General features: G+C 33.3%; 2 protein-coding genes across 2 annotated transcripts; one reads left to right on the top strand and one right to left on the bottom strand.

Annotated features, from left to right (window-relative positions):
• The first annotated feature begins 50,189 nt into the window (after nucleotides 1-50,189).
• On the top strand, nucleotides 50,190-57,631 carry Npc2b (Niemann-Pick type C-2b). The gene is made up of 3 exons (XM_075292512.1): nucleotides 50,190-50,416; nucleotides 54,998-55,114; nucleotides 55,185-57,631. Exons 2-3 carry the CDS (start codon nucleotides 55,033-55,035, stop codon nucleotides 55,577-55,579), a joined length of 477 nt encoding a protein of 158 aa, XP_075148627.1. The 5' UTR covers nucleotides 50,190-50,416; nucleotides 54,998-55,032; the 3' UTR covers nucleotides 55,580-57,631.
• On the bottom strand, nucleotides 57,486-99,888 carry CCHa1 (neuropeptide CCHamide 1). Its single transcript, XM_075292511.1, has 4 exons — nucleotides 99,602-99,888; nucleotides 64,588-64,623; nucleotides 64,399-64,493; nucleotides 57,486-58,406 (listed from the first exon to the last, which is right to left on the bottom strand). Exons 1-4 carry the CDS (start codon nucleotides 99,663-99,665, stop codon nucleotides 58,026-58,028), a joined length of 576 nt encoding a protein of 191 aa, XP_075148626.1. The 5' UTR covers nucleotides 99,666-99,888; the 3' UTR covers nucleotides 57,486-58,025.
• Between the last annotated feature and the right edge of the window lie 24,175 nt (nucleotides 99,889-124,063).

Genomic DNA, 124,063 nt, shown 5'->3' with positions numbered 1-124,063 from the left:
TTTTAGTATACCGATCGGCTTAGAATTAAATTCTGAGTCGATTTAGCGATGTCCGTCTGTCTGTCTGTCTGTCTGTCTGTCCGTCTGTCTGTATATGTAATTTTGTGTACAAAGTGCAGCTCGCAATTTAAGTCCGATCGTCCTCAAATTTGGCATAGGGCCGTTTCTTGGGACAGAGACAATCGCTATTGGTTTTGGAAAAAATCGGTTCAGATTTAGTTATAGCTGCCATATATATTTATCCCCGATTTGGTCATAGTTAGCGTGTTTATCAACCGATTTTCTTGAAATACCGCACATCCAAATATTTTATGAATCTCGAAAATCTTGCAAAATATCAGCCAAATCGGTTCAGATTTAGATATAGCTCCCATATATATCTTTCGTCCGATTTAGACTCATATGACCCCAGAGGCCAAAGTTTATTACCGATCTGCGTGAAATTTTGCACAGAGGGTAGAATTGACATTTTACTTGGTAAATTTGATAGAAATCGGTTCAAATTTAGATATAGCTCCCATATATATCTTTCGTCCGATTTGAACTTATATGGGCACAAAAGACAGAGTTTTGCCGTGATTTGCTTCAAATTTTGCACAAGGGGTACGTTTAATAGTATCGTTAAGTGTGTCAAATTTGGTTAAAATCGGTTCAGATTTAGATATAGCTCACATATATATCTTTCGCCCGATTTGGACTTATATGGTCTCAAAAGCCAGAGTTTTGCTCTGACTTACTTCAAATTTTGCATAAGCGGTACTTTTAACGATACTATTGTATGTGCCAAATATGGTCAAAATCGATTCAGATTTAGATATAGCTCCCATATATATCTTTCGTCCGATTTGAACTTATATGGCCTCAAAATCCAGGGTTGTGCCGTGATTTGCTTCAAATTTCGCACAAGGAGTACGTTTAGTTGTGTCGGTAATTGTGCCAAATTTGGTTGAAATCGGTTCATATTTAGATATGGCTCCCATATATATCTTCCGTCCGATTTGCTCTCATATGACCAGGGGGCCAAAGTTATACTCCTATTTAACATTTCGCATAGATAGCAGAATTATTATCCTAACTATACATGTCAAATTTAGTCAAAATCCGTTCAGATTATATATAGCTCCCATATATACGTACACCAGAGTTGGGGAAATATGGTAGACTGCTACACATTTTAGACCCATTTTCAATGGAAGTTTCCTCCAATTAACTGGATAGCGTTAGCCGATTTAAATTTTAATAATAGAGATTTTGTAGAAGTAAAAAAATTGTCTCCTTTATATAGCTTCCAGCAAATGTGAAGGAGTTGAGATGGTAACACAAATTTTGGCCTACATAGGAGTGAAGGGTATAATGTAGTCGGCCCCGCCCGACTTTAGACTTTACTTACTTGTTTTTTTACTAACATTGTGTTCCACCCTAGTGCATTAGTCGACTTAAATTTTGAGTCTATAGATTTTTTGGAAGTCTATCAAATTCTGTCCAGATCGAGTGATATTTAAATGTATGTATTTGGGACAAACCTTTATATATAGCCCCCAATACATTTGACGGATGTGATATGGTATCGAAAATTTAGATCTACAAAGTGGTGCAGGGTATAATATAGTCGGCCCCGCCCGACTTTAGACTTTCCTTACTTGTTTTTTAATTTCCTGTGTTTGAATATTTTGACTTACTCCTCGTACGTTCCGATTTCTTTTAACGAACCAAGAAAAAAATTGTGCCCATAACGCCAAAATGATAAACAAATCACATGTCCACACATAACATACATAAAATGCTGCTCTCAGGGCGAAAACACATGCTGTTGTTTTTTCAAATGTCTATTTTCTTTACTCCGAATACTCATTCTAATATTGTTGGCCTTATCATAAAATAGTTTTCGCAGAAATTGCTCTCTTTTCATTCTCTCGCTGTGTTATGTTGATATCTTTCGTCAATCCTCCCGGTTTCCATCTCTGTTTCTTTCTCTATACTCTCTCTCTCTGTGGCTCTCTGAATAAAATATCATAACATATATATGTTTACTCGAAATTTAAATATGTTTACATTCACACATATTATTTTTATGAAACATTCATGTCCCAAACATAATATATTATAATATATTAACATATGTGTCCCAAACATTTAGTGTTAGGTTAGGAACATTACATGTTTGCACTTAAATATATTGTGTTTAAAAATTGTGCCCGAAACACATTTTGTTTATATCGGAACATATGAAAAACATATTTTTCTAACAGGTTGCATTCATGTACTTTCTAGACTGGGGCAGTAATCCTTAGACCCATTTTGTTGGTCGATTTTCGAGCATTTCTAAGAAGAGTCCAAAAGGCAAAAGTAGCATATTAACCCCCGATGTTGCTAGCAGAATTCCTTTTCCGAAATTTTGGAGGTGTAGGTCATATAGTTAATGAGATAATGTTCTTTCTCACAGCAAAAAATTGATGTCCCCTGCATAATCATGTCATATACATAGAACAAATTAATTCACGAAAATAATTGACCCTATTAATGTTTTAATGGAAACTTCTTCAATCACGTAAATGATACTGTCAAGAATTAATTAGAAATATTCTTAATTAAAAATTGATTTATTCGGCACATTCAATTAATTTTTTAATTGGTACAATTAAGAATTCAATTGATTTTGGTAGAAAAGCTCAATTAATTTTTTAATTGAGTCTAGCAAATTATTTATTGCATTATTATTAATTTATTTATAATTTTAAGATATTTTTAGATCTGTTCTAAAATGGGCTATCAAGGTTTCTCAATAGGAAAATAAAAGAATTTATTTCATATTTACATCCGACGTTTCGTTGGTGATTTCCAATCTCTTCTGGGATGAATATTTATTGAAATATTTAGTCTTTTATCATATTTTTGATTATTTTTAAATTGTAAAAATCAACGGCACAGAAACACCAAAAATTCAAAAATAATTACAAAACTAAAATAAAATATCACAGATGTTTTTCGATCACAAAAGAAGGTCCAGTGAATAGTATGCAACTAATTATGTTTTATAATATATATTTTTAATTGGATATTTCTTTAGTTAAATATTTGTTAGGATAATTAATATTTAATTTAAATTTTCATTCAGTTTCTTAATTGATATAATTTTTTAATTTTATTAAAAAGTAATTAGTATCAATTATTTTTATACCCTTCACCACTACTGTGGTACAGGGTATAATAAGTTTGTGCATTTGTATGTAACGCCAAGAAGGAAAAGTCTGAGGCCCATCGTTTAGTTTACCGATCGACTTAGAATTAAATTCTGAGTCGATTTAGCGATGTCAGTTTGTCTGCCTGTTGATGTATTTTTGTGTGTGCAAAGTCCAGCACGCAGTTTAAGTCCGATCGTCCTCAAATTTGGCATAAGGTCCTTTTTCGGCTCAAAGACGATATAGCTGTCATATATATTTATAACCGATCTGGTCATAAATGACGTATTTTTGCAAAATATCAGTCAAATCGGTTAGGATTCAGATAGAGCTCCCATATATAGCTTTCGCCCGATGTACGATTTACGTGAAATTTTGCACAGGGAGTAGAATTAACATTCTAAATATGCGTTTCGAATTTGGTTGAAATCGGTTCAGACTTAGATATAGCTCCCATATAAAGCTTTCGCCCGATTTACACTCCTATGGTCCCAGAGGCCAATATTTTGTTCCGATTTACGTGAAATGTTGCACAGGGAGTAGAATTAACATTCTAAATATGCGTTCCGAATTTGGTTGAAATCGGTTCAGACTTAAATATAGCTCCCATATATAGCTTTAGCCCGATTTACACTCCTATGGCCCCAGAGGCCAAAGTTTTACCACTAGTTACTTAAAAATTTTTCATAAGGAGTAGAACTAACATTATAAATATGCCTACCGAATTTAGTTGAAATCGGTTGAGATTTAGATATAGCTCTCATGTATATCTGTCGTCCGATTTGTACAGTAAATCCTTCCGATTTACTTATAATTGTGCACAGGGAATTGAAATAACATTTTTACTATGCATGCCAAATTTAATTGAAATTGGTCCATATATATCTTTCGTCCGATACGCACTTATATGGCCCCAGAGGTCAAAATTTCACTCCGATTTACTTGAGGTTTTGCACACAGAGTAGGACAAACATTCTTGCTACACATGCCTAATTTGGTCAAAATCGGTTCATATTTAGATATAACTCTCATATATATTCACACGATTTAGATTCATATGACCACGGAGGCCAAAGTTTAATTTCGAACATTTTTAAGTTTTGCACTGAGATTTCAATTAAAATTTTAGCAAAGTGTGCCAAATTTTATCAAAATCGGCTCAGAATTAGATAAAGCCCTCATATATATGTTCTTCCAAAATACCCACATGTTCCTTGTAAAATCGTCACTCTTGAGTCGAAAACTCGCAAAAATGATTAAAATTTACCTATACTCTAATTCGTATATATTGACCTATAAATCATAAATGCACATTTGCGAAATTTTATGTAATTTAAATATTTCCAATATTTTTTTACTAACATTGTGGTCCGTCCCGGTTATTAACCAATTTATATTTTGAGTCTAGAACTTTTGTGAAAGTGTAAAAAATGTTGTCCAAATCGGGTCATAGTTAAATATTTGTATATGGGAATATAAAACTTTATATAGCTCCTAAAAAATTTGAAGGTGTTAAGATGATATCAAAAATGTTGGTATACATAGTGGTGAAGGGTATAATATAGTCGGCCCCGCCCGACTTTAGACTTTCCTTACTTGTTTTAAATTGATTACGTTTTGATTTTATTGAAAAATATTAGATTGCCTTGAATTGTAAAGAGTTTATTTGGCCATTCTTTTATTGAAAAAAAAAAAAACAGGTTTCATTTAATTTGAAGGATTTGGGAACTGTTTTTGTTTGGGTTGAAAAAGTTTCAGTGTGAGTCACATAAATTTCGTTCAAAAATTTAATTAGTTGAACCATTTTTTGAGATTTCCATAATGCGTTGTTAAAAAACGGCTATTCAATGACATTTTTGGATTTTTAACAACCATTTAGGAAATGCTTCACAGAAAAAAAATTCACGAACATTTTTCTAATTAATAACTTAATAGAGTTTTAGACAATCAATCACAAAAATTAATAGTATCAATTAATTTTTAAATTGGATCAATTAATTTTTATACCCTCCACCATAGGATGGGGGTATATTAACTTTGTCATTCCGTTTGTAACACATCGAAATATTGCTCTAAGACCCCATAAAGTATATATTCTGGGTCGTGGTGAAATTCTGAGTCCGTCCGTCTGTTGAAATCACGCTAACTTCCGAACGAAACTAGCTATTGACTTGAAACTTGGCACAAGTACTTGTTATTGATGTAGGTCGGATGGTATAACAAATGGGCCATATTGGTCCACTTGTACATATAGCCCCCATATAAACGGACCCCCAAATTTGGTTTGCGATTGCTCTAAGAGAAGCAAATTTCATCCGATCCGGCTGAAATTTGGTACATGGTGTTAGTATATGGTCCCTAACAACTATGCAAAAATTGACCACATCAGTCCATAATTATATATAGCCCCCATATAAACCGATCCCCCGATTTGGCTTGCGGAGTCTCTAAGAGAAACAAATTTCATCCGATCCTGCTGAAATTTGGTATATGGTGTTAGTATATGGTCTCTAATGACCATGCAAAAATTGGTCCACATCGGTCCATAATTATATATAGCCTCTTGGAAGACCAAAGTTCATCCGATTCAGTTGAAATTTGATACGTGGTGTTAATATATGGCCTCAAACAAAATTGGTCGAAATCGGTCATTAATTATATATAGGCCCCATATAAACCGATCCCCAGATTTGACTTCCGGAGCCCCTTGGAAGAGTAAAATTCATCCGATTTGGTTGAAATTTGGTACGTGGTGTTAGTATATGGTATCCACCAACCATGCGGGAATTGGTTCATATAAGTCCATAATTATATATAAACCGATCCCTAGATTTGATCTCAGGCGACTTTTGGAGAAGCAAAATTCATCCGATCTGTTTGGAAGTTGGTACGTGGTGGTAATATACGATATTTAACAACCATGCCAAAAGTGGTATATATAAACCGATCCCTAGATTTGATCTCAGGCGACTTTTGGAGAAGCAAAATTCATCCGATCTGTTTGGAAGTTGGTACGTGGTGGTAATATACGATATTTAACAACCATGCCAAAAGTGGTCCATATCAGTCCATAATCATATATAGCCCCCATATAAACCGATCCCGAGATTTGGTTTGGTATATATAGCCCTCAGATAATTCGATCCCCAATCACACCAAAAATTGGTCCATATAAGAGACCCCCATATTTCAATTCTGCCTCTCTATGTACCGTGCAAAAGTCCATGTCGATTCGTAATTATTTGTAGGCTTACCTACACATACCTTTTTTGTCTAATATATACCACGTATGGACTAACACACAATTTAGAAAACGATGTTAAGAAGTTTCAAGATACCACAACCCAAGTAATTCGATTGTGGATGACAGTCTTTCGTAGAAGTTTCTACGCAATCCATGGTGGAGGGTACATAAGATTAGGTCTGACCGAACTTACGGCCGTATATACATGTTTAATTTACTTTCAATCAATTAAAGTAAGGTAAAAATAATTGACGGCAACACAATCGCATTATCATATTAATCACATTATAGTACATTCTTACACCCTCAAAAAAAATCGCTTCTTTAACATATGTTCCAAACATATTTTGCAGGAAGCACATATATTATTGCATACTGCCGAAACATTAATATGTTTGTTTTATGTGAACATATTATATGTTTGGAAGCATTTTGAGCCAAAAATATTATATGCTTGGAAGAATTTTTCCCAAACACGATTGTGCTCATTCCCTAACATACTCGTAATTTTCACTTCCACGAAATTTTTTAGTTATTGGAACCTTTCTCTGTAATACAAATAATGTTGAAGAAATTATTCACTTTTATAAATTTTTTAAATTTTACCTTTCGCCTGCACGGAGAATCGAACCGAGGACCATACAGTTTGTAAGCCAACACACTATCCACTGGGCTACGTAGCTGTTATAGTCACCAGTAGATAATTATCGTTTTAAGTTACATTTATATAGCATAGTTTGCAGCGCCCACGAGCCCATGCAAACATAACATTATTTAACAGAAACATACATTTGTTTGCCACGTGGAGCAGTGGTTAGCATGTCTGCCTTGCATGCAAAGGGTCGTGGGTTCAATCCCTGCTCCGACCGAACATTTTTTTTTTGTTTTTTTTTTTTTTTTTTTTTTTTAATTTACACATTTATATTTATACTATATTAATTTTTTTTAAATGAAATTTCGAAATGTGTGTTATTAAAGATTTATAGTCAGTAACAGTGCTTGATATAAACGAAATTGACTGATTTTTGGATAAAATATTATTTTTTATTGCAAAAATAACAATCTTGTAATAAAAACTGTTTTTGTACAAAACTTTAAAATTTGGAAGGAATTCAAAAACTAACAAAAGAAGAACGTGGAGTCGAGTATAAACATACATACATAATTTTATAATATAAACATAAATTTATTTAGGAGTGAACAGTTTTTTACTAGCATTTATCACCATCGCTCTAAAATTCCTTTTATTTTTCTTTAATAATTCATTTTAAAGAAAATAAACTTTTTAAATTGTTTTAGCTGTAAAACTCGAACTTAATGCCCGCTTTTATATTTGATGCTGTCCGTCAACTCCTCGTGGACTACTTTTTAATAAAGAGGAACTAAAGTTTGTTTTTTTACATTTTACTGTGTAATTTTTCACTATTTCCTCCTTATTTCATTTTACTGTCCCAACTCTAAAAAGAGTATAGTGCCCTTTCCTTATTTTTATGAAGACCCCTGATTTCTTTTAACGAACCAAGAAAAAAATTGTGCCCATAATGCCAAAATGATAAACAAAACACATGTCCACACATACATAAAATGCTGCTCTCAAGGCGAAAACATAAGCTGTTTGTTTTTCAAATGTCTATTCTCTTGGTTCAGAATGTCCATTCTCTTTATTCAAATTAAATAATATTTAGACTTAAACATATCACATTTTTGGCCTTATCATAAAACAGTTTTCCGAAACAACATACAAGCGCTTTCACAGAAATTGTTCTCTTTTGACTCTTTTGCTGTGTTATATTGATATCTTTCGTCAACTCTCCCGGTTTCCATCTCTATTTCTCTCTATACTCTCTCTGTCGCTTTGAATAAAATATCACAACATATGTATGTTTAGTCGAAATTTGTAAATTTATATATGTTTGTATTCACACATATGATTTTTATGAAACATTGATGCCCCAAACATAATATATTCTAACATATTAACATAGATGTCCCAAACATTTAGTGTTAGTTTAGGAACATTACATGTTCGCACTTAAATATATTGTGGTTTAAAATCGTGCCCGAAACACACTTTGTTTATATCGGAACATATGAAAAACATATTTTTCTAACAGTGTACTATTTTGGAGAATTGCCCGAAAAATTCCTTCTGCTTTGGTGAACATGTAATTGTCGTTGAAATTTTAGACCCACGTATACTCGCAGTTCATCATATTTTTAAGACATACTGACAATAATTCGGTTGGGAAAATTCCTTAAAAAAAAATTGGAAACAAACTATAACCAATTAATATTTTTTAGTATCAATTTAACGGCGGACATTTTTCTCTGTGTATAGGGGTACCGGAATCGATCTTCAAATTCAATACAATTTGAACAATTTTAAAATTATTCTTGTAAACAATAGGTAACTGGACGGGCGAGTAGCCGGCGTTAATTGTGTCTTGACTAGTTCTTATAGGCTGTGTCAATGACCAATATTTCTAATGGGCTTATTTTCATACCAATCAAATTTATTTTACCCTGATCGGATAGGGTTGTAAGATATAATTACGATACATTATTAAGAATTGCTAATGAAACGATTATTGCTGTTGATACACGTAAAAAAATAATTCTTTCCTCCCAAACGAAATTTTAGACAAACAAAGTTCGTTTCTCATTTGCTTTTCGTTGAAAGGAAGTTTATTTGGAAGAAAAGTTTATACTTTTTGTGATAAACGTTTATTCTTTTCCAGGATGTAAAAACAATTTCATAAAGACTACCTCAAAAAAATTTTTTTTTTCTAGCTAATTGCATTTTCCCTCACATCATTCTCACTTCCACGAAGTTTTTTAGTTATTAGCACCTTTTTCTGTAATACAAACAATGTAGAAGAAATTATACGATTTTATAAGTTTAAAATTTTTTTTTTACCTTTCGCCTGAACGGAGAATCGAACAGCGGACCATGCAATTTGTAAGCCAACACACTATCCACTGAGCTATGTAGCCGTTATTGTCACCAATAGAAAATTACCCATATAAGTTATATTTATATAGCATGGCTTGCGGCGCCCACGAGCCGATTAAACAAAGTTTATTTAACAGAAAAGTACATTTAGTTGGCACCGTGGAGCAGTGGTTGCTACGTCCGACTTGCATGCCAAGGGTCGTGGGTTCGATCCCTGCTTCGACCACAGTTTTTTTTTTGTTTTTTTTTTTTTATTTACATATATTCCAGATATGGTCGGAAGATTCCGAAAAAATGTTCAACATTACATTCTACTATATTAAATTTTTACTATGAACTGTAAAATGTGTCTTATTAAAAACCTAAAGTCAGAAAAGAACAGTGTTTGATATAAACGAAATGGACTGTGTTGTTGGTTCAAAAATAACTTTTTTTATCGAAAAAATAAAAATTTTGTGACAAACGAAGTTTTTTGGTGATAAAAGTGTATACTTTTCGAAGCAATTCAAAAAACTCTAACAAAAGAAAAACGTTTTCGGTACACGTTTTCCAAACGTTTTTTTTTTTCTTTGCGTGTAGTAATGAATGTGCTTTATTAATAATTACCATTAAATATAATTCCTTTACTACAACAACAACCTCATTCTTTTACTACATCAAAAACAAAAAAAAAAAACAAAGTCGTGAAAGTTACCTGGAACTACTGGTTTCAAACTACTCAAAGGCAAGAATCAAAGTCCATTTGTAGTGTGATTCCCATTTCGCCACTGAAAAAAAAACAAATTGTATAATTTGTTCATAAATTTCCTTCAACTTTATGGTTCTTTATAAAAGATTGCCATTAAGTAAATGATACACACAGAAAAATTCTACACTAATAGAAAAAATTACGTTCCATAGTCATGAACGGACGGTGACAAAATGAAACGGAAACGTTCACAAAAAATCAAAACGGAATGTTCACAATTTCGTCCACGGGCGTTCACGATTTCATGAACGGCATTCGTTTTTCTTTGGCCATGAAAAGTCTTAAAATAATCGTTAGACTTTATTATGGCAACTCCTTCGGTGGTGCAATGTGCTAAGGCGACTGCTAACGCGTATGGTGCAGAAAACACAGGTTCGAGTCATGCTAGCGGAAATCTTTTTTTTTTTAATTTTGTTTATAAAGTCGTAAGCATAACGTTTTCAGATCATGAACATTGGTTGTTGTTTTGACAACACATGGTGTCATTTTATCGTTGTCAGATTGACACCGACTGTTCACAGTTTGACACCACATGTGTGTTGATTCACTTTCATGAACGAATCGTTTTGAAATGAGCACGCCGTGCATGATTTTTTCTATGAGTGTATCATTAAGGTGTTCTCTAACCAATTTTAGTTCAAAATAAATTGATTATTTTTAATTTAATTTTTATTATCTTTTACAGTTCAATGCAATTTTTCTTATCCCAAAAAATTCTCGAACATTTTATGAACTAAACCTAGGTATAAAATCCATTTTATATATTTTTCTTATTTTAATAACGTGAAAATCTTTAAAGGTGTAGTATAACTTAATTATTTTTTTGCTACAGCTAAATCATTTTTCCCATAAAACGTTTCGTTTACCTTTTCTCTGTGTATCGTTGGTCAAGACAAGAATAAACAGATGGCGTAACATCCAGACGATCTTAACAATGAGACAACCATTTAAATTAATAAATAATAATAACAATAAAGCATTATTACTAAAAATAATAATAATTTTTATACCGTAAACCACTATGTGGTCAGGGAATAAACTACACTACACTATATTACGAATTCATATATGGAATGATTATATTAAACTTTTTCCATTCATTTTACATATCTTACATATTTTTAGTAAACCTTTTACTTCAAAATTGGGGGAGCCACCGTGGTGCAATGGTTAGCATGCCCTCCTTGCATACACAAGGTCGTGGGTTCGATTCCTGCTTCGACCGAACACCAAAAAGTTTTTCAGCGGTGGATTATCCCACCTCAGTAATGCTGGTGACATTTCTGAGGGTTTCAAAGCTTCTTTAAGTGGTTTCACTGCAATGTGGAACGCCGTTCGGTCTCGGCTAAAAAAAGGAGGTCCCTTGTCATTGAGCTTAACATGGAATCGGGCAGCACTCAGTGATAAGAGAGAATTTCACCACTGTGGTATCACAATGGACTGAATAGTCTAAGTGAGCTTGATACATCGGGCTGCCACATAACCTAACCTAACCTACTTCAAAATTAGAACTACTTACCTACTTTTTAAATACAATTTTACTTATATTTTATATATATTAATTTATTTATTTATATATATATATATATATATATATATATATATATATATATATATATATATATATATATATATATATATATATATATATATATATATATATATATATATATATATATATATATATATATATATATATATATATATATATATTAATATATATTAATATATATAATATATTTATTAACTCTTATACTACGTTGGGTATTAGGTCATATTTTTCATCACCGAATTTCTTACTTTTGGATTATAATTAAAAGTTCTTACTACTCAGCATGAATTCAGCATATGTTACCAATTAATCCACTGAGTGATAGAAATTGTTAATTATATTCGAACAGTAAGATATGCGGTGTTGAAAAATACAATATGGGTCATCAAATGACCCCAACGTAGTATAAGGGTTAAGAATCAACAGCATCGACTGGCCTTGAAATATTAGTTTATTTTTCCACTATTTCCAATTTTCATGTATTGTTATCAATTGGAAAACGTAATTTTTTGCAAATTCTACATTGCAGTTTTAAGTTGCTTCAGTTGCTGCCTTACGATTTTGCCCTTCATTAACAATATCAATACCTACAAGTATAAACGAAAAAATCCTAAAATGAAAAATTTAAACCAGCGACGAAGTCTATTTCTGGCTTAAGGGTTACGTAAAGTAGCAGAATTTTCGATTTTGGAGTGAAAATCAGTCAGAAGCATTGCAAAAGATACCAATTCATTCAGGAAAGAGTCTGACTTGCATGGCATGTGGTTTCAACAAACCGGTGTTGTGAGCCACTGTGGTTCAATGGTTTCTGCTTCGACCGAACACCAAAAAGTTTTTCAGCGGTGGATTATCCCACCTCAGTAATGCTGGTGACATTTCTGAGGGTTTCAACGCTTCTCTAAGTGGTTTCACTGCAATGTGGAACGCCGTTCGGTCTCGGCTATAAAAAGGAGGTCCCTTGTCATTGAGCTTAACATGGAATCGGGCAGCACTCAGTGATAAGAGAGAAGTTCACCAATGTGGTATCACAATGGACTGAATAGTCTAAGTGAGCCTGATACATCCGGCTGCCTAACCTAACCTAACAAACCGGTGTGACATGCCAACCATAACGCGTAACAATGGAGTTATTGAGAGTTGAATTCGATGAACATTTTATTTCACTTTCGGGACCGATCAATATGCCGAATAGATCGTGCGATTTAACGCCTTTAGACTATCTTTTATGGGACTATGTTAAGGCCCATTTTGTTTAAATCAAGCACTGCTCTTTCTGTCTTCATATCTTACATAAGACACGTTTTGAGGTTTCGTAATAAGAATTTAATAAAGTACTATGCAATGCCTAATGTTCTTTCGAAATATTGCGAAATTTTTAGAATGGTTTTTAAGAAGTCGGTCCGACTGAAGCAGTTTGTTTTCTTTAAATAAAGTTTCTTTACCTCGGCTTGTGTGCGCCCAGCAATGTAATCTATAAATACAGCTTGACTGTGTGCGTGGCTTGTGCGTTTTTGGACATAGCGATAATTGTTTGTTAATCACTCAAGTTTGTGGCTAAATGGCCCAATTGATAGTGTATTTACTTACAAACTGTATGGTACGAAAAGTAAAATTTAAAAAATGTATCAAATCGTATAATTTTGCCTACATAGTTTGTATTACAGAAAAACGTTCTGAGAAGTAAGTAAATAAATATTTATTTTTTGAGTTAGTCCTTATTAAACGAATGTTTGCGTAATTTCAACAGATGGACGGATTTCCCTAGATAGATTTGGAGTCTCAAGTGGAGAAAATATATATTATTCCATATGAGGACGAATATTGCGAGTGCTCATAATTCTTGCGGTATTCGACTTTCATTCCATTGTGCGGCATTTAACCATTACAGGATGAGTAACTTTGGTCAAATCATATTCTTCCACCTACAATAACCCCATATTCAAAACAATTAACGTTAAATTTTAAATACAAAATTTCTTCGATTAATTGTCAGTAAATTGTTTTGAATATTGGAATAGTAATATTTCTGGAAATTTAAAATTTTACATAACATTGATAATTTATCACATATAAATGAATAATATTAATAATTTGAATAATAAAGTCAATTGCACGTTTTACATTTGTACCTATGTTAATTTGTTTATAAATCATCGGCTTAACATTTATTATTTGCAATCAGTCGATATAATTCTTAGTCATGGTGATTGAGAAAATCATAGCCTAGAGTTAATATCTTTGAAAACGTTTTTGGAATAAACTATCAATCATTGCAACAATTCCAATGAAACTGATTTATGCATGTAAACTGACAAAATTAATATCGAACTTGAAACTAGAAATTAACATGCAAATCACTTTCTTAATTTGTTTATCTGACAATTATATATATAGATATAGATTATGGATTATTACATAAATGTTAGATTATATGTGATTTATGAATAGGTTCATATTTAAATTATATATAACACAGAAAAAAAATTCACGAAATTTTTTGCCAATTAATTGTATTTAAAAAAATATTCAATTAAAAATTTAATTGATTCAACATATGTTATTTTTTAATGGAAACAAAAATCAATCACAAAAATTAATAGTATCAATTAATTTTTTAATTGGATCAATTAATTTTTTAATTGGTACTATCATTTCTGCAATTGAAGACATTTCAATTAAAAAATTAATTGGATCAATTAATTTCGCGATTTAATCAGAAAAAAATTTTGTATGAAGAATTAAATAAACGTTTTTATTTTCTGGTTAGTTGCATTTGAAATAATATCTCACTTCCAAGTGAATTTTTTTACCTTTCGTCCAAACGGAAAGAGAACCGCAGACCATACTACTTGTAACAAACACACTATCCACTGGGCCATGCAGCTCTTCTTTTCATCAATATACAACTCAGCAAAAAAAATGGAAGCTGTTTCACAAACATTTCTTTTAAAGTGCATCCCGGGATCTCCTATCGATTTTGTTTCACTTCCGAAGCAGTCCATTTGAACAAGTCTTAGAAAGTACGGAATTAGGCCGTTTTAAGTGAAAATTTTAGTTTTGGACAATTAAATTTCGCAGAAAAAAATAGAAAATCAATCAAAAAGTAAAAAAAATCATACCCGCTGGGACTTCAACCTGTGGCGTTTGACTTTTTCACTTCCATGGAACTTCTTTTGAGAAGGTTTTGTAACTTACGATAATTTTTTAATTTTTTATACCCTCCACCATAGGATGGGGGTATATTAACTTTGTCATTCCGTTTGTAACACATCGAAATATTGCTCCAAGACCCCATAAAGTATATATATTCTGGGTCGTGGTGAAATACTGAGTCGATCTGAGCATGTCCGTCCGTCCGTCCGTTCGTCCGTCTGTTGAAATCACGCAAACTTCGAATGAAACAAGCTATCGACTTGAAACTTGGCACAAGTAGTTGTTATTGATGTAGGTCGGATGGTATTGAAAATGGGCCATATCGGTCCACTTTTACGTATAGCCCCCATATAAACGGACCTCCAAATTTGGCTTGTGAGGCCTCTAAGAGAAACAAATTTCATCCGATCCGGCTGAAATTTGGTACATGGTGTTAGTATTTGGTCTCTAACAACCATGCAAAAATTGGTTCATATCGGTCCAGTTTTGCGTATAGACCCCATATAAACGGACCCCAAAATTTGGCTTGCGATTGCTCTAAGAGAAGCAAATTTCATCCGATCCGGCTGAAATTTAGTACATGGTGTTAGTATATGGTCTTTAACAACCATGCAAAAATTGGTCGATATCGGTCCATAATTACATATAGCCCCCATATAAACCGATCCCCCGATTTGGCTTGCGGAGCCTCTAAGAGAACCAAATTTTCTCCTATCCGGCTGAAATTTAGTACATGGTGTTAGTATAACCAAATTTTCTCCTATCCGGCTGAAATTTAGTACATGGTGTTAGTATATGGTATCTAACAACCATGCTAAAATTGGTCGACATCGGTCCATAATTATATATAGTCCCCATATAAACCGATCCCCCGATTTGGCTTGCGGATCTTCTAAGAGAAGCAAATTTCATCCGATCCGGCTGAAATTTGGTACATGGTGTTGGTATATGTTCTCTAATGACCATGCACAAATAGGTCGAAATCGGTCCATAATTATATATAGCCCCCATATAAGCCGATCCCCAGATTTGACCTCCGGAGCCTCTTAGAGGAGCAAATCCGATCCGATTGAAATTTAGTCCGTGGTGTTAGTATATTGTCTCTAACAACCATGCCAAAATTGGTCCATATCGGTGCATAATTATATATAGCCCCCATATAAGCCGATCCCCAGATTTGACCTCCGGAGCTTCTTAGAGGAGCAAAATTCATCCGATCCGGTTGAAATTGGGTACGTGGTGTTAGTATATTGTCTCTAACAACCATGCAAGAATTGGTCCATATCGGTTCATAATTATATATAGCCCCCATATAAATCGATCCCCAGAGGAGCATAATTCATCCGATCCGGTTGAAATTTGGAACGTGGTGTTAGAATGTGGTCTCCAACAAACACGCAAGAATTGGTCCATATCGGTCTATAATTATATATAGCCCCGATATAAACCGTTCCCCAGATTTGATCTCCGGAGCCTCTTAGAGGAGCAAAATTCATCCGATCCGGTTGAAATTTGCAACGTGGTGTTAGTAACCATGCCAAAATTGGTCCATATCGGTCTATAGTTATATATAGGCGATCCCCAATCACACAAAAATTGGTCCTTATCGGTTCATAATCATACTCGAGCCAAAAATCTACCAAAATTTTATTTTTATAGAAAACAAATCCAGAAAAAATGGACTCTAATGCCAATTGAACTTTATTTTAGTTCATGAAGATTAGTTGATTTTATTAATTTTTGCACAATATGAGTAAATGTTCCTTATTTGAATAATTTTTTGCTAACTTCAACGTGAACTAAAAATAAGAAAAAAAGTTGTATACAAATATAGTCCACAATTTTACTAAAAAATAAAATAGTTCATATTTTCCTAAAATGGCAGAAGTTTGCTTAAATTGAGTTCGAAAGTCTCTCAAATGAGTAAATTTTACTAAAATTGTACATTTCTCGAACTTCGTACAGCGCATTTACAAGACATTTTAACAATTTTTAAATCAAATTTTTTCTTCCAACATCTGAAATATTCTTAAACAACAAAAAATTAATTATTTTTAAAAAATTTTCTTCAATTTGACAAAAAGTATTAACTTATTTGTAACATGTTGCAATTAGAAAACTATTTTAGTTAAAATTTTCTAAAATAAACCTACATTTTCTACCACGGTGGGGTCACTTTTTTTAGGTGCATTGTCAAAATGTTATTTCTATAGAAAATTTTGTCAGAATTTTATTTCTATAGAAAATTTTATCCAAATTTTATTTATATAGAAAATTTTTCCAAATTTTACTTCTATAGAAAATGTTGTCAAAATTTTATTTTGTCAAAATTTTATTTCTATAGAAACTTTAAACTTAATTATATACGTATTTAATCGGTCAAAATTTTATTCTAAATAAAACCTACATTTTCTACCACGGTGGGGTCACTTTTTTTAGGTGCATTGTCAAAATGTTATTTCTATAGAAAATTTTGTCAAAATTTTATTTCTATAGAAAATTTTGTCAGAATTTTATTTCTATAGAAAATTTTATCCAAATTTTATTTATATAGAACATTTTTCCAAATTTTACTTCTATAGAAAATGTTGTCAAAATTTTATTTTGTCAAAATTTTATTTCTATAGAAACTTTAAACTTAATTATATACGTATTTAATCGGCCTGGTTTAGTTTAATATATACCACGTATGGACTATGTGGTATATATTACGGTGTTAGGAAGTTTTAAGATACCTTGCCATCGGTTTCATTGGTTCATATCGGTTTATAGTTATATGTAGCCCCCATATAAACCGATCCCCAGATTTGGCTTTCGGAGCCTCTTGGAGGAGAAAATTTCATCCGATTCAGTTGAAATTTGGTACGTTGTGTTAGTATATTGCTAACAACCATTCCAAACGTGGTCCACATAGGTCCTTAGTTATGTATAGCGCCCAGATAAACCGATCCCCATATTTTACTTCTTCCTGGATAATCAAATTTCATTTGATCTTGCTAAAATTTTGTACTAATCACATAAAAATTGGACCATATAGGTTCATAATTGTATATAGCCCCCATATGGACTGATATTTCACTTCTGCCCCTCTTTTACCGCACAAAAGTTCATACAGGTTAAGGACTGAATTATATAGGTTATATAGGTGTCTAATATATACCCCGTATGGACTAACTCCCAATTTAGAAGACGATGTTAAGGAGTTTTAAGATACCTTGTCAGCGGCAAATATTACTACAACCCAAGTAATTAAATCGTGGATGACAGTCTATAGCAGAAGTTTCTACGCAATCCCTGGTACATAAGATTCGGCCTCGCCGAACTTACGGCCGTATATACTTGTTTTGTTTTTTAGTTTTTATACCCACCACCATAGGATGGGGGGTATATTAACTTTGTCATTCCGTTTGTAACACATCGAAATATTGCACTAAGACCCCATAAAGTATATATATTCTGGGTCGTGGTGAAATTCTGAGTCGATCTGAGCATGTCCGTCCGTCCGTCCGTCTGTTGAAATCACGCTAACTTCCGAACGAAACAAGCTATCGACTTGAAACTTGGCACAAGTAGTTGTTATTGATGTAGGTCGGATGGTATTGCAAATGGGCCATATCGGTTCACTTTTACGTATAGCCCCCATATAAACGGACCCCAAAATTTGGCTTGCGAGGCCTCTAAGAGAAGCAAATTTCATCCGATCCGGCTGAAATTTGGTACATGGTGTTAGTATATGGTCTCTAACAACCATGCAAAAATTGGTCCACATCGGTCCATAATTATATATAGCCCCCATATAAACCGATCCCCCGATTTGGCTTGCGAGGCCCCTAAGAGAAGCAAATTTCATCCGATCCGGCTGAAATTTGGTACATGGTGTCAGTATATGGTCTCTAACAACCATGCAAAAATTGGTCCACATCGGTCCATAATTATATATAGCCCCCATATAAACCGATCCCCCGATTTGGCTTGCGAGACCTCTAAGAGAAGCAAATTTCATCCGATCCGGCTGAAATTTGGTACATGGTGTTAGTATATGGTCTCGAACAACCATGCAAAAATTGGTCCACATCGGTCCATAATTATATATAGCCCCCATATAAACCGATCCCCCGATTTGGCTTGCGAGGCCTCTAAGAGAAGCAAATTTCATCCGATATGGCTGAAATTTGGTACGTGATGTTAGTATATGGTCTCTAACAACCATGCAAAAATTGGTCCACATCGGCTCATAATTATATATAGCCCCCATATAAACCGATCACCAGATTTGACCTCCGGAACCTCTTGGAAGACCAAAATTCATCTGATTCAGTTGAAATTTGGTACGTGGTGTTAATATATGGCCTCAAACTCCCATGCAAAAATTGGTCGATATCGGTCCATAATTATACATAGGCCCCATATAAACCGATCCCCAGATTTGACCTCCAGAGCCCCTTGGAAGAGCAAAATACTTCCCATTCGGTTGAAATTTGGTACGTGATGTTAGTATATGGTATCCAACAACCATGCAGGAATAAGAAGTTTTAAGATACCACAACCCAAGTAATTCGATTGTGGATGACAGTCTTTCGTAGAAGTTTCTACGCAATCCATGGTGGTGGGTACATAAGATTCGGCCTGGCCGAACTTGCGGCCGTATATACTTGTTTTTTTTTAATTTCTTTATCTAAATTAACTTCCAAGGCACAACTTCTAAAGCAATGCAAAAGATCCAAAAATGGCGTACTTCCGTCCTATGACAAGCCCATGTAAAATTCCGGATCACAAATTGGGGATCCAAACTACTTTTTGGAAAGCTATTTTTTGCTGGGTAATTATCATATTGCCGTCAGCCGGCAACGCATAGACCACATTTTTGGACACACACAAGCCTAATAAAAGATATTAAAAAAAAAAAATAAAAACTAAACGATATACAAAATATAGCACTTGGAATCGAAAATAAAGTAATTATTCAACCCTTAAATGCAAAATGGTAAAAAAGGAAAATCTCCATGGCACATTGTTTTAAAAGATTTTTTTTGTGTGTCTGTGTGTTTTTTTATACCCTCCATCATAGGATGGGGGTATATTAACTTTGTCATTCCGTTTGTAACACATCGAAATATTGCTCTAAGACCCCATAAAGTATATATATTCTGGGTCGTGGTGAAATTCTGAGTCGATCTAAGCATGTCCGTCCGTTCGTCTGTTGAAATCACGCTAACTTCCGAACGAAACAAGCTATCGGCTTGAAACTTGGCACAAGTAGTTATTATCGATGTAGGTCGGATGGTATTGAAAATGGGCCATATCGGTCCACTTTTACGTATAGCCCCCATATAAAGGGACCCTCAGATTTGGCTTGTGGAGCCTCTAACAGAAGCATATTTCATCCGATCCGGCTGAAATTTGGTATATGGTCTCTAACAACCATGCAAAAATTGGTCCACATCGGTCCATAATTATATATAGCCCCCATATAAACCGATCCCCAGATTTGGCTTGCGGAGCCTAAAAGAGAAGCAAATTTCATCCGATCCGGCTGAAATTTGGTATATGGTGTTGGTATATGGTCTCTAACAACCATGCATAAATTGGTTCACATCGGTCCATAATTATATAAAGCCCCCATATAAACCGATCCCCAGATTTGGCTTGCGGAGCCTCAAAGAGAAGAAAATTTTATCCGATCCGGCTGAAATTTGGTACATGATGTTTTTATATGGTCTCTAACAACCATGCAAAAATTGGTCTATATCGGTCCTTAATTATATATAGCCCCCATATAAACCGATCCCCAGATTTGGCTTGTGGAGCCTCTAAGAGAAGCATATGTCATCCGATCCAGCTGAAATTTGGTACATGATGGTGGTATATGGTCTCTAACAACCATGCAAAAATTGGTCCATATCGGTCCTTAATTATATATAGCCCCCATATAAACCGATCCCCAGATTTGTCTTGTGGAGCCTCTAAGAGAAGCATATGTCATCCGATCCAGCTGAAATTTGGTACATGGTGTTGGTATATGGTCTCTAACAATCATGCAAAAATTGGTCCACATCGGTCCATAATTATATATAGCCCCCATATAAACCGATCCCCAGATTTGGGTTGCGAAGTCTCCAAGAGAAGGAAATTTCATCCAATCCGGTTGTAATTTGGAACATGGTGTTAGTATATGATCTTTAACAACCGTGGCAGAATTGGTCTATATCGGTCCATAATTATATATAGCCCCCATATAAAACATTCTCCAGATTTGACCTCCGGAGCCTCTTGGAGGAGCAAAATTCATCCGATCCGGTTCAAATTAGGCACGTGGTGTTAGTATATGGTCGCTAACAACCATACCAAAATTGGTCCAATCACACAAAAATTGGCCCATATCGGTTCATAATCATGGTTGCCACTAGAGCCAAAAATAATCTACCAAAATGTTATTTCTATAGAAAATTTTGTCAAAATTTTATTTCTATAGAGAATTTTGTCAAAATTTTATTTCTAGAGAAAATTTTGTTAAAATTTTATACGGTTCATGCTAAAATTTTCATCATTGTAAAAATTTTATTTCTATAGAAAATTTTGTCAAAATTTTATTCGGTTCATACTCATGGTTGCCACTCGAGCCAAAAATAATCTACCAAGATTTTATTTCTATAGAAAATTTTGTCAAAAGTTTATTTCTATAGAAAATGTTGTTAAAATTTTATTTCTGTAGAAATTTTTGTCAAAATTTTCTTTCTATAGAAAATTTTGTCAAAATTTTTATTTCTATAGAAAATTTTGTGAAAATTTTATTTATATAGAAAATTTTGTTAAAATTTTATTTCTGTCAAAATTTTATTTCTGTAGAAAATTTTGTCAAAATTTTATGTCTACTTTGTCAAACTGAATTATATACGTATTGGATCGATCTTTTTTGATTTAATATATACCACGTATGGACTTACATACAATTTAGAAGATGGTGTTAGGAGGTTTCAAGATACCTTGCCATCGGCAAGCGTTACCGCAACTTAAGTAATTCGATTGTGGATGGCAGTGTTTAGATGAAGTTTGTACGCAATCCATGATGGAGGGTACATAAGCTTCGGCCTGGCCGAACTTACGGCTGTATATACTTGTTTTTAAATAGTTTGTATCTTAAAAGATTTAGTGCGCATTGAACTAAATTTTACAAATAATCAATAAATATATATTTTTTTTGAACTGCGTTATGATGTTATAAATGAAACAAAATTAATTTTTAAGACGTAAGAATTTTTTTTTGGTTATATCTTAAAAGATCATTTATATCTTAAAAGAGCATTTAAGGGTTAATATGTAGGTATAGTTCAAACAAATTTCTCAAGATTTCAAAGGGATATTCGACATTTCATTGAATCAAATTTTTATCACGAAACCTCAAATTAGGTTTTAATTAAGACATAAAGCTACAAAAGAATAGTGATTATATAAACGGAAAAAAGTTTTTTTTTTACCAAAAATAAAAATTTTGTTAATGATAAAATTTTGATCTTTTCGAAGAAATAAAAAAAACAAGTACATACGGCCGCAAGTTCGGCCAGGCCGAATCTTATGTACCCACCACCATGGATTGCGTAGAAACTTCTACGAAAGACTGTGATTTAGTCCATACATGGTATATATTAGACAAAAAAGTTATGTATAGTTAAGTCTACAAATAATTACGAATCGATATGGACTTTTTGTACGTAGAGAGCCAGAATTGAAATATGGGGGTCGCTTATATGGGGGCTATATACAATTATGAACTTAATATGGACCAATCTTTGTGTGATTGGGGATCGATTTATCTGAGGGCCATATATAACTATAGACCGATATGGACCTAGTTAGGCATGGTTGTTAACGACCATATACTAGCACAATGTACCAAATTTCAACTCACTCGGATGAAATTTGCTCCTCCAAGAGGTTCCAAAACCAAATCTCGGGATCGGTTTATATGGTACGTGGTGGTATCATATACTACCACCACGTACCAAATTTCAAGCAGATCGGATGAATTTTGCTTCTCCAAAAGGCACCGGAGGTCAAATCTGGGGATTGGTTTATATGGGAGCTATATATAATTATGGACTGATAGGAACCAATTCCTGCATGGTTGTTGGATACCATATACTAACATCACGTACCAAATTTCAACCGAATGGCAAGAATTTTGCTCTTCCAAGGGGCTCTGGAGGTCAAATCTGGGGATCGGTTTATATGGGGCCTATATATAATTATGGACCGATATCGACCAATTTTTGCATCGGAGTTTGAGGCCATATATTAACACCACGTACCAAATTTCAACTGAATCAGATGAATTTTGGTCTTCCAAGAGGTTCCGGAGGTCAAATCTGGTGATCGGTTTATATGGGGGCTATATATAATTATAAACCGATGTGGACCAATTTTTGCATGGTTGTTATAGACCATATACTAACATCACGTACAAAATTTCAGCCGGATCGGATGAAATTTGCTTCTCTGAGCGGCCTCGCAAGTCAAATCGGGGAATCGGTTTATATGGGGGCTATATATAATTATGGACCGATGTGGACCAATTTTTGCATGGTTGTTAGAGATCATATACTAACACCATGTACCAAATTTCAGCCGGATCGGATGAAATTTGCTTCTCTTAGGGGCCTCGCAAGCCAAATCGGGGGATCTTTTTATATGGGGGCTATATATAATTATGCACCGATGTGGACCAATTTTTGCATGGTTGTTAGAGACCATATACCAACACCATGTACCAAATTTCAGCCGGATCGGATGAAAGTTGCTTCTCTTAGAGGCCTCGCAAGCCAAATTTTGGGGTCCGTTTATATGGGGGCTATACGTAAAAGTGGACCGATATGGCCCATTTGCAATACCATCCGACCTACATCAATAACAACTACTTGTGCCAAGTTTCAAGTCGATAGCTTGTTTCGTTCGGAAGTTAGCGTGATTTCAACAGACGGACGGACGGACGGACGGACGGACATGCTCAGAATTTCACCACGACCCAGAATATATATACTTTATGGGGTCTTAGAGCAATATTTCGATGTGTTACAAACGGAATGACAAAGTTAATATACCCCCCATCCTATGGTGGTGGGTATAAAAAAACTATTAATAAAGATAACGTTTCCTATATTTGTTTTTTTGTTTGTCCAGTGTAGATAGAAGAAACTATAGATTTTATATAATGTAAATATCCAAGTGTATAATTCCATCAGCAAATCAATGTAAATACTTTAAATCCATAAAAAAGTTAATAATTGAACCTATTTTCTCAATTTGAACTTTCTTTGTAATTTACTTTCCTTCTGAAGTTAGATCAGTTTATAAATTAAGTTTAAATACAACAAAATCACAAGACAGAAAAAATTATATTAATTAAAAATTCACTTTGAGTGCAAAGTGCGATAAATGGAATTCAAGTGTCTGAACGTACCGGCATGACAAAGCATGATATGCATATTTTATAAGTTTAAATTAAACACAAACAAAAAAAAATTGAGAATTATATGGAAAAAGTATGATTGTATGTAATCACAATTCAAATACATGCTGCACCATTTCAACTTTCAATGAATTACTAATTAAAGCATTACATTATATTTATTAGGAATTTTCAGAATCATCGAGTTTATAGAAAGGGCACCTTTCTAGTTCCATTAGAAAGTGAAGATTACATGCACTATTTTGAAAACGAGTTTTTCACATAAAAATGAAATGAAAAAAAGAAAACAACTTGGAATTTAATTACTCTCCATTTCGTTATATAATAATGAATTAAGATAAGTTGTGTTTATTCGGCTCAATAAGTTTTGTAAAATGCAATTATTACAATCTCGCTTACAAAATACTAGAATTTGAATAATAAACATGCAAAGAAATCCAACGTTTGGAAAATGGGTATCACATTGGGTTGGTTTTTTGAATGGTTTCGAAAAGTTCAAATTTTGATCACCAAATGTCTTTATTACAAAAATATTATTTTCTCCATAACAAAAATAATTTTTTATTCAAAAATCACAGTCCAAGCTCTTTCAAATGCTAACGAACATATAAAATGCAACATAATATGAGAGTTTGCTTTTATATGTCGGGATTGCAATCTGCACGCAGAGAAGGAATATGATCACCTCAAACATGTTTCAAGAGCAAAATGTTATTTTTGTATGGTGATCATGTAACATGTTTGTCACTAAAATTTTATTTTCTCGTCAAATATAACCTGCTTGCCGAAATCAGATACATGATTTCCGAGAAAATAACATGGATGCGAAAACCATGTTACATGGTCACCACACAAAAATAACATTTTGCTCTTAAAACATGTTTGAGGAGATCATATTCCTTCTCTGGGTGTGCCAACTGTCCGCTCCATCGCAAAACTTGACATTTTTTAGGTTATTTGTACCAGCACGTTTTGACATATATACGAGCGATATTTGTGTTGTTTACTGCAACTTAAACAGTTCATATTGCCTAAAAAATTCAATTAAATCGTGAAGATTATTCTTACAACTTTCGATGTGGATTAACTCAAAAACAGTGCATCGATGATCTTCATTGTTTATCGACGTTGTGATGAATTCAACCGAGGTCGTAATTCACTCCAAGACGAATTTAGTCACCGTCGTCCAAAATCAGTTGATGTTCCGGAAACCGTTGTCGTCATGTGACCTAACGTGTGATTGAGACAACCTTAGGTTTTAGTGGGAACAGCCAGTGTTGCCACTATTTTCCTGGTTTTTGTCCCCAAATTGGGACGGTTTCGTCCCCGAGGTCGCCCAATTTAAACGAAAAATCCCCAATAATTTTTTAACAGATATTAGTTAACAAATGAAGAAATAGCCTCTGCTGTATAAAAATGTTGTTAAATAGAAAATCCAGTTTGGCCCACAAATATGACTGTTGATGACTGCAAATTAGTTCTATGGTTAGATAAAACAAAAACAAGTATATACGGCCGTAAGTTCGGCCAGGCCGAAGCTTATGTACCCTACACCATGGATTGCGTAGAAACTTCTACTGAAGCCGATGGCAAGGTATCTTAAAACTTCCTAACACCGTAATATATACCACATAGTCCATACGTGGTATATATTAAACTCAAAAAGGCCAATTAAATACGTATATAATTAAGTTAAAAGTTTCTATAGAAATAAAATTTTGACAAAACAACATTTTGACAACATTTTCTATAGAAGTAAACTTTTGACAAAATTTTCTATAGAAATAAAATTTGGAAAAAAATTTCTATAGAAATAAAATTTTGATAAATTTTTCTATAGAAATAAAATTTTGTCAAAATTTTCTATAGAAATAAAATGTTGACAAAATTTTCTATAGACATAAAATTTTGACAAAATTTTCTATAGAAATAACATTTTGACAATGTTTTCTATAAAAATAAAATTTTGGTAGATTTTTTTGGCTCGAGTGGCAACCATGATTATGAACCGATATGGACCAATTTTTGTGTGATTGGGGATCGGCTATATATAACTATAGACCGATAAGGACCAATTTTGGCATGGTTATTAGCGGCCTTATACTAACACCACGTTGCAAATTTCAACCGGATCGGATGAATTTTGCTCCTCGAAGAGGCTCCGGAGATCAAATCTGGGGAACGGTTTATATGGGGGCTATATATAATTATGGACCGATATGGACCAATTCTTGCATGGTTGTTAGAGACCATATACTAACCCCACGTACCAAATTTCAACCGGATCGGATGAATTTTGCTCCTCTAAGAGTCTCCGGAGGTCAAATCTGGGGATCGGCTTATATGGGGGCTATATATAATTATGGGTCGATGTGGACCAATTTTTGCGTGGTCATTAGAGAACATATACCAGCACCATGTACCAAATTTCAGCCGGATCGGATGAAATTTGCTTCTCTTATAGCAATCGCAAGCCAAATTTGGGGGTCCGTTTATATGGAGGCTATACGTGAAAGTGGACCGATATGGACCAATTTTTGCATGGTTGGTTGATACCATATACTAACACCATGTACCAAATTTCAGCCTGAACGGATGAAATTTGCTTCTTTTAGAGCAATCGCAAGCCAAATTTGGGGGTCCGTTTATATGGGGGCTATACGTAAAAGTGGACCGATATGGCCCATTTGCAATACCATCCGACCTACATCAATAACAACTATTTGTGCCAAGTTTCAAGTCGATAGCTTGTTTCGTTCGGTGTTAGTTAGCGTGATTTCAACAGACGGACGGACGGACATGCTCAGATCGACTCAGAATTTCACCACGACCCAGAATATATATATACATTATGGGGTCTTAGAGCAATATTTCGATGTGTTACAAACGGATTGACAAAGTTAATATACCCCCCATCCTATGGTTGAGGGTATAAAAAACCTCTTTCCGTTCGAAAGTCCCCAAAAATACAACGTCATGCAAACGGTTAAACGAATAGGGCGAATCCTCATGGTATGAGGATGGGGGCAATTTTGCCGCAGGTTAAAATTGAAGGGATCATGCAAGAAGGAGGTTACCTTGATATTATTGTGAGACGGCGACCCAAAGCATAATTATAAAATAGTAAGGAAATGGTTGTCGGACCAATGTTTTCAAATGCTCGAAAGGCCACCATAAAGCCTCGATCTCAATCTCATTGAGAATTATTGGTGTCTGTTTAAAAGGCTTTTGGGATTACATCAATGAGCACAAAAAATATCGATGGGCTCTGGTTTATCGGATATTTCAAAAGAAATAAGTCAAATCCTTGGCTCTTTAAAGTCTTTTTGTTTGTGCATCGTTGAGCTCTTGCACTTTTTGGAACTTCAATGACTTCTGTCCAAGCTCATGGTTGAATTTGTATTGTATCCGTTCTCGCGTTATTTCCATTTTGGAATTTAAATGGCTTTAGTCGAAGCTCATTTTTCAATTTGGTTTGTTTCCGCTCTCGCGGTATGCTCATCTCAGGAAAGAGTATTCTACCTTCACTTTTCGGATTATTTCTGGTGTTGTTACCCCTTTTTTCGGCCATTTTTTGGACGCGATGCAACACAACCCGCATTAGGGTAACGAGCACTGGTTAGAGAAACAAACGATTTATTTACATTTAAATACTGAAGAGCTCTAACAATTGCCACTTGTGGTTTTCTTGCCTAATATAAATTAGAATTACATCGCGAATACTTTATCTCTGAATGCAATAGATCAAAATCGTTTTGTAAGCTTGTAATCAATAAAATGAAGACAACAATGGAATCGAATCATGAAAATCTACCCCCAAAGCAATTGCAAATTAGGGCTCATTTTCTTTTTTGTTTTAAACGAATGAACCCTAACTGATGGAAAATTAACACATGTTGCCGAGAAAGCATAAAACCACGGCCAAACAACAAAGTGGTGTAAAGTTGCCAACATTATCCCAGAAAGGGAAAATACGTCCCTCTTCAAAACGAATCGCAAACACAAAATATCACCAAAAATTTTCCAATTAAAATATTAATTGAATTCTAAAAAATTTTCAATTAAAAATTCAATTGGTTCAACAAACATTTTAATTGAAACAAAAATCAATCACAGAAATTAATAGTATCAATTAAATGTTTAATTGGATCAATTAATTTTTACATTGACGTTGGTATTTGATAATATCCTTTTTGTGATTGAGGAAATTTCAATTAAAAGTTAATTGAATAATTAATTTCTTGATTGAAGACAAAAAAAATATTTTTTCCAAAAAGGAAATTGGCGTTCATTTTCCATTTGAAACATTAGGGTTTATTTTCATACTGGGAATGGGTCCAAAAATAAAATAAAGTTACGCAAAAAAAAAACAAGTAAGGAAAGTCTAAAGTCGGGCGGGGCCGACTATATTATACCCTGTACCACTTTGTAGATCTAAATTTTCGATACCATATCACATCCGTCAAATGTGTTGGGGGCTATATATAAAGGTTTGTCCAAAATGCATACATTTAAATATCACTTGATCTGGACAGAATTTGATAGACTTCTACAAAATCTATAGACTCAAAATTTAAGTCGGCTAATGCACTAGGGTGGAACACAATGTTAGTAAAAAAAATATGGGAAACATTTAAATCTGAAGCAATTTTAAGAAAACTTAAAGTTTATTTATGATTTATCGCTCGATATATATGTATTAGAAGTTTAGAAAAATTAGAGTCATTTTTACATTTTTTTGATTAAGCAGTGGCGATTTTACAAGGAAAATGTTGGTATTTTGACCATTTTTGTCGAAATCAGAAAAACATATATATGACAGCTATATCTAAATCTGAACCTATTTCAACCAAATTTGGCACGTATAGCTACAATGCTAATTCTACACCCTGTGCAAAATTTCAACTAAATCGGAGTTAAAAATTGGCCTCTGTGGTCATATGAGTGTAAATCGGGCGAAAGCCTTATATGGGAGATATATCTAAATCTGAACCGATTTCAACCAAATTTGGCACGCATATCCACAATGCTAATTCTACTTCCTGTGCAAAATTTCAACTAAATCGGAGCAAAAAATTGGCCTCTGTGGTCATATGAGTGTAAATCGGGCGAAAGCTATATATGGGAGCTATATCTAAATCTGAACCTATTTCAACCAAATTTGGCACATATAGCTACAATGCTAATTCTACACCCTGTGCAAAATTTCAACTAAATCGGAGTTAAAAATTGGCCTCTGTGGTCATATGAGTGTAAATCGGGCGAACGATATATATGGGAGTTATATCTAAATCTGAACCGATTTCAATGAAATTTGGCACACTTGACTACACTACTAATTGTACTCCTAGTGCAAAATTTCAACCAAATTGGGGTAAAACGCTGGCTTCTCGGACCGTATTAGTCCATATCGGGCGAAAGATATATATGGGAGCTATATCTAAATCTGAACCGATTTCAGTAAAATTTGGCACACTTGACTATAATACTAATTGTTCTTCTTGTGCAAAATTTTAAGCAAATTAGGGTAAAACTCAGGCTTCTGGGGCCATATAAGTCCATATCGGGCGAAATATATATATGGGAGCTTTATCTAAATCTGAACCGATTTCTTCCAAATGCAATAGGGTTCTATTGTGAGCCAAAACTCATACGTGTGCCAAATTTGAAGTCGATTGGACTAAAACTGAGACCTTGACTTTGACTTTACAAAATGTGTTCACGGACAGACGGACATGGCTATATCGACTCAGGAGCCCACCCTGAGCATTTTTGCCAAAGACACCATGTGTCTATCTTGTCTCCTTCTGGGTGTTGCAAACATATGCACTAACTTACAATACCCTGTTCCACAGTGTGGCGCAGGGTATAAAAAATAAAAAAAAATGAAACTTTGGTGTTGTTGTTTTCTTTATTTTATATTTTGGGGTCTTCTTCAATTTAGATTTTGTGGCTCATTTTCTTGGTGCCCATATTCATAGCACCTGAAATTAACTCTCACTAGAATAGATCTTTCAGCTGTCATCAATTAAGTCTTTTATCGCATTAATTAATTTTTAAATTGACGTTGGTGATTGATTATATCTTTTTTGTGGTTGAAGAAATTTCACTTAAAAATTGCACCGATTAATTTCTTGATTGAAGACAAAAAATATTTTTTTCCGTGCAATAATTCCAAAAAGGAAATTGGAGTTAATTTTCCATATGAAACATTGGGATTTATTTTCATACTGTATAAAGTTACATAAAAAAATGAAACTGTGGTGTTGTTGTTGTTTTCCATATAATATTTTGGGGTGTTATTTCATTTAGGTTTTGTGGCTCATTTTCTTGGGGCCCATATTCATAGCATCTAAAATGAACAGTCACTGGAATAAATCTGTCAGCTGTCAGACGAACGGTTTTGAAATGATAGCAACCTGAAGATGGTTGCAATCCATATTAGTCACCCGGTTTGGCCAAGAATCTTCTCAAGTTATAGTCTATTTCCACAAAATCATGAACAATCTCCTTATATTTTTTTTTGGGTATGTATTCAATGGTATAACGATACGATCTTGTTTTACCCCATAAATATAACAAAGAATGAGGAACTCTTTAAAAATATACAGTACGGATATTTATGATCATTGTTGTTAATGGAAAGAAGTGTACGCATACGCAGTAGAAGCGACAAAAAAATCACAATAAGGCAGCTTGTTTTTTTTTTTTGAAAACCGCCTTAATGCGTCACAGAACAAACCCGTAAAAGCAAAACCAAGTAGTCGAAACGTCATCGTCATGTCCACTGAAATAATGAATAAAATGTTTTTGTCAATTCGCAGTGACACGCGTATATTAGCGTCCAATGAATTTAAAGTTTTTTTTTTATTTTATTTGTGAAAAGAATTTTAATACATATTATATTATTGGCATATCGTAAAATAATTGGAAGCGAATCATTTCGCTTCATAATCAATTCCTGATTTATATATTTGGTCATCCCCAAATGCAGGGTACGATATTTGTATTTAGCTCAATGATTTAATATATTTATATATATATATATATATATATATATATATATATATATATATATATATATATATATATATATATATATATATATATATATATATATATATATATATATATATATATATATATATATATATATATATATATATATATATATATATATATATATATATATATATATATATATATATATATATATTTATATTTATATTTAAAATATGTGAATTCGAAGATTTAATTTTTATTTGTTTGTTTTTAGTTTATAGCTTTTCTCTTGTTTTTTGTTTCTTAGCACAAAAATGTGTTAAATAATATAATCATCACTTATGCAAATATTTAAAATATATATAAACGATTTCTTGTATATTCACAGTTTACCCATCAACAGTTTTGCATTTAAATTTGTTTGAAGCAAACAAATCTAATTTGTTAACTAAATGCCATATATTTATCTAAATATTAGTGTACATACTTTGGACGTATCTTCCATGAATTTTTGGTTAGTTGACTATTCTTTGGCACAAAAATATTTCCAGCCAGGGACGTTTAGGTGAGAATAGAACAAAAAATAGGAGAGGAGTTAATATCAACAATACACATAACAATTCTTATGATTTACTGATATACTAACCTTGGCATTGATTCTTTATATTGGGTGTTTATTAGAAGAAGAATAATTCCATGTATGCTATGACATGAAATTAGAGTAAACTGTGAAATACTAGAGAAGGAAGTATTATTCAGTATATTTGTAAGTTATTTTAAAAGATTTCTTATGTAGTTATAGAAATTCAGTAACGCATAGAGTATACGCAAAAAAAATATTCTTTCCTTCCAAACGAAATTTTAGACAAACAAATATCATTTAGGTCCGTAAATAGGAGTAGCGAATATGGTGTAGAGAAAAATATATGTCTTAAGTCTTCTGATTTCCATGTCATCAAATCCACCTGATATTCTATACACACCCTCACAAAAAATCGCTTCTGTAACATATACTCCCAAACATATTTTGCTTCAAGCATACACATTTTTGGGTATTGCCCAAACATTTATATGTTTGATCTCTTCCAATATATAATATGTTTGAAAGCATATTGGTCTAAACACTCTAATATGTTTGGGTAGTCTAAGTTCCAAACATTTTGTATTTTTGCATCCAAATTCAATAATGTTGTCTTCCAAAAAACAATATGTTATTATGTGAACATATAATATGTTTGGAAGCATTTTGCACCCAAAAATATTATATGCTTAAAAAAAATTCTCCCAATCAATATTGTGCTCAAAATTTTATTTATTTATTTATATATTTACAATCATAATGAATTATGAAAATAAACAGGTAATATAGGTGCTAACAACATAGGTTTTCGACCTGAATGCTCAAAATTTTGTTTCTGCCTGATTGTATATTCCCTCACATCTTTCTCACTTCTACGAGATTTTTTAGTTCTTAGCACCTTTTCTGTAATACAAACATTGTAGAAGAAATTATTCAATTTTATGATTTTTTTTATTTTAATTTTACCTTTTGCCGGACGGGGATTCGAACAGCGGACCACACAGTTTGTAAGGATCAAAGAAGTAGCTGATCAATTGCCCAAGGGAAAATAAAATGTTAATTTTGTAATAACAAGCAACAACCACCATCGCTCCCTGTTAAATAGCGCTCCAAGCTACTAAACACATATATGTTTATAGGCTATTTCTAAATTAATATATGTTTGCATCCAAGCATATTATATTTACAAAAATTTTATGTCCCAAACATAATATGTTCTAACATATTAACATATATGTCCCAAACATGTTATGCTAGTTTATGAACATTATGTGCTTGCACTCAAAAATATTGTGTTTAAAAATTTGTGTTCCAAACATATAATGTTTATATCCGTGTATTTTTAAGTAACCCGACGAAGAGTTTTCCAAGGAAATTATTATATTATTTGATTCATGGTGGTGGGTATTGAAGATTCAATCCGGCCGAATTTAAGTCCGTATGTACTTGTTTTCATAAATACTTTTTAGTCAGTGAATAAACATTTCTGTATAGGGTATAATTTCAAACAGGGTATAATAAGCTTGTGCATTTGTTTGTAACGCCAAGAAGGAAAAGTCTGAGACCAATCGTTTAGTATACCGATCGTCTTAGAATATTTCCTACACGCAAAGAAAAAAAAAACGTTTGGAAAACGTGTACCGAAAACGTTTTTCTTTTGTTAGAGTTTTTTGAATTGTTTCGAAAATTTTAAACTTTTATCACCAAAAAAAATCGTTTGTTACAAAATTTTTATTTTTTCAATAAAAAAAGTTATTTTTGAAACAACAGCGCAGTCCATTTCGTTTATATCAAACACTGTTCTTTTCTGACTTTTAGTCTTTAATAAGACACATTTTACAGTTCAAAATTTAATATACTACAATGTAATAATGAACATTTTTTCGGAATCTTCCGAACATATGTAAATATATGTAAAAACAAAAAAAACTTTGGTCGAAGCAGGGATCGAACCCACGACCCTTGGCATGCAAGTCGGACGTAGCACCCACTGCTCCACGGTGCCAAACTAAATGTTTGTTTCTGTAAATATATGTAAAAAAAAACAAAAAAAACTTTGGTCGATGCAGGGATCGAACCCACGACCCTTGGCATGCAAGTCGGACGTAGCAACCACTGCTCCACGGTGCCAAACTAAATGTTTGTTTCTGTTAAATAAACTTTGTTTATTCGGTTCGTGGGCGCCGCAAGCTATGCTATATAAATATAACTTATAGGGATAATTATCTATTGATGACCATAACAGGTACATAGCTCAGTGGTTAGTGTGTTGGCTTACAAAGTGCATGGTCCGCGGTTCGATTCTCCGTCCAGGCAAAAGGTAAAAAAATTTTAAAAATTTCTAAAATCGTATAATATCTTCTACATTGTTGGTATTACAGGAAAAGGTGTTAAGAACTAAAAAACCTCGTGGATGTGAGAAAGATGTGAGGGAAAATGCAATTAGCAAGAAAACAATGTTTTTTTTTGAGTTTGTCTTTATGAAATCCTGGAAAAGAATAAACGTTTATCACAAAAAGTATATACTTTTCTTCCAAATACACTTCCTTACACTTCCTTACAGCAAATGAGAAACGAACTTTGTTTGTCTAAAATTTCGTTTGGGAGGAAAGAATTATTTTTTACCCCCGTCACCATAGAATGGTGACGGGGGTATAATAAGTTTGTCATTCCGTTTGTAACACATCGAAATATCGATTTCCGACTATATAAAGTATATATAAAGTATATATACATATCGGTCCAAGTTTTTATATAGTCCCCATATAAACCGACCTCCCGATTTGGGGTCTTGGGCTTATAAAAACTGTAGTTTTTATCCAATTTGCCTGAAATTGGATATCTAGAGGTATTGGTACCTATCGGTCCATGTTTTGGTATAGTCTCCATATAGACCGATTTTGCTTTATTGAGCGTCTAGAAAGTGTATTTTCTATACGATTTGCCTGAAATTGGAAAACTAGAGGTATTCTAGGATCATAACGAGTTGTGCCGAAAATGGGGTGTATCGGTCCATGTTTTGATATAGCCCCCATATAGACCGATCTCCCGATTTTACTTCTTAGGCTTCTAGAATCTGTAGTTTTTATCAAATTCGCCTGAAAGTTGAAATCTAGAGGTATTCTAGGACCATAAAGACGTGTGTCGAAAATGGTGAGTACTCACTTAGACTATTCAGTCCATTGTGATACCACATTGGCGAACTTCTCTCTTATCACTGAGAGCTGCCCTATTCCATGTTAAGCTCAATGACAAGGGACCTCCTTTTTACCTCTAGCCCATATAGACTGATCTCCCGATTTTACTTCTTGGGCTTCTAGAATCCGTAGTTTTTACCCAACTGGCCTGAAATTGAAAATCTATAGGTATTCCAAGAAAATAAAGAGATGTGCCGAAAATGGTGATTATCGGACCATGTTTTGATATAGCCCCCATATAGACCGATCTCCAGATTTATTTCATGGGGTTCTAGAATCCGTAGTTTTTATTCAATTTGCCTGAAATTGGAAATCTAAAGGTATTCTAGGATCATAAAGAGGTGTCCTCCCGGTCCTCCCATTTGGGGTCTAGATTCAAGAACTACAATTAGATGTGCTGAATACTGTGTGTATCCTTCCATGTTTTGGTATAGCCTCCATTACACCGAACTCCCGATTTAAATCCTAGATTTATATGATTTAGTTTTATCGGTCCATTTGGTAAGGCCTCCATATAGACCGATTTCACTTATTGAGGGTATAGAAGGCGCACTGATCATGAAAATTGCTTGAAACTGAATGCAAAAATTCCAGATTTTACTTCTCGTAGTCATTTAAATAGATCTCAAATCAAGACGTTATTTCATAATTTTCTTGCACTTACAAGAGATGTTTATGATTCCTCTAAAACTCAAACAAAAAATGGTTCTTATAAATTCAGAATCTGATCTAGTCTTCATAGGTAAAATCTTTACATTTATCTGTGGGAAGCGTACTGGTTAAACTGATCTGCTTGGGAAAATATCTGTCATCAAACTCCCCTGAAGATTCGGCCCGCCCGAAATTACTCCAGTATATACTTGTTTTACTTAATTGTGTTTCGTTTCAGGGCGTTAGCCGATTAAAATTTAAAGTCAAGAGATTTTGTAGAAATTTTCAAATGCTTCTTCCAATCGGTACTGATTTAAATATTTGTATATGGGAATTTAAACCTTTATAAAGGGTGATACGGTCAAAATTTGGTCAAGGGAAAACGCGTGTAAATCGGTGAAATCGTTTATTTAAAAAATCAAATTAAATTTCTTTTTCAAGTTCAATTAGTATAAAATTCAGTAAAAATATTCAGTTAGGCTTTCGCTTTTTAAAATCCGAATTGCCGGGCCTCACCTGCCATCAGATTTTGTACAACCACCTTGTCCACCTTTTTCGCCGCAGAAAGCCAGTTTGCCTTGAACTGCTGCTCGTCCTTAGCAATTTTTTTGGTCTTCTTTAGGTTCCGCTTGACAATAGACCAGTATTTCCCAATTGAGCGGAGCTCTGGCGTGTTGGGAGGGTTCTTGTCCTTGGGAACCACCTGCGCGTTGTTGGCGGCGTACCACTCCATGGCCTTTTTACCGTAATGGCAAGATGCCAAATCCGGCCAAAACAGTACGGAACAACCGTGTTTCTTCAGGAAAGGCAGCAGACGTTTATTCAAACACTCTTTCACGTAAATTTCTTGGTTGACAGTCCCGGAAGCTATGAAAATGCTGTTTTTCAAGCCACAGGTACAGATGGCTTGCCAAACCAGATATTTCTTTGCGAACTTTGACAGTTTTATGTGCTTGAAAATATCTGCTACCTTTCCCCTTCCTTTTGCCGTATAAAACTCCTGTCCCGGAAGCTGCTTGTAGTCGGCTTTGACGTAGGTTTCGTCGTTCATTACCACGCAGTGAAACTTCGTCAGCATCGTCGTGTACAGCCTCCGGGATCGCGCTTTGGCCGTCGTATTTTGTTTATCATTGCGATTTGGAGTCACTACCTTCTTGTAAGTCGATAGTCCGGCTCGATGCACGGTTGTAGACGATACACCCAGCTTATTTGCAGCATCTCGGAGAGAGAGGTTAGGGTTTCGCTTGAAACTACCGGCAACTCTCTTTGTCATCTCAACGACTTCCGGTTTTCGATTTCTCCCCGATCCAGACTTCCTGTCGACAAACGTTCCCCAAACACTTTAATTACATTTGTGACGGTTGATTTGGCCACTTTTAGCGATTTCGCCAGCTTTGCGTGCGAGTAGGTTAGGTTAGGTTAGGTTAGGTGGCAGCCCGATGTATCAGGCTCACTTAGACTATTCAGTCGATTGTGATACCACATTGGTGAACTTCTCTCTTATCACTGAGTGCTGCCCGATTCCATGTTAAGCTCAATGACAAGTGACCTCCTTTTTATAGCCGAGTCCGAACGGCGTTCCACATTGCAGTGAAACCGCTTAGAGAAGCTTTGAAACCCTCAGAAATGTCACCAGCATTACTGAGGTGGGATAATCCACAGCTGAAAAACTTTTTGGTGTTCGGTCGAAGCAGGTATCGAACCCACGACTTTGTGTATGCAAGGCGGGCATGCTAACCATTGCACCACGGTGGCTCCCTTGCGTGCGAGTAGCTCGGATTTTCGCGATGCGCGAGCAAAATTTTGATACGCTGCTTTTGCTTGGACGGCATTTTGACAACTGAAGAGTGAATTGCAAAATCAAAATAGGAGCAACATTCTACACACACACACCTTCAAAATGAGGGGTGTTCAAGTTTTTTAAATGCAAAATTGAAAGAAATACGTCAAGTTTATATTGACCAAATTGGTCCATATCAAGTTCATAATTGTATATAGCCCCCATATAAGCGACCCCCACATTTCAATTCTGGCTCTCTACGTACCGTGCAAAAGTCCATGTCGATTCGTAATTATTTGTAGACTTACTTTTTTGTCTAATATATACCAAGTATGGAATAACTCACAATTTAGAAAACGATGTTAAGAAGTTTTAAGATACCACAACCCAAATAATTCGATTGTGGATGACAGTCTTTCGTAGAAGTTTCAACGTAATCCATGGTGTAGGGCACATAAGATACGGCCTGGCCGAACTTATGGCCGTATATACTTGTTTTTATACCCACCACCATAGGATGGGGGGTATATTAACTTTGTCATTCCGTTTGTAACACATCGAAATATTGCTCTAAGACCCCATAAAGTATATATATTCTGGGTCGTGGTGAAATTCTGAGTCGATCTGAGCATGTCCGTCCGTCCGTCCGTCCGTCCGTCTGTTGAAATCACGCTAACTTCCGAACGAAACAAGCTATCGACTTGAAACTTGGCACAAGTAGTTGTTATTGATGTAGGTCGGATGGTATTGCAAATGGGCCATATCGGTCCACTTTTACGTATAGCCCCCATATAAACGGACCCCAAAATTTGGCTTGCGAGGCCTCTAAGAGAAGCAAATTTCATCCGATCCGGCTGAAATTTGGTACATGGTGTTGGTATATGGTCTCTGACAACCATGCAAAAATTGGTCCACATCGGTGCATAATTATATATAGCCCCCATATAAAACGATCCCCCGATTTGGCTTGCGAGGCCCCTAAGAGAAGCAAATTTCATCCGATCCGGCTGAAATTTGGTACATGGTGTCACTATATGGTCTCTAACAACCATGCAAAAATTGGTCCACATCGGTCCATAATTATATATAGCCCCCATATAAACCGATCCCCCGATTTGGCTTGCGAGGCCTCTAAGAGAAGCAAATTTCGTCCGATCCGGCTGAAATTTGGTACATGGTGTTAGTATATGATCTCTAACAACCGTGCAAAAATTGGTCGACATCGGTCCATAATTATATATAGCCCCCATATAAGCCGATCCCCCGATTTGACTTGCGAGGCCGCTAAGAGAAGCAAATTTCATCCGATCCGGCTGAAATTTTGTACGTGATGTTAGTATATGGTCTATAACAACCATGCAAAAATTGGTCCACATCGGTTTATAATTATATATAGCCCCCATATAAACCGATCACCAGATTTGACCTCCGGAACCTCTTGGAAGACCAAAATTCATCTGATTCAGTTGAAATTTGGTACGTGGTGTTAATATATGGCCTCAAACTCCGATGCAAAAATTGGTCGATATCGGTCCATAATTATATATAGGCCCCATATAAACCGATCCCCAGATTTGACCTCCAGAGCCCCTTGGAAGAGCAAAATTCTTGCCATTCGGTTGAAATTTGGTACGTGATGTTAGTATATGGTATCCAACAACCATGCAGGAATTGGTTCCTATCAGTCCATAATTATATATAGCTCCCATATAAACCGATCCCCAGATTTGACCTCCGGTGCCTTTTGGAGAAGCAAAATTCATCCGATCTGCTTGAAATTTGGTACGTGGTGGTAGTATATGATACCACCACGTACCATATAAACCGATCCCGAGATTTGGTTTTGGAACCTCTTGGAGGAGCAAATTTCATCCGAGTGAGTTGAAATTTGGTACATTGTGCTAGTATATGGTCGTTAACAATCATGCCTAACTAGGTCCATATCGGTCTATAGTTATATATGGCCCTCAGATAAATCGATCCCCAATCACACAAAGATTGGTCCATATTAAGTTCATAATTGTATATAGCCCCCATATAAGCGACCCCCATATTTCAATTCTGGCTCTCTACGTACAAAAAGTCCATATCGATTCGTAATTATTTGTAGACTTAACTATACATAACTTTTTTGTCTAATATATACCATGTATGGACTAAATCACAGTCTTTCGTAGAAGTTTCTACGCAATCCATGGTGGTGGGTACATAAGATTCGGCCTGGCCGAACTTGCGGCCGTATGTACTTGTTTTTTTTAGTTTGTTGACTTTCTGTATCTTCTCTACAAGGCACAAATGTATTCTAAAATTGGAGATGCACCCAGAGAAGGAATATGATCACCTCAAACATGTTTCAAGGGCACCATGTTGCTTTTTAACAGCGACCATGTAGCATGTTTGTCGCAAAAATATTATTTTCTCGTCAAACATAACATGCTTTCCGAAATCAGATATATAATTTCCGAGTAAAGAACCGGATTTCGACAAACATGCTATCATATTCCTTCTCTGCGTGTGCCTTTCAACACTTTATTTTAATGATATATTTTACTTGAAACAATGCATATTTACTTGGATCCAACAATTTTGACCTTCCTTTAAGGATTTTGATATTGATTCCGAGCCAAAAATGCGGGTTCTTTAAAATAAGGAAATTTTTGTGCGACATATCTGGCTTTAAATCTAGGATCTATAAAATTAAAATTAGCATACGGATCTCATTTATCGAATTTTCATTCTATTTTTCCGGCATATTAATAGAGCTATTCACGTACAAACAAATGCCTGTTTAAAAATCCAAATTATGAAGTAAAAAGTAGTAAAAATATTTTCTTAATTCCAAAAAAAAAAACTTTAAATCAGAAATGCTAAATCCTCAAAATAAGTCTTAGCCTATATTTGAAGCGTTTTTCTCTTAAATCTGAAGATTCAATATTTCAGTTAATTTAAGGACGATTTCTTTAAATCAAAAATGTGTTTCTTTACTATAAAGAAAATTTGCCTTAGTTTATGCAAATTTAGACATGCAAATTTAACTAAGGGACGCAAATCTTCAAAATGTGTGTCCTAAATTTAATGAAAAAAATTTTTGAAGCAAAGATTATAAACTTTCTTTTTATTAAAATTTCATTATTTTAAAGAAATTTGTCCTTAATAGTGTGTAAATTGCGCATCCTAAAATTGAGGTTGCGTAATCTTTAATATCACGTAAATAGCTTTTTCAGTGTACTTGAAGTCGTTTTGGAAAGACTTTGATAGCACATGATTAAAAATTTAGAAAAAAATAATAAATTCAAATGTCTTTTCTAGTATCAAGTACGCAAAACTCTAAATTTAAAAGAGATTTGTATACTAGAGGTATCTTTAATTAAATTCTTCGCTTCTTTCGCTCTGCATCAATACCAAAGTCATTAATGTAAAGAAAAAATCTTTGGAAACGGATAAACGTTTTTTTTTCAGTGTAGTCACTTAACGATTATCTTGGCGAAAATTGATTTTACGATCGAATATCCAAACTGATTTGTAAAACCTATACAATTATACTGTTTATTGATTTCTATTTGTTTTCAAACGTTTGGATATTTGGGATTTTCCTAATGATCTCTGTTGACAATTTTAGTCGCTGGAATATTTTGCCACAAGTGATCCATCCATCTTTCGCAAATACCAATGACACTTTTAACAAACCCATCAAATCCTAGTATGGTATAAATTTAACAAGATAAATGGGTATTAAATTCATTTTTATTTGACATGAGTGCAATTTCATGTTCAATTTCTAATTTACAACATCTAATGTTCTAAGTGATTATAATGATCTATTGTTTTATGCCAGACACACACACAAACACAAAACAAAATGTGAAATGGGAATGCAATTAGTGCGAGCAGTGAATCAGTTAATGTTCTTTTAGGAATTTCATAGGTGGCTAAGTCAACTAAAGAAAGCTAGTTGAAATTTAGAGAGGAAATAGAATAAATACAAAAAAAAAAATAATAATAATAATAGAAATTTACTTTATTTTACTTTTAACCTGGCTCACACGAGCAGACAACAAAATGAACAATTTTCTTTCACTCACGTTTAAAAGACATAAGCATCAATCACGTTGCTTCCATCTCAATTTAACCGACTGGGATCATTGGGTCCAATCTATCTATATGTCCGTCCATCGATGACGATGAATGGCTATAATGATGACGGCGCTAACAATGAATATTGCGGTTTTATCTGCCCGGTTGTTTGCTTGGTTAATGGTAGTTTACTTATGGGCTGTGTCCCACAGTGGTTTGATCACGATTTTAGAATTGATCAAGAGTTTCGAAATTGAGTATTGTATTGCACAGTGTTTCAAAATAACAATAATAATTATGTATATTTGATTATCAAGAATATTTATGGCTTTTTTTGTACCCCTTACAAAGGAGATAACACGATGTTGAACAAATTTTGTCCCCACTGAGAGAAGATTTTTCTAAGGAACCAAATTTTTCTTTTGACGCTAACATTTTTCTTTAACTGCATATAAAAATGATTAGAGAAAATATTGAAGATGTCCGTCCTCAATTTGGGTTTATATGCTCTTAAAGCAAATAAAGGAAAATTTCGTTTCGTTCCGAAAGAACTTACACTGAAAAAAACAGTGAACCCACTAGGAAAGAAAATTTTAGTTAATTTTAGAAAAATTTGATTAATGTTAGAAAATTTTAACTAAACTGTATTAGAAACGCAGACGTCACGCCTATTTCACAAAAATAAGTAAATAATTTTCGACAAGTTCAAGAAAATTTATTAGACAAAATTATTATTTTTCTCTTACACTGAAAAAAATATTTACGTGATATTAAAGATTACGCAACCTCAATTTTAGGATACGCAATTTACACACTATTAAGGAAAAATATCTTTAAAATAATAAAACTTTAATTAAAAGAAAGTTAATAATCTTAGCTTCAAAAATTTTTTTTCATTAAATTTAGGACACACATTTTGAAAATTTGCGTCCCTTCGTTAAAGTTGCATGACTTTAAGCTAAGGCAAATTTTCGTTAAAGTAAAGAAATACATTTTTGATTTAAAGAAATCGTCCTTAAATTATCCGAAATATTGAATCTTTAGATTTAAGATAAAAACGCTTCAAATATAGGCTAAGACTTATTTTGAGAATTTAGCATCTTTGGTTTAAAGTTATTTTGGAATTAAGACAATATTTTTTTACTTCGAAATATCAGTATTAATTTGGATTTTTAAACTGGCATTTGTTTGTACGTGAATAGCTTAATTAATATACCGAAAAAATAGAATGAAAATTCAATAAATGAGATCTGTATATTAATTTTAATTTTATAGATCCTAGATTTGAAGCCAGATAGGTCGCAAAAAAATTTCCTTATTTTAAAGAACCCGCATCTTTGGCTCGGAATCAACACCAAAATCCTTAAAGGAAGGTCAAAATCTTTGGATCCAAGTAAACTTTTTTTTTGAGTGTACAGTGGTTTACAAAATAAAATCTTTTTCATGTACATTTGATGAGATGTGACTTTTCTTATGTATTTTGATCTGCTGAATTCGTAAAAAAAATTTGAAAAATTTTTCATGGAACAGTTCTTGAGATAATCCTTCATTTTTAGTTTTTCGCTCTTTTTCCACTAAATAAATTATATCTCGAGTTAGAAATGTCCGATTATATCGTTGTTGGTACTGAAATGAAAGGTATTAAGATGACGAATAATGTGTTCTTTTCCGGCGGAAAAGGGAAAATTTGCCTTTTTGCAGCGATCGAACCACTTAACTTATCACAGATCCTATTATACACGATTATTCGTCATCTCAATACCTTTCATTTAAGTGCTAATATAATGGGACATTTATGACTCGAGATATAATTTATTTAGTGAAAAAAGAGCGAAAAACTAAAAATAAGAAGATATCTCAAAAACAGTTCCATTTTGTTTTTTAATTTTTTTTCTCGAATTCAGCAGATCAAAATACATACACCCAGAAAATAGGGGCTCTAATGCCAACTGAACTTTATTTTAGTTCACGAAGATTAGTTGATTTTAGTTAAATTTTACTGAATATGAGTAAATGTTCCTTATTTGAATAATTTTTTTGCTAACTTTAATGACGTGAACTAAAAATAAGAAAAAAAGTTGTATACAAATATAGTGCTCAATTTTACTAAAAAATAAATTAGTTCATATTTTCCTAAAATGGTAGAAGTTGGCTTAAATTGTGTTCGTAAATCTCTCAAATTATTAAATTTGACTAAAATTGTACCTGTCTTGAACTTCGTACAGCGCTAAAGACATTTTAACCATTTGTAAATCCAAATTTTTTCTTTCAACATATGAACAACAGAAAAAAATTAATTATTTTTAAAAAATTTTCTTCACTTCGACAAAAAGTATTAACTTATTTGTAACATGTTACAATTAGAAAACTATCATAGTTAAAATTTCCTAAAATATACCTACATTTTCTTTCACGGTGGGTTCACTTTTTTTTGGGTGTAGAAAAGTCACCTCTCATCAAAAAAATTCGTAGGTTTAAGGAAAAAAATTGGTGTTCAAAATTGCAAAAATGTCTTTAGTGTCATACGATGGGCGCATTATTGGCAGAATTTACAAATTTTAAGAAATTCTGAGCTACGAATTTAGTTAATCTTTATGCTTCATTTGTGTATAATTTTTTCCTCTGTTTCAGTTAATTTAACTAACGTACGCAAAAGAACTTTTAAAGTCATGAAAACTTTCTTAGAACGTAATAATTCGATGAACTAAAATTTAATTAAATCGACTTTAGTGAAAAATAGGGTTCACCTTTTTTCTTTTTTGAGTGTACAAACCTTAAAAATATTTTTATTTTATCTTAGAGGATAAAATGACGAATCGTTCACTGAAAAAAGCATGCCCGGTTTCAAAGATTTTGCCCTTACACTAACGATTGATTCCGAGTGGGGTTTTCTTTTTTCCGGACTTTTTCCATTCCCGGGAAAGCGGGAATTTTTTTTTTGAATTTCCCGAGATCCCGGTCAAAGGGAAACTAACTTTGATGTAGCATACATTCCAAAATCCACTTTAACTAGATTTCAACTGTCATCTAAAACATTGGTGAACTTCTCTCTTATCACTGAGTGCTGCCCGATTCCATGTTAAGCACAATGACAAGGGACCTCCTTTTTATAGCCCAGTCCGAACGGCGTTCCACATTGCAGTGAAACCACTTAGAGAAGGTTTGAAACCTCAGAAATGTCACCAGCATTACTGAGGTGGGATAATCCACCGCTGAAAAACTTTTTGGTGTTCGGTCGAAGCAGGAATCGAACCCACGACCTTGTGTATGCAAGGCGGGCATGCTAACCATTGCACCACGGTGGCTCAAATCGGATAAAAACTGTGATTTCTAGAATCCCAATTAGTTAAATCGGGAAAGCGATCTATATACACTGAAAAAATATAATATTGTCGTGAGGTCAAAGATTTCAAGTCTTTAAAATACGAATGCAAATTTTGCTTAGCATTGAAGACGCATTTCTCTAATATAACGTTTTTTTCCTTGTCCAAATGAAGTCGAATTGTATTTATAATTAAGTGATTTCACTTAAAAATGGGTATCATAATAACCCGAAAGAAAAAATGTTTGGGCTAAGGTCAATTAGACTTTAATAATCAGAAAACTTCTTTAAATTTAAGAAATTGTCTTTAAATTTGTTGTCTTTTTGCATCTTGACTACAAAGCAAAAAATCGTTCAAATATAGGACATGTTTTTCAAAACTTTATTTTAAAAAAGTTTTTTACTTGAAACATAGCATAATTTCTACTGGAAGTCGAGTCTTAATTTGGAAAATAAAGTCGTTAACTCGTTTTTAAAGGACTTTGATAGCATATGAAGAAAAAAAGCTGAAAAAGCGAAAAATTTAAATTTGCTTCCTAGAAGCAAGTACTAAAAACCCAAATTTAAAAGAGAATTGTGTCTTAAAAGTATCCTTATTTGTAGTCTCCGCTTTTTTGGCTCGGAATCAATACCAACTTTTTTAAAGTAAAGACAAAATCTTTGGAAACGTGTATGATTTTTTTCAGTGCAGGGGCTATACCGAATCTTGGACTGGCAATATTATTTACGGCTATTTATGAACATAAAATAGATTTTCAATGTCTTCAAAAAAATGAGATTTCTAGAAGCCCACACGGATGAAAAAGACTGTTTTTCATATGTTTGGCTATAAACATTATATGTTTGGAACACAAATTTTTAAACACAATATTTTTGAGTGCAAGCATATAATGTTCATAAACTAGCATAACATGTTTGGGACATATATGTTAATATGTTAGAACATATTATGTTTGGGACATAAAATGTTTGTAAATATAATATGCTTGGATGCAAACATATATTAATTTAGAAATAGCCTATAAACATATATGTGTTTAGTAGCTTGGAGCGCTATTTAACAGGGAGCGATTTAAATTAAATTGGTGGTTGTTGCTTGTTATTACAAAATTAACATTTTATTTTTCCTTGGGCAATTGATCAGCTACTTCTTTGATCCTTACAAACTGTGTGGTCCGCTGCTCGAATCCCCGTCCGGCAAAAGGTAAAATTAAAATAAAAAAAATCATACAATTGAATAATTTCTTCTACAATGTTTGTATTACAGAAAAAGGTGCTAAGAACTAAAAAATCTCGTGGAAGTGAGAAAGATGTGGGGGAATATACAATTGGGCAGAAACAAAATTTTGAGCATTCAGGTCGAAAACCTATGTTGTTAGCACCTATATTACCTGTTTATTTCCATAATTCATTATGATTGTAAATATATAAATAAATAAATAAAATTTTCAGCACAATATTGTTTGGGAGAATATTTTTTTAAGCATATAATATTTTTGGGTGCAAAATGCTTCCAAACATATTATATGTTCACATAATAACATATTGTTTTTTGAAAGACAACATTATTGAATTTGGATGCAAAAATACAAAATGTTTGGAACTTAGACTACCCAAACATATATTGTTTAGACCAATATGCTTTCAAACATATTATATATTGGAAGAGATCAAACATATAAATGTTTGGGCAATACCCAAAAATATATATGCTTGAAGCAAAATATGTTTGGGAGTATATGTTACAGAAGCGATTTTTTGTGAGCGTGCACGAAATAAAATCGGGAGATCGGTCTACACGGACGAAAAGGACTGTTTTTCATATGTTTGGGTGTAAAAATTATATGTTTGGATGTCAAATTTTGTAACACAATATTTGTAAGTGCAAGCATATAATGTTCATAAACTAGCTAACTAAATGTTTGGGACATATATGTTAATATGTTAGAACATATTATGTTTGGAGCATAAAATGTTTGTTAATAAAATATGCTTAGATGCAAACATATATAAATTTAGAAATAGCCTATAAACATATATGTGTTTAGGAAGAGAGACCTAGAAAGTATGCTGGAAGTAAAATAATGGAAGTAACCAATTGGCGCCTTAAAAATGTATTCACACAAAGAAAATTTCATTCCCATTTTTTTTACCAATGTATGCCCTAAGGTGAAACATAATATGTTTGAACAATACAAACAATATTTTGTTTGGACCAATCCTGAGAATATATATACTTGAAGCAAAATGTGTTTGGGGTATATGTTACAGAAACTATTTTTTAGGGTGTATATTTGGAGCCATCGTGGTGCAATGGGTAGCATGCCCGCCTTGCATACACAAGGTCGTGGGTTCGATTTCTGCTACGACCGAATACCAAAAAGTTTTTCAGCGGTGGATTATCCACCTCAGCAATGCTGGCGACATTTCTGAGGGTTTCAAAGCTTCTCTAAGTGGTTCCACTGGAATGTGGAACGCCGTTCGGACTCGGACATAAAAATGAGGTCCCTTGTAAGAGAGAAGTTCACCACTGTGGTATCACAATGGACTGAATAGTCTAAGTGAGCCTGATACATCGGGCTGCCACAGAACCTAACCTAACCTAGGGTGTATATGGATATTGTCATAAAGGGTGATACGGTCAAAATTTGGTCAATATAAACTTGACGTATTTCTTTCAATTTTGCATTTAAAAAACCTGAACACCACTCATTTTGAAGGTGTGTGTGTAGAATGTTGCTCCTATTTCGATTTTTGAATTCACTCTTCAGTTGTCAAAATGCCGTCCAAGCAAGAAGAGCAGCGTATCAAAATTTTGCTCGCGCATCGCGAAAATCCGAGCTATTCGCACGCAAAGCTGGCAAAATCGCTAAAAGTTGCCAAATCAACCGTTCCAAATGTAATTAAAGTGTTTGGGGAACGTTTGTCGACAGCCAGGAAGTCTGGATCGGGGGGAAATCGAAAACCGGAAGCCGCTGAGACGACAAAGAGAGTTGCCGGTAGTTTCAAGCGAAACTCTAACCTCTCTCTCCGAGATGCCGCAAATAAGCTGGGTGTATCGTCTACAACCGTGCATCGAGCCGGACTATCGACTTACAAGAAGGTAGTGACTCCAAATCGCAATGATAAACAAAATACGACGGCCAAAGCGCGATCCCGGAGGCTGTACACGACGATGCTGACGAAGTTTGACTGCGTGGTAATGGACGACGAAACCTACGTCAAAGCCGACTACAAGCAGCTTCCGAGACAGGAGTTTTATACGGCAAAAGGAAGGGGAAAGGTAGCAGATATTTTCAAGCACATAAAACTGTCAAAGTTCGCAAAGAAATAGCTGGTTTGGCAAGCCATCTGTACCTGTGGCTTGAAAAGCAGCATTTTCATAGCTTCCGGGACTGTCAACCAAGAAATTTACGTGAAAGAGTGTTTGAATAAACGTCTGCTGCCTTTCCTGAAGAAACACGGTTGTTCCGTACTGTTTTGGCCGGATTTGGTATCTTGCCATTATTTGGCATTTTGCACACTTAACTGCACTACTAATTGTACTCCTAGTGCAAAATTTCAAACAAATTGGGCCAAAACTCTGGCTTCTAGGACCATATTAGTCCATATCGGCGAAAGCTATATATGGGAGCTATATATAAATCTGAACCGATTGCAATCAAATTTTGAACACTTAACTGCACTACTAATTGTACTCCTAGTGCAAAATTTCAAACAAATTGGGCCAAAACTCTGGCTTCTAGGACCATATTAGTCCATATCGGCGAAAGCTATATATGGGAGCTATATATAAATCTGAACCGATTTTCCACACTTGACCAGACTGCTAATTGTACTCCTAGTGCAAAATAGCTACAATGCTAAATCTACTCCCTGTGCAAAATTTCAACCAAATTGGGCCAAAACTCTGGCTATTAGAACCATATTAGTCCATATCGGGCGAAAGATATATATGGGAGCTATATCTAAATCTGAACCGATTTCAATCAAATTATGCACACTTAACTGCCCTACTAAATCTACTACCTGTGCAAAATTTCAACCAAATTGGGCCAAAACTCTGTCTTTTAGGACCATATTAGTCCATATCGGGCGAAAGATATATATGGGAGCTATATCTAAATCTGAACCAATTTCAATCAACTTTTCCACACTTGACCAGACTGCTAATTGTACTCCTAGTGCAAAATTTTAACCAAATTCGGCCAAAAATCTGGCTTCTGGGGCCATATAAGTCTATATCGGGCGAAAGATATATATGGGAGCTATATCTAAATCTGAACCGATTTCAATCAAATTTTGCACACTTCACTATACGACTAAGTGTTATGTTTGCACAAAATTTCAAGCAAATCGGTATAAAACTCTGGCTGCTGGGTCCATATTTGTGCATATCGGGCGAAAGATATATATGGGAGCTATATCTAAATCTGAACCCATTTCTTCCAAAATCAATAGGATTCTATTCTGACCCAAATTAGGAACACATGCCAAATTAGAAGCCTATTGGACTTAAATTGCGACCTAGACTTTGATCACAAAAATGTGTTCACAGACAGACGGACGGACGGACAGACGTCCGTGCCAAAGACACCATGTGTCTATCTCGTCTCCTTGTGGGTGTTACAAACATATGCAATAACTTATAATTCCCTGTTTCACAGTGTTGCGCAGGGTATAAAAATCTATGGAGTGCAGTAGTTTATTGTTAGGTTAGGTATAGTGGGAGCCCAATATTTCAGGCTCACTTAGAATATTCAGTCAATTTTGATACCACAGTAGTTTACTTCTCTCTTATCACTGAGAGCTGCCCGATTCTATGTAAAGCTCACCACATTGCTGTGAAACCACTTAGAGAAGCTTTGAAACACTCAGTAATGTCACCATCATCACTGAGGTGGTATAATCCACCGCTTAAAAACTTTTTGGTGTTTGGTCAAACTGGATTTGAACCCACGACCCTGTGTATGCAAGGCAAGCATGCTAACCATTGCACCACGGTGGCTGCCATTGTTGGTATTAGGCCTGTTTTCTTTTAGTACTTGATTCAACATTGGCATGAACTATCCAAAACATTGTTGCACTGATGTTCTATCCAGTGCTAAAAGAAAACAGCCCTATAATTAGGAATCTTTCGGCCAACATCTTGTTTTATTTGCTTATTTGTTGTTTTATGTTCATCATCGTAACACTGTGCCGTTGCGACTACAGCTCGTTGTATTGTTTGATGGGTAGATATGCTTTGTAACTGACCATAGGAAAAGTCTATATAAATAAAGAAGCCAAAACTGTTTAAAGCTTTAGTTAACTTTGGGCTATCGTTGAGTTAATGCTATTATCGAATACGAAATAAAACGCGGCGGACGTGTGAATGCTTCAAGTGCGAATCTCTGAACTATAGAACGGAAAAAAATAAATATAAAAAATTAACCATTGTGTATGAGAAGCTTTTTTTAAGACTTGTGTGTCCAACTAGTTTTTCTTCATCTTGTGCACCACAATCATTTCTTCTTTGGTAAATGCAGTTTTGGTTTTTTTTTTTGTAAATGCTTAAGAAACTTGAAATAAGTTGGTATAATATTTGAAGTGATTTTAAAGTGAATTATGCAATGTTCGTGTATGTGGTTCAATGTTCGCTCTCTTTTGCTCAAGGAGGTCATGGGGTTTTTCACTTCCTGTGATTTTTTTTGTGCTACGCATGCGTGTTTTAACTATCCAATTGATAATTGGTCTTCAAATCAGGAACAAGGTCAATATGTATCCTATGAATAGGCATCTACATATAATCTGTTCAATGAAACATAAAAAAATAAACAAATTATACTCAGATCAAGTCAATTAGTGTGTTCATCTTCGGCCAATTAAGTAATTATTGCTAATTATTATCTCTCACGATACCTCGTTTGATGTAAAAAGAAGCGTGCAAGGGAATAACGACACTTAACCGATTTTACTCTAAAACATATAAGAAACGACTGAATACATAAAAATTGGAGTTTTAATCAGGGCTGTGGAGTCGAGTCAATTTTGCTCGACTCCGACTCCAGCATTTCTTATTAGCCTCGACTCCGACTCCAGGTGGTGTACCTAAATCTCATTTTAACAGTATTCAAATTGTAATTTTAAGGTGTAGTGTTCCAAAAGTAGACCGATATAAGTACTCTATTTTGCCATATGTGTTTATATGTCGAAAAGAACACTAATTTTAAATTTTGATACGACTCGACGACAAACCTCAGCATTTTAGGGATGTAACGAACTCTACATTTTAATTTCAGGTCAATAAATTAAAACACGACAGAAGACTATATAGAGACCACATAAAAATATGGCTAAATAACAACAATCTCCAGAATATGAATTTATAAAAACACAAAATTTAAACAATAATTAGGTTTCCAGAAGTTTAAGAAATAAAACCCTGGTATTGGTCTATATAGGCATTTTATAAAAAATAAATCTATATAAAATAGAAACACTAACAAAAAAATACCCAAAAATCAAAATGTCGGGCTAATCAGATAGAAAGTTTAGATGTTAAAAAAATCTAATATGTTGGATATATAAAACAGATTTAAACTGGCAAAAATTAGGACGGGCGGAATTTCAAATAACCACTACCATACAACAGATGACAAACTTTCTCCCAAAAGGCCGGCTCAGATGGCACGTTGGCAGAGATTTAGTTTGAAATTACAGCTTCCAGGGACATCGGGAGTATAAGGAGATTTCTCAAGTAATTATGTAGGGCCATGTTAAGCTCAATGACAAGGGACCTCCTTTTTATAGCCGAGTCCGAACGGCGTTCCACATTACAGTGAAACCACTTAGAGAAGCTTTGAAACCCTCAGAAATGTCACCAGCATTACTGAGGTGGGATAATCCAACGCTGAAAAACTTTTTGGTGTTCGGTCGAAGCAGGAATCGAACCCACGACCTTGTGTATGCAAGGCGGGCATGCTAACCATTGCACCACGGTGGCTCCCTCCACTGGGCTATGTAGCTGTTATTGTTATCAGTAGACAATTATCACAACTCACAACCAACGTAAAAAGTCAAACAGTTATATTTATATAGCATAGTTTTCGGCGCCCACGAGCCGGTTAAACAAATTTTATTTAATGGAAACATACATTTAGTTGAGCGCCGTGGAGCAATGGTTAGTACGCCCGCCTTGCATACCTGGGTTTGATCCCTGCTTCGACCGAACACCAAAAAGTATTTTTTTGTTTTACATATACGAGTATTCCAGATATGTTCGAAAGATTCCGAAAAGATGTTCAATATTACATACTACTATATTAAATGTTTACTATGAAAATGTAAAATATGTCTTATTAAAGATTTAAAGCAGGAAAAGAACAGTGCTTGATACAAATGAAATGGACTGTTTTGATGGTTGAAAAATATTTTTTTATTGAAAAAAAAAAATTTGTAACAAACTAATTTTTTTGGTGTTAAAAGTTTAAAATTTTCGAAGAAATTCAAAAGAAAAACGTTGTCGGTATACGTTTTCCAAAAAGTTTTTTCTTTGCGTGTACATTTAAGATGTAATTCTATTTTAAATTTATGTTTTGCGTACTACACACAAAAAAATTTCACGAAAATTTTTCCAATTAAAATTTTAATTGAGTTTTAAAAAATATTCAATTAAAAATTTAATTGATTAAAAAAATTTTTTAATTGAAACAAAAATCAATCACAAAAATGATAGTATCAATTAATTTTTTAATTGGATCAATTAACTTTTTAATTGACCTTCAATTAATTTCTTAATTGATACTATCATTTCTGTGATTGAAGACATTTCAATTAAAAATTAATTGGATCAATTAATTTCGTGATTGAATCAGAAAAAAAAATTTTTGTGTGTATATACAAAGACACAAATTAAGTTTTCTGCTAGTTTTCGTCACGAAACATGAGCGTATTATCATCAATTTAAATTCTCCTTCAATTAGAAATTACGCCATTTTTCAAGTAAAATTTGTGTTTAAAATTAAGTTTTGAAAGTCCTCCCCTAATTTTGAAAGCTTATTCAGAAAATAAAAGGTTAACGTATTTCAAGACGATTTCATTAATTTTGAAGAATTAACAGGTTGGCTGATAAGTCCCCGGTCTAACAAAGAAAAACACATTTTTTTTGTCAAAATTCGTTTTTATTATTCAACATAGTTCCCTTCAAGAGTGATACAACGATTATAACCACCTTCCAATTTTTTGACACCATTTTGGTAGTACTCCTTCGGTTTTGCCTCAAAATAGGGCTCAGTTTCGGCGATCACCTCTTTAATGCAGCCAAATTTTTTCCCTGCGAGCATGCTTTTGAGGTCTGAGAACAAGAAAAAGTCGCTGGGGGCCAGATCTGGAGAATACGGTGGTTGGGGAAGCAATTCAAGGCCAATTCATGAATTTTTGCCATCGTTCTCAATGACTTGTGACACGGTGCGTTGTCTTGGTGGAACAACACTTTTTTCTTCTTCATATGGGGCCGTTTTGCCGGTGCGTTGTCTTGGTGGAACAACACTTTTTTCTTCTTCATATGGGGCAGTTTTGCCGCGATTTCGACCTTCAAACGCTCCAATAACGCCATATAATAGTCACTGTTGATTTCCCTTCTCAAGACAATCGATAAAAATTATTCCATGCGCATCCCAAAAAACAGAGGCCATTACTTTGCCAGCGGACTTTTGAGTCTTTCCACGCTTCGGAGACGGTTCACCGGTCGCTGTCGACTCAGCCGACTGTCGATTGGACTCAGGAGTGTAGTGACGGAGCCATGTTTCATCCATTGTCATATATCGACGGAAAAACTCGGATGTATTACGAGTTAACAGCTGCAAAAACTGCTCAGAATCATCAACATGTTGTTGGTTTTGGTCAAATGTGAGCTCGCGAGGCACCCATTTTGCACAGAGCTTCCGCATATCCAAATATTGATGAATGATATGACCAACACGTTCCTTGGATATCTTTAAGGCCTCTGCTATCTCGATCAACTTCATTTTACGGTCATTCAAAATCATTTTGTGGATTTTTTTGATGTTTTCGTCGGTAACCACCTCTTTCGGGCGTCCACTGCGTTCACCGTCCTCCGTGCTCATTTCACTATGCTTGAATTTTGCATAACAATCAATTATTATTGATTTCCCTGGGGCAGAGCCCGGAAAATCATTATCAAGCCAAGTTTTTGCTTCCACCGTATTTTTTCCCTTCAGAAAACAGTATTTTATCAAAACACGAAATTCCTTTTTTTCCACTTTTTTCACAATAACAAAAGTTGCTTCACAAAAGACGCTCTATCTCACAAACTAATTGACTTACAGACGTCAAATTTTGACACGAATCATTTGAAGGTTGGTACTATATAAAAATATGCATATGCAAATGCATTTAATACTAGCGACGCCATCTATGTGTCAGACCGGGGACTTATCAGCCAACCTGTTATTAAGGGCAGTTTGGCCAGAGTCCAAAAAAGAATCAATAAAATGTTTATCAACTTTTGATCAAATAAAATATCTTTATATTAGAAAAATGCGTCTTCTATATTTTGTTCAATGTACTTACGTGTCAGAACTTTATTGCTCAAAATTTGTTAGTTAAAATTAATCCGACACGAAAATATCTTCCATTTTCTTTTTGTTAACTGACAGTTAAAGCCTAAAGGAGCTACATAAAAAATAGCCGTAAATAATATACTCCGAACCTGTGAAATATGTGATTTTGTAATTAATTATAGTATTTAACTTTCGCAGCATATTACCTTAAATTATTGTATTATAAATTTTGATTTGTCTTACCCGACTGATTGATGTTTAACATACATGCTCAATAATCAGATAAAAGTTGTAGTTAAAAATAGCTGCATTGAAATTGTCTGTACCCTAACTAAAAGCTATTAAAAACGTATTTAAATAATTTTCACTATAATTATTTAAATACCTATTTAAACCATTGTTTATTGCTTATTTTAATTATCAGTTATTCTACCGATATACATTGGGTTAAACAAACACCTCTGCAAAAAAACTAATCTGAATAAAATTTTGAAATGTCATTCTAATACTCGTTTTAATTTTTATTTTAATTCCAGTTATAATTTCACTGTACTAAGAAAAACCAACCAACATGAAAAGCTACATCTACATAACCTTAATTATAGCATGTGCTGCTGTCTCTATGGCCACAACAGTTAAAAATTGTCCAAAAAGTAAGATATATATTTTTTCAATTAAAAACAAAAAAAACATTTATTATATAAAAATGTTCTTTTATTTCAGCCAAAGCCCGCCTTTTGGAAGATGGTGATGTGACCATCTCCAGTTGTCCCAAAAGCAAATGTAACCTGAAACGTAATACAGAGGCCAGCATAGAAATGAAAATTATACCCAATCGTGATTTTAAAGAACTAAATTCCGATATTCAAGGTATTATATTAGATGTACCCTTGCCCTTCCCTGGATATTATGGTACCAGTGCTTGTCCTCATATCTACGATGCTGAGGGAAAAAACCAAGTTGGTTGTCCCCTTAAAGCCGGAGAAACTTATATCTATAAGAACAGTTTTAAAATATTACCCATTTATCCAACTGTAAGTTTAACCATACATTGGGGTTTGGGTGACAAAGAGGGTGATGCAGTGTGTTTCCAGATACCAGCAAAAATTAAGGCTTAAAACCAAAAAAGAAATAACTTTATATAATAATATCAATTAAGATAAGTAATTTACTTTAGTTATAGCTCAGAGATATTATTGGACTAGAAGCTTTTCGATGAGCAAATGTATAGAAGGCAAAGATAAATAGCAAAAGGGTGTTCTGCGTTGAAACGATGGCTATTAATTTAAAAATTTAATAGAGCCCCGGAATTGATATTTTAAGCACCTTTTTAAATTTCAATTAGAATACTTTGTAGCTTAAAGATATTTTAGGGAAGAATTATGTGTGCAAGCCCTATTTATAATTTAAGGTAAAATTCCCGTGGCATTGCTTTGCTAGCTAAATATTGACTTTGAATGAATTTAGGAATTAATATTGATAATCCACGATATATCATGAGTTAGTGTTACTATAGACTATCAGAATGTGTCCGAATTGTATATGTGTGCATAGGTTATATAGTTAATCCAGATGCACTCAATTTTATTTAAATTTCCTGGACCTAACAAACAAATAATGAGAATGTATTTTAAAGAAATTATTGGATAGAATTTCTTTTTTCCTAATCTAATTCCAGTGAATCTTGTTAAATAGCAATAAAAATATAGATGTATTCACCAAATCTTTAATATTTTCAAAATGTATATAGACACAACGAATTGATTATAATGATTGGTGCAATACGTTGAATTGAGTTTTTCAGAAAAACGTTAAGTTGTCAATGTGTGCAGAGAAAATCTGCTTCATTTTCATTTAAATTAAATTGGAAATTTATCTATTAAAAGTCCTAAATTAATCTGATGTACCATTTAATTAAATTTATTGAACAAAATTAGAAATATTAGTGTCGAAAATTTATAACATCTCATCATACAATAGATTATACGTAAACGATAGCTTATGCATCTATGTTATGTGGTGCAATGGTTAGCATGCCCGCCTTGCATACACAAGGTCGTGGGTTCGATTCCTGCTTCGACCGAACACCAAAAAGTTTTTCAGCGGTGGATTATCCCACCTCAGTAATGCTGGTGACATTTCTGAGGGTTTCAAAACTTCTCTAAGTGGTTTCACTGCAATGTGGAACGCCGTTCGGACTCGGCTATAAAAAGGAGGTCCCTTGTCATTGAGCTTAACATGGAATCGGGCAGCACTCAGTGATAAGAGAGAAGTTCACCAATGTGGTATCACAATGGACCGAATAGTCTAAGTGAGCCTGATACATCGGGCTGCCACCTAACCTAACCTAACCTAACCTATGTTTTAAAATATAATCCAAATTGATAACAGAATTTCTATTCATTTCCTATGCGGAGACAGTAAAAGGCTTTCAGGAAATTTACAAGCAATTTATGTGTGCGGAAGAAATTATGAAATTGCTTTGCCACATAGAAATCGCGAAGTTGTCGAAATAAAATCAGTTTTTATGTAAATTTTCCAGTTGTAGTTTGTACTAACTCATGAGAATCATGAATGAAGAAAATGCCATAATAGAAATTTATTACTTAATTTCCATTTAATATATATATAAATTAACTCATTTTGCCGCTGAATTAATAAGCAAATCTCAAACAGGTTTTAGTTTTGTTTATAGAATACTATAAAAAATATTAACGACCAATGCCATCGAATATAATTTTATCCAGAACATTCCCCTCTTAGCCAATTATTTTCTTTGCGTAAAATGCATTTTAAGCTTATTAATGTGATATTTTAATAAATTCATTTCATTTTCATATCAAAAATAAGCTGCTTAATTTACATAAATACAACATCATTTGGGGGTAAAGGGTCAAAGCGAATAGTTTTTTTTTGTGTTATAATAAAATCAAAAATTCGTTCAAAACAAGAGAAACAATCTCAATCTATATAAAACAACAACCCCCCCTCACCCCTTAATGTAGAAATATGTAAATCAATGTATACAGAATTTTTACACATTTATTTTAGGTTTTTTTCTCTTATAGTTTGTCATAGGTATTAATGCCTCCAGCCATGGACATTAATAGCCCAAAACAATTTGTAATTTTTTTTATTTAAGTGAATACAGTTTAAATTTATTTAGTTTAGTCTTAAATTTGTTTGACATTTTTTTTAATATGTGTATATATATCTATATACAAAACATAATAAATTTTGAAAAAAAAAACTGAAGTGTTTAATTTTTTTCTGACGGCTTTATGTTAACATCATTTGTGTATTGTTTTTATGTGTTTTTTTTTATCAAATAGGCAATAATTACAATTTAATAATATGTGATTTTTAACATGCAAATATTTATTTTTTATTTTGTCTTAAAATTGTCTTTATTGACATTTTCCATATTGAATATTTTTTTCAAAAATTTTTGTTTGCATAAAAGAGGAAATATCTAAATGAGTCTCTTGTTGCCTTAGTGGGTTTCTCTTGATATTGTGGATAGTTGTTTAAAAATATTTTTGTCAATATTTTTTTTTGTTGTATTTATATATAATCGCCTGTGTCATCTAGATTATGATTAGGACCATTTTCCAAATCATTAAGCCATTTATCATTGGCCACTGGATAACGTCTAAAATTGACTAAGGGCAAACGTCTCCATCTCTCACTAATATAAGCATCGCTAACTGGACCCGTTCTATGTACCGGCTGAATTAGATGAGATTGTGCAGTAGCTTCTTCGGACATACGATGTTTTCCATTTGCATTTAATTGTTTCAATAGAAGATTTTCCAATTTCAATACTTTTTCATTATTCATTTCATTACTTAGATCATTTTGCGATTTTACTGGATCTTGACCCGGATGTGGGGGAATGGTGTCATAGGAATTTTTAACATGATCCTCTGAACTTTCATACGAGGGCTGTAAGAAAAAACAAAACAATTATATTGGATTTATCACAGGAAACAATTTTGCAATTGAAATTAAAAAATCAATCAAAAAATGAAAAAACCTATCACAGATAGAGCATCAATCTTAGAAATTAAAAAATATAACTAATTAAACATTTTACAGATTTCTTCGATACTTTTTGTAATGGATTCAATTAAAAATTTGAATGATATTTATAGCAAAATTCAATTAATATTCTAATAGAGTCATTCATTTAATTATTATATTTTTATTTATTCATATTTATAAACCTTTTGATGAAATAATTAATTCTTTGTAATTTTATGAGTGTTCATATGATTTAACACTTTCTTATGTATTTTACGATTATAACTACAATTGGTTATTTATTGGGATTTGAGTACAAATGTAGACATACACACAGAAAAAAATATCACCAAAATATTTCCAATTAAAAATTTTATTGAAATTGTGATTCAAAAAAAAAATTATTTAAAAATTAAAAAAAAAACATATCCATAATATTTAACTGACTTACTCTTCCGAATTTGATTAAAAAGTTACATGTATCAATTAATTTTTTTATTGAAAATTTAAAAATTGCAATCACTGACTTAATGTTTCTAGTTTAATTAAAAGGTTAATTAAAAAGTTAATAATAATTTTTTAATTGAAAAAGTTTCAATTTCAATCAATTTTTTAATTGGGAATATTTTGGTGATATTTTTTCAATATAATCAGTTAAAAAATTAACTGATACAACTAACTGATACAACTAGCTAATCAAATTAAAAAATAAAAATAATTAAGAAAATGATTGAATGTTTTTTTTCACTTTTTTTATTATAATAATAATTGTCACAATTAAAATTTGAATTAAATTAAAAATGTTTTCCAAATAAAAACACATATAATCAAAAATATTAAAATCGTTAAATTTTGGCTCAAATCCAAAAAAATAAAAACAAGTAAGGTAAGTCTAAAGTCGGGCGGGGCCGACTATATTATACCCTGCTCCACTTTTTAGATCTAAATTTTCGATACCATATCACATACGTCAAATGTTTTGGCGGCTATATATAAAGTTTTGTCCCAAATACATACATTTAAATATCACTCGATCTGGACAGAATTTGATAGACTTCTACAAAATCTATAGACTAAAAATTTAAGTCGGCTAATGCACTAGGGTGGAACACAATAGTAGTAAAAAAATATGGGAAACATTTAAATCTGAAGCAATTTTAAGGAAACTTCGCAAAAGTTTATTATCACTCGATATATATGTATTAGAAGTTTAGGAAAATAAGAGTAATTTTTACAACTTTTCGACTACGCAGTGACGATTGTACAAGGAAAATGTTCGTATTTTAACCATTTTTGTCGAAATCAGAACAACATATATATGTGGAGCTATATCTAAATTTGAACCGATTTCAATCAAATTTGGCACGCATAGCTACAATGCTAATTTTACTCCCTGTGCAAAATTTCAACTAAATCGGACCAAAAAATTGGCCTCTGTGGTCATATGAGTGTAAATCGGGCGAAAGCTATATATGGGAGATATATCTAAATCTGAACCGATTTCAACCAAATTTGGCACGCATATCTACGATGCTAATTTTACTCCCTGTGCAAAATTTCAACTAAATCGGAGCAAAAAATTGGCCTCTGTGGTCATATGAGTGTAAATCGGGCGAAAGCTATATATGGGAGATATATCTAAATCTGAACCGATTGCAACCAAATTTGGCACGCATATCTACGATGCTAATTTTACTCCCTGTGCAAAATTTCAACTAAATCGGAGCAAAAAATTGGCATCTGTGGTCATATGAGTGTAAATCGGGCGAAAGCTATATATGGGAGATATATCTAAATCTGAACCGATTGCAACCAAATTTGGCACGCATAGCTACAATGCTAATTCTACTCCCTGTGCAAATTTCAAATAAATCAGAGCAAAAAATTGGCTTTTGTGGACATATGAGTGAAAATCGGGCGAACGATATATATGGGAGCTATATCTAAATCTGAACCGATTTCAATAAAATTTGGCACACTTGACTATACTACTAATTGTACTCCTAGCGCAAAATGTCAAACAAATTGGGGTAAAACTCTGGCTTCTGGGACCGTATTAGTCAATATCGGGAGAAAGATGTAAATATATGGGAGCTATATCTAAATCTGAACCGATTTCTTCCAAAATCAATAGGGTTCTATTCTGAGCCAAAACACATACTTGTGCCAAATTTGATGGCACAAACTAAAACTGCGACCTAGACTATGATTACAAAAATGTGTTCATGGACAGACGGCTATATCGACTCAGGAGCCCAGCCTGAGCATGTTTGCCAAAGACACCATGTGTTTATCTCGTCTCCTTCTGAGTGTTGCAAACATATAATACCCTGTTCCACAGTGTGGCGCAGGGTATAAAAAACAATACTTTCAAGATCGCTAAATCGTATAAAAATTACAATAAATATAATTCATCTAAAAGGTGAAATAATTATAAATAAATAAAAAAGTAAACTCAATTAATTGTTGGCAAAAATCAATTAATTTGTTAATCAAGAATATTTATATATTTTTTTTAACTTCCAATTAATTTTGTAATTGGTACGGTCATTTTCGGATTAAGGCAATTTCAATAAAAAAATTAGTTGGATCAAGTAATTTCTGATTGAATCAGAAAAAAAAAAATCTTCGTATAAAAAAAATAATTATTACCGTCCTAATAGAAACTTTTTGTCGGAAATAATGACTTTATTTTTGTGGCAAAAATCAATTCATTTTTAATCAAGAATAGTTATCTTATTTTTTTAAGTTCCAATTAATTTTGTAATTGGTACTGTCATTTTCGGATTAAAGCAATTTCAATTAAAAAATTAGTTGGATGAATTAATTTCTGATTGAATCAGAAAAAAAAATTTTCTTCGTATAAAAAATGTAATTATTACCGACCTATGTTAATAATAAATTTTTGGTTGGAAATAATGACTTTAGTTTTTATTTTTAATTTGAAATAGCGTTTATTTAATTAAATTGTTAATTTAGAAAATTAGTACTTTAATAAGAAACGTTTAATTGCAAATATTTTTGGTGATATTGATTTCTGTACAGTTGAAAGCAGGGCTGTGGAGCCGGAGTCGGAGTATTGGAGTCTGAGTCTGAAAATTTTGCTGGAGTCGGAGTCGTAAAATTTTTGCTCGACTCCGACTCCGGCTAAACCAAATTTTTTAAAACACTTCACATTTTTGTAACTAAACAAGTTTTTACGCAAATTAGTTTCCATTGCGATATTCATTCGATCAATGTACAGCATGATTGTAAATGAAAATCAACTTCCAATTACGGTTATCTTTTTATGTTTCCTAGAATGTTAGACTAGCAGATGGGCTGGATCGATCCATTTTAATGCCCATATCAATTTATTTGAAATATTTCGAACAATCGAAATTATTTTTATACCCTCCACCATAAGATGGGGGGTATATTAACTTTGTCATTCCGTTTGTAACACATCGAAATATTGCTCTAAGACCCCATAAAGTATATATATTCTGGGTCGTGGTGAAATTCTGAGTCGATCTGAGCATGTCCGTCCGTCCTTCCGTCTGTTGAAATCACGGTAACTTCCGAACGATACAAGCTATCGACTTGAAACTTGGCACAAGTAGTTGTTATTGATGTAGGTCGGACGGTATTGCAAATGGGCCATATCGGTCCACGTTTACGTATAGCCCCCATATAAACGGACCCCCAAATTTGGCTTGCGAGGCCTCTAAGAGAAGCAAATTTCATCCGATCCGGCTGAAATTTGGTAATTGGTGTTAGTATATGGTCTCTAACAACCATGCAGAAATTGGTCCACATCGGTCCATAATTATATATAGGCCCCATATAAACCGATCCCCAGATTTGACCTCCGGAACACCTTGGAAGAGCAAAATTCTTCCCATTCGGTTGAAATTTGGTACGTGATGTTAGTATATGGTATCCAACAACCATGCAGGAATTGGTTCCTATCAGTCCATAATTATATATAGCTCCCATATAAACCGATCGCCAGATTTGACCTCCGGTGCCTTTTGGAGAAACAAAATTCATCCGATCTGGTTGAAATTTGGTACGTGGTGGTAGTATATGATATTTAACAACCATGCCAAAAGTGGTCCATATCAGTCCATAATCATTTATAGCCCCCATATAAACCGATTCCGAGATTTGGTTGTGGAGCCTCTTGGAGGAGCAAATTTCATCCGAGTGAGTTGAAATTTGTGGATGACAGTCTTTCGTAGAAGTTTCTACGCAATCTATGGTGGAGGGTACATAAGATTCGGCCTGGCCGAACTTACGGCCGTATATACTTGTTTTTTTTTTTTAATTTCTATAAGAAAAAATTGTCAAATTTTATTTCTATAGCAAATTTTCTAAAATTTTTTTTCTTACTGATGTTCATTGATACTCACTGCTATAAAAATGTATTCAAAAGTTTATTACTATAGATATATTTTTTTCTATATACAATTTAGAATTTTATTTCTATAGAAAATTTCGTTTCTATAGAATATTTTGCAAAATTTTATTTCTATAGAAAATTATGCAAAATTTTGTTTGCTACACAATTTTTTTTAAATTGTATTTCTATTGGTAATTTTTTCAAACTTCTATTTCTATAAAAAAAATTTGCCAAATTTTATTTCTATAAAAATTTTATGCAAAATTTTATTTCTATATATTTGGTCAAAATTTGATTTCTATAGAAAATTTAGTCAAAATTTTGTTTCTGTAGAAAATTTTTCCAAAATTGTATGCTCACTGATACTCACTGCTAAGTCAAATTTTCAAATTTTTCATTGAATGAATCATAAATGCATTTTTGCGAAATTGTCTAAACAATTATAAATATTTCCCAAATATTGCCCGAGATTTTGTAGAAGTCTGATTTGAGATTTTATCAAAATGTAGATCTAAATACAAAGTTGTGCAGAGTATATTATAATCGGCCCACACGACTTTAGACTTTCCTTTTTTATTTTTTGTTAAAATTGTGTTACATCCCATAACGTTAGATTTAAGTTTTAAGTACATAGGTTTTGTAGAAGTATATACAATTTTGTCTAAATCGATTCAGATTCAAATTCATGCATACGGGAATATAAACCTTTATATAGCTCGCAACAAATTTAAAGGGTTTGAGATAGTATCAACAAATACATATACTGTTGGTATCTTCTCATATTATGATGGGTATTTATATCATTATTATATTTATTAAACATTGCCCTAAATTTGAAATATAGAGTTCAATTGACATCTAATGTGAAATTAAGACCTTTTTTTGCACACATAAATAAATACGATACTTTATATCGATCCACTTACGGTACCCCACAATAGAACTACAAATTAGTGGTATTTAAATTAGATTTAGTTATATTACCCGAAGTCGACTTCGGAGTCGAGCTGATGAAACATGCTGGAGTCGGAGTCGAGCAAAATTGGCTCGACTCCACAGCCCTGGCTGAAAGTGGAACTGCACTAAATTCTTCTATATAAACTATTCGAAATAGGAAAATAATTGAACCAATTAATTTGATTGAAATTTCTTTAGCCATATAATTATTATTTAATTGATCTAATTAAAAAACTAGCTGATAATTTTTTTTTTGATTTATTTTTGGATTAGTTGAATTTAATCGATTCAAAATTAAATTAAATTAAAATTGAATTACAATTTTAATTGGAAAAATATTGTATAGATATTTTTTTCTCTCTCGTCTATATTTATTTTTTAGAAAACAGTACTTTAAAAAATATTCATCAAAATTATGGTTAGAGAAAAATTTCATGCAAATTTATTTTGATCTAATTCTTTTTTATTAAAAAAGAGGGAAATGGTCGAAAGCCTCATAAGAAACTCTTTGGACTGAATCAAATTTTATATATTTTTTTTCTAAGATTGTTTTAATCCGAACTTTCCACTTACCTCCTTAACTGCATTTAAATCAGCAAAGTCAACTTCTGTTGGTGATTTTTTGTCAGTGTGATGAATTTTATTGGTACCAGATCGTTTACCATGAGCTTTAATGAAATAAAAAAAAAAACATTATTAATTAGTTATTTAAAAACAAACAAACTAAACTGTAGCTCTCTCAATGGAGAATTCCGTACTTACCTCCCCAACAAGAATGACCATATTCCAAGCAAGAGCCTAAAAGTATAATTGAAAGACAAAAAAAGTGTGAAAACTTGTTCCTGTACATATATCTGACGAAATGTTGTTGCACCAAATTAAGTTAATTTTATTACAAAACTGGTATAGGCATTACAAATAATATTAATTTTTTGTACCAGAATAGTGGTGTTGTGTAGAACAATTTATAGTTAACTGACGACTAGTTATCGCCTAGTTGACAGTGTCAACTTGACACTATGATAAAAAGCTGAACCTCGGGCGAAAGTTAAATGTTTAAGCACCATATATATTTATATAAGAGGTTGGCTGATAAGCCCCGGTCTGACACATAGATGGCGTCGCTAGTATTAAATGCATATTATTTTTATATAGTACCAACCTTCAAATGATTCATGTCAAAATTTGACGTCTGTAAGTCAATTAGTTTGTGAGATAGAGCGTCTTTCGTGAAGAAACTTTTGTTATTGTGAAAAAAAAATGGAAAAAAAAGCAATTTCGTGTTTTGATAAAATACTGTTTTCTGAAGGAAAAAAATACGGTGGAAGCAAAAACTTGGCTTGATAATGAGTTTCCGGACTCTGCCCCAGGGAAATCAACAATAATTGATTGGTATGCAAAATTCAAGCGTGGTGAAATGAGCACGGAGGACGGTGAACGCAGTGGAGGCCCTAAAGAGGTGATTACCGATGAAAACATCAAAAAAATCCACAAAATGATTTTGAATGACCGTAAAATGAAGTTGATCGAGATAGCAGAGGCCTTAAAGATATCAAAGGAACGTGTTGGTCATATCATTCATCAATATTTGCATATACGGAAGCTCTGTGCAAAATGAAACATGGCTCCATCACTACACTCCTGAGTCCAATCGACAGTCGGCTGAATGGACAGCGACCGGTGAACCGTCTCCGAAGCGTGGAAAGACTCAAAAGTCCGCTGGCAAAGTAATGGCTTCTGTTTTTTGGGATACGCATGGAATACTTTTTATCGATTATCTTGAGAAAGGAAAAACCATCAACAGTAACTATTATATGGCGTTATTGGAGCGTTTGAAGGTCGAAATCGCGGCAAAACGGCCCCATATGAAGAAGAAAAAAGTGTTGATCCACCAAGACCACGCACCGTGCCACAAGTCATTGAGAACGATGGCAAAAATTCATGAATTGGGCTTCGAATTACTGCCCCACCCACCGTATTCTCCAGATCTGGCCCCCAGCGACTTTTTCTTGTTCTCAGACCTCAAAAGGATGCTCGCAGGGAAAAAATTTGGCTGCAATGAAGAGGTGATCCCCGAAACTGAGGCCTATTTTGAGGCAAAACCGAAGGGGTACTACCAAAATGGTATCGCTGTATCGCTCTTGAAGGAAACTATGTTGAATAATAAAGACGAATTTTGACAAAAAAATGTGTTTTTCTTTGTTAGACCGGGGACTTATCAGCCAACCTGTTATATATGTAAATTGCATAAATCGGGTGAGACGGACAACATAAAGTGGTATATGGTAAAAGTGTTTATTTACTGCGAAGAATTCCCAATGCAATATTTGCATACTTTTAGGCAGACAAATGTGTAAATGTAAAAATATGAAATTCATTGCCAATATATATGAATGGAACACGGAAAAATCAGAAATATATCTTTAAACCAATTTGTCTATGTGAATTTCCTAAAAGGTCATACGAGTAGCTTACTGAGTTAAATATTTGGAAGTAACCTTAGACCAATGACTTAATTGGATGTGCCATCACGGAGAGGGTCTGAACATAAATATGACGCATTCGATATATGAAAGCGTTCATGAGCCAATCCAAGCATAATGTCTGATGAACATCGGGATAGTGGAAGTGCAATACAAAACTTTTACAACGGGTCCATTGGACATGACGTCACAGCGTAAGCGGGCTAATAAGAGCTACGTCAACGGGAAACGATGGAGATATAGCTCAAAACGTGACAGTGAGTGAAAATAAACACCAAGTTTAATGATCGAAGACTGAATTGGAAACGGGAAAAAGAAGCGATAGGAGAAGTTATAATCCCAGACATTATAATCAAGGTGACTATGGCCAACAGTTCCAAGATTTCTATGATATTGAGAGCACAATAAGGCAATTCACATCAGATATGAAGACAGTCTGAAGAGTAACTACAGGGTGGTTAAATTGTAAGGGCCGATGTTGAATGTGAACCACACCTAAACGCCAAGTTTTTTTCCGAATTTTATTTTACATTTATCTATTTCAGACTTACTCAATTTGAACCATGGAGAGATACACAATCCAACAACGTGTTAAATGGTTCCAAGAAATGGCAACAGTGGATGATCAATTTTCGAAGTAAATCATCTTCAGTGATGAGGCACATTATCATCTCAGTGGATACGTCAATATACAGAATTGCCGCATTTGGGCGAATGAGAATCCAAGAGTGATTGTCGAAGAACCAATGCACCCCCAAAGAGTGACTGTTTGGTGCGGTTTATGGGCTGGCGGCATCATCGAACCGTATTTTTTCCAAAAATGAGGCCGGTCAGGCAGTTACTGTGAATGGTGTTCGCTATCGTGAGATGATAACGAACTTTTTATGGCCCGAATTGGAAGATATGGATGTGGACGATATGTGGTTTCAGCAGGACGGTGCCACATGCCATACAGCTAACGAAACAATGGCTCTTTTGCGCAACAAATTCAATGGCCGTGTTATCTCACGTAATGGCGATGTCAATTGGCCGCCAAGATCATGTGATTTGACACCGTTGGACTTTTTTCTTTGGGGTTATTTGAAAGAAAAGGTGTACGTCGATAAGCCAGCAACAATTCAAAAGCTAACGGATGAGATAATTCGGCACATTAACGACATAGAACCTTCATTATGCCTCACACGCTCACAAAAAATCGCTTCTGTAACATATACTCCCAAACATATTTTGCTTAAAGCATATACATTTTTGGGTATTGCCCAAACATTTATATGTTTGATCTCTTCCAATATATAATATGTTTGAAAGCATATTGGTCTAAACAATATATGTTTGGGTAGTCTAAGTTCCAAACATTTTGTATTTTTGCATCCAAATTCAATAATGTTGTCTTCCAAAACACAATATGTTATTATGTGAACATATAATATGTTTGGAAGCATTTTGCACCCAAAAATATTATATGCTTAAAAAAATTCTCCCAAACAATATTGTGCTCAAAATTTTATTTATTTATTTATATATTTACAATCATAATGAATTATGAAAATAAACAGGTAATATAGGTGCTAACAACATAGGTTTTCGACCTGAATGCTCAAAATTTTGTTTCTGCCCAATTGTATATTCCCCCACATCTTTCTCACTTCCACGAGATTTTTTAGTTCTTAGCACCTTTTTCTGTAATACAAACATTGTAGAAGAAATTATTCAATTGTATGATTTTTTATACCCTCCATCATAGGATGGGGGTATATTAACTTTGTCATTCCGTTTGTAACACATCGAAATATTGCTCTAAGACCCCATAAAGTATATATATTCTGGGTCGTGGTGAAATTCTGAGTCGATCTAAGCATGTCCGTCCGTCCGTCCGTCTGTCCGTCCGTCCGTCTGTCCGGCTGTCCGTCCGTCTGTGGAAATCACGCTAACTTCCGAACGAAACAAGCTATCGACTTGAAACTTGGCACAAGTAGTTTTTATTGATGTAGGTCGGATGGTATTGAAAATGGGCCATATCGGACCACGTTTACGTATAGCCCCCATATAAACCGATCCCCAAATTTGTCTTGGGGAGCCTCCCGGAGCAGCAAAATTCATCCGATCCGGTTGAAATTTGGTACGTGGTCTTAGTATACGGTCTCTAACAACCATGCAAAAATTGGTCCATATCGATCCATAATTATATATAGCCCCCATATAAACCGATCCCCAGATTTGACCTCCGGAGCCTCTTGGAGGGGCAAAATTCATCCGATCCGATTGAAATTTGGTACCTGATGTTACTATATGGTCTCTAACAACCATGCAAAAATTGTTCCATATCGGTCCATAATTATATATAGCCCCCATATAAACCGATCCCCAGATTTGACCTCCGGAGACTTTTGGAGGGGCAAAATTCATCCGATCCGGTTGAAATTTGGTACCTGATGTTAGTATACGGCCTCTAACAACCATGCAAAAATTGGTCCATATCGGTCCATAATTATATATAGCCCCCATATAAACCGATCCCCAGATTTGACCTCCGGAGCCTCTTGGAGGGGCAAAATTAATCCGATCCGGTTGAAATTTGGTACCTGATGTTAGTTTACGGCCTCTAATAACCATGCAAAAATTGGTCCATATCGGTCCATAATTATATATAGCCCCCATGTAAACCGATCCCCAGATTTGACCTCCGGAGCCTCTTGGAAGAGCAAAATTCATCCGATCCAGTTGAAATTTGGTACATGGTGTTAGTATGTGGTCTCTAACAACCATGCAAAAATTGGTCCATATCGGTCCATAATTATATATAGTTCCCATATAAACCGTCCCCAGATTTGACGTCCGGAACCTCTTGGAGGAGCAAAAGTCATCCGATACGGTTGAAATTTGGTACATTTTGTCAATATATGGCCTCTAACAGCCATGTAAAAAATGGTCCATATCGGTCTTTAGTTATATATAGCCGATGACTTATTACACAAAAATTGGTCCATATCGCCAAAAATAATCTACCAAAACTTTATTTCCATAGAAAATTTTGTCAAATTTTATTACTATAGAAAGTTTTGTCAAAATTTCATTTCTATAGAAAGTTTTGTCAAAAGTTTATTTCTATACAAATGTTTGTCAAAATTTTATTTCCATAGAAAATTTTGTCAAAATTTTATTTCTATAGAAAATTTTGTAATCTACCAAAACTTTATTTCCATAGAAAATGTTGTCAAATTTTATTACTATAGAAAGTTTTGTTAAAATTTCATTTCTATAGAAAGTTTTGTCAAAAGTTTATTTCTATAGAAATGTTTGTCAAAATTTTATTTCTATAGAAAATTTTGTAAAAAATTTATTTCTGTAGAAAATTTTGTCAACATTTTATTTCTATACAAAATTTTGTCAAAATTTCATTTCTATACAAAATTTTATCAACATTTTATTTCCATAGAAATTTTTGTCAAAATTGTATCGCTATAGAAAATTTTGTCAACATTTTACTTCCATAGAAAATTTTGTCAACATTTTATTTTTATAGAAAATTTTGTCAAGTTTTTATTTCTATAGAAAATTTTGTCAAATTTTTATTTCTATAGAAAATTTTGTCAAAATTTTATTTCTATAGAAAATTTTGTCAAGGTTTCATTTCTATAGAAAATTTTGTCAAAATTTTATTTCTATAGAAAATTTTGTCAAACTAGATTATATACGTATTTAATCGGCCTTTTTTTGTTTAATATATACCCCGTATGGGCTAACTTACAATTTAGAAGACAGTGCTAAAAAGTTTTACGATACCTTGCCATCGGCAAGTGTTATCGCAACCCAAGTAATTCGATTGTGGATGACAGCCTTTAGTAGAAGTTCCTACGCAATCCATGGTGGAGGGTACATAAGATTCGGCCTGGCCGAACTTACGGCCGTATATACTTGTTTATTTTAATTTTACCTTTTGCCGGACGGGGATTCGAACAGCGGACCACACAGTTTGTAAGGATCAAAGAAGTAGCTGATCAATTGCCCAAGGAAAAATAAAATGTTAATTTTGTAATAACAAGCAACAACCACCAACTTAATTCAATATCGCTCCCTGTTAAATAGCGCTCCAAGCTACTAAACACATATATGTTTATAGGCTATTTCTAAATTAATATATGTTTGCATCCAAGCATATTATATTTACAAACATTTTATGTCCCAAACATAATATGTTCTAACATATTAACATATATGTCCCAAACATGTTATGCTAGTTTATGAACATTATATGCTTGCACTCAAAAATATTGTGTTTAAAAATTTGTGTTCCAAACATATAATGTTTATAGCCAAACATATGAAAAACAGTCTTTTTCATCCGTGCAGCTTCATCGAAAATTTGGACCATCGGATGAAGGTGTGCCACCGAGGTCGCGGCGCCCATTTGGCCGATATTTTGTTCCATACATAATTGAATAATACCAATATATCATAATAAAATAAAATTACAATAATTTTGTAAATAGTTTGTGTTTTATTCAAAATCAACATCGGCCCTTGAAATTTTAACCACACTTTACAATAAATAGATTTCAGAACGGCCAAAAAATTCCACTGCAATAGTTGATTACATATTACATACCGTTAGGTGGACATATGAAGAACATTTCTAAGTACAATTTGTTTTAATTATAATGATAGTGGACCTCATGTCTACAGTCCATCCTGAACTTCAAATGCACTAAGAAAATATTGCCGCCAGTCTAAAGATTTTTTTCTCCTTAAAATACGAAAGCGAATTTAGCTTAGCATTGAAGACGAATTTCTCTGATATAAAGTTTTTTTTTTTTCCAAAAGTCGAAAAATTTTTCAATGACGTCATTTTCTCCTTATAATTAAGTGATAGGACTTATAAATGGGTATCCTTACAATTATATTTATAATTTTATTGTAAATGTAATTAACAATAAATTAATAAATAAATATGTTACATGAAAGAAAATTTTATTTGAATTAGGTCTACATGGACGAAAAAGACTGTTTTTCATATGTTTGGGTATAAACATTATATGTTTGGAACTCAAATTTTTAAACACAATATTTTTGAGTGCAAACATATAATGTTCATAAACTAGCATAATATGTTTGGGACATATATGTTAATATGTTAGAACATATTATGTTTGGGACATAAAATGTTTGTAAATATAATATGCTTGGATGCAAACATATATTAATTTAGAAATAGCCCATAAACATGTATGTGTTTACAAAGAGAGTGTATGCTGGAAGTAAAATAATAAAAGTAACCAATTGGCGCATTACAAATATATATACACAAAGAAAATTTCATTAAATATAGGAAAAATACTATGTGTGAATATAAACAAGTATAAATTTACATATTATGAGTAAAAATATATAAGTTGTGATATAAGACTTCGCCAAAAATTGTATATGCTTAAGTAAAATATTAAAATGAGTATTCGGAGAGAAAATTCATTCGGAACCAAGATAAAATATATTTGTTCTTTCATGTTATGATACCCATTTTTAAGTCAAATCCCTTAATTTTATCGACAACACGACTTCATTGAAAGTATCGACCTTTGAAGATCTATAAAAACAAAGATTAGTTCCTCTTTATTAATGAGTAGTCCAAGAGGAGTTGACGGATTTTTTCGAAAATAAAAGTGGGCATTGAGTTCGAGTTTTGCCGCTAAAATTATTTCTCATTTTAGCGGCAAAACCAGAATAACATCACAACTTTAAATTGTATTATAACATGGTGGGGAAAGATCCAAAGCAACAATTGAATAAGTTTATTTTCTTTAAAAGAAATTATTAAAGAAAAGTAAAAGGGTAAACATGGCCATTTTAACGTGATAATGCCAATTTATACCGGCCTTAAGAATTAAATTAAGTACAAAATTATTCGTTAATAAAAATTCATATTTATTTGTATTTCTAAATTAATGGTGTTACATGCTAGCAAACAATTGTTCACACCGAAATAAATTTATATGCTGTTTTAAAATTACTGTTTAGAATTTAAATATAATGTGCTTTTGAATGGTTATCGTTAACCTTAGGATTCGATGGAAAAATATTTATATATACTCGACTTCACGTTCTTCTTTTGTAAGAGTTTTTGAATTTATTCGAAAATTTTAAACTTGTATACAAAAACCTTTATTTGTTACACAATTTTTATTGTTGCAATACAAAAATAATATTTGATTTGAATGGACTGCATTTCGTTTATATCAAGCACTTTTCTTTTCTGACTTTAAGTCTTTTATAAAACACACTTTACAATTTCGTAGTAAAAACTTAATATAATAGTATGTAATGCTGAACACCTTTTCGGGAACTTCCGAACGTATCTGGAATATATGTTAAAAAATATATTAAAAAAAAAATAGTGTTGGTCGAGGCAGGGATCGAACCCAGGTCCCCTGTCACGCAAGGCGGATGACTAACCACTGCTCCACGCTGCCAACAAATGTATGTTTAACAATGTTATGTTGTTAAACAATGTTATGTTTGCATCGGCTCGTGGGCGCCACAAGCTATGCTATATAAATATAACTTATAACGATAGTTATCTCTTGATGACCATAACAGCTACGTAGGCCAGTGGTTAGTGTGCTGGCTTACAAACTGTGTGGTCCGCTGTTCGAATCCCCGTCCGGCAAAAGGTAAAATTAAAAAAAATTATAAAATATAATAATAATAATTTCTTCTAAAATGCTTGTATTACAGAAAAAGTGAGAAAAATGTGAGGGAATATACAATTAGGCAGAAAAAAATTTGAGCACAATCTTCTTTGGGAGAAAATTCTTCTAAGCATATAATATTTTTGGGTTCAAAATGTTTCCAAACATATTATATGTTCACATAAGAACATATAGTTTTTTGAAAGACAACATTATTGAATTTGGATGGAAAAATACAAAATGTTTGGAACTTAGACTACCCAAACATATTATATTGTTTAGACCAATATGCTTTCAAACATATTATATATTGGAAGAAATCAAACATATAAATGTTTGGGCAATACCCAAAAATGTTTATGCTTGAAGCAAAATATGTTTGGGAGTATATGTTACAGAAGCGATTTCTTTTTGAGGGTGTACTTGGCTTTAATAATTCAGAAAAATTCTTCAAAATTATGACATTGTAAATTTGTATCGTGACTGCAAAGAAAAAAAAAGCGTTAAAAAAGCATTTCAACACTTTATTTTAAAGACGTGTTTTACTTGAAACGTATAATTTCCGACTTTGAATTTTGACATAAAATTTAAAAACGTGTTAGCAGAAAAAACGAATCAATTCAAATTTGTTCTCTAGCATCAAGTACGCAAATTTCAAATTTAAAAGATGAATGTGTTCTAAAAATATCCTTACTTCAATCTATGGAACCATGCAAGGTTTCTATCAGTGTGATAGCTGTACATTTTCCAACATTATGTGGTAGCCATTATTTCGCATTCTGTGTTTTAAAATAAAATTATATTTTTATTAACTACGACTGTCATAATTTCATATACATATAATAAAATCACGTTTAAATATATACAATTTTTTCCCGATTTGTATGTATGGGGAAATACATATTTTAATAACATTGATAATGTAAACTGGTTGGGAAAAAAGTTAACTTACACTCCCACAGAGTATTCCACACAATTTGAAAACTTTCCAAATGAATTTCTTCACACATAAATAATAATTTATGAAAACTTTTAGACACTAACAATGCCCATGGCCGTTTTATTTAATGGCAACCCATGGAGTATTTTAGACTGTTAGTCGATTGTGTTAACAGTTTACATTATGCCATAGTCAGTGGTAACTTTGTATAGTCTTTGCAATTTGTTTCAATAAAAAAAACAAAAAACTTTCATCTTCAGTCATGTTCTTAACCAGTTATCAATGAATAACAAACAAATTTAAATGTCCGATAGAAAAAAAGTATAACGAAGAAATTGTTATAACGGATTTATTAGCTATAGCGGCTAAATGTATGATATTATTGCATATCTTGAGGCGCCAAAGTAAATTCGTTTATAACAGTTAGGATAAGAATTTCAATTACACGGGCAAAATTTTATTTCTACAGAAAATTTTGTCAAAATTTTATTTTTATAGAAAATTTGGTCAAATTTTATTTTTATACAAAATTTGGTCAAAATTTTTTGTCTATAGAAAATTTTGTCGAAATTGGATTTCTATAGAAAATTTTGTCAAAATTTTATTACTATTGAACATTTTTTTCTATAGTACAATTTGTCAACATTTTATTTCTTTAGAAATTTTTGTCCAAAATTTTATTGCTATCGAAAATTTTACCAACATTTTATTTCTATAGAAAATTTTGTCAAAACTGGATTATATTTTGCAAAATCTACCAAAACATCAAAAATTCTTCCAATTTACCAAACATTAAAAAAAATCTACCATTTTTTATAGAATTCTACCAAATTCAAAATTTTATTTCTATAGAAAATTATGTCTAAATTTTATTTCCATAGAAAATTATGTCTAAATTTTAGACATATTTACAACTCAATTAAAATTACAACTCAATAAAACAACAACACCTGTTTTTATTTACATGACCTAAAGCCAAACTAAACAAATATAATTAAAATTTTATTTCTATAGAAAATTTGGTCAAAATTTTATTTTTATACAAAATTTGGTCAAAAATTTTTGTCTATAGAAAATTTTTTCAAAATTTTATTTCTATTGAATATTTTTTTCTATAGTACAATTTGTCAATATTTTATTTCTTTAGAAATTTTTGTCCAAAATTTTATTGCTATCGAAAAATTTACCAACATTTTATTTCTATCGAAAATTTTGTCAAAACTGGAGTTCTATAGAAAATTTAATAACTTCTTAGTTGGAGTGGTATATTTTGCAAAATCTACCAAAACATCAAAAATTCTTCCAATTTACCAAACATTAAAAAAAAAATCTAAAATATTTTATAGAACTCTACCAAATTCAAAATTTTATTTCTTGAGAATATTATGTCTAAATTTTATTTCCATAGAAAATTTTCCCAAAATGTTATTTCTATAGAAAATTTTATCAACATTTCTATAGAAAATTTTGACAAAATTTTATTTCTATAGAAAATTTTGACAAAATTTTATTTCTATAGAAAATTTTGTCAAAATTTTATTTCTATAGAAAATTTTGTCAAAATTTTATTTCTATAGAAAATTTTGTCAAAATTTTATTTCTATAGAAAATTTTGTTAAAAGTTTTAATTTTATAGACAATTTTGAAACATGATTTCAAGTCACACATATTGATAATACATATTATACCTCATTCAAATTACACTTCCAAATAGATTGCAACTGTCATATGCTTAAAATGAATTTCAAATGTACTTTTATTAGATTTCGAGGCTAATGTGAATGGGTTATTAGATTCTATGTAATTTTAATATATTATTACCAAAAATTGTGAAAATTTCCATAAATCATTAAAACTAATGAAAAAACTTCTTGTGCTTAACATTTATCATTTATGATATTATTTTTTTAAATATAATTCCAACATCTATCTCCAACCATTAATTTTGTTACTAAAACAACAGACTTCCAACTCTTGTTTTTTATAAAAAAAAAAGAAAAAAATATAGTTGTTAACACAGTGACACGACAACGGTAACAAATCTTAATAAATGGAATAGCAAAATATTACTTTTTAACCTTTAGACGGAGGTCAGGTATGCATAGAAGGAATGAAGGAACAGGGTCGTGTACCTAAGCAAATAATGTAAAAGCAACACAAATGTGACAATATCCTTGGATAATACTCCTATCACTACTGAGATAATACAGTCTTTTGTGGCATTTGAAGGTGTGAGTAGCTTTTTGTTATCAAAATGTATGCTCTTCTGTGGCAGTATATGAAAACAGTTACAGGTCATTTCATATGAAAATATGATACACTTCGTTACATAGTTTTTCTCATGATGAATTGTAATATACTATCGGGATATAATTAACATGTAAGCGAATAACGAAAGATGAAAGGGAAGTTGAAATCACAACCCTGGATTTATGCCATTTTTACAACGAAGCAATTCTTCTTTTGGATTTTTGCTATTTTTTTAAAAGAAACATTGTACAACTTTTTTAAAGACAATTTTTATAATTTTTTTGATTTATAGAAATATTTTTAAATTAACTAATTAATCAATCGTAAGATTAATAATTACTTATGGATTTAAAGATTTTTACCTTTTTTAAGGTTTTTGGTATTGAGTTCGAGTCAAAGATGCAGTTTCTTAAAAATGAAATCTACACTCAAAGAAAAGTGAACCCTCTACAATGATAAAAAAAAGCATGCCCGGCTCCAAAGATTTTGTCTTTACACAATTTTTTTCCTTTATTGTTCCTCTTGGGAGCATAGGGTTCCTACAAGAATCTTTTATCCGCTTTTATCGATACATATAATTATATCCTGCGCCACACTGTGGAACAGGGTATTACACCCAAAGAAAAAAAACGTTTGGAAAACGTGTACCGAAAACGTTTTTCTTTTGTTAGAGTTTTTTGAATTGTTTCGAAAATTTTAAACTTTTATCACCAAAAAAATTCGTTTGTTACAAAATTTTTATTTTTTCAATAAAAAAAGTTATTTTTGAAACAACAACACAGTCCATTTCGTTTATATCAAACACTGTTCTTTTCTGACTTTAGGTCTTTGATAAGACACATTTTACAGTTCAAAATTTAATATACTACAATGTAATGTTGAACAGTTTTTTCGGAATCTTCCGAACATATCTGGAATATATGTTAAAAAAAAAAAAAAAAAAAAAAAAAAAAAAAAAAAAAAAAAAACTTTGGTCGAAGCAGGGATCGAACCCACGACCCTTGGCATGCAAGTCGGACGTAGCAACCACTGCTCCACGGTGCCAAACTAAATGTTTGTTTCTGTTAAATAAACTTTGTTTATTCGGTTCGTGGGCGCCACAAGCTATGCTATATAAATATAACTTATATGGATATTTATCTATTGATGACCATAACAGGTACATAGCTCAGTGGTTAGTGCGTTGGCTTACAAAGTGCATGGTCCGCGGTTCGATTCTCCGTCCAGGCGAAAGGTAAAAAAAATTATAAAAATAATAAAAATAATAAAAAAAAATTATAAAATCGTATAATTTCTTCTACATTGTTTGTATTACAGAAAAAGGTGCAAAAAACTAAAAAACTTCGTGGAAATGAGAAAGATGTGAGGGAAAATGCAATTAGCCAGAAAAAAATTTTTTTTTGAGTTAGTCTTTATGAAATTGTTTTTACATCCTGGAAAAGAATAAACGTTTATCACAAAAAGTATATACTTTTCTTCCAAATATACTTCCTTTCAACGAAAAGCAAATGAGAAACGAACTTTGTTTGTCTAAAATTTCGTTTGGGAGGAAAGAATTATTTTTTTGCGTGTATATGTTTGCAACACCCAGAAGGAGGCGAGATAGACACATGGTGTCTTTGGCAAAAATGTTCACGGTGGGCTCCTGAGTCGATATAGCCATGTCCGTCTGTTCGTCTGTCTGTGAACACATTTTTGTGATCAAAGTCTAGGTCGCAGTTTTAGTCCAATTGACTTCAAATTTGACACATGTATGTGTTTTGGCTCAGAATATCACCCTACTCATTTTGGAAGAAATCTCTTATATCTTTCGCCCGATATGGACTAATATGGTCCCAGAAGCTAGAGTTTTACCCCAATTTTGCACTAGTAGTACAATTAGTAGTATAGTCAAGTGTGCCAAATTTTATTGAAATCGGTTCAGATTTAGATATAGCTCCCATATATACCGTTCGCCCGATTTACACTCATATGACCACAATGGCCAATCTTTTACTCCGATTTACTTGAAATTTTGCACAGGAAGTAGAATTAACATTCCAACTGTCTGTACCAAATTTGGTTGAAATCGGTTCAGATTTAGATATAGCTCCCATATATAGCTTTCGCCCGATTTACACTCATATGACCACAGAGGCCAATTTTTTTACTCCGTTTTAGTTGCAATTTTGCACAGGGAGTAGAATTAGCATTGTAGCTATGCGTGCCAAATTTGGTTTGGTATATAGCTCCATATATATGTTTTTCTGATTTCGTCAAAAATGGTCAAAATAGCAACATTTTCCTTGTAAAATCGCCACTGCTTAGTCTAAAAGACTCTAATTTTCCTAAACTTCCAATACATATATATATATCGAGCGATAAATCATAAATAAACTTTTGCGAAGTTTCCTTAAAATTGCTTCAGATTTAAATGTTTCCCATATTTTTATACCCACCACCATAGAATGGTGACGGGGGTATAATAAGTTTGTCATTCCATTTGTAATACATCGAAATATCGATTTCCTACTATATAAAGTATATATATTCTTGATCAGGGAGAAATTCTAAGACGATAAAGCCATGTCCGTCTGTCTGTCTGTCTGTTGTAATCACGCTACAGTCTTCAATAATAAATCAATCGTGCTGAAATTTCGCACAAACTCGTTTTTTGTCTGCAGGCAGGTCAAGTTCGAAGAGGGGCTATATCGGTCCAAGTTTTGATATAGTCCCTATATAAACCGACCTCCCGATTTGGGGTCTTGGGCTTATAAGAACCCTAGCTTCTATCCAATTTGCCTGAAATTGGAAATCTAGAGGTATTTTATGACCACAAAGAGGTGTGCCAAAAATGGTGAGTATCGGTCCATGTTTTGGTATAGCCCCCATATAGACCGATCTCCCGAATTGGATAGAAACCCTATTTCTAGGGTTTCTATCCAATTCGCCTGAAATTGGAAATCTTGAGGTATTTTAGCACCATAAAGAGGTGTGCCAAAAATGGTGACTATCGATTGATGTTTAGGTATAGCACCCATATAGACCGATTTCCCGAATTTAGTTCTTGGGCTTCTAGAATCCGTAGTTATTATCCAATTTGGTTTAAATTTGAAATCTAGAGGTATTTTAGGACCACAAAGAGATGTGCTAAAAATGGTGAGTATCGGTCCAGGTTTTGGTATATCCCCCATATAGACCGATCTCCCGATTTGGGGTCTTGGGCTTATAGAAACCGTAGTTTTTATCCAAATTGCCTCAAATTGGAAATCTAGAGGTATTTTAGGACCATAAAAAGGTATGCCGAAAATGGTGAGTATAGGTCCATGTTTTGATATAGCCATGTTTTGATTTTAGATAGACCGATCTCCCGATATTACTTTTTGGGCTTCTAGTAACTGTAATTGTTGTCCACTTTGCCTGAAATCGAAAATCTGGAGGTTTTTAGGAATATAAATAGGTGTGCAAGAAATGATTTTATTTTTTAGGCTTCTAGAATCCGTAGAAGCCTGAAATGAGAAATCTACACCCTAAAAAAAATCGCTTCTCTAACATATGTTCCAAACATATTTTGCAGGAAGCACATACACAGTCTCACACAAGTTTACATACGATTAAAAAATTTATATTTTCTTTAAATAATAAAATTTTAAAAAATATACATATGTATCCTCTATTTTTAGTAAATTAATTTGAAAAACAAAGTATTTGTTAATTTTCAAGAAGATTTTTTTGGTGTGGGTTATAAACAACAACAAGAAAAAGGTTTAGTTAAGAGGTAAAAAACTCAGGGGTATGTAAACTTGTGTGAGACTGTGTATATTATTGGATACTGCCGAAACATTAATATGTTTGTTTCATGTGAACATATTATATGTTTGGAAGCATTTTGAGCCCAAAAATATTATATGCTTTGAAGAATTTGCCCCAATGAAGATTGTGCTCATTCCCTCACATAATTTTCACTTCCACGAACACACAAAACATTTTTTCTCTGATTCAATCACCAAATTAATTGATCCAATTAATTTTTTAATTGAAATGTCTTCAATCACGAAAATGATAGTATCAATCACAGTTTTAATTGGGCATAAAAAAAATTCTTGATTAAAAAATTAATTGATTTTTTCAGCAAAATTGAACTAATTTTTTAATTGATTCAATTAAAAATTTAATTGATGTTGATTGCAAAACGCAATTAATTTATTAATTAAAAAAGGTAACTATTTTTAATTACTTAGTTAGATTGGCTTAGAGTTTTTATTTGGATTAGCAAATGATTGTTTGAAATACATTTTTAATTAAAAAAGTAAAAAAAAATCAGCACTTTTTTTAACTGAATTAGTCTTCCGAATTTGATTAAAAAGTTAATTGTATCAATTAAGTTTTTAATTAAACATTTTAAAAATTTCAATCATTGACTTAATTAACTTAATGTTTCTATCATGATTAAAAAGTTAATTGTATCAATTAATTTATTAATTGAAAAAATTTTCAACTTCAATTAACTTTTTAATTGGAAATATTTTGGTGATATTTTTTTCTGTGAAATTTTTTAGTTCTTGGCACCTTTTTGTGTAATACAAATAATGTTGAAGAAATTATTCAATTTTTTAAATTTTACCTTTCGCCTGGACGGAGAATCGAACCGAGGACCATACAGTTTGTAAGCCGACACGCTATCCACTGGGCTACGTAGCTGTTATAGTCACCCGTAGACAATTATCGTTATAAGTTACATTTATATAGCATAGTTTGCAGCGCCCGCGAGCCCATGCAAACATAACATTATTTAACAGAAACATACATTTGTTGGCCACGTGGAGCAGTGGTTAGCATGTCTTCCTTGAATGCAAAGGGTCGTGGGTTCAATCCCTGCTCTGACCGAACACCGTTTTTTTTTTAATTTACACATTTGTACATAATTTCATTTTTACCTTTAAGGCCGGTATTAAGTTGGCATTATCACTCTAAAATGAAAATGTTTTGCCTTTTACTTTTCTTTAATAATTCATTTTAAAGAAAATAATCTTTTTTAATTGTTTTAGCTGCAAAACTCGAACTTAATGTCCGCTTTTCTACTTGAAGGTGTCCGTCAACTCCTCTTGGTTCCGAATGTCTATTCTCTTTACTCCGAATACTCATTCTAATATTCAAATTAAATAATATTTAGACTTAAGCATATTAAATTTTTGGCCTTATCATAAAACAGTTTTCCGAAACAACATACAAGAGGTTTCACAGAAATTGCTTCCTTTTGATTTCCTCGCTGTGTTATGTTGATATCTTTCGTCAACCCTCCCGGTTTCCATCTCTATACTCTCTCTCTGTCGCTCTCTGAATAAAATATCACAACATATATATGTCTACTCGAAATTTGTAAATTTATATATGTTTACATTCACACATATTATTTTTATGAAACATCCATGCCCCAAACATAATATATTTTAACATATTAACATATGTGTCCCAAATATTTAGTGTTAGTTTATGAACATTAAATGCTTGCACTTAAATATATTGTGTTTAAAAATTGTGCCCGAAACACATTTTGTTTATATCGGAACATATGAAAAACATATTTTTCTAACAGTGTAGAAGTAGTTTAGGACCTTAAATATGAGAGCCGAAAATGGCGTGTATGTTTTAGTTAATCTCCCAAATAGACCGATCTCCCGAGTTTACTTCTTGGGCTTTTAGAAACCATAGTTTTTTTTTTTAATTTTCATGAAATTTTAAATCTAGAAGTATTTTAGGAACATAAAGAGGTGTGCCGAAAATGGTGAATATCGGTCCATGTGCACTGATAATGAAAATTGCTTGAAACTGAATTATAGTTTCCAGATTTTACTTCTGGTAATCATTTAAATAATGAGGGTAAAAATCTACAGATGTTAGATTTTAAATCAAGGCGTTATTTCATCGTTTTCTTGCACACTTGCACACGATGTTTATGATTCCTCTAAAACTCAAACAAATATGGTTCTTATAAATCCAGGATCTGATCTAGTCTTCATAGGTAAAATCTTTGAATTTATCTTCGGGAAGTGTACTGGTTGAACTGATCTGCTTGTCATCAAATCCCCTTGCAATTTTCACAGGAAACTATAATATTTGATTCATGGTGGTGGATATTTAAGATTCGGCCCGGCCGAACTTACTGCTTTATATACTTGTTATATTTGAATTCAATTCAATACAATAAAATAAGCTGTTACTGGAATAAATCTGTCAGCTGTTTGACGAGCGGTTTAGAAATGATAGCAAAGTGAAGTTGGTTGCAATACATACCAGCCACCTAATATTTGAAAAAATAACAGAACCCTTACCTTATCACTCTATACAATATTCCGTATTCTCATAATTCTCATATGTTGAAAACAATGAACCAAATTGTTTCCATATGAATATACGTGTGCAAAACCATCTCGTTCAACTCACTGTATCTTCGTTTGTTCCATTAAAATCACTTCAGGAAAAGGGGGAAAATTCCCATAGAATTTCGTAGGAGCCACAGGTGTATTCTCAGATGCGTTAATCATTTGTTTAAAAGACACAGTTACCATATAAATATGCTCCAATACAATATAGACTGGTGACATTGGAAAGAAAGGATGTTTTTAAAGCACATATGTATGATAAAAAGCGAGATAAAATGTTTTAAGGCATATTCATATGGAAACACACATTTTTCTTAAATTCACTCAAAATAAATGGAAATGGAATTGGAAGAAAATCATATTTATTTGGGCAATACCTCGTATCGATTTAAAATGTTTTCAATTATATTTACTTAAAGCCTTAGGCTCTCTACAAAATAAGCCTAGAATAAAATGAGAGAAATGAGAATAGAAACCCAAACACATATCCTTCTATCATACCCCATAACCTAAAATGTCCTTTGGTGAATTGGCAACCTCTTGGTAATAGTCAACAAGTTTATTGGCTTTGATTGTCATGCATTGTTAAGAGAGTTGAGTGAGATTCATGTTAAATGCTGACATTATCCTGTTGGCATTATACTTATCTGTTTATCGCTATGTTGTCGAACAACAAATGATAAATGTGTTCTGCTCTATATATATGGTCATGTGTGAGTATGGATAAGTACTGGTTTTATTAACGTGTGTGTGTGTATGTGTTCATGCATTTGGCATTTATCGTCTTTTGGTTTAAGGATCAATGTGGTTATAGAGTGTTTATGGATTAAATCATTACATTTTGACGTAAATGATGATGCAGGTCGTTGAAATCATTTGCCACTTGGCTCCATGATGAAAGCCTGGAAATTGTGGAGGTATGATTATTGTGTCCATCGTATTAAAATCATCAAATTATGCGTATGTGTGTTGATTTTGTTTTTTTTTTTCTTCATTTGCTGACCCTTATTATAGTTAATTGGAGATAGTCCTAAACCTAATGCATGCGGGTTTGAGGTTTTATGTAAAATATCTTTGAGACAGATATGGGACTAAAATTAATACAATCCGTATTGGTAAATTCAATGCTTCTAGATGCAATTATAAACTAATTATAAACGCTAATGGCGTTATAGGAAGGCGTTATTAAAAATATTAATATTATTAAATATACTAAATATATTACTACACTGTTAGAAAAATATGTTTTTCATATGTTCCGATGTAAACAAAATGTGTTTCGGGCACAATTTTAAAACACAATATATTTAAGTGCAAACATGTAATGTTTCTAAACTAACACTAAATGTTTGGGACATCTATGTTAATATGTTAGAATATATTATGTTTGGGGCATGAATGTTTCATAAAAATCATATGTGTGAATGCATACATATATAAATTTACAAATTTCGACTAAACATACATATGTTGTGATATTTTATTCAAAGCGACAGAGAGAGTATAGAGAAATAAATAGAGATGGAAACCGGGAGAGTTGACAAAAGATATCAACATAACACAGCGAAAGAATCAAAAGAGAACAATTTCTGTGAAACCTCTTGTATGTTGTTTCGGAAAATTGTTTTATGATAAGGCCAAAAATTTGATATGCTAAAGTCTAAATATTTTTTAATTTGAATAAAGAGAATAGACATTCGGAACCAAGAGAATAGACATTTGAAAAACAAACAGTATATGCTTTCACCTTGAGAGCAGCATTTTATATATATATGTGGACATATGTTTTGTTTATCATTTTGGCATTATGGGCACATTTTTTTTTTCTTGGTACGTTAAAAGAAATCAGGGGTCTTCATAAAAATAACGAAAGGGCACTATACTCTTTTTAGAGTTGGGACAGTAAAATGAAATAAGGAGGAAATAGTGAAAAATTACACAGTAAAATGTATAAAAACAAAGTTTAGTTCCTCTTTATTAATAAGTAGTCCACGAGGAGTTGACGGACACCTTCAAATATAAAAGCGGGCATTAAGTTCGAGTTTTGCAGCTAAAACAATTTAAAAAGTTTATTTTCTTTAAAATGAATTATTAAAGAAAAATAAAAGGCATTTTAGAGCGATGGTGTTAAATGCTAGTAAAAAACTGTTCACGCCTAAATAAATTTATGTTTATAAAGGGTGATTCTTTTGAGGTTAGGATTTTCATGCATTAGTATTTGACAGATCACGTGGGATTTCAGACATGGTGTCAAAGAGAAAGATGCTCAGTATGCTTTGACATTTCATCATGAATAGACTTACTAACGAGCAACGCTTGCAAATCATTGAATTTTATTACCAAAATCAGTGTTCGGTTCGAAATGTGTTTATCGACAAATTTTGTTCAGCGATGAGGCTCATTTCTGGTTGAATGGCTACGTAAATAAGCAAAATTGCAGCATTTGGAGTGAAGAGCAACCAGAAGCCGTTCAAGAACTGCCCATGCATCCCGAAAAATGCACTGTTTGGTGTGGTTTGTACGCTGGTGGAATCATTGGACCGTATTTTTTCAAAGATGCTGTTGGACGCAACGTTACGGTGAATGGCGATCGCTATCGTTCGATGCTAACAAACTTTTTGTTGCCAAAAATGGAAGAACTGAACTTGGTTGACATGTGGTTTCAACAAGATGGCGCTACATGCCACACAGCTCGCGATTCTATGGCCATTTTGAGGGAAAACTTCGGAGAACAATTCATCTCAAGAAATGGACCGGTAAGTTGGCCACCAAGATCATGCGATTTGACGCCTTTAGACTATTTTTTGTGGGGCTACGTCAAGTCTAAAGTCTACAGAAATAAGCCAGCAACTATTCCAGCTTTGGAAGACAACATTTCCGAAGAAATTCGGGCTATTCCGGCCGAAATGCTCGAAAAAGTTGCCCAAAATTGGACTTTCCGAATGGACCACCTAAGACGCAGCCGCGGTCAACATTTAAATGAAATTATCTTCAAAAAGTAAATGTCATGGACCAATCTAACGTTTCAAATAAAGAACCGATGAGATTTTGCAAATTGTATGCGTTTTTTAAAAAAAAAAAGTTATCAAGCTCTTAACAAATCACCCTTTATTATAAAATTATTTATGTATGTTTATACTCGACTCCACGTTCTTCTTTTGTTAGAGTTTTTGAATTCCTTCCAAATTTTAAAGTTTTGTACCGAAAACAGTTTTTTGTTACAAAATTGTTATTTTTGCAATAAAAAAAATTATATTTTATCCAAAAATCAGTCAATTTCGTTTATATCAAGCACTGTTACTGACTATAAATCTTTAATAACCCACATTTCGAAGTTTCATTATAAAAATTTTATATAATATAAATATAAATGTGTAAATTACAAAAAAAAAAACAAAGTGTTCGGTCCGAGCAGGGATTGAACCCACGACCCTTTGCATGCAAGGCAGACATGCTAACCACTGCTCCACGTGGCAAACAAATGTATGTTTCTTTTAAATAATATTATGTTTGCATGGGCTCGTGGGCGCTGCAAACTATGCTATATAAATGTAACTTATAACGATAATTATCTACTGGTGACTATAACAGCTACGTAGCCCAGTGGATAGTGTGTTGGCTTACAAACTGTATGGTCCTCGGTTCGATTCTCCGTGCAGGCGAAAGGTAAAATTTAAAAAATTTATAAAAGTGAATAATTTCATTATTTGAATAATTCACATTATTTGTATTACAGAAAAAGGTGCCAAGAACAAAAATATTTCGTGGAAGTGAAAATTACGAGTTTGTTAGGGAATGAGCACAATCGTCTTTGGGAAGAATTCTTCCAAGCACATAATATTTTTGGGCTCAAAATGCTTCCAAACATATAATATGTTCACATAAAACAAACATATTAATGTTTCGGCAGTATCCAATAATATATGTGCTTCCTGCAAAATATGTTTGGAACATATGTTAAAGAAGCAATTTTTTTTGAGGGTGTATTAAGAAAAATAATTGGAAGTTGTTTCATAAAAAAAAATTCATTTATTTATAGATACGATTTATAGATACGATTTTTTCCACTTCCGATTAAGATCTTTTGCAGAAATCTTAGCAGAGAGAAGAATTCTCAGAGAGAAGAATTCAGAGGAACGCATACGGGCAAATGTCGTCTGTGGGTGAATAGCTCATATTTATATGATTTGATATCGGATTTATTCACTCAATTGCTTATAACATTATCACTTTTCGGTCCCACGTAGGGGGTCGTGTCATTGTAAAAAAACGATATTTTCTTTAAAATTCGCCCTATTTTCATCGATATATTTCGTACCACTTAACTTATCACAGATTCCAATTGAACACGCTTGTTCGTCATCTCAATACCTTGCATTCAAGTACCAACAACGACATAATCGGACATTCTAGACGAACGAAAAAACCTGTTTTTCATGTGTTTGGGTGTAAAAATTATATGTTTGGAACTCAAAATTTTTAACACAATATTTTTAAGTGCAAGCATACTATGTTCATAAACTAGCATAACATGTTTGGGACATATATGTTAATATGTTAGAACATATTATGTTTGGGACATAAAATGTTTGTAAATATGTTATAATATGCTTGGATGCACACATATATTAATTAATAATAAAATGACAGCTATATCCAAATCTGAACCGATTTGGATGATATTTTGCAGGTTTGGTAGATATCTCAGAAGTGCCAAAATTTGAGTAAGATCGGTTAATAAATAAGGCTATTAAGACCAAATTTTTGAAAATCGGGCGATACATATATATGGGAGCTATAGCTAAATCTGGACCGATTTCGGTCAATTTTCGCGCATATAGTAAGTACTATAAAAATAAGATTTGGCCAACTTTGAGTAAGATCGTTTGATAAATAAGGGACTTCTGGCCAAATTTGGGAAAATCGGGCGATACATAACATATACTCGTATATGGGACCTATATCTAAATCTGAACCAATTTCGATGAAAATTGGCATACTTAAAGGGTGGTCAATTGGATTACTTTGTAGCAAATTTGACGCGAATCGATTAGTAAATGAACGCAATCTGACCCCGTTTCTATATCTAAATTTGATCCGATTTTTTTCAAATTCAACAGCGTTCGTCCTTGTACAAAAAAAAAACGTCACATACCAAATTTCATCAAAATCGGTCAATAATTGCGACCGGAATCCTGCGGACAACAAATACATGGACAGACGGACGGACGGACACCAAGCGCTAGATCGACTCAGGAGGTGATTCTCAGTCGATCGGTAAATATTTTATCGGGTCTAAAATCAATATTTCTTGTAGGCACATTTTTTGGCAGATCAAAGTTATTTTACCCTGACCACTATGTGGTTTAGGGTATAAAAATATGAAAAAAAGCGAGTTATAAAAAACTTGAATTAAAAGAACTTCCTGTGTAGTTAAAATAAAGTACATCTTTTGGAGGACATTTTTGGGAGTACTTTTGAAGACTTTTTCTTAAGAAACTTGATATTGATTCCGAACCAAAGTAAAAAATACTTTCTTAATTCCAAAAAAATGTAAGCCAAATTTGCAAAACCCCCAAAAAAGTGTTAGCCTAGGTTAGGTTAGGTTATGTGGCAGCCCGATGTATCAGGCTCACTTATGCTATGGTCACACTGGGCAAATATTTGACAGAAATCGAAAAAGAATCCGTCGCCACAGCCAAACCAGCAAACTTTTTGAGCTCATATTAGATATATAAAATCATGATAGGGTTATTTTACAAAAACTGTATCCAGATATGTGGAAAATGGTTCTGGAAAAATGTTTGACACTCATTTTCGTCAAATATTTGCCAAGTGTGACCTTAGCCTTAGACTATTCAGTCTATTGTGATACCACAGTTGTGAACTTCTCTCTTATCACTGAGTGCTGCCCGATTCCATGTTAAGCTCAATGACAAGGGACCTCCTTTTTATAGCCGAGCCCGGACGGCGTTCCACATTCCAGTGAAACCACTTAGAGAAGCTTTGGAACCCTCAGAAATGTCACCAGCATTACTGAGGTGGGATAATCCACAGATGAAAAACTTTTTGGTGTTCGGTCGTAGCAGGAATCGAACCCACGACCTTGTGTATGCAAGGCGGGCATGCTAACCATTGCACCACGGTGGCTTCGTGGTGCTAGCCTACATGTGAAGCTTTATTATCTTTATTCCAAAGATTCAACATTTCATTTCTTTTTGATTAAAATTATTTTGATTAAAATTTCTTTATTTCAAAGAAAATTATTATAACTATTGTGTAAATTACGTGTCCTAAAATTAAGGTTGCATAATCTTATTATTAAATATTATAATTAGGTCAATATTTTTTTCCTATGAGAAGAAATATCATTAGAGATCGTGGTTACGATGGGTCCCACGTAGGGACACAAATATCGTAGATCAACTTTTTGGCAAAAAAACTAAAAGTATAAATTGTCTTTTTTAGTCTTTACAAAATCGACTTAATGACTTTTGCATTTTGAAAATCAAGCTAAACCGACTTTTCAGTGACCAAAATCAACTAATCGAACTTTAGAGGAAAATCCAAAAACTCGAATATGCTGAAAACTCACCAAAAAAATCGAAAGTGGCCAAATCAGAAGTCTACTTTTCAATAATAGAAAATATCACAAAAGTCGAATATTTTTTAATTTTTAAAACTTTTCTGTTTGCAAATTTGCCAAAAGAGTGGAAAAATTTTCTTGTTACCAAAAAAACAAAAAGTCGAATTTTCATGCAGAATTATTGGTAAGAAGATTCAATATTTAAGTCTTTCTATTTTTAATTTAAATTACATAAGTTTAAGAAGAAACAAGTATAAACGGCCGTAAGTTCGGCCAGGCCGAATCTTATGTACCCTCTAACATGGATTGCGTAGAAACTTCTACGAAAGACTGTCATCCACAATCGAATTACTTGGGTTGTGGTATCTTAAATCGTTTCCTAAATTGTGAGTTAATCCATACGTGATATACATTAGACAAAAAAAGCCTGTGTAGCTAGGTCTACAAATAATTACGAATCGATATGGACTTTTGCACGGTACGTAGGGAGCCAGAATTGAAATATGGGGGTCGCTTATATGGGGGCTATATTGTGCCATATACTAGCATAATGTACCAAATTTCAACTGACTCGGATGAAATTTGTTCCTCCAAGAGGCTCCAAAACCAAATCTCGGGATCGGTTTATATGGGGGCTATATGTGATTATGGACTGATATGGACCACTTTTGGCATAGTTGTTAAATATCATATACTACTACCACGTACAAAATTTCAACCAGATCGGATAAATTTTGCTTCTCCAAAAGGCACCGGAGGTCAAATCAGGGGATCGGTTTATATGGGTGCTATATATAATTATGGGCTGATATGAACCAATTCCTGCATGGTTGTTGGATACCATATACTAACATCACGTACCAAATTTCAACCGAATCGGATGAATTTTGCTCTTCCAAAGGGCTCCGGAGGTCAAATCTGGGGATCGGTTTATATGGGGGCTATATATAATTATGGACCGATTTCGACCAATTTTTGCATGGGAGTTTGAGGCCATATATTAACACCACGTACCAAATTTCAACTGAATCAGACGAATTTTGGTCTTCCAAGAGGCTCCGGAGGTCAAATCTGGTGATCGGTTTATATGGGGGCTATATATAATTATGAACCGTTGTGTACCAATTTTCGCATGGTTGTTAGAGACCATATACTAACACCATGTACCAAATTTCAGCCGGATCGGATGAAATTTGCTTCTCTTAGAGGCCTCGCAAGCCAAATCGGGGGATCGGTTTATGTGGGGGCTATATATAATTGTGGACCGATGTGGACCAATTTTTTGCATGGTTGTTAGAAACCATATACTAGCACCATGTACCAAATTTCAGCCGGATCGGATGAAATTTGCTTCACTTAGAGGCCTCGTAAGCCAAATTTGGGGGTCCGTTTATATGGGGGCTATACGGAAAAGTGGACCGATATGGCCCATTTGCAATACCATCCGACCTACATTAATAACAACTACTTGTGCCAAGTTTCAAGCTAGCTTGTTTCGTTCGGAAGTTAGCGTGATTTCAACAGACGGACGGACGGACAGACAGGCTCAGATCGACTCAGAATTTCACCACGACCCAGAATATATATACTTTATGGGGTCTTAGAGCAATATTTCGATGTGTTACAAACGGAATGACAAAGTTAATATACCCCCCATCCTATGGTGGAGGGTATAAAAATCGTAAAAATTTTAAAATTTAAAGTTCTTCTCAAGTAAAATATCTCAGCATCAACGAAATTTATTTTTGATATGGAATCTACTAATGATAATTACTTACATTGTATTACTGTACGAAATTACATCGGGTTTCCAAGAAAACAATTTAATGCCACCCAAAATATTTCGCCACTAAAGTCTACATCTTCATTTCGAATATTTCTAATTCCCCTAAATCTATAATCGATAAACAAATTTTGCTATTTAAATTAATACATATATTAGTAATAACAATCTTATCAGCAAGTAACTGGCTGCCGGAAACATTGATCTCAATGGGTAAAGCTTGATTATTGGCTTTTTATGACCAAGATCAAACTTCAACAAGCTACAAAAAAAACCTTTCTATTGGCAGTAGTTTTATTAGAAATGGGGGTATAATTGTTTTTCGGTTTATGGGCCCGCTACCTCCTCCCATTGAGGTTAAAATCTATGACACTGTGTTAATACAATAAAAATGGCCTAATAAAGAAGAAAAAGTTAGAAAACACACTCTCGTTCACACACATGGCTAAAAACCCGACAATTGCAATCAAATAAAAAGTCTTTAATTATAGGTCTGATGTATTAAACAAGTGTATAAAAAACTGTATTGTAGTTTTTGCTATTGCATCCTTCTATAGAAACCGCCGTTGATGTAGTCTTCCTCGAATAATCTATCTTTTTAATTGCCATCGTAAATTAATCCCCAACTGAAAATAGAAAAAAACCCAAACGACAGGTATACCGGGTCATTGGAATGGAAACTTTTGCATTGGCGGCTTGTCATGAGAATAGAGCAACATGTTCCCCCCAAAAAAACCAGGACATAGAATTCACTAAAAGGGGTAGTAGGTATTAACCGTATAACAATTTTACTCGCTTGTACGAGTAGTTCACCCTTGAACGATGGCTATCGGTATTTAGGTAATCAAAGTGAAGTGACGACAACACCATGGCGTAATACTTTGGAAAATTCCCGTATTATCTTTATGTGTTCACTTGCCGCCAATCTATTGGATTTTGGCTCTTCAATGTCTACTAAATGTCCCAACTCACGTACTTTGTTGAGATGTTAACTCCATAATTGGACATGAATGATAAGGTTTTTTTTGATGATATGGAAGATAATTGAATAATTACAAAAGCAGTAGCTTGTTATGTTTTAACAGTTGGACACATGTAACCTTGCCGACTTGGAAAATAGTGCAATCCTATCGGTTAATTCGTCATATAAAAATGCAATATATGCCTTGTTAGGCTGCACTTCAAAAAAGTTTTCTTGAATCCAAAGATTTTGACATTCCCTTAAGGATTTTGGTATTGACTCCGATCCAAAGATGTGACTTCTGTCTAAAGCCTCTCTTTTCCCTGTACATTAAAAAAGCTGTTCATGTACAAACAAATGCCAGTTTCAAAATCCAAATTATAACGGATACTTCAAAATAAAAAATGTTTTCGTAGTTCCAAAAAAAAATTAAACCAAAGATGCTAAATCCTCAAAATAAATCTTAGCCTATAGTTGAAGCGTTTTTATCTTAAATCCAAAGATTCAATATTTCAGTTAATTTAAGGACGATTTCTTTAAATCAAAAGTTCGTTACTTCACTTTAAGGAAAATTTCCTTTAGTTCTAAGACATGCGACTTTTTCGAAGGTACGCAAATTTACAAAATGTGTATCCTAAATTTAATGAAAACAAGTAAGGAAAGTCGAAAGTCGGACGGGGCCGACTATATTATACCCTGCACCACTTTGTAGATCTAAATTTTCGATACCATATCACATGCGTCAAATGTGTTGGGGGCTATATAAAAAGGTTTGTCCCAAATACATACATTTAAATATCACTCGATCTGGACAGAATTTCATAAACTTCTACAAAATCTATAGACTCAAATTTTAAGTCGGCTAATGCACTAGGGTGGAACACAATATTAGTAAAAAAATATGGGAAACATTTAAATCTGAAGCAATTATAAGGAAACTTCGCAAAAGTTTATTTATGATTTATCGCTCGATATATATGTATTAGAAGTTTAGGAAAATTAGAGTCATTTTTACAACTTTTCGACTAAGCAGTGGCAATTTTACAAGGAAAATTTTGGTATTTTGACCATTTTTGTCAAAATCAGAAAAACATATATATAGGAGCTATATCTAAATCTGAACCGATTTCAACCAAATTTGGCACGCATAGCTACAATGCTAATTCTACACCCTGTGCAAAATTTCAACTAAATCGGAGCAAAAAATTGGCCTCTGTGGTCATATGAGTGTAAATGGGGCGAAAGCTATATATGGGAGCTATATCTAAATCTGAACCGATTTCAACCAAATTTGGCACGCATAGCTACAATGCTAATTCTACACCCTGTGCAAAATTTCAACTAAATCGGGGTTAAAAATTGGTCTCTGTGGTCATATCAGTGTAAATCGGGCAAAAGCTATATATGGCAGATATATCTAAATCTGAACCGATGTCAACCAAATTTGGCACGCATAGCTACAATGCTAATTCTACTCCCTGTACAAAATCTTAACTAAATCGGAGTTAAAAATTGGCCTCTGTACACCCAGAGAAATGATTGGTTGGAATTCGATTACGACAACAATTTGATAGTGGAGACTTACAATTTTTAATTGTGTGGAATAATTGTTAGTTATTTCTTTTGTTAGATAGTTCATATAACCAATATAATAGCGGTGTGACGAAAGTTGGTACGCACGACCAACTATTGGTCGTTATTTATATATTGAAGTAAGCAACCATTTCAATTTATTGCACCCCGTTGTGCTAACTGACTTCTTTTGCCAATATGCCTCCATGCCCAACTGAAGGTCTGTTTAACAACTAAGTTGGTTGTGTTAACAGATTTGATAGTTATAAAGGGAATTGGTTGCTATGGACTACATATACATATAGAACAACAAATATATTGTGTTTTGCCTAATTAATTATCAACTTTAAATTTCAATTCAATATTTTGATGACGTTTACTCAAATTTAGAGAACATTCTGTCCATAAAGGATTGCTGTGAGTTATACATATACAGTGAATGGAAGACACAAACGTTCGTCTAACATTTGTCCACATTTGGCAGGTGTCCAGTTAGAAAACCGTCCACGTTTGGTAGGTGCCGGTTTTCAGAGTGGCCAAGTCTGAGAGATTTTTTGTATATTTTAAAATTGGGTAGCTGTATTCTTAAGTGGTAAGTAACTTAAACATCAAATTAAATTAATACTCCTAACTCTTTACCTTCTTCCCTCTAGGGATATCTCAATAAATGTGACGACTTCCGATGTAACGACAAAATTTCATGATCCATGCCTGAGTTCAGAGTCTCGCTGAAAATCGATCCGGTAGTTATAAGTACCGCAACTGAAACATTTCCATTCAGTTCTAAGCTATGTAGGTGTTTCGGATACATTGGCTTTACTTCTGCGACTCAAACCGAATGGTATATGTAATCATGCAAGGCGTGTACTTTTAGACAAATTTTGCCATCAGACCACACCCAGAGAAGGAATATGATCACCTCAAACATGTTTCAAGAGCAAAATATTATTTTTGGATGGTGACCATGTAACATGTTTGTCGCAAAAAAGTTGTTTTCTCGGCAAACATAACATGTTTTCTGAAAACAGATCCATAATTTTCGAGAAAATAACATGGTTGCAGCGAACATGTTACATGCTCACCATCCAAAAATAACATTTTGCTCTTGAAACATGTTTGAGGTGGTCATATTCCTTCTCTGGGTGCACGATCATGCCAAATTGGATATTAACGCAAAAACTTCGTTAGGTATTTTTATACCCTTCACCACTACTGTGGTACAGGGTATAATAAGTTTGTGCATTTGTATGTAACGCCAAGAAGGAGTAATCATAGACCAACCTTTTAGTATACGGATCGGCTTAGAATTAAATTCTGAGTCGATTTAGCGATGTCCGTCTGTCTGTCTGTCCGTCTGTCTGTCCGTCTGTCTGTCCGTCTGTCTGTCTGTCTGTCTGTCTGTCTGTTGATGTATTTTTGTGTGCAAAGTACAGCTCGCAGTTTTAGTCCGATTGTCCTAAAATTTGGTATAGGGTCCTGTTTCGGCTCAAAGACGATCCCTATTGATTTTGGAAAAAATCGGTTCAGATTTAGATATAGCTGCCATATATATTTTTCACCGATCTGGTCATAATTGGCGTGTATATCAACCGATCTTCCTCAAATTCCGTACATCCGAATATTTTATGAGTCTCGAAAAACTTGTAAAATATCAGCCAAATCGGTTCAGATTTAGATATAGCTCCCATATATAGCATTCGCCCGATTTACACTCATTTGCCCACAGAGGCCAATTTTTTGCTCCGATTTAGTTGAAATTTTGCACGGGGAGTAGAATTAGCGTTGTAACTATGCGTGCTAAATTTGCTTGAAATCGGTTCAGATTTGGATATATCTCCCATATAAAGCTTTCGCCCGATTTACACTCATATGACCACAGAGGCCAATTTTTAACTCCGATTTAGTTGAAATTTTGCACAGGGAGTAGAATTAGCATTGTAACTATGCGTGCCAAATTTGGTTGAAATCGGTTCAGATTTAGATATAGCTCCCATATATATGTTTTTCTGATTTCGACAAAAATGGTCAAAATACCAACATTTTTCTTGTAAAATCGCCACTGCTTAGTCGAAAAGTTGTAAAAATGAATCTAATTTTCCTAAACTTGTAATACATATATATCGAGCGATAAATCATAAATAAACTTTTTCGAAGTGTCCTTAAAATTGCTTCAGATTTAAACGTTTCCCATATTTTTTTTTACTAACATTGTGTTCCACCCTAGTGCATTAGCCGACTTAAATTTTGAGTCTATAGATTTTGTAGAAGTCTATCAAATTCTTCCAGATCGAGTGATATTTAAATGTATGTATTTGGGACAGACCTTTATATATAGCCCCCAACACATTTGACGGATGTGATATGGTATCGAAAATTTAGATCTACAAAGTGGTGCAGGGTATAATATAGTCGGCCCCGCCCGACTTTAGACTTTCCTTACTGGTTTTCTTTCAGGCTGTAAAAGCAAAATATTTTGAGAACTGTCCACCAATAAGATTTATGAAATCGGAGATAACAAGTTTAGAAGAATTCTTATAGGCCGAGGATCTCCTTGGGCCTGAAAATTATGCCGATTGGTTTGCAAACATCGCAACTAGCTATTTTGTGAAGTTTCTTTTCCAGTTCAAAAATGTTCTACAGATGACGATTTTTTATTAGCTCAATAATCAATACAAAAAATATTAACATGTAATAAAATTAAATATAAATTAAACTTAATTCAAAGGATTGTTTCTTAAATTCATAAGGTTGTCCGAAAAAATAATTAGTTGTTTTAACAAACGAATGAAATTTTATTGGTTGGGATTACCAATTAGAGTGTTAATGTGCTCAAATTTTAGTTATCCAAACAATTTATGTATTGTTGTGCCAGACAATAATTGGTTGCTCTAACAAATATTGTCGGATATATTCTGATGGTAGATGGGACCAAATAAATCGGTTGGCAAAAAAATTGGTTGGCACAACAAATTTGTTTTCTGTGTGTAGTCATATGGTTTAAAATCGGGCGAAAGCTATATATGGGAGATATATCTAAATCTGAACCGATTTCATCCAAATTTGGCACGCATAGCTACAATGCTAATTCTACTCCCTGTGCAAAATTTCAACTAAATCGGAGCAAAAAATTGGCCTCTGTGGTCATATAAGTGTAAATCGGCCGAAAGCTATATATGGGAGCTATATCTAAATCTGATCCGATTTCAACCAAATTTGGCACGCATAGCTACAATGCTAATTCTACTCCCTGTGAAAAATTTCAACCAAATTGGGGTAAAACTCTGGCTTCTGGGGCCGTATTAGTCCATATCGGGGGAAAGATATATATGGGAGCTATATCTAAATCTGAACCGATTTCAATAAAATTTGACACACATGACTATAGTGCTAATTGTTGTTCTTGTGCAAAATTTTAAGCAAATTAGGGCAAAACTCTGGCTTCTGGGGCCATATAAGTCCATATCGGGCGAAATATATATATGGGAGCTATATCTAAATCTGAACCTATTTCTTCCAAAATCAATAGGGATCTATTCTGAGTCAAATTACATACTTGTGCCCAATTTCAAGTCGATTGGACTAAAACTGCGACCTAGACTTTGATTACAAAAATGTGTTCACGGACAGACGGACATCGCTATATCGACTCAAGAGCCCACCCTGAGCATTTTTGCCAAAGACACCATGTGTCTAGCTCGTCTCCTTCTGGGTGTTACAAACATATGCACTAACTTATAATACCCTGTTCCACAGTATGGCGCAGGGTATAAAAATGTTTTCTTAGTTAAAAAAAAAATTAAACCAAAGATGCTAAATCCTCAAAATAAATCTTAGCCTATATTTGAAGCGTTTTTATCTTCAATCTTCAGATTCAATATTTCAGTTAATTTAAGGACGATTTCTTTAAATCAAAAGTGCGTTACATCACTTTAAGGAAAATTTCCTTTAGTTCAAAGACATGCGACTCTATCGAAGGTACGCAAATTTACAAAATGTGTATCCTAAATTTAATGAAAACAGCAATGATTATCAACTTCATTTTAATTAAAATTTCATTGTTTTAGAGAAATTTTCCTTAATATTTTGTAAATTGTACATCCTAAAATTTAGGTTGCGTAATCTTTAATATCACGTAAATATTTTTTCAGTATGGCATAATCGTCTTTAGTAGTGAGAATTAAAAAAAAACAAATCTGCACGTGAGTTTAAAATTCCAGGATGGTATATGTTTCTAAAGCTATTTGCATTTTTCTATACAGGGCAGCTGTCACGATATGCAATCAATGTTGGACCAATGTTGTAGCTGTAGAACTAGAAACTACAGGTACATGGTTGCTTAGAAGCCACCAGAAGCATTGACAGTGAAAGGACACCAGGCAAATCGGATGAAAATTGGTCACATGGGAGATCAGGTTATAAGGGGGCTATTCCAAACCATGGGCCGAAATACATCATCTTCGTCACACTTGTTTATGGAACTAAAGTACTTCTAGGTTTTGAATCTCAGGCAAATGAGATTAAAATTGCGGTGTTCAGATGCTTAATATATCAAATTGGAAGATTTGTGTATATGGGGGCTATAACAAAAGATGAACCGACTCTACCCATATTCGTCACACATATTTACGGGCCTAAATACCTCTAGATTTTGAATTTCAGATCAACTTGGATAAAAATTAAGATATTTAGAAATCAAATCGGGAAATTGGTCTTCATACCAAACCATGGACCGATACACATTATATTTGACACACCTATTTATGGACCTAAAATACCTCTAGATACCGATTTCCAAAAAAATTAGAAAAAAATTGTCATTTGTAGAAACCCAAGAAGTCAAATCGGATGGGGCTACACAAAAATATGGGCCGATACACACAATCTTCGTCACACTTGTTAATGGACCAAAAATACCTCTAGATTTTGAATTTAAAACATACGCTCAAGCAGTCAAATTGGAAGATCGGCCTATATGGAGACTATACCACAACATGGACCGATACACATCATATTCGGCACACATATGTGTGGACCTAAAATACCTCTAAATTTCTAATTTGAGGCAAATAGTATAAAAATTGAGATGCTTAGAAGTTCAAGAAGTCGGGAGATCGGACTATATGGAGTCTATAACAAAACATGGACCGATACACACCATCTTCGACACACTTGTTTCTAGACCTAAATACCTCTAGGTATTAAATTTAAGTCAAATAGGCTAAAAATTGGGATGTCTAGAAGATCAAGAAATCAAATCGAAAAATCGGTCTATGCGGGGGCTATACCAAACCATGGACCAATATAGCCCATCTTCGTGCAGACAAAAGAAAAATATGTGCCTAATTTCAGTAAGATTGTGTCATTATTGAAGGCTGTAGCGTGATTACAACCGATAGACGTACCGACGGACATGGCTATATCGTCTTAGAATTTCTCCCCGATTTGTTGTTGAATTAGTGTAGTAAAAACAGGAAATCGAAAAATAATATTAAGGTATTGTAGTTAGTTAGTGAGAAGATGATACACAGTGGTGACGAAAAATGGTTCAATTTTGGAGGAATATTTTATTTATTTATTGAATTATATACCAATACAACAAGATTATTATCTTAAATATTTCCATAAGAAATTAACACACAAGACCAATATTAAATCATCTCGAGCCAAGAATAATCTACCAAAGTATGGAGAAAATTTTACTAAAAAACTACCAAGCAAAAAAACTGTTTTGTAAAATTTTATTTCCATAGAAAATTTTGTCAAAATTTTATTTCGTTGTTTTTGATCTCAGCTTAAAGCCATGCATTGACTAAACTACAAGTGTAGCTTAACCAACAGAGGAAAAGTATGCTTGTCAAATTTATTTGGGCAAAGCCCTATAGAATTTTTGAATTGAGTCTGAGCCAAAGACGCATCTTCTATATTATAGAGATATTTTAAAGAAGCTTCCCTGGTTTATTTCGAGAGTTTTTTAAATTAGAACTTTTCATTTACATTTCTATCTTATTATATAGCATTTTTTTTTTTTTCAATAAATATATTTATTAAAAAAAATATTTTTTTAGATAACATCTCACGTTTAGTTTTCACTTAATTTGATGCAACATGTTATTCCCAACTGACTGAATAATTATAAATGTCACATATATCAATTACCTTTGACCATGGTAAATGTCAAGAAGAATAACAAAAGGACACAATAGAAAGTTTTTAATGGCATATTTTCGCGTTTTTCCTCCTTTTTCGAAATATCTAGACGACAACGATTTTAACTTTTTACAAAAGATAATTATTTTCTAATCGCAACTTTTATGTGATCACTACAGGCCGTATACTTTCACTTGGACGTTTAAAATATGATTTTTAACGTTTAAAAAATATATATTTATTATTTATTATCCTTTGTCGGGCTAACCGATTTCCGTTAGAGTTTGAAGCACAATTTGAACTGTAGACCATAACATGGTTTACACGGAGTTTTATACAAAAATACCTCTTCCAGAAATAAAGGCAGCAGCTATTCATTCCGGCAATAGACCAAAAATCACATGTTACCTATGTAGATACCAACTCACATACACATGCACATATACATTCATACATGCACACATTTAAACAGTGTCATAGGGATGCGTATCAGCGAATATGTTGTTGGCTTTTACACAACAATGTTAAAGAAAAGATAACTCAAAAGCACAGTGTTTCATCTCCTGCCAAGTATGTAATCCTATATGTTACCTTTTATTCGGAAAAATATTCTTATATTAATATATCTTAACCCTAGCATAGGCGATAAGCTTTCGATCACTAAGCGCTCAAAGTCAAATTTGGTCTGGCCAGACCAAGTAGGGTTAAAATAAGTCGAGCAAAGTGGGTCATCCCCAATCTATTCCATAATGTTGAATAGTTTGGGGATGGCCCAAAACCTAACGTCGAAGGGCGACCACTTCTTCCCGTCCAAAAATAAGTAATTCGTCGCAAGCATACAAAAATCCAAAAATCCTCTTATAGTTACCCAGCAAAAAAAATTGGAAGTTTTTCCACAAACATTTCTTTTGAAGCCCATCCCAGAATCCCCCATCGAGTTTTTTCAACTTCCGATGCAGTCCTTTTGGACAAGTCCACAAACATTTCTTCTAAAGCGCATCGTGGGATCCCCCAATGATTTTTGTCCACTTCCGATACAGTCCTTTTGAACAAGCGCACAAACATTTCTTCTAAAGCTCATCTTGGGATCCCCCAACGTTTTTTTTTCTACTTCCGATGCAGTCCTTGTGGAAAAGTATTAGAAAGAACGCAATCAGGCTATTTTAAGGGCAAATTTTGGACAATTAAATTTTACAAAAAAATAGAAAACTAATAAAAAAAACTAAAAAAAAATAGAAAATTAATAAAAAATATAAAAATAATAAAAAAAATAAATTTCATCCCCGCTGGGATTTGAACCTGTGCCGATTGACTATTTCGCTGGTGAGATTTGAACCTGCGTTTCTTATTTTTTCGTTCATACATCTCGAGAAGCAATTAGAATGTTATTCCTTGGTTCGGCGCTTTATGTTCAATGGCGTTTGTGGCTGAGTGTCCCAGCAAAAAAAGCGTCGCCAAAAAGTGATGAAAATGTTCTCTTTGGATCCGGAAGTGGTGCAAAATTGACGCAGAAGCGATGAATTTAACATGGGCTTGTCATAGGACGGAAGTCCTCCATTTCAACAGCCGTTGCATTGAATTTGCAATGGATTCTAACGCTTGTCGGAAACGTTTGACTTCAAATATTTTCAAAAATTCACAATTTTTTCAGATTGGATTTAGCATTTTTTCGACAAAATTTAAATGATTTGTACCATTTTATGAATTCTTACTCTGTTTTTAACCTATTTGAAACAAAAAAAAAGTTAAAATTACCCATTAAAAGTATGAAAAAACCATGTTATACAAAAATTGAATTAAAAGAACTTCCTGGGTAGTTAAAATAAAGAACATCATTGGGAGTGCATCTTCTGGAAGTGCTTTTAAAGTTGTGCCTTTAGAATAACTTCCAAATTTTTTTGCTGGGGTGCTAAGGCGTTCTGTTATGGTGCCAGCAAACCCAGGTTCAACCCCTGGTCGAAGCGGAAAAGTTTTACAAATTGTAAAAATTAGACAATAGGAAAATAATTGTGTAATAAAACATATGGATGAAAAAAAAGTGAAATTGGTTGAAAAAAAATTTTTTTCGCTTTTTAAATTTCTTCATTCAAATTAACTTCCACACACAACTTCTAAAGCAATGCAAAGGATTCAAAAAGGCAGCACTTCCGTCCTATGACAAGCCTATGTAAAATTCATTGGAGATGATCCAAGTTTGCACTACTTCCGGATCACAGATTGGGGATCCAAACTACTTTTTTGGAAGCTCTTTTTTTGCTGGGTAGTAATGTATTTCCGGTCTTTTTCTACCTCTTATCACAATGGACAGAATAGTCTAAGTGAGCCTGTATGTCTTGGTTTTTTAAATGTAGAGGAGGGGCGATGTGGTCTGGCTAACTGCTGAGACTAAAAAGAGATCTTAATCTATGTCCAGGGTTGCCATTTTGGTCCAATCGGGCCAAAATTATTAATTTTCAAATTTGGTCCGATGGTGGGACCAAATGGAATTTGATTGGTTTTGGCCAAATCGGTTGATTCCATTTTCGCCAAATCGGTAATTTTTCAACATTTCCTAATTAACTAAAATTTTAATAAAGATTTCTATAGAAACAAAATTTTCCCAAATTTCCTATAGAAATAAAATTTTGCCAAATTTCCTACAAAAATACAATGTTGACACTTTTTACAGAAGTAAAATTGTGACAAAATTTTCTATAGAAGTAACATTGTGACAAAATTTTCTATAGAAGTAAAACTTTCACAAAATTTTCTAAAGAAATAAAATTTTGCCTAATTTTCTGTAGAAATAAAAGTTTGGCTAAATTTTTCTATAGAAATTAAATTGTGGCAAAATTTGGACAACACTTTCTAATGAACTAAAATTTTAACAAAGTTTTCTATAGAAACAAAATTGTGACATAATTTTCTACAGACATAAAATTTTGTCAAAATTTTCTATAGAAATAAAATTTTGACATTTTCTATAGAAGCAAAATTGTGTCAAAATTTTCAATAGAAATAAAATTTTGATAAAATTTTCTATAGAATTAAAATTTTGACAAAATTTTCTATAGAAAAAAAATTGACAAAATTTTCAATAGAAATAAAATTTTGATAAAATTTTCTATAGAAGTAAAATTTTGACAAAATTTTCTATAGAAATAAAATTTTGACAAAATTTTCCATAGATAAAATTTTGACAACATTTTCAATAAAAATTAAATTTTGACAAAATTTCCTATAGAAAAGAAATTTTGATAAAATTTTCTAAAGAAAATAAATTTTGACAAAATTTTCTATAGAAATAAATAGAAATAAAAACTATGAATAGAAATATAAATTTTAAATGATATAATTTAATTTGTACAAATTCGTACCAGAATTTTGGTCCAAATTTGGAAAAATTAATGAGAAAGACCTTATTATAGTAGATTATTTGTACATACAGAATGATTCAAGTTCATAAAATTATCTATAGTACCGAATGTATACAAAATCCACAAAATTACAAAATTCATAAAAATTTAGTTAAAAATAAGAAATTATAAAATTATGATAGGTCGAAAACCTTAGTTGTTAGTGCCTTCATTTTTTTGTATTTATTTTCATAATTTATTATGATTTTAAATAAACTAATAATAATATAAAATTATGAAAATTAATTTAGAAAGTTTACAAAAATTAAAATTTTCAAAAAAGGTGCTGTAAACAACAGGATTTGAACCCAGACGTCAAGATATGATGTGTTTATAGTCGTCGACTTGTACTCGATATTTATTTTGAATGGTAACCCATTATGCTGGTGACATTTCTGAGTGTTTCAAAGCTTCTCTAAGTGAGTTCACCGCAATGTGGAACACCGTTTGGACTCGGCTATAAAAAGAAGGCCTCCTGCATTGAGCTAAACATAGAATCAGGCAACACTCAGTGATAAGAGAGAAGTTCACCACTATAGTCTTACAATGAACTGAATAGTCTAAGTGAGCCTGAAAAATAAGCTTTAGTCTAAAGCCATTGAAATTCCAGAGATAAACGATGCATAAAAATGACTGAAGAGATCCAAGGAGTTGATGTTCAAATTGAAATTCAATTCAAATTGAGCATTTGTACAAAACCAAAATTATCGGGTTTACTTGAGGTCAGCTTAAAATTTACACCATCGATTGAACCGAACCGAATTCGAGTGGCTCCGGCCACAGCATTACGCTGTGGGCCGCCGATGGTCGTTCCCCGCTCGTAGTCATCAACCGTGCGGTCAAAATAAATGGCGATATTCCAACAGGATTGAGACCCATCGCACTTAGCTTGTGTCAACCAAGAATGGCTTCAAAAGGTGATTCCTCACTTCTTTTTCGCCGCACAGTGACCAAACAAATGAAGAGATATACCATCCAAAAAATGTCTCCTGTTGCGATTTTGCTCTACATTCGTATACAAGGAGAATATTCGCATTGCTTTTTTGACCACAGTTTTTGCTGAGTATTCCTTAAATGCTAACAAAATAAGTAAATAATAAAATATACCTGTTGATAATATATTTTATTATTTACACCAAACACTGTGCATCTTGTGAGTTATGATAAACAACAACCAAAAACGACGACAACATCCACATACATCCAACAGCTGTAAAGAGTAGGTGTTAAACGCACAACGCAGAAGCAACCAACCTTTATCATTATTTAGTGAGCAGTAACAACTACCATACCCCAGGAACAGAGTGATGAACATCTCTCACATTGGCCAATGGTCTCACGAACTTTCTATGTGGGTTTCAGATTCCTATCCACAGGATGCATTTATCCGTTGTGTTGCAAGCTATAAAGAATAAAGAATGTTCAAAGTTTTAACCAAGAAATATTAACACTAATGTCAGTTAAATTTGTAAGAGAGAGGACAATAAAATATAACCAACAGGTTGTTTTACAAATACATACATACATGTACATGATGCCAACTTTTATTAGTAACGGAAGATTGACATTTGAAATGTTTATACGTATAGGTAGTCAGTCCAGCAGAGCTTTTATTTACGAAGACTCACACACACATACACTCACTTGCTGTGGTAACCAAAAACAAAAAAATGTTTCAAAGAAGAACTTTGTTAGCTTGTGTTGGTCACATTTCTATCGCTGGTGCGTGTGTATGTGTGTTAGTTTGGAAGTGTAGGTGTTCCCATCTATATGAGCTAGTATATGTGTTTATTTGAATGGGTAAGTGTTGATGGTACTGCATTAGCTTAATAACTTCCACGCCCCCAAGTCCATACGTTTACATAAACGCAATCATTTCATCACTTCCGCTGCAATTCGTGAAACGCTTTCGCTTTCTTAGAATATACAATGATTATGATTATCACTGCGCTCTTACATGTAGTGAACGTGTAGGTATACTTACTTTAGTAAAGTATAAGACAAATATGTAATTATCGTTTTATTTTGTCTCATCAGATTTATATATAGCTTTGCATGACGTCAAAATATGTGAATAATGTCCAAGGTATTACCAGACCGTATCCTCAATGGCCCAAAGACGGTATATTCATATGTTACGAAGTGATTAGCTAGCAAATTTATTGTACCTTTATCTTATGGTGAGGTGTTCAAAGAATGTCATGTACAATTTCCATAGTTATGACACATATAGATTTTTGAATTGATCCATTTTTTTAAACTGCTTCAATTTCAGTTTAAGGTTTTTCCCCATTTTTCCTATGCAAATAAAACATAGTTTATGATCATTCGTTTACGTTATTGCAACCAATTCATGCAGTATAGATACATGAAAGGTAGTGCTGTTTTCCTTCATGCCAACAACGCTATACTGAAGATTATATATTACTTCTGGGCAATATTTCTATTAAAATGAGCAATTATATCAGCGCTATGTGGAAGCTGCTCTAAATCGGGACATCGCCCATAAAAATCAGCGCTAATTCGGTTGTTTTGTAAGTAACAGGTTGGCTGATAAGTCCCCGGTCTAACAAAGAAAAACACATTTTTTTGTCAACATTCGTTTTTATTATTCAACATAGTTCCCTTCAAGAGCGATACAACGATTATAACGACCTTCCAATCTTTTGATACGATTTTGGTAGTACTCCTTCGGTTTTGCCTCAAAATAGGCCTCAGTTTCGGCGATCACCTCTTCATTGCAGCCAAATTTTTTCCCTGCGAGCATCCTTTTGAGGTCTGAGAACAAGAAAAAGTCGCTGGGGGACAGATCTGGAGAATACGGTGGGTGGGGAAGCAATTTGAAGCCCAATTCATGAATTTTTGCCATCGTTCTTAATGACTTGTGACACGGTGCGTTGTTTTGGTGGAACAACACTTTTTTCTTCTTCATATGGGGCCGTTTTGCCACGATTTCGACCTTCAAACGCTCCAATAACGCCATATAATAGTCACTGTTGATGGTTTTTCCCATATCAAGATAATCGATAAAAATTATTCCATGCGCATCCCAAAAAACAGAGGCCATTACATTGCCAACGGACTTTTGAGTCTTTCCACGCTTCGGAGACGGTTCACCGGTCGCTGTCTACTCAGCCGACTGTCGATTGGATTCAGGAGTGTAGTGATGGAGCCATGTTTCATCCATTGTCACATATCGACGGAAAAACTCGGGTGTATTACGAGTTAACAGCTGCAAACACCGCTCAGAATCATCAACACGTTGTTGTTTTTGATCAAATGTGGGCTCGCGCGGCACCCATTTTGCACAGAGCTTCCGCATATCCAAATATTGATGAATGATATGACCATTTCGTCGGTAACCTCTTTCGGGCGTCCACTGCGTTCACCGTCCTCCGTGCTCATTTCACCACGCTTGAATTTTACATACCAATCAATTATTGTTGATTTCCCTGGGGCAGAGTCCGGAAACTCATTATCAAGCCTCGTTTTTGCTTCCACCGTATTTTTCCCCTTCAGAAAACAGTATTATATCAAAACACGAAATTCCTTTTTTAACATTTTTTTCACAATAACAAAAATTGCTTCACAAAAGACGCTCTATCACACAAACTAATTGATTTACAGACGTCAAATTTTGACACAAATCATTTGAAGGTTGGTACTATATAAAAATAATATGCATTTAATACTAGCGACGCCATCAGACCGGGGACTTATCAGCCAACCTGTTAGTTGGTACTGCCTCTCTCCCTTACAATCCTGCTGAAATAGTGCTTCATTTTTTGCTGGGATCATCTAGATCAGAGATGGTCTGTATCAATCTTTTTCAGGTTTGCGACTATCGTAAACGTCACATACGCGTCGTAAATGTAGAAAAAGTAACAAACGTCGCAAACTCAAAATACTTCGGTCGCTTCGACTAACCAGCGAATTGGATGATATCAAAATTGATGACATGTGCGAAGAAGTTTCAATTTTAAGGAATGTTATTAAAGATTTAACAAGTATAAACGGCCGTAAGTTCGGCCAGGCCGATTCTTATGTACCCTCCACCATGGATTGCGTAGAAACTTCTACGAAAGACTGTCATCCACAATCGAATTACTTGGGTTGTGATATCTTAAATCGTTTTCTAAATTGTGAGTTAATCCATACGTGGTATACATTAGACAAAACAAGTAAGTAAAGTAGAAATTCGGGCGGGGCCGACTATATCATACCCTAAACCACCACTACAGAATTAGTAATCATAAGCATTTGGGGGGTAACATATAGGTCTGGGAGATAAACCGCAGTTGCATATTTAAGAAAATTAAGGGGTACATTAGATAGGGTCACGGCCTAAAGGAAAAAAAAAAGTTGATGCAGTCACCCCCCAGTTTTGTAGCATATTCGAAGACAATTACAGAACACTAAAACTTTTTTTCCGTGCACCCTACGACCCCCCGAAATATAATTTATTGTGCTGTGTCGTCATTTGAAGTCCGATCGAAAAGAAACGCATATCGTTGTTCGTGGTTGATCAGGGGCTATATTTCGTGCATTGGTCATTTTTGACTCCAACGTCAAATTTGATTTTTATTTTTTTTATTTCGATTCGTATACCCCTATGATGCCCATTTCTGATAATCATTATAAAGATCTTAACAAAATATGAAATTTTTGCCTTTGAAGTAATTACTTATATTCATAAACAAAAAAGATTTTAAAAAGTCCCATGTTAAATCTCTATAAAAGTAAAATTTTGGAAAAAGTTTCTATAAACAAATTTTTGTGAGAAATTTTTGTATAGAAATAAAATTTTGACAATAAATTCTATAGAAATAAAATTTTGAGAAAAAATTCTACAGAAATAAAATTTTGAGAAATTTTTTTATAGAAATAATATTTTGAAAATATTTCTATAGAAATACAATTTTGACAAAATGTTCTATAGAAATAAAATGTTGACAAAATTTTCTATAGGAATAAAGTTTATCACACATTGTTAAAGATCAAGCCTTGCCGGCTTCTAATTTCCACCTCTAGAGCCACCAAAATGTAAAAATTATTACGAATTGTGTTGAGTGAAAATGTCCTACATTGTGGCCCTACGTCCCTACAAGACGCTAAATATTAGAAAAACCCTACATATAGGGAATTTCCCCTACTTCTAGCAACACTGGCTGTGTTGATATTGCGCCTACGGAGCTAGTATGCCACTAATATTGAGCCCATTATTAAAAAAGAGAAAATCGTAAAATTAGTGTGGGTAATAAATACAAATTTGAAAATTTGAGTAACATTGGTTAATAAATAAGAGTACTATGGCCAAATTTGGGAAAATCGAGCGATGCATATATATGGAAGCTATATCTAAATCTGAACTAATTTGCATAATATTTTGCGGGTTTGATTAATACCACAAAAGGTTACCTTGTGCAAGATTTGAGTAAGATCAGTTACGAAATGAGGCCTGTATGGTCAAACATAAGGTTATAAGGGCGAATTTTTTAAAATCGGGCGATACATATATGGGAGCTATATCTAAATTTGAACCGATTTCGATGAAATTTTGCACATATAGTTAGTACTATAGAGGACTGGATCTAGCCAAGTTTTAGTAAGATCGGTTAATAAATAAGGGTTCTATGGCCAAATTTGGGAAAATCGGGCTATACATATATATGGGAGCTATATCTAAATCTGAACCGATTTCGACGATTTTTTGCACATATAGTTAGTGCTATAGAAGACTACATTTGGCCAAATTTGGGTAAGATTGGTTGATAAATAAGGGTTTTATGGCCAAATTTAGAAAAATCGGGGGGGTACATATATATGGGAGCTATAGGTAAATCTGAACCGATTTCGATGAAATTTTGCAGACTTGAAGGGCGATAGAAAAGATTACCTTTTGCCAAATTTGGTGACGATCCGTTTGAAAAAACGCGCAACGTGACCCCATTTGTCGAAATCGGGCGATACATATATATGGGAGCTATATCTAAATTTGATCCGATTTCTTCCAAATTCAATAGCGTTTGTCCTTGTGCCCAAAATACTCCCTGCACCAAATTTCATCAAAATCGGTTAATAATTGCGACCGGAATCCTGTGAACAACAAATACATGGACAGACGGACGGACGGACACCAAGCGCTAGATCGACTCAGGAGGTGATTCTGAGTCGATCGGTATATATTTTATGGGGTCTAAAATCAATATTTCTGGTAGGCACATTTTTTGGCCGATCAAACTTATTATACCCTGACCACTATGTGGTTTAGGGTATAAAAAATTAAAAATTAATTGGTTCATACGACTCTTTCAATTTATTTTTCAATTGGTTCAATTGAAAATTTAATTAACTTTGGTTGGAAACCTCAATTAATTATACACTGCGCCACACTGTGGAACAGGGTATTATAAGTTAGTGCATATGTTTGCAACACCCAAGACGTGCCCTAAAGTGTAAATTTACCCCGTCAATGACAAACCCATGTTAAAATGACCGGTCCCCTCCATACGTTTTGACCAGAATTATGACTGGTCCATACACACCAGGGAGTACTCCTGTACCGGTCCTGTGGATGATCCATTTCCCGTAGGGAACTTATATGACCTCAGAAGCTAGAAGTATGCCCTGATTTGCTTTAAATTTTGTACAGGGAGTATAATTAATGTTCTTGATATACATGCCAATTTTGGTTGAAATCGGTTCAGATTAAGATATAGCTCCCATATATATCTATCGTCCGATTTACACTCATATTACCCCAGAGGTCAAATTTATAATCCGATTTAATTGAAATTTTGCGCAGAGTTGAAATCGGTTCAGATTAAGATATAGCTCCCATATATATCTATCGTCCGATTTACACTCATATTACCCCAGAGGTCAAATTTATAATCCGATTTAACTGAAATTTTGCGCAGAGAGTAGAATTAATATTATAGCTATGCATGCCAAATTTGAAATCGGTTCAGATTAAGATATAGCTCCCATATATATCTATCGTCCGATTTACACTCATATTACCCCAGAGGTCAAATTTATAATCCGATTTAACTGAAATTTTGCGCAGAGAGTAGAATTAATATTATAGCTATGCATGCCAAATTTGAAATCGGTTCAGATTTAGATATAGCTCCCATATATATCTATCGTCCATATGCACTCATATGACAACAGAGGTCAAAGTTGCAATCCGACTTACCTGAAATTTTGCACAGGGAGTAGAAATAACATTGTAACTATGCATATCAAATTTGGTTGAAATCGGATCAGATTTAGATACAGCTCCCATATATATGTTTTTTCTGATTTCGGCAAAAATACCCACATTTTCCTTGTAAAAACGTCACTAATAGGTTAGGTTAGGTGGCAGCCCAATGTATCAGGCTCACTTAGACTATTCAGTCCATTGTGATACCACATTGGTGAACTTCTCTCTTATCACTGAGTGCTGCCCGATTCCATGTTAAGCTCAATGAAAAGGGACCTCCTTTTTATAGCCGAGTCCGAACGGCGTTCCACATTGCAGTGAAACCACTTAGAGAAGCTTTGAAACCCTCAGAAATGTAATCCACCGCTGAAAAACTTTTTGGTGTTCGGTCGAAGCAGGAATCGAACCCACGACCTTGTGTATGCAAGGCGGGCATGCTAACCATTGCACCACGGTGGCTCCGTCACTAATAAGTCGAAAACTTGTAAAAATGACTCTAATTTTCCTATACTTCTAATACATATCTATCGACCGATAAATCAGAAATACACTTTTGCAAAGTTGCCTAAAGATTGCTTCAGATTTAAATGTTTCCCATATTTATACCCTGCGCCACACTGTGGAACAGGGTATTATAAGTTAGTGCATATGTTTGCAACACCCATAAGGAGACGAGATAGACACATGGTGTCTTTGGCAAAAATGCTCAGGGTGGGCACCTGAGTCGATATAGCCATGTCCGTCTGTCCGTCTGTTCGTGAACACATTTTTGTAATCAAAGTCTAGGTCGCAGTTTTAGTCCAATCGACTTCAAATTTGGCACAAATATGTGTTTTGGCTCAGAATAGATACCTATTGATTTTGGAAGAAATCGGTTCAGATGTAGATATAGCTCTCATATATATATTTCGCCCGATATGGACTTATATGGCCCCAGAAGCCAGAGTTTTACCTAATTTGCTTAAAATTTTGCACAAGAAGAACAATTAGTACTATAGTCAAGTGTGCCAAATTTTATTGAAATCGGTTCAGATTTAGATATAGCCCGATATGGACTAATACGGTCCCAGAAGCCAGAGTTTTACACCAATTTGGTTGAAATTTTGCACTTTGGTTGAAATTTGTAGTGCAGTCAAGTGTGCCAAATTTTATTGAAATTTTGCACTTTGGTTGAAATTTGTAGTGCAGTCAAGTGTGCCAAATTTTATTGAAATCGGTTCAGATTTAGATATACCTCCCATATATATGTTTTTCTGATTTCGACAAAAATGGTCAAAATACCAACATTTTCCTTGTTAAATCGCCACTGCTTAGTCGAAAAGTTGTAAAATTGACTCTAATTTTCCTAAAGTTCTAATACACACACATATATATATATATATATATATATATATATATATATATATATATATATATATATATATATATATATATATATATATATATATATATATATATATATATATCGAGCGATAAATCATAAATAAACTTTTGCGAAGTTTCCTTAAAATTGCTTCAGATTTAAATGTTTCCCATATTTTTATACCCTGCTCCACACTGTGGAACAGGGTATTATAAGTTAGTGCATATGTTTGCAACACCCAGAAGGAGACGAGATACACACATGGTGTCTTTGCCAAAAATGCTCAGTGTGGGCTCCTGAGTCGATATAGCGATGTCCGTCTGTCCGTCTGTCCGTGAACACATTTTTGTAATCAAAGTCTAGGTCGCAGTTTTAGTCCAATCGACTTCAAATTTAGCACAAGTATGTGCTTTAGCTCAGAATAGATACCTATTGATTTTGGAAGAAATCGGTTCAGATTTAGATATAGCTCCCATATATATGTTTCGCCCGATATGGACTTAGATGGCCCCAGAAGCCAGAGTTTTACCCTAATTTGCTTAAACTTTTGCACAAGAAGAACAATTAGCACTATAGTCAAGTGTGCCAAATTTTATTGAAATCGGTTCAGATTTAGATATAGCTCCCATATATATCTTTCGCCCGATATGGACTAATACGGTCCCAGAAGCCAGAGTTTTACCCCAATTTGGTTGAAATTTTGCACAGGGAGTAGAATTAGCATTCTTGCTATGCGTGCCAAATTTGGTTGAAATCGGTTCAGATTTAGATATAGCTCCCATATATAGCTTTCGCCCGATTTACACTCATATGACCACAGAGACCAATTTTTTGCTCCGATTTAGTTGAAATTTTCCACAGGGAGTAGAATTAGCATTGTTGCTATGCGTGCCAAATTTGGTTGAAATCGGTTCAGATTTAGATACAGCTCCCATATATAGCTTTCGCCCGATTTACACTCATATGACCACAGAGGCCAATTTTTAACTCCGATTTAGTTGAAATTTTGCACAGGGAGTAGAATTAGCATTGTTGCTATGCGTGCCAAATTTGATTTGAAATCGGTTCAGATTTAGATATAGCTCCCATATAAATGTTTTTGTGATTTCGACAAAAATGGTCAAAATACCAACATTTTCCTTGTAAAATCGCCACTGCTTAGTCGAAAAGTTGTAAAAATGACTCTAATTTTCCGAAACTTCTAATACATATATATCGAGCGATAAATCATAAATAAACTTTTTCGAAGTTTCCTTAAAATTGCTTCAGATTTAAATGTTTCCCATATTTTTTTACTAAAATTGTGTTCCACCCTAGTGCATTAGCCAACTTAAATTTTGAGTCTATAGATTTTGTAAAAGTCTATCAAATTCTGTCCAGATCGAGTGATATTTAAATGATGTATTTGGGACAAACATTTATATATAGCCCCCAAGACATTTGACGGATGTGATATGGTATCGAAAATTTACATCTACAAAGTGGTGCAGGGTATAATATAGTCGGTCCCGCCCGACTTTAGACTTTCCTTACTTGTTTTTACTAAAAGTGTGTTCCACCCTAGTGCATTAGCCAACTTAAATTTTGAGTCTATAGATTTTGTAAAAGTCTATCAAATTCTGTCCAAATCGAGTGATATTTCAATGTATGTATTTGGGACAAACCTTTATATATAGCACCCAACACATTTGACGGATGTGATATGGTATCGAAAATTTAGATCTACAAAGTGGTGCAGGGTATAATATAGTCGGCGCCGCCCGACTTTAGACTTTCCTTACTTGTTTATTATTATAATAATTATATACATTTTATTATTTTCATATGTGTCATTAATCCCCTATCATTTCAAATCTAAATTTAATTAAGAAAACTCGTATTATATATGTAACTCGGATTATATATGTAACTGCGAAAATTTCTATAAACCATGCTTTATATAAGATATAATTCTTGTGCATAGGTTAGTCAAATAAATAAAATAAAACCCAAACAGCGTTCAACAATGAGAGATATTTTTCAATACTTTATTTTAAAGATGTTTTTTATTTGAACCATATCATTATTTCTACTTGAAGTCGAGTCTGAATTTGATTTTTTTTTTTGGCTCGGAATCAATACCAAAATCATTAGTGTAAGGACAAAATGTTTGGAGCAGGTCATGCTTTTTTCCAGTGCATAATATGATTGCGATGAAAATAGTATATGCCTGTAATAAAAATTAGGTTCAGTAATATTTTGGTCTTGGAATATGATATCCCCAGAGAGTAGATATAATTACCTTAAACACGTTTCAAGAGCATAACGTTATTTTTTTGGACAGGGAACATGGAACATGTTTGTCCCAAAAATTATATTTTCTCGCCAAGTATAAAATAACATGGTATTGTATTAAATTCTATGCAACCCATAACCAACATAAAGTATACACCTTAGTCGGTCTATTCAATTGCAAGGCTAACTTCTTATCTTTTTCTCACTGTCCTCATTCCATTGTTGTTATCCCTATCTACGCGATTCATTTCCATTACGTGGATGCGAAAACCTCTTTGGATTTTCCATTATTTTTATGATGCCACCGCACTCCGCTTCTGTTGCTCCCCACTTTACCCTTTCCATTGTTCTATTGTTGCAATCCAAACACCTGTTGGCCATTCGTGTACATCAGTAAGCCAGCCATTTTAGACGCAGTTCACTAGCTGTATGTGGAGTGCGTATGCGTTATATTAATACGCAGTAAATATGTACAGAGACATTGCTCAACACCATACATACGTCATAAAACCGAATTGTAAAACATGGACAAATGTTAATCTTTTATTGTTTGATGTTTTTCTATTGGTGGAAATGGTAATGCAAAATAAAGAAAATCATTGTAGCAACATATACGTATACGTCACAACGAACCGTTTTCGTCATTTTGTCTGACAGTTTTATGAATGTCAATGATATTCAATGACGAGAAAATTGCAAACTAAAAATACTTTTCGGCATACATCAGAGGTTTGATGAATGTTCTAGAAAGTTGCACACAAAGGAGGCAAAAATATAAAAAGCAGAAAGGGGCTTATCCTATTGAAAAATTGAAATATGTATATATTTTTATGGTTTAAAGTGTAATTCTTATTTTAGAAATAAAATTAATAGTGAAAACAACTTTCTCCAAAAAGAAGTTATCATTCGTGCCTATTATCCGAAGGGGCATATGTCTCCATTTACATTTTACACTACATTTACATTGCTTAATATTACTACGTTGGTAGGGTATAATAGCTTTAAGCTATTTATTCCGAGCCAAAGAAGCGGAGATTTGAAGCAAGGATACAATTCTCTTTTAACCCTTTGACTACCTAAATAAAACTAATGTTAAATAGCACTAATAGCACGTAGAACAAAAATTGTAATTTTGAGGGCCTGCCTCAATTACTTCAAGAGCTATATGAGTTTGTTGTGAAAACATGATCCTTCAATTGTGTCCGAATGGCCATACGAATATAAACGCTATTTGGCCTATAATATATTTCGAAATAATACAAACAAGTATATACGGCCGTAAGTTCGGCCAGGCCGAATCTTATGTACCCTCCACCATGGATTGAGTAGAAACTTCTACTAAGACGGTCATCCACAATTAAATTACTTGGGTTGCGGCCGATGGCAAGGCATCTTAAAACTTCTTAACATCATCTCCTAAATTATAAGTTAATCCATGCGGGATATATAGTGGGCAATAGAAAAGTCGATTAAATACATATATATTCAGTTCTTGACCGGGAAGACCATTGCACCACGGTGGCTCCCAAACGAACCGATATGAACTTTTGTGCGGTATTTATAGAGCCAGAATTGAAATATGGGGGTCGCTTTATATGGGGGCTATATACAATTATGAACACGAGTCTACCAAAAATGGCAGATTTTTTACTGTTTGGTAGATTGGTAGAATTCTTAATGTTTTGGAAGATTTTGCAAAATATTCCTCTCCAACTATGAAATGCTTCATAAATTTTCTATAGAAATAACATTTTGAGAAATTTTTCTACAGAAATAAAATTCTGACAAAATTCCCTATAGAAATAAAATTTTGACAAAATTTTCTATAGAAATATACAATTTTGACAAAATTTTTCTATAGAAATATAAAATTTTGACAAAATTTTCTATGACAATAAAATTTTTGTAGATTATTTTTGGCTCGAGTGGCAATCGTGATTTTTCTGTGAGTGGGGATTGGTTTATTTGGGGGCTATATATAATATAGATCGATATGGACCAATTTTGGCATGGTTGTTACCGGCCATACACTAGCGACATGTACCAAATTTCAACCGGATCGGGTGAAATTTGCTCCTCTTAGAGGCTTCGCAAGCCAAATCTGGGGATCGGTTTATATGGGGCTATATATAATTATGGACAGATGTGGACCAATTTTTTGCTTGGTTGTTAGAGACCATATATGAACATCATGTACATAAGCGTAGGAAGGCCTCTGGGGAGGGGGCTTAGACCCCCCCAGAAAAATTTTAGCCCCCCCCAGAATTTGAAACTCTATTTATGATTTTCCATTTTTCAATAAATGTCAATAGTTTTTTTAATTTTTATAAAAATTAAACAAGTATATACAATCGCACAAATTTCCGCTAAAGACTTTTATGAACAATCGAATTACTTGGGTTGTGGTTGCAGTTGCCGATGGCAATGTTTGAAGTCAGATATTTATGAAATAAAGCTGTGGTTGAACTTATGATTGATTTAGTTTAGTCAATTTAATTAAAAAAATAGTAATTGATATTAAAACTATTCTTTCATAAATTAATATCTTAATAATGCTGCGTAAGGCGTTGCCAAAAAAGTAGTGAAAATGTTCTTTTTGGGTCTAGAAGTGGTGCAAAATTGGCGGAGAAGCAATGAATGTAATATGAGCTTGTCATAGGACAAATGTCCACCGTTTCAACAGCCGTTGCAATGAATTTGCATCACTTCTTAAGGTGAGATCCGAATTCAGTGTTTTGAATGTGAATTAAAAATTTGTTTCCCAAATAAATCATTTTTATATTGTTTTTATGATTTTTAATGCATTCTGACGCTTGTTTGAAACGTTTTTCCTGGAATGATTTCCAAAATTATCGATTTTTCTATAATGGATTTAGCAGTTTTGTGGCAAAATTTGAATAATTTGTACCAATTTATTTATTCTTACTCTTTTTTTTAAACTATTTGAAAAAAAAAGAAAACAAAAAATTACACATTAAAATATAAAAAAAAAATTAAGTAAAAAAACTTCCTGTGTAGTTAAAATAATTGAGGACATTTTTGGAAGTACTTTTAAAGTTGTTCCTTTAGAACAACTCACAATTTTTTTGCTGGGAAAAGTGTGGAACTATTTGTAGTTGCTTTATTATAAATTGTTTGTCGAGTTATTTTGATGTCTAATTTTTTATTCAATTTTATGAAATAAAACATTAATTGAACCTATAAGTTCAGTCTATAAATTTTAGCTAGGGGGGCTATAGCCCCCCCCTAGGAAAATTGTCTAGCTACGCTAATGATCATGTACCAAATTTCAACCGGATCGGATAGTGAAAGTGTTAAATTTGAGTTTTTCATACTTGCTATCAAATTTTATAAATTATATATAAAATTTTATAAATAATTTATAACTTCAAGTAGAAATTATGCTATGTTTCATATTAAAAACGTCTTAAAAGTAAAGTGTTGAAAGACAAATCATAGTTTTGAACGTTGTTTTGCTCAAAAAAAGTCAACAAATTTAAAGACAATTTCATAAATTTTGAAGAATTTTTCAGAATTATTTAAGCCAAGTTGACCTTGGTTTAGGTTAGGTTAGGTTAAGTATAGGCAGACCGATAGTGAGCCTGAATCACTTAGACTACGAGTATTTAGTCCATTGTAATACCACAGTAGTGGATTTCTTTCTTATCACTGAGTACTGCCCGATTCTATGTTTTGCCTCAATGACAAGATACCTCCTTTTTATAGCCAATTCCGAAAGGCGTTCCCCATTGCGGTGAAACCTTTTCTTAAAGCTTTGAAACGCCCAGAAACGTCACCAGCATTACTGAGAGGGGATAATCGCCCGCTGAAAAATTTTTTTGGTGTTTGGTGGGTTTGAACCCAGCATACCCTATGTATGCAACGAGGTCATGCTACCCATTGCACCACGATGGCTCCCTAAAACTTGACAAACTTCACACGAAGGTGGCATTGCGATATTTTAACCCATTCCCGTTTTAGTGGCGTCTTGAGATGATCGACACCTTGGTATTTATTAGTGCCAACCTTCTTTCCAAAGTGCCCCCGGCGTAAGAGTCCAACGGATTGAGATCCGAGGTGTCTTCCTTTTTAAGCCAATTGTAGATTTTCTACTGTTTGGTAGACCGCCTTCGTAGATTTTACAACATATTCCTCTCCAACTAAGAGGAACTTCACAAATTTCCTCTTGGAATAAAATGTTGAGAAAAATTTCTATAGAAATAACATTAAAAAAAAAACCTATAGAAATAAGATTTTGAGAAAATTATCTATAGAAATAAAATTTGCACAAAATTTTCTATAGAAATAAAATGTCAAGAAAATTTTGACAAAATTGTTTATAGAAATAAAATTCCGACAAACTTTTCTATAGGAATAAAAATTTTACAAAATTTTCTAGAAAAAAAAATTTTGTAATTTTTTTTTTTCAAATTTTGGTAGATTATTTTTGGGTCAGGTGGCAACTGTGGCAGCTATTATTTATGCATGGAAGAGCTCTTGCTCGTTTTAAGTCCAAGCTCATTTTTAGCTTCACGGATACGTAAATAACCAGAATTGTCGAGTTTTGAGTGTAGATCAGCCAGAAGCATTGCAAAAGCTATCAATTCATTCAGAAAGTCACATTTTGGCGCGATTTATGGGCTAGTGGAATCAATGGACCGCACTTCTCCAAATATAAAATCGAATCGTAACGTAGCTATGAATGATGAGCGCTACCGTGAGATGATAAACTTTTTTGCTAGAACTTGACATGCATGTGGTTTAAAGAAGACGATGCCATATGCCATACAGCACGAGTAACATGCAATGTTTGAGAGGCGAATACAGTGAACCCTATATTTCACTAAAACCGATTTAATTATATTTTAGTTCTTGGAATTATTAAGTTTTAATAGTTTCCCCGATCTTAATGATTTTTTGTGTACGTTATTTAAATTAACAAACAGCCTGTTTCTGTATGTCGAACGAGTTCTAATGATCGACTGAAATGCATAGAAACAGCAGATTTTTGGTTATAAATTCAGCTGTTTGTCTCCATTGCAGTCGATCTATAGAGCTCGTTCTACATACAGAAACAGACTGTAAAACAGAGGAAAAGATTATACACAAATGAAGCAAAAAGATTAACTAAATTCGTGTCTCCCACAAAATTTGTAAATTTTACCAATAATGCGCCCATCTTGAACTTCGTATGGCACTAAAGACTTTTTTGCAATTTTGAACTCCAATTTTTTCTTTCAAACTAAAAAAATTTCTTTAATAAGTGAAAAATAATAATTTTGTCTAGTAAATTTTCTTGAATGTGTCCAAAATTATTTACTTGTTTTTATGAAATTGGCGTGACGTCTGCTTTTCTAATATAGTTTAGTTAAAAATTTCCACAATTAATCTAATTTTTCTAATATTAATTAAAATGTTCTTTCCTAATGGGTTCATTGTTTTTTCAGTGTACCGGCCGAACTGTTGGAAAGAGTATGTCACAATTGCACTAAGCGGATGATTTGAAAAAATATCCTGTATCTCTTAAAAAATCGATAATTTTTTTTCTGAAGCAGTAGATCAAAATACCTTTACAAGCTTGTAAACAATAATATGAACTAGCTCTAGAATAAAGCTTTCAGCTGTCAGAGGGTATTTTGGTAAAATTCGAGTTTATTGAAATTGTAACTAAAGTGAACAAAAAAAATTATTAAAGTGAAGGAATCTTTCTGATATTGAAGAAAATTTTACTAAAATATAAATAATTTCGATAATTTATTTTACTAGACTCCTTTTCTTTCTAAGACGTTAAAAAACGAGTTGTAAGCTATATATCCTCCGATATATAGAACCATGCCTATTCAATGAATTTCTCAAACTACACTGAACGAACTATTGTCGTAAGCGCAAAGATTTATTTTCCTTAAAAGTAGAATGCAAATTTCTGCTTAGCATGGAAAACACTTTTGTCCGAAACAATTTTTTTTTTTTGAGCAAACGTCGAAATAGCTTCCATTGAAGATGTTTTGTTCTAGAGATAGGACATTCGCCCTTAAAATGGATATCTTTACATAATAGAAAATTATGTTCAACTGTGGTCAATTTGTCTTAAAAAAACAATATTCTCTATTAATAAAATCGTCCTTAAATGCAATGCGTTTTCATAACTTTACTGCACTGAACAAACTATTGAACTAACCCAGCAAAAAAAATTGGAAGTTGTTCCAAAGGCAAAACTTTAAAAGAACTTCCAAAAATGTCCTCCCAAAGATGTTCTCTACTTTAACTACACAGGAAGTTCTTTTAATACAATTTTTTATAACTCAACTTTTTTAAACATTTTAATGGATTTTTTAACTTTTTTATTTCAAATAGGTTAAAAGCTGTGTAAGAATTAATAAAATGGTACAAATTATTAAAATTTTCAGACAATCGTTAGAATGCATTAAAAATCATAAAAAATTATAAAAAATATTACAAAATTTTTTAATTCACATTCCAAACACTGTATTTCAATCACACCAATTTGGCACCACTTCCGGATCCAAAAAGAACATCTTCACTACCTTTTTGGCGACGCCTTTTTTGTTGGGAATATGAAAGATTTGTTAGAAATCGCAGCGTTTAAATGAAATCTCTTTATTTTAAAGAAATTTGATTTAAAAGAAAGTTCATAATCTTTGATTTAAAATTTTCGTTCATTAAATTTAGGACATCATTTGCATCCTTCCGTTAAACTCATATGTCTTTGGAGCGAAGCAAATTATTTCTTTATGGTAAAGAAAACCCTATCTTATTTAAGGAAAAAATCTTTAATACAACTAGGATATTAAAACTTTATCTAACTAAGATAAAAATATAGAAAAATATGAGATAAAGCTTATTTGGAGAATATTGTATCTTTGTTTTAAAATTAAGAAAAGATTTATTACTTTAAATTATTTGTTACCAAAAAATAATAAAATCTTCTTAATTAGGTTAATGATAATTAAACGACCACATGATGAAATACACCTGTTTGAGACAACCAACACTTCTTTTATCCCAATCGGATAAATTCGATAACTGAAAATTGCTATCGTTATCTTTGACACAAACCTAGGTGTCGACAATAATAGCAGTGTTTAATTTGTACTTGGTGCAAACAAAAGATGTCACTAGTAGAAATACATACTGAACTTATTACCCGCTCATAGGAAACGGGAAACGGCTGGACTAGCAGTAGACCTACTTGATTGGAAAGCGAGCAGCCCATTATAAATATAAAAAAGCTGTTCCAACGGACATGTTGTCTTCGCAGAACCATGGCGATGAATACTACACTGAAAAAAATATTGTCGTGAGGTCAAAGATTTCATGTCTTTAAAATACGAATACAAATTTTGCTTAGCATAGAAGACGCATTTCTCTAAAATAAAGTTATTTTCCTTGTCCAAAAGTCGATAAACTTTTCAATGAAGACGTATTGTCCTATTAATTAAGTGATTTGACTTAAAAATGGGTATCTTAACACGAAAGAAAAAATTTATAGGCTAAGGTCAACTTGACTTTAATAATTCCGAAAAAATCTTTAATTTAATGAAATTGTCTTTAAATTTGTTGTCTTTTTGTATCTTGACTACAAAGCAAACAATCGTTCAAATATAGGACATGTTTTTCAAAACTTTATTTTAAAGAAGTTTTTCACTTGGAACATAGCATAATTTTAACTGGAAGTCGAATCTTAATTTGGGAAATAAAGTTGTCCTTAACTCTGTTTTAAAGGACTTTGATAGCATATGAAGAAAAAAAGATGAGAAAGCGAAAAATTAAAATTTGCTTCCTAGAAGCAAGTACATAAAACCCAAATTTAAAAGAGAATTGTATCTTAAAAGTATCCTTACTTGTATTCTCCGCTTCTTTGGCTCGGAATCAATACCAAATTTTTTAAAGTAAAGACAAAATCTTTGGAACCGAGCATGCTTTTTTTCAGTGTATATCAGCTAGAGCTTTGGAAACCTTTCGGTATGATATCTGCATGGGTGCTTGGAACGTACATGCAAAACAAATTGACGACATGAACAAAGAGAGAAAGACGAAGGACCCATAGGGAAAACTGAATGGGCAGTGAAGACATTATAAACAATGTTAAAACGATGCAAATACAATGGATTGAACCCAATTAAGTTTGTACACCAAAAAACACAAATTGGTTCTGGGAAATAAGACCAGCATAAATAAGACCCCAAAAATGAAAATGAAACAAGTAAGGAAAGTCTAAAGTCGGGCGGTGCCGACTATATTATACCCCGCACCATTTTGTAGATCTAAATTTTTGATACCATATCACATCCGTCAAATGTGTTGGGGCTATATATAAAGGTTTGTCCCAAATACATACATTTAAATTTCACTCGATCTGGACAGAATTTGATAGACTTCTACAAAATCTATAGACTCAAAATTTAAGTCGGCTAATGCACTAGGGTGGAACACAATGTTAGTAAAAAAATATGGGAAACATTTAAATCTGAAGCCATTTTAAGGAAACTTCGCAAAAGTTTATTTATGATTTATCGCTCCATATATATGTATTAGAAGTTTAGGAAAATTAGAGTCATTTTTACAACTTTTCGACTAAACAGTGGCGATTTTACAAGAAAATGTTGGTATTTTGACCATTTTTGTCGAAATCAGAAAAACATATATATGGAAGCTATATCTAAATCTGAACCGATTTCAACCAAATTTGGCACGCATAGCTACAATGATAATTCTACTCCCTGTGCAAAATTTCAACTAAATCGGAACAACAAATTGGCCTCTGTGGTCATATGAGTGTAAATCGGGCGAACGATATATATGGAAGCTATATCTAAATCTGAACCGATTTCAGTAAAATTTGGCGCACTTAACTACACTACTAATTGTACTCCCAGAGCAAAATTTCAACCAAATTGTTTGTTTTTGTTTGTTTGTTTTTTTTTTATTTTATCATGCACAACAAGATTTAGATCTTATAAATTAAAGTACATGAATTATATGATACGTTACGATATTCTCCACATCTTGATATAAATAAAAATGTATAAGTATTAAAAAGATTCCAAATAATATAAAAAGGCAATTAATACAATTAAATTAAATTAATGGAAAAAATAAAAAAAAAAATAATAATAAAAATAAATAAAAAATTAAATAAGCAAAGTTTAATTAAAATAAAATTTTGAATAGAGATATAACATTATGATAATTATTTTGTATAAAACAATAAGTAAAAAAAAGAAATTAAGTAAAAGTTAGCATAGACCTGTATATTATATTAGATCTGGTTAAGATAAGTAATAAGTTTTTCCTTAAAAACATTTGCGTTGCTGTTAAGCTGTAGACTATGTGGAAGAACATTCCAGAGTCGCACTGCATTTATAAAGAAGTGTCATTCCGAAAACATGGATCGATACCGAAATGGAGTCAATGTCTTGCCCCGATTGGATCTCGCAAACTGAAGCCTCTCGTAGAGATAAGGAGGTTTCGGAGTATATATAATTTTATGAAGAAACAAAATAGTCCTGTATTTAAGCAGATTTTCCAAAACTCTGGCTTCTGGGACCGTATTAGTCCATATCGGGCGAAAGATATATATGGGACCTATATCTAAATCTGAACAGATTTCAATAAAATTTGGCACACTTGACTACAGTACTAATTGTTCTTCTTGTGCAAGATTTTAAGCAAATTAGGGTAAAACTCTGGCTTCTGGGGCCATATAAGTTCATATCGGGCGAAATATATACACGGGAGCTATATCTAAATCTGAACCGATTTCTTCAATAGGGTTCTATTCTGAGCCAAAACACATACTTGTGCCAAATTTGAAGTTGATTGGACTAAAAGTGCGACCTAGACTTTGATTACAAAAATGTGTTCACGGACAGACGGACATGGCTATATCGACCCAGGAGCCCACCCTGAGCATTTTTGCCAAAGACACCATGTGTCTATCTCGTCTCCTTCTGGGTGTTGCAAACATATGCACTGACTTATAATACCCTGTTCCACAGTGTGGCGCAGGGTATAAAAATAAAATTTATTGATCTTGGAGAACAAAATATTGTATAACAACAACTTTAAACATGAAGTAAGTAAATATTTAAAATTTTTAAATATACTCTGTACTAGAGGTGTGCATGTGCGTTAATAACGAATTTCGGAAAAATTCGATCACGAAAATAATCGCGTGCATGGACATAAAACGCTTACGAGTTGATTTT

Source organism: Haematobia irritans, chromosome 1, assembly GCF_050003625.1.
Source record: "Haematobia irritans isolate KBUSLIRL chromosome 1, ASM5000362v1, whole genome shotgun sequence".
In the NCBI taxonomy this organism is placed as follows: domain Eukaryota; kingdom Metazoa; phylum Arthropoda; class Insecta; order Diptera; family Muscidae; genus Haematobia; species Haematobia irritans.
This window is presented reverse-complemented; position numbering and strand designations above follow the sequence as displayed.

Bases quoted from the DNA above. Each gene is read 5' to 3' on its own strand.
- CCHa1 (XM_075292511.1), bottom strand. From the start codon at position 99,665: ATGCCATTAAAAACTTTCTATTGTGTCCTTTTGTTATTCTTCTTGACA. The intron at 64,624-99,601 runs GTAATTGATATA...TTATACTTTTAG, and splicing joins GACATTTACCATGGTCAAAG to GCTCTTGCTTGGAATATGGT. The intron at 64,494-64,587 runs GTAAGTACGGAA...ATTTCATTAAAG, and splicing joins TGGTCATTCTTGTTGGGGAG to CTCATGGTAAACGATCTGGT.
- Npc2b (XM_075292512.1), top strand. From the start codon at position 55,033: ATGAAAAGCTACATCTACATAACCTTAATTATAGCATGTGCTGCTGTC. The intron at 55,115-55,184 runs GTAAGATATATA...CTTTTATTTCAG, and splicing joins AGTTAAAAATTGTCCAAAAA to CCAAAGCCCGCCTTTTGGAA.